The sequence below is a fragment of the Mercurialis annua genome, linkage group LG5 (assembly GCF_937616625.2).
Source record: "Mercurialis annua linkage group LG5, ddMerAnnu1.2, whole genome shotgun sequence".
In the NCBI taxonomy this organism is placed as follows: Eukaryota; Viridiplantae; Streptophyta; class Magnoliopsida; order Malpighiales; family Euphorbiaceae; genus Mercurialis; species Mercurialis annua.
The window spans coordinates 8522586-8652221 of NC_065574.1; the positions used below are offsets into that span (position 1 = coordinate 8522586).

The following is a 129636-nucleotide window of genomic DNA, read 5'->3' on the forward strand; positions in this document are numbered from 1 at the left end:
TAAAAATAGGACTGCATCTTTAACTGTGGAGGCTTGTCAGTTGCATTCATATTTGTTACCAATTGGGACTGGGAGTGTGAAAATGTCATGTCGATCTTTACCAGGTAAGTTTTTATTTTGTTCCTCCTTTTCTATGAAATAGGCGTAATGTTTATTTGGTATCATTTGATTATGCATAGAAAAACTTTTATATTGATCCCAGTTCAACGATAAACAAGTAGGAACTAGTTGATTATTGCTTGAGAAATTTCTCGAATTGATTTACCATTTTCCGGAAAGAATATTGCTGACAAATGAAGCTTCAGATTATCCTTTTCCTGCAATAGATTGTATGGGAATAAGTGTCTCTTAATTTGTACCTTGGTTATCTCATATATGTATACTTATAATTGCAGAGTTCAGAAGCTGAAGGGGCAGTTTGCTAATCTGTACGTTGTGGTTTGCCTTCCAACTAAGCAGCAAAATGATTCATTTGTTCGCGCTTACTTCAAGTGAGCTATTATTTTAAGATTAATTGTTGTTCTGATGATAAAATATTGAGTTTATTGAAGAATTAATAGGGATTTTGTTTTTTTTGTTTTCAAGGCATGGAATGACGTTTGGGAGGCCTACTTTTGTGCCTGTTCTGGATAAAGAGATGGGTTTTGAGAAGATCGTTAAGATTGCTCTATCCCGTGGCGGTAAAAACATATAATATATAACCATTTGGAAGCAACTATGTGCTTCCCAAACATGAGAATTCAAACAAAATGATGAATTCTTTCGTTTTTGAAACTTCTTTTGGGAAATGATGGGCATACAAGCTTTTGTTAGATGCATTCTTCCTTGCAAATTAGCAGCTCACTGATGTGTTTGTCTGCTGCAGCTTGCAAAAGGCAGGATGTTATGTCAAAGCTGAAGGTTGAGGTTAGTTGCTAAAGTTTGTTCTGCTAGCACTATTATATGTCTTCCATAATTATTTCATTCCTTTCTTTTTATCATTCTTGTATGTGAAGAGAAAACAAGCTGTGCAAGGGATGGAAATCTACCTTAGAGTGGTGACTGCCATACCAGGCATTGATAATCATGATGCAAATTCGGTATGAATCTGTCTTAGTGCAATATTTTCTTCTTGATTAGTTAGCAGCTGTGAACTATACAGTTTTGCCGTGCAATTGTCAGACGGTATTTCTCTGATGAAAAAGAAAGTGGTTGCAGTTTGAAAGAATGATAGTTTACGATCATGTTTAACTTTGATCCCTTTCAGCTGAATCAAGCCATTGGGTCAATTGAAGCAATTGCCAAGGCATCAAAAGAGCATATCCTGGAGAACACTGATCTTTCTGCAGATAAGGCAGAAACTATAACCAGGTTTTTCAGAGATCCAAAGTTTTACCTCTCTTCAAAAATCAATTGACTGAGAATTCATATGCTTTTGCTGCAACAATTTAGGATTATGCTTTTGGTGCTTGTCAAGTGCCCAGCTGCTATAAACTCCAAAATCCAAATTGTTGTATTCATTGAACTATATCATATGATTTAATGTTTTGTAGGCAGATGTGTTGGATTTCTTCCACTATGGAGTGAAACTGCCAACTATTGTCCTTGTATGGATCCATTTCTGAGCATATTTAGCTACACTATAGGCATCTGTTGTTCCTCGGCCATCCTTTCTTAACGCGGATTAGCTCTACAGCTTTTAGGATTCCCAGTTCTTAAATCCCAATACTTGGCCTCCACTGCTGCTTTGTTGTTGGCTTAGGTGTTGCTGCTATTTTGAACAGCTCATACTGTGAAAAGGATTAGCTCATATATTTGTACATAAACAGTTTCACTCCTTAATTTTCAATCTACTTTTAATTTTTAGTATATCATTTTAATAATCTAAATTAAAAATCAGTTATTTGCTAATAGTCTTGCAAAACATCTTCCAGTTGTGTAAAAATTTAAAATTGTAGAGCAAGAAATATCAATTAATTTTTGTAATTTGCTTTATAGGAAGATTTGCTTGTGTTAAAATTGAAAATTTTATATTTGATTTCAAACAAACATAATATTCTTACTTAAAGTATTTAATTTCAATTAATGAAGTAATTAGTTTTAATTATAATTACCTTATATTTAGTTTATCAAAATTAAATGTAAGGAGTAAATTAGAGTTTGTTTGTGATTCTTTACATTTCTTCCTCCAGAGTAAACATTGATCAAAAAGGCACTTCACACTCTGTGCTAAGCCAACTAATACAAGATTTTGCATATCTTTTTAAGCAACAAACAGTGAGTAAATTAACTACCCTACTTGTAACTTTGGATGCAAGCTGCTACTAATAATCATAATCAATCTTTGTTTCACTTGGAAAACTTTTCCATATCATAAATTAAATTGGAAAGCGTTCCAATATATAGTTACAACTGGTCTTTTTTATGCATAAGTTTTCCATAACAACACTTCTTTGTCTTCTGTTTTTCATTGTTGACTGCAATCGAGTTTTACTCGCTGCCATGCCTGTTTCTTGTTCTTTAATCTCTATTTCTTCATCTACTAAAATAAAACCAAACCCTAATCTTGTTGGTGTTCCTGCGAGCAAAGATGACTGAAGTTATGCTTGAGATGGCCGAATAGGTCTTCTTAGCCAATGATATGGTGGCCGCTTATGATACCTCTTTGAAATTAGTCCGGTGTAATGGTATAACTATTCACAGGTACATTGCAGCTTATCGTCCTGTTCATGCTGCTGCATTGCGTAAGTATCCTGATAGTGAGGTCGAATAGTATAACGTTCTTAGATTCAGTTATTGCTCAATACCATTGAAGATATAACCCACTTATTCTGCATAATATAGATATAACCTGTTTGTTTTGCAAAACTTATAAGTTGATTGATCCTAAAATCAGTGTTTTGTAATTCTTGGTGATATGGTGAGCAGAATTGCATTTCATAAATGTTGGAATTTGTCTTTAGTCTTTCGAGAAAGATCGAATCCTGTCATTTGAATACAAGGTCTACTGCTGTTGCATTTGTAAGAAAACAACAACAGCAACGGCAACAACGGAGGACTGAGTTTTGAAGCCGTGCTCTACCGCCAAGTCCAAGAAGTCTTTTGTTTTCAGAAGAATGCTTATGTGAACTCATGATCACTTTCTATGCAATTTCTATATTTCTATGCGATTTCTCATTGACAAATTCTGTAAACGCAGAGATTGTTGTGTATTAGTTTATGATAGTTAAAGTTTGGGAAGCAATTATTTGTATAAGTGAGTTATTTGTAAACTTTTTTTTTTTGTTTTTTTGAAGCAGAGTTATTTTTCTTTCAGGAAGCAGAGTTATTTGTAGTTTAGAAGGAATAGCCAGTTTTGTTTCGGTACTGGTCATTCCACTGCATGTACGAATTGTTTACTTTTTCTTATGATCCCAATAGTCATCAAATTTTAAACTAAACAAAAACTTAGCAATAATGATCATCTGATTAAATTATTTAGCAATTAACTTTATCATTTATTAAATGAAATTAAACATGATTTCAATAAAAACATTAATATATGTATGGATAACTCAATCATAATATCCCAATACTATTAGCTTTTCTTTCACTTGGTCCTTAATAAACTTTTTACATTTGATTTAAGCAGTCCCTTAACTATTTTGTTTGTACACTTATGGTCTTTTTGTGGATGAAACTATAAAAAAACATCGTCGTTTAAATATAAAAAATTTGTTAAGGATCAAGTGAAATAAAAGACAACAGTACAAAAACTTCAATATAAATTTAGCCTATATTCTTTACCTTTATTTTAACAATGTTCAAGTAAAATTTAAAATTATTTTATAAATAAAAAAATTATAAGACTAAAAATAATTGTTCATTGATAATTCGACTATGAAAGTTTCGAATTTAACCACACCAACTGCGCTGAATATTACACCGATCTTCTAAGTTCTTTTAAGTAGTTAAAAGCCACCAAAAACACTGAATAAATACTAAATATAATAATAGATTTAGGCAAATGGGTATAAAAATGTAAATTCAAATAATTGCAACAAAAAAGTTGTTGATCTAATAATCTAAACACTAAAATTAGCAGTAAACATTTTAAATTTGTAAATATAATCTTCCAACTCGCCGGAAAACACCGAATACGCCGAGGAGGACGCCGAAATTGCCGGAGGAAAGCCAGAGCCGTCAGAAAGATGCCGAACCGCCAAACAGATGCCGGAGCCACCGGAGAAGCCATAAGAAAAACGACAAAACTAAAGAGAATCCATTTAGGTAGATAAAATATAAAAGAAAATTACAAAAATCAACATAAAGTTAGTTTTATTATAGAAAACATCATTTTTATTGCATTTTAAGAAAAATTAAGGGGGAATGTGATTTTTGGCGAAAGAATGGGTTAATCCAATGAAAAAATAAGTTTAATGTGAGAAATATTTTAGTGAAAATGCACCGATAATTTACAACTCTAAGAATTATAAAGTAACGAGGTACAAAAAAACCCTCGATTTTTTATAAAAAGTATAGATCAACCTTTTTATCTTTTTAGACACAATTAAGCTCTCTTGTTTTGAAAATTGAACAATTAAACCCTCATTATTTTAAAATCGAACGAATAAACTATTTTAGTTTACTTTTAGGACACTTACCTCGTTAAATTTTCGGTAAATACTTTAAACAATAAAAATGTTTTTGAACTTTTTTCCTATATGATTATGAAAGATATGTTAGCTATTCACGAGTGTTTCTAATGGTGCTGAACGAAAGAAGTTATTTGTTCTATTTAAAAATAAAAAATACTTAATTATATCTAAAAAAAGTAAAAAAGTTGATCTATATTTTTGTAAAAAGTACAAGGATTTTTTTCCTTTTTTTATCCTTTTCCTAAGGTAAATTTACCATTTTGGAAAAAAGATAAAAAAAAGTTAAGTTAGCTCCTCTCAATATTCAGGAAATTCCAAGAGCGGCAATATCTGGAGCCAATCTGAATTATTGATCCTAATTTTCGGTTTGGTTCGGTCAGTTTATTCGGTTTGGCCCATCCCTAAATATTATACAAATCAAAAAAATGAACATGTGTTTTTACATATCGGCCACTGCCACCCTTATTTTCCAGGAATCACCACACAAATACAAAGGACAATTTGGTCATTCTCTCACTGCCCTCCGCTTCCTAAAATTCCTATATCTTCTTCATTCACCTCAAAACCCTAGCTCTTTTTCTCCAGTTCCTCACTCAGTTTGCATTTTTTTTCAATTGTTTTTTCTGCTCTTAACTGCAATTTTATACTGTCTCTACTTGGAACTGTCTTTTCTCTGCAGAAGGTATGAAAATTTCCATTTTTCTTTCGGGTTTTATAATTTTTTTAAAACCCTAACCTTAGAAATTTTATTTGAATTTAGGTCTGTGTTCAGGTATAAGTAATTAAAATGGGTGAAGTTAAGGATAACGACGCTTACGAGGAGGAGCTTCTCGACTATGAGGAGGAAGACGAAAAAGCACCTGATTCCGTCACTGCTAAAGCCGCTGATACAGCGAAAAAGTTTGTTTTTCTTTCTCTCCTTAATTTAATGGTTTAAGTTATTTTAAATTAGGTCTTAAAATTTATTTACTAGCCTACTAAATCTGAATATGGTGTAGAACATGAACTTAGCTTTTTTTTTTTATCAATTTACCCAATTTTCACCCTTGATTCGGCGTGTGTAGCTCACCTCTGATAATAATTTTATGCTACAATGGGGAAAATTGGTAAAAAAATTCTAGTTGATGACTAAATTGATCATTAAGTTAAAATATGTTCTAATTAACTATCTCTTGCAAGTTGAAGGGGCAAATGACAACTTAAATAGTTTATGTATTAATTGTCTTTTTGGAATGAGTTGGTAGATATTCATTTTGTTGACTTGTTATAATACAGGGGTTACGTCGGGATTCACAGTTCAGGTTTCAGAGACTTCTTGTTAAAGCCAGAGCTTCTACGGGCCATTATAGATTCTGGATTTGAACATCCTTCTGAAGGCAATTTCTTTATCCATTTATTTTATATTTGGTTGTGAGGGGCAGAAGGCTTTACCTATGCGCTTTCACTGTGCAACTGAAAATCCCTGGTCATTTATTGTTTTTTTTTTCTAGTTCTATAATAGCATATATCATGGTTGCCTGCTTCAACATCGTCTATACTTAATTTTACAGATTTTAGATCTCAGTTTGAAATGGATTGTCTGTTACGACCATTTTTTTAGACTAACTATAACCTCTTAGGTGGCTGATTTTATATGTATTCGCATATGCATGAAAACTACACAGAGGAGCAGTTAATGTGCACAAGGCATGCTTCTATTTTTGAGGGTTTGGGGGCTTTCAAAGTGCATTCTTAATGTTTGAACCATAAGATATTTATTTTATAGTTTTATAGTTTTTTAATTTTTATTTGTTTATGCAAAGCCACACATCATAGAGGGTCGCCGAAACTAGCAAAGTAGGAGTCTAGACATCCCACCACCACTCAGCTGTTTTCTTATTCTAGTAAGATGAAAGTATGACCTGTATTGAAAGATAGAAACTACAGAATCTAAAAAGAATTAAAAGGAATCAGACATCATTGTTGGAATTTATTTTGCTTAAGTGACTAATAATTATAAGGTTCAATGAATTTTAAGGTTTATGGTTTCCTTTGGAAGTTAATATAGGATTGTGGCTAGAGGCCTAAATTCCTTTGAAATCCTTTTCCGTTCCCTTTGGTTGTTTACCGTTTTGGATCACAATTAGTTTGGTAGCTTGGAATTCAGTCAGTTAATTATTAGTAGAATTTTTAGTTCTCATTTGTTTGTCAAAGGTTTTTCTTAATTTATAATTGCAATTAACTTCGGTTTGCAGTCCGTCCTGTCTCTATCCAGCTTTCCTGCGATTTCTTATGCATCATTTATCCTATTTATCTTTCATTTAAGCTGTGATTCTTGCTTCTACGTTTTCTCTCTTGCCATGCTAGGATGTGATTGTAACTTCTTCATGCCTGTTTTAAATTTTACGCATTTGCATGTCCCTGTGGCTTAATATAAATGTATGAAGGAATATTTTTGTAAATAGAACTGTTTTTCTAGCTCTAGAACAATGTGGCCAAGATTTTTCCTATCTTACATTATGTCCTGTATTCGTGCTGGGTGGTTTGTATTTTCTCTGACTCTTTACATTTTTAATGCAATGCAGGTAAATTCTACTAACTATACTTGCTGAAAACCTTAATTTCAGCAAGAAACTGGTTTCCATAATCCTTTCCTTTAAATGGATCTGGAAGATCTTTATACTTACTGAGGATTCGTCCGCTACAATTTTGTTTCCTTCACTAGTACAACATGAATGCATCCCTCAAGCTATTCTGGGAATGGATGTTATCTGCCAAGCTAAATCTGGAATGGGAAAGACTGCTGTTTTTGTTCTTTCCACTCTGCAACAGATTGAGCCTGTTGCTGGTCAAGTTGCTGCGCTTGTGCTGTGCCATACAAGAGAATTGGCATATCAGGTATTCCTCTTAGTTACGATTGTGTTTCAGCAGTGTTATGATTTTTCTTTTTTGAGTTGTGTTCCTTTTTAGTTTTAATGTTTGATTCCTCCTCTTTTCATAGATATGCCATGAGTTTGAGAGGTTCAGTACTTATTTGCCCGATATAAAAGTTGCTGTCTTCTATGGTGGTGTCAACATCAAGGTGCACAAGGAATTACTAAAAAATGAATGCCCACATATTGTTGTTGGAACTCCTGGAAGAATATTGGCCCTGGCGAGAGATAAAGATCTTGGATTGAAGAATGTGAGGCATTTTATACTAGATGAGTGTGACAAGATGCTTGAATCGCTTGGTATGTTCTTAATTTGAATGCAAGAAAGGAAAATATGTTTTTCTTGTCTCAATTATGTATTCTCCTGATAAATTTGTTGCTATTATTTGATGTTTTTACCTTTTTATACAGACATGAGGAGAGATGTGCAGGAGATTTTTAAGATGACTCCTCATGACAAGCAAGTTATGATGTTTTCAGCTACACTCAGCAAGGAAATACGCCCTGTTTGCAAGAAATTTATGCAAGATGTAATATTCTCCGTCCGCTTATTGATGTTTACACTGAATTATTTTTTAATGTGATTTCGTGACTTGTATGATTCACAGCAGGTTTGGTGGTATTCTTCTATTACATTGCTATTGTAGGGAGAAAGGACATAGTTTCTAGATGTTTTTTTGAAAAACCACTTGAACAGAAAAAACCCCCAAATTATTTGACTTATTTTTGTAAGAATGTTATTTTTTTAACACCTCCTCTTGTAGTGATAGGAGAAATCCCTTCTTTTATCTCAGCCAACCTATTTTGTGAAATTTTTCATATAGTTATTTATTTTAAATAACACTACTAGTATTTGTCTTGTGTATCCAAAATAGCTAAAAAGCTTGGATGGTCCTAGCTTTGGGTAATTTTAGTGTGATCATTTTCCCTAATTTCTCCTTTTTTATGATGTTTGGCACTTCCAGCCTATGGAAATTTATGTAGATGATGAGGCCAAGTTGACTCTTCACGGCCTTGTACAGGTATGTATAGCATGGTAGCACATTGAGATATTTCTATAATTCTATCTAATAATTATCTGATGATGGCTGCTTTTTGTTGCAGCACTACATTAAATTGACTGAAATGGAGAAAAATAGAAAGTTGAATGACCTGCTTGATGCTCTGGATTTCAACCAAGTTGTCATCTTTGTCAAGAGTGTGAGCAGAGCTGCTGAACTGAATAAGTTGTTGGTGGAGTGCAACTTCCCTTCCATATGCATTCACTCTGGAATGACTCAGGAAGACAGGTATTTATTCTCACATTGGCATTCTATTGATGTCCACCAGAACTGTACATCTAACTTTATGTATGAATCTGGTGCTATCTGCTTGCTGTATTAGTTATGATACTCGATTATAGTTGTGTATTTACTAATCATGTATGCACCTTTGAGTAACTTTGGTCGAGTTGGGTGGGTGGGATTGCTGGCCCTATCATTTATTTTCCTTAACATGCTTTATAGCTGTCCGAAACAAGTATTGCATCTGTAATAGAATTGTTTGCTTTCAAAATGGTGGTGTTGTTTTGTTCTTGAGGAAGTTGCTACATATGGGTTAGATTTGCTATTTGCTAGTTGGATCTGACACTTATCCATCTCTTTATGTTGAATAAAACAACATTTTGAAAAATTAGTACATGGGCGCCTGCCCAGCTTGGCATAGACTTGTATCTGATTAATTTATATGAGGGCTGAAGTTATGCAGCATGTTGTGTCTATTTGTCAAAAGGCATGGAATTTGATCTAGTATTCTCTAGGTTGATAACGTTCACACTTTGTTTGGGTTTTATACTTGAATCTGTTTCTCAGCTTACAACATAGATTACCCATTGGAGAAGGTTGTTTTAGTTGCATCCATAGTTATATGAGAAGCTTGGGAAATTGTCAATAAGCTTGACCTGTGTTTTGTGGAAGTGAAAGAAAACTGGATTTGAGGACTTGTTCTTAGGGTATTTGACATTATTTGCCAGCTTCTAAAGTAGTACTACAGTTCCTCTCTTTTTTTTCTCTTCCTTTCCCATACGTCTATTTTTTCTCTTCATTTTATTAATGAATTGTTGCGCTGGTCTCTTTATTCATGACTTGCAGCTATTATCTTAGAATCCAAACTGTTAAACTTGCAGCTATTATCTTAGAATCCAAACTGTTAAACAATATTTAAATCATATGCAAGTTAGACATTAGAGGAAACAAGAATGTTTTTTGTTGAGTAAACTCTTCCGATTCTATAAGAGTCAGATTTAATTGAAAATTTGAGTTTTTAAGTTGTACTTTCAACAGGTGCCTGATATTCTGTGTTTCTTTGAATTTAGGTTGATGAAGTATAAGAGTTTTAAGGAGGGTCACAAGCGAATACTTGTGGCCACTGATTTGGTTGGAAGAGGCATTGATATTGAACGTGTTAACATTGTTATCAACTATGACATGCCAGATTCTGCTGATTCATATTTGCACAGGGTATAGATTATGCACCTTTATTTCTCTGTATGGTTCGAGAAAATAGGCGTCACAAGAACTTTTAAAAAATGGGTTTCCTAAACTGCAATTTCAACTGTGACTGATAGGTGGGGAGGGCTGGTAGGTTTGGCACCAAGGGCCTTGCAATTACATTTGTCTCATCTGCATCAGACTCCGATGTTCTGAATCAAGTAATGTTATTCTCCAAAGAGGTTTCCTTGGATGATTAGTGCATTTTCTTGTCCTTCCAGCTATTAATCATAATCTACATTGTAATGGTTTCAGGTTCAAGCAAGGTTTGAGGTAGATATAAAGGAGCTCCCTGAACAGATTGATACTTCCACATACAGTAAGATCTCACCTAGTATCGCTGCTTTTGAAAGTTCTCTCTCTCTATTCTTGATTTGGTTTCTGGCCTGTTTCTAATAAAATTATTAGTTCAATAGCTATTCATAAACATCATCGCTGTTATCATAAAGTACTTGGAACCTATTACTTATCCTCTCTAAATGATAAGAACCTTTTGATGGAACCTAATGGGCTGATTAATGACATCAATATATTGGACGTGTCAAATTGTGCCATGAACAAATATTTTATTGTTCTAGCAATAAGGAGCAGCTTTCTTTCTTATTATGCTCAAGGTGATCAGATGGGAGTTCTATTTCCTTTTCAGAGCCTTACAGTTTTTTCTTATCTTATATGCAGTGCCATCATGATCGTCATGTTATGGCGCATGCCACTGGGAGCTCGATGGACGGGACAAGTTCCAAGTGGATTTTGATGCTTTATCTTGTACTATGTAGGTTATTAATGCAGGAGTAATTAAGTATGTCTTGATTGGATAATTTTGATGATTTAGATATTATGTCCTAGCTAAAACCTATTTAATTTTCAGCAAGTACTTGGTACATTTTTGGGGTGGTTAGTCGTTATTTGTTTTTTTAATATCTCTGTTGTATTTTATCTTTTAAATATTTAATTTTTGTGAGGGTATTGGACTATTCTAAATTTGTTGCGGATTGCTTTTACCTGTTCTAGTTCTAAGGTGGAACCGTGGAAGTATAGCTATTGTAGGTCACTTGTATATGTAGATTAAAGTGTTCATTTTTAAAAGAAATTATGATCTTTAATGTTTTGCAATTTTATTACAATTTTTTCAACTATGGTAATTTAAACGTAATTATTATTTTTTCTTAGTTTGATAATAAAAAAGTATTGATGTGGATATAGGTATGTATATTTGTTCATCTTAATTTTTTACATTGTATTTTGAATTGTGTAAAAAATTTATAGTTTGTGCTTTAAATTGTTAAAAATTTAAAGTAGGTATGTTAGTCTTCAAAAAAAAAAATTAGTGTATTTTAAAACATTTAGTAATTATTTTTGATAGTATAGTGGTTGATTTGGATGGAGATTTATGGGGCAAACTTGATCATTAATTAACCTAATGATTTAGGGATCTAACTCTAGTTCCAAAACGTTATGTACTTCCAAGTTCCAACTTTACTTGATTTTTTCATATTAGTGAATAAAGTACATATGCAAGAAATAAATTTCTGATTTGTTTTAGCCTATAATGATCTCAACTTTTGGAATGAAATATTCATGGATTATGGTGAGAAATTACATATGTAATCATATCAGGAAATGGTTTATGATACACAAAATCGCAAGTGTACGATGTCGATAAATCAAGTAATATAATGATAAGTAAAAGTCGAACCCACGAGGAATTGAATTTAGTACCAAAATAGTTAATTAAGAATTATTTGAACTAACAAAGATGAGGTTTGTGTGATTTCAATTAAAACTAATAAAAACAGAAAATAATAATCTAAGGAATAAACAATAACGACAAATAACTCAGAATATTGCTTTCGTATGGATTATCGATGCCTTACAAATCTAATTTATATCAATCAATTTTAATTGTTACATGCAATGGAGGATAGATCGAAGATACTAGCTCAATATTTCTATAATGTTGCTAGCCTATTAATTACAACCCGTTACTCCGAATCACCCTTACTGTCACGGCTTACAGAATAATAGAAGATAAACGGCAATTTATAATCAACGCATTATCGATTAGTTATCCACATAGACCACATAACGCAAACATGGTGGTCGGACAATGCTTTATAATTATGCCTTGGTTACCCTTTTCCAATTAAATTGCTTAAGTCCCCTCCTCACAATTTATTCTAAGTTCATATGATTGTTAGCTACTCAATCACAAGCATTACTCTCAATAACTAAGGATTGCATTAGCAAAGAAAGATATAGAAATTAGTTTTCAGAATTTAAACCTAGCATCCATACTACTCACAATATTCCAAGTCAAGAAATTTAGCTAGACATACTTGAATTAACTAAGAATTTAATAATAATGAACATAATTAAAACAAGAGATTGAAATAAAAATACTTGAATTAAAACCTGGAATTATTCTGAAAATAAGTCTTCGAATCAAAGCTTCGAAGATTTAAGTCTTGAAATAAAACTAAGGACTAAAAGAAAATTAACCTAAGACAAATTATTTGTAGAATAGAAATAATGAAAAACTAGATAGAATACATGATCTTGAGATGTTTTTATATAGCGGAAGAGTCCTTGATGTGTTGCAAGAGTTGTAGTTGAAATCGGATCCAAATCCGCGTTGAAAAAGAATTTTCACGTTTTAGGTTCGTAGGTAATCCGGGCCAGTTCCTCAATAGTGCCTGGTTCCTAGGAACTCGGCACTTTTGAGGAATTGGCCACAAAGAATTCGCAGAAAGTAATCCGGGCCAGTTCTTCAATAGTGCCTGGTTCTTAGGAACTAGACACTTTTGAGGAACTAGGCACCTTTTCCAGCTTTTCTCCAATTTGCTCCAAATTGCTACGCTTCACTCCATACGCATAAACCTACAAAATAAACACCTTTCCAAGCATAATATCTTCAAAAATATGCAATAATATTATATCAAATACTTAGAAAAACCCTATATAAAATATGCGTATCAGTTTACTAGATGAGAGAGCGCTTACTATCTCCATTAATACTTTTTAAATTAAAAATAGCTATAGTATATGGACAAATGCAAATAAAGATAATTATAGATATAAATAACAAAAACTAAATTTTAAATTAAATTATTAAAAGTTAAATAATATTACTTTTTTATAACTCTTAATTGTAGTGAAAATGTGCTTTTTTCCTTAATCAATCTCAATTGTAGTATGTGCCTTTTACCGACGTTACCTTAGGAAAAAAAATTAGATTAAATAAAAGTGGAAGATCAAGAATAATTCACTGGTGGCTGCAATAATGCTCATGAGCTAAAGGATTAAAATTAATTAAGGCTTCACTTGATTCAAAAATATATAATTTTCGGGAAATTTATTTTTTGGAAAGTTGATTATTGAGGAAGTTAGTGTGGAGGAATTTAAAATTTTCATTATTTGTTTCACTTAATAATTTTCCGGAAAGTTGTATTTTATTTTTAATTAATTAAAATTAAAAGTCAACATTATTCACAGTAACTAAATTGGCTAATTAAATGTAGGAATATAATAGTAGTTTAATTAATTTAACTAGGGAAGTAGAACTTACCTAGGTTTTGCTAGGGAAGTCATTTTCCTAATCAAAGGGAAGTAACCCCTAACTTTCCGGAAAATAGATTGGCAAAAATGAATCAAATGAGAAAAAAATGCTATTTTTCAGGCCCGTAAAAGAAAGCACCGGTCCCCATTCTCCCCTTCCATTGGAATTTTGCTTTTCTTATCTACGTGACTTCCTTATTGAATTCACACCCAACCAAGTGAGGCCTAAGAAACTTGCAGTTCAACAATATTTACTGTGTTGGAACAAATTTTCAATACCATGAACTTTCTAGTGAGCTTCCCAAATTAGATTGTCATCTTCCGAAGGCCATGTTTGGTTCATGGAATGTAATAGCATGGAATAGAATAGCTATTCCATAAGGAATGAAATAGCCATTCTTTAGTTTTTGAGAGGAGTACCTATTCCACAAAATCATGGAATAACAATTTCGTGAAATACCTATTCCATGAATCAAAGTAAAAAATTTTCATTCTATACGGAATAGCTATTTCATTCCGCACCAATTCCATGAACCAAACATGGCAGAAGTGTTATATATGCCGGTTAATCCACGTATCTCTTGAAATCTTGATGAGCCTCCAAGATTAGGTGGTCATGTAATCAGCCTGCATAAAAATGACAGTCCATGTTATCAAATATCAAGCAAATAATAACAAATAAAAACCAATATTGATCATATTTAGCAGCCTCTAGTTGGAAAGGCCTTCGATAAAGAATAATCGACGGCCATCATGGAATACCGACAAATAATATTACTAACAAAACTCGTCGGAAAGTAAGACACCAACAATTACCAACGGATTTCACATACAAAACCATGGTATTCGGCTTTTTTTTAAATATCATAAATTAACATATAATAATTAAGGAATTAAATTAAATTGTTATGATATTTAGCCGTTGAAAATTTATCTTGTGTACTGAATGGCACAATTTTGTGAACGGTTTGCAAAAGTAATTTCTATGTATTTCGCGTATAATATATGCATACACTAAAATTATTTTTGACTATTTTTGGCGTATGTTCTCTGAGTGCTTATTTAATATATGCTTAATAAAACTATTTTCTTTCGGATTATTCCGCGTTATTCATCATATATTATATCGTGCACTTGAAGAATTATGTCGGAAGGCTGTCAATTTTTTAGATTATGCATAAAATGTTATCGAGGAAAGGTAATTTAATTGAATTAGCGATCATATATTATGATTAAAATGTCTAAACAATGTATTTCGTGCGTTGTACATAAATGCAGTCTGATCGAGATTGGATGTACAATGGAAGAATTAAGGATGGGCTATTAACTATGGAGTTTGTTCATCATATGGATGAGTTTATAAAATTTTCTTTGCAACATCCTGAGCACTCTAGTGGCGGACAAATAAAATGTCCATGCAAGAAGGTTAATTTAACGGTGGATTTTCCGTCGTAAATGTTTAGTTTTTCTGTTGCAATTTCATCAGTAAATTATTAAAAAGAATTGACATTTTACTGACAGAAAAGAATTCAGCGACGAACACGAAGTTTTGCGTGGGTAATTATTTAGTGTCAAGGTTTTCGGCAAGGGAAACTTTTTGGCTTTTTTTTTTAATTTTTTTTTCCAAGTTTTTAAGAACATCAAATAACATTAATTCTTCTCTTGTTTTGTGTGTTGAAAATATAATTGTTTTCTCAAAAAATAAAAATTAATTTAAAAAAAAATCTAAAGTCTCATTAATTAGATTAAATATATATGATATGAAGTGAAAAATAAAATTTGCCTTGTCATATATATGCACACTTACTCTTATCAGATGGAACGAACCCAATAATTATAGACCAGAATTATTGTGAACCAAAAAATGCACACCAACAATAGATATAGCAATCAATTAATCTCAATTGTAGTGAAAATGTGCCTTTCACCAACATTAGCTTAGAAAATATTAAATTAAATAAAAGTGTAAGATCAAGAAAACAATTTACTGCTAGCTGCAATAGTGCTCATGGATCAGCTATAAAATGAAGGAACAAATTTTAATACCATGAACTTCTGGTGAGCTTCCAAGATTTGATTGTCATCTTCCGATGTGTAATGCCGGTTTATCCACGTATTTCTCGAAATCTTGATGAGCCTCCAAGATTAGGTGGTCATCTTCCCACTCATCGCGGTATGATTTTGGTCGGTTTATCCTCTCCTTGCCGGTTAAGTTGTACATTTTTATTCTCCAATCTTCAATGCCTGCACATTGGCATTGTGCAGCAAGCCAGTTGATGTAATCAGCCTGCATAAAAATGACAGTCCAAATTATCAGAAAATCAAGCAAAACAATCAAAAGAAATCAACTTATCTTCAAAATAATCAAAAGAAAGTCCTTCCTCAGCTGCTCAACTAGTTTGGTATCTTTGGAATAAGCGAGGAGATGGCAATTGAAGTTCCAATTACCAACATTACTATAAATTGATTAAGACAGATTACATGAACGGCGAACATGGGGCCTACTACCTGATAATTAAACAGGCAATGTGTGTGATGCTTGGGAACTTTAGAAGCTTCAAGCGTCAAGTAAAAGGCGGTGATATCTTCCATCATCTCCTCTTGCGACGGAAGCATAATCCTACCAGACAAAACACCAGCAATCCACTTGCTCTGAAATTCAAATGCTGGGAAAGGGAATATCTAACAGCAAATAATTTGCAATAGATTTATTTCCAGCAATACATCTTAACATCCAACCAAAATACACATAAATGTCATAGAGTTTAACCTTCCATGCTATTCCGACAAACGAAAGCCATGGCGCCAAGATGGCGGGAAAGACATGCTTGTAGAGCGATGCAACACGGTTATCATCCACAGTCACAATGCCGTGTGTATTGAGAAAAGGGAAGTGATACTTATACCTTCAACAGTTGAAGTTCCAACATTCAGTAATTAATATATGATTTACCCTCACCTATGTGTGTCATTTAACATGAGTCTACAGGACAGCTTATTCCTTAATAATTGTGATGCGAGTTAAATAACAAAACAAATACCCGGTGCAATGCAGTATAATATCTGTGAGAACAACACTACCATCCTGGAAAACTACAGTACCATCTTCATTGCAACTCTCTATCTGCATTATTTCAATGAACAGAAGACATATTTTAGGCCAAACAGTATCCAAGTACCAGAACTAAGTAACACAGAAACGGAAAATGCCGAAATGGGAGATGAAAAAAATGATAACTACTAAAGAATATATTTTAAATATAGAGTTCCTAAGTTTGAGAAAGGTTTCCAGAATGAAGCATAGAAGTCAGAGAAGTTTCTGTGCAACATAGACCAAACACCTATCCATAAACTCTCTTCCATTGCTTTTACCATAGAATGAAGCCACATTTTATCATATCCAGTCTGTTTTTTATATGTATCCTCTGGAACTGATCTTGATGCAACATGGACCTCTTTGGCGACCCCTGCTATTTCACTTGATAAATCAACGGCACTGAAGGCACCGCCTATTATAATTACAACCTACCAAGAAGATGGATTATTAGCAAGTCAGCGCAGTTGATAACAAAATATCACACATAGAGGAGATGCAATAAGCCCTGGATTGCACAACATGAATTTAACAGTTCTACTTATTTTTCCAGTTTGAGTATTTTGAGGTTCAATAGTGTCATACAGTCACTGTTTGAACGACCTAATAAAAGGTGCTCTCCGGGAACTATCTTCGTCAACTGTTATTAGTTCACTCCATAGTCCAAGACAAAAGAAATTCTGCATAATCTTTGTTACAATGAAACTCAAACCTCTTTCCATGATATGTTTTATAAACTTATAGCTTCAAAAGGGCCTGGACAAATACGTATATGACTGCATTTAAGCTACATTAAGCAAATGCTAACAGAATTTACTCTTTACATAATTACACTCGCATTAGTGCAACTAAATTTCACATCAAGTACAAAATCTGATAATAGATAATTCTCAGGCATACCTGATCCCTGAAGGGCTTAGGAGTACGGTAGTTGTGGCTATGAATTTGCTTCCCAGGCCATAAATTGACACCTAAAAGAATACAACAAATTGCACATTAATTCAAACACTTTAAGCAATAATCAACGGTCAATTGAACCAACAAAAAAGAGGTGGTTGGGACTTGGGATTGGTCTGCTGGCCATTATAGTCCGGATTTGCCAGGTACGTGGGCTTGCAGGCGGTCCACATCCCGGGATTTGATAGTGATGGGATTAGCAAATACAAACAAAAGGTTTTGATGATGAAATGAAAAATACCAGGAATTTCAGCTATACGAGGTTCTGTGTAATGCCCATTACAAACAACAACAGCATCAAAAACCTCGTACAGAAAATCATCATCATCATCATCATTATGGTCGTTCTCAAGGCTTATTTTTTCCTTGTTTGACTTTGACTTTACTGTCCAATATCCACCATTGTCGTTGACTTTATCAACCATCTCTACACTAACCACTTCACAGCAGAATCTCACCATTTTTTCAATCCTAAACTCCTTAGCAAACTCTTGCAAATACAATAACACTTCTCTATGACCCGGAAACCTTCTCGGGTCTCTCCCTTCACCCTCTCCACTCACAAATGGATAGTCCATAAAACCCATCACCTCTCTGGGCAGGTTGGTCCGGAGGGATTCATATAGGCTGCTGTGGATAATGGGTCGGGTTGGGTTTTGACCGATAAGGTCTGACTCAAACTGCGTAGTGTACACCCAGGTGCCACCTATTTGAGCTAATTCTCTCTCAAACACTACCACTTCGTGGCCTTCTTTGTGAAGTTCACGTGCCGTCACAAGACCGGCGGCGCCTGCTCCGATCACGGCGACTTTGCATCTGTGGCGGCATTTGTTTTGGGCCATTAATGGACACTAACAATTGCTGAATAAACTGAATGCATAGCGTGGATTAAATATATTTTGATCGGAGTTGATTAATTTTTTCATCGTTTATTGGTTACTATTAAATTCTGAATTCAGAGACTTCATAAATTTTATTAGTTTAAATTTGAATAAAGAATTAATATAAATTATTTTGTTCTCTTTGGAGATTATTAACAGTGTTGATGGAGTGGAGATCAAACTATTTGAATAAAGTAATAGCCGCTCAGTACTGTCTTTGTTCTTTCTTGAATGTCCTTTTCAACAAAATATATATTAATTTTTTTATTAGATATTCATTTTTTTTTATCTTTATTAGGTATAGCAGCTGCTAGTCTGCTACTCTCTTTGTTCTTACTTGAATGTCTTTTTTACAAAATTTATTAAATATGTTAATTGATATTATTTTTTATTTAGCGATCAAATTTAAGGAAATAATATATTTAAAAAATAAATTGCACTCCACTAGATAAATATTTTAAGGAGTATTGAAAAAACAAATTCTAACGTTTTACTTTTTCTTACGATTTAAACCCAACGTTTAAAACTTTACAAAACAAATGTTAACCTTTTCAATTTTTACATTTTGTATCTCAACCTCATTATTTGCTTATGTGGCAGCCATATTGTTGGTATATAAAATCCCAACGTTTTAAATTTTGTAAATAAAATTCCATCGTTTCGGATTTTTGCAAATTGTAGCCTAAAAAAGATGATAAAATGGCTGAAATTAGAACTTGAACTATAATTTGTAAAATTGAAAAGGTTAGGATTTATTTCGTAAAGTTTGAAATCGTTAGGCTTAAATCACTAAAAAAGTTAAATGTTGAGATTTGTTTCGCCAATACCCTATATTTTAATATATTTTTAAAAATATATCTGAAATATTAATTAGTTCTTATTTTTTTTTTAAATTCTCTATATATATTTCCAAAAAAAAGTGTTTCAAATTTTACAGTCAATTTTTATTTTATCTTATATTTAAATTTTCATTATTTTCTTCTAAAAGAATTCTGCTTTGTTATAATTTTTATTTATTATGGGTAATATTTTTAATTATTTTAAAAATATATCAAAACCTCCAAATTTAAAAAGTCCCAAAATAATTTAATTTTTGAGATTTATTCTATTTTATATTTTGTTTTCCTAATTCAAATACATCAAATATTGAGTATTTAACATAGTAGTCTAATTTTAGTACGTTCACTACAAGGAATACTAAAATTAGCAGCAAGTTTTTTTGCTGCTGAAAGCGATAAAATTGCTGCTGTTAGCATAAAGCAGCAAAAATAAAATTGTTGCATGTTCCTACTAATAAAACGTTGTCTTAAATTATCGGTAGTAAAAAATAAATTGCTGCTAAAAACATAACAATAGCAACACTAAAAATTGCTGCTAAAAATATAATAATAGCAACAGCAAAACTTGCTGCTGAAAAACATAACAAAGACAGCAACAAAAAATGCTGCAAAAAATATAATAATGGCAACAATTAAAATTGTTGCCGAAAATATAACAATAATAATAAATTTTTTGCCAAATGTTTAAATTAGTAGTAACCATAACTGCAGCCAAAAATGTTTTAGATTTAATCATAAGAAATAATGCTGTCAAAAGTTCATATAAAGTAAATCCAAAAATAATATTTGTCGAATTCAAACATTGTACATAATAATCCCTTCTTAAGAGTTTAAACACTACTTGTGTTAGTATAATAATCCCTGCTTAAGAACTTGCCTCACTTTGATAAGACCTTTGTGAAAACAGTGATTGAACCATACACTCAATCTCAGATCTCTTCACATAGGAAGACATATCAACTTGCATTTCGGCTCGAATTTCTTCTCGCAATTTAGCTCGGAGTTCCTCGGTTCTCTCGGCCCAAATTTCCTCACGTATTTTTTCTCTCATGGTTTCTATCTCACTCGCAACCCGTGCATGGATGAATTGTTGAGTTGTAGTACTCACCGGTTTTGGACCTCGTCCTTGTCCTCGAATATATCCCGTTTTTTCCCCAACTACTCTGATAAAAGCATCAGCTGTTGTCATTACAGCACATTCATCCTCTCCTTCTCCCCCTTCATGTTCTGCTTGTTGAGAAATAATTCCAAAACCGTATAACCATTGTAGATATTCTGAAAAGTAAAAAGTATATTATTTTTAATAATTTTTTATATATTTTTTTAAAATAATAATTTATACATAATCTATAAAAAATTATATACAAATAAAATATATATTTTTATAAAAAAAATGTGTAGTTTAGTGTGGTACTTCTTGTCAGTTTATTTTTTAAATTCTAATTATTATAGATTATGTAGTAAAAATGAGTTTAATAAAAAAAAGGGATATGGTGTAATGATTAAACTTAGAAACAGTATAACCATTGTAGATACTCTGTGATGCTTAGTGTCACAATTACGCTATTAACTCTACATATACGGGATGACCACATATATGTGACGTGCATGCATTAGCACCAAATGTGAATTGGCTTGATCATGGCAAGTGATTTGAAACAAGAATCCATGTAGATATAATTTGGAGAAACCTACTAATTTGTTTCCCTTTTCTTTTGATTTGATTGACATTATTATTCAATTAATTTCCTCACTAAACAATAATCTAAGATGTAATGTACATGCACAACAAATATGGAAATCCAAGAAAGAAAAATTTGTATTATAGATTTTTCCCCCCTTAAGAAGCTAATGAAAAATCCATATAAATCCATAGTCCTAATCATATTTCAAATTACAGATTAAAACACTTACTCGCTTCTCATCTAATTTTCAATACACTATGTCAATCAAAGTATTTATTCATGCCTTGGTGATGTTTGTGATATTGATCATTAGTGCTAATGCTCAAGTATTCAATGTCATGGATTATGGAGCTACCGGAGACGGAAAAAGTGACGATTCTTTGGTATAAGTTTACTATCGCTTTGGGGCGTGCAAAACAGAAACTAAATCTAATAATTGAATCAAATCGATAATTTTTAATCGGTTTGATTGGAATTATAACCAAATTTTGGTTTTTGGTTTGATTTTGGAAGTATAAAAATATATTTACTTTTAATACAAATTATATAGTGGTGCTATTAAAACAATATATATTAATTTGTTTGATTCTATTTTTTGTTGAATTTCAATGTTGTAGGCATTTTCGAAGTCATGGAACGAGACATGCATGGCATTGGGAAACCCTACACTGATAATTCCGAAAGGAAAGACATTTTTGCTATCTCTTACAACATTCTCAGGCCCTTGCAAGTCTACCAACATTAGCATTATGGTATTACACATGGAGTTAATTTAACAACCCAAAATCTAAATTTAATCAGCAATTTAATTTTTCTACAACTATATGTATCGGTATATTAAACATGGCCGAACCAGAGCGACGATCAGTCACAGTTTGATTCAATCTGGTTCAACTAACGTATAAATATATCATATTATAATGAACAGATAAAATTATTTAACAGTTTTTTATGGTTAAACTAAAATTTACTTTTTAGAGAAAACTCGATCCAAACTGACCTCTGTGTCGAGGTTGAATTAGTCAGTCCAGTTCGGTTTTTAAAATACTGATATGTACTTAAATTTCTTTTTGTTTCAGTTATCAGGAACAATTGTAGCACCTAATGGCCCAAAGGAATGGAAAGCAAGTGATATTTCAAGATGGTTGACATTTAAGGACATACATGGACTTACAGTAACTGGTTTTGGCCTAATTGATGGCCGTGGTAAGGACTGGTGGGGTGTCTCTTGCAGATACTATAAGAATAAGGTAAAAAGAAATTACCCTTTTAATTTTCAGTAATATAATTAAAATTTATGGTAAAAATGGGATATTAATCCAACCTTTAATTTATTTTTTAACAGGAGTGTCTCACCCAAATGCCCACCGTAAGTGTTTAGTTATTAAATTTCAGAGTGTGTTAAATTTTGAACATTAAAACAATATAAATTTGTGATAAGAAAGAGTAATTATTTAGACCTAATGTCTCAAATAATTTATAATCGCACTCTGACGTTGTAAAATTGTCAATTGTATTCAATATGCACTTTTGAGGTTCAATTGTGCCTCAATCATTAAATTGATCTCTTTTTTATGCAAAAAAATTCAAATAAACCTTCATATTTAGTATATATTTAATATAGATTTTGATGTTATGAATTAATAAAAAACTTTTCTTCCTTATAATTTTGAATAATAATAATAATAATAAATAATATTATTTATTTAATATAAATCAATATTATTATTATTGTTTCACGCCTGTAGTTTTGCCGCCGCCTTTTTCCGACTCCCATGCCATCCTCTGACCCGCCGTTCGTTTGTCTTCCACCATGGAAGACGAATCAGAGTTCGTCTCCCATGGTGAATGGTGGTTTGTCTTCCTTTATGGAAGACGTACGAGATCTGATTCGTCTTTATCAAGACGATCAGTCAGAGCTGTTTACAGGAGGGGCGCATCGGGTTGGAAGAAGGCATTGAGGCCGGAGAAATATGACAGTTTTAAATTTAACTTTTTTTAAAAAAATTGATTATATATATAAAAACTTTATTTAGATTTAATTAAATTAATTTAATTAAGAATTTAAATCAGAGTTTAAAGATGAAGAATTTATTTGAATTTTTTGGAATGGAAAAAAGTACAATTATACTCTTGAAATTTAGAGTTTTTGAACAATTTCACCCCTTAAGTAAGAAACTTGTCCAAAATTAAAAATCGGGGGTACAATTGAACCTCAAATATGCACATTTGGATACAATGACGATTTTACAACATCGGGATATAATTAAAAAGGGGCTAAAAGATACGTGTATTTGGAACATTAAGCTAATTATTTATTATAGTCAAGATTGTACCATTTTCAGGATTGAAAATGTGCAATTCTTGGCTATACCGGATATTAGTATTTTATATTTACGGGAAATATTCGACAAATGTTTCGTATCTTATAATTGTTTTATATTTGTCATTAATTTTATAATTGAATGATTTTGTAGGCAGTAAGATTTGAAAATTGTGAAGATATTCGAATGAACAATATATACTTTGTAAATAGTCCACAATGTCACATTCTGGTATCTGGATGCCGATATGTGGACTTGAGATTTTTGAACATAAAAGCTTCTGCAGATAGCCCCAATACTGATGGCATTCACATTTCTTCTTCTCATAATGTCTCCCTTCAACATTTGACTATCGGTACCGGTAAGTTTTTTTTAACAATTTTACAAGTTTACTTAAGTAGTTTTTTACTGCGACGATGCTGAAAAAAATCGAGATTTTCCGGTTAAATTATAAAAAAATTACTGAACTTTTGAATTTTTTCATTTAAGTCACTAAAATCGAAAGTGCAGTGAAAAAACTCGAAAATAATTTTAACTAAAATTTTTGTACATTTTCGGTCTTTCTATTTAAAAAAATTTAACTGATATAAAACTATTTATAGGTGATGATTGTATTTCGATTGGGGATTATACAAGCAATATCAATATTGTTGGTGTTCGTTGTGGACCTGGTCATGGTATAAGGTGAGTGTATATTATATAGTTTTTTCATCACATTTTTTTATATATTACTAAAGAAAATGGTGGTATAGCATTGGAAGCTTAGGAGGAGGAGGAAATGAGGTGCAAGTAGAGAACATCACAGTTCATGATGCCCATTTTTATGGCTCTACCAATGGAGTTCGCATCAAAACATGGCAGGTAACGTAATACCCTAATATGTCGAAAAACCCTAATCTATCGCGCTATCGGTAAAAAAATTCATAATCATTCGTGATTAATTAACTGGACTCACCTAGAAATATTTATGTATACATACTTGGTTGATAATATTGATTTGTAAATATAGGTAGGGCGAGGCAATGTAAAAAATATTCATTTCTCCAATTTGACCTTCGAAAATGTGGACAATCCGATAATTATTGATCAACATTATGGCGATCTTCGAGCTCCACCTACTGTAAGAACACTTAATTGCATCACATTCTACTTAATTATATACAGTTAATTTTATAATCTAACTGCCACGTATGCATTTTTTACCGGAAAACCTGTCATTACATTGTCCTTAATTTAAAATTTGATCACCAAATTGTAAAAATACGATAGTTCGGATACTATAAAGATCAATTACCCACAAAATTTCAGTTCAATTAAAATTGGTGAATTTATTGGATTGTGTGTTTGTAAATTTGAAAGAATACTGGAGTTCATATAAGCAATGTGAGCTACTACGGAGCGACGGGGAGTTCGAAGACGAAGGTGGCGATAAATCTGAACTGCAGCAGTATTGTTCCGTGCACCGATATAACATTAGAGAATATTAAATTGGATTCAGCTGTAGCAGGCAACAAGCTCTCTTCTAGCTGTAACTTTGCTCATGGATTCACTAAAGGATACGTCACTCCATCTTCTTGCCTTGTACAATAAGTTTCACCAAACGAAACCCTAGAAATTTCATGTTCTTACATGTTTTGACCAACTTGCTTTGCTGGACTCTTTGTCTGTAATGTTGTTGTTGTATTGCTAAATGAAGTGCAAATTTGTTATTTAGATTTTGTGTTCAAAGTTATAGCTTAATAGCAGAGTCATTACCTTTATGTGTAATACGAAGGAAAGACAAAAAAATTGAAATGGAAAAAAAGCTAACTATAATTTTTATAAAATTATTAATGTAGGTTCAATAGAGTCTAAGAGTTTTCATAAATAAAATCAAATGACGAAACCTTAAATTTAAGTAGGACGGCAGGAGTGTGCATATGATTCTTTTATATTTGATTTGAAAATCAAATCATATCGAAATTTATAATGATTTTGTACGTTTCAGAACCAAGTCGAACTAAAAAATTTAGTTAATTCTGCATTTCAATTTGATATTTTTTGGTTTGATCTGTACTAAAAGTAAACTGATTTTTTAATATTTTTAGCCGAGTCAAATAAAAAAAACTAAATTTTTACTATGCCAAATTAAATTAATTTAGTTGAGTTATTCGGTTAGTTTAAATTTTTAGAAACCCCTAAATTAATTTGTGCAATATAAATCATCTTTGGCCATTTCTTCAAATCTTTGCCATAATTCTGGCTACTTTCCATGTCCCTTTAGCGCTAACGCAGAGCCAAAAAAATGGCTACTTTCCATGCCTCTTTAGCGCTAACGCAGAGTCAAAAAGTTGCTCATTTTGTTGTTAAGCCCCTCCTCAAGAATTAATTTTAAGGACTTTTTTGTTTTAATTAATTTTAAGGATAATTACTAATAATTCCTCTATTAGGTGACAACTATGATTTTTTTAGGAAAAAAAGGATCCATGCTCTTAAAATTTAACTTCAAAATCAAATAAACTTTCAATGTCCGAAAAGGTTCAAATATTGCCCCGAACGTCTTAAAACAGAACAATCAGACTCGGATTTTGACGCATAATGAGATGTTTGGAGTTTGGTTGTCAAAATCGAAGGTCTGGATTTTCATCTTTAAGATGTTAGGGGCATATTTGAAGCTTTCTGAACATTGATGACTTACTTGATTCTAAAGTCAAACTTTATGTGTATGAATGACTTTTTTTTCTTTTTTATAATTTTCTAAAATTGACTTTTTTTCATTGTGATTGATCAAAATTAATATTGTTCCTTACGTTAGTGAAATGTTTTGATTGTTAAAAAATTCAATTTCACCTATAAACTTATTTTTCTTTTAACAAGACGCATAAATAAAAAATAATTAAAGAAATACTTTATAATTATTGTTTATATATACATGTTAAATTTAGATAATTTTCAATTTGAAAAAAAAAAACATTGTTAAACAAATTTCAAAGAAAATAAAAATATTTATAAATTAATTAGTTTTAATAAATTTATAAACTATCTTAAATTTTATTTGGATTTTTTTAATACTTTAATGGATGTTATGTTTAAAAAAAAATGAGTTTATGGATCAAATTAAACTTTTTTTGACAATCAAATCTTTTGACCAGAGTAACTAATAGAAATAACTGACGGAAAGTGGCAATATTGAATTCGATCAAACATTTAGAGAAATAAATTGGTTTTTAATATACATATTGTAATTCCAATCTAATGTCAAGGGATTATTAGTAATCATCTCTCAAATGTAGCCATTCCACATACAAGAAACCAAACCATAAAAAAAAATAGAACTAAAATTATGACATATCATATGCTTAGATTTTGCAATTGACCATTCAAGGGAAAGATGACCTATCAATGGGAAAATATACTGATATTATTAGAATATTGAATCAGATGGATTTTTCTATTTAGTTATTTTCACATATGAGTTTAGTGAACATAGGGATTTTCTTTCCTCAAGTGAATAAAATGGAGGATTTATTGCACTATGATATGCTTCAGCTACCATTTCTAGACTATAAAAGATCATTATAAATACACAATAGGATGTTTCATTTTGCTGCAACAAACTATAACTTTGCATTTTCACTTTTTATTTTCTTCATTGCTGCAAACTCAAATAAAAATGGTGAGACATCTTGACTCTCCCTCGTTTCCGTCACAAATATCCGTCATAATTTTATTTTTTTATTATATGAAAAGATTTTTTACCTTTGTTTTTTTAACAGGATCTCTATTATATTGTTTTCTTGTTGTTGGGCATGGCTACATTGGGTGCAAGTAATTCTAATCTCTTAAACGTACTTGATTTCGGAGCTGTTGGAGATGGAAAAACCGACGATTCAAAAGTATGTTTATATATACTTTAATCATTTTGCATAATATCACTTTCTACTTGATGTTTTTTCATTGCTTATAATTTGCTATTTTGGTCAGCTAATTTTTAGCGATTTCTTATATTTTATTTATATAAATTACCGTTTGAAGACTGAACTCGAGGTTTCATAATTTTAGAGAATAATTCAGTACTCAATTGGTCCTTTTTTTTTAATTAGCATTAATTCCTAATTGGTATTATGCATAGGCTTTTATGAAGGCATGGCAAGGTGTTTGTGGAGCTACAAATGAAATTACTCTAGTGGTGCCACAAGGAAAAACATTTTTACTACAGCCAGTGAAATTTATGGGTCCATGCAAGTCTCCTAAAATTAACTTCTTGGTAAGCATACAATTATTAAATTCTTTTATTTATAATTTATCATTATTTACTATAATTAACTCTTTTAAAAAATCAATGCAAGATTATTAATATATTTGATTAAATTGCAGATTAAAGGGAATATAGTAGCACCAAGTAAGATATCAGAATGGAGCACACCATATATGGGTACTTGGATTGTGTTTGCATATGTAAATGGCATTTCTGTTTCTGGCAATGGTCAAATTGATGGCAGTGGCTCTGATTGGTGGGATTGTGCAGCGGTATTTATTTTTAATTTTTTTAATCAATGTTTAAAATTCCATAAATAGAATTTCCATTTTATTAAAAAAATATCTTATTTACGGTTTTAATTTTTATACTATTGCAGAAAAGTGAGTGCACCAGACCTATGGTAAGTCACATTTTTGTTATATCGTAGATACTTTTTATAGGAAAATTTATCAATTGTGAATTGTGAAATCTAATAATGTGATAGTGATGCATCATGTTAACCGGGTATAGGCGCTAAGTAGCAAACTATTTAGGTCGTGAGTTTAATTTTTTCTAAAAGCGTTCTTTCCTTCCTATTTATCAATAAAGAAAATAAAAAAAATCTAGGCTTTTACATTAGAAAGTTCCAATTCACTTTTGGTGCAAAAAAATTGAATCTTACTTCAAAAATATATTGATTTATTCAATTTGTTTCGATTTTTACAAAAACAATTTAGTTTTTTTTCTTTCTTCTAATTTAGTTAAATTCAATAAAATGCACTCTTTGGCTAGGTAGTAGACACTTTTTCTTTTGAAAATTAGCGTGGACACTTCCTTCATTCAACATTATCCGTTTTGATAACGTATCAGAAACTTGATAATTTAGATACAAAATTTTATTATTTACATAAAAAATCTTAACATAATATTATTGTTCTGTATCCTTACCTAAATGTTCTGTTTATTTTCCGTTTCCGGTATCCGTGCTACCTAGCTAGCTCTTTGGTGTATGGGATATTTTCTTTTCTTCAGAATATTATTTTATATGATTGATTTAACTAATTAGGTTGATGATGATTGGCAGGGAATGAAATTCAATTTCTGCAAGCACATTGGACTTGAAGGATTGAATATAATTAACAGTCCAGCTAGGTTTCTGTCCGTATCTCACAGTGATGACATGTTAATCTCTAATCTTAAAATTACTAATCCTGAAAATAGCCCTAATACTGATGGCATGGACATTACTCACTCAACCAACATCCATGTTAAAGATTGCCAAATTTCCACAGGTTTATTTAATTTAATAAACATAACTTAAGTTTTTTTATATCATTTTTTAGTGGATTTTTTTTAAATGAGTTTAATTAAAATTTAGGTGATGATTGTATTGCAATTCTTGCTGGCTGCTCCAATATTGACATTACTGGAGTTTCATGCATTCGAGGTCACGGTATAAGGTTTGTCATTGATCGGATTTTAAATTAATCATTTTAATCCTCAACTGTTTAAAAGTTGTTAAATTAATTAAAGTGATTTCTGTTTTAATTGTAGTATCGGAAGCATGGGACACAATGGAGATTATGACACAGTTGAAGAAGTACAGGTTAAAAATTGTGTTTTCGGATCGACTTTAAACGGAGCACGTATTAAAACATGGCAGGTAAATAAAAATAAAAACTAGACACAATTTATTTAGCTCAACGGTTGTTTTTAGTGCTGTAAACCATGACGATAATTTAAATAGTGCTTTGGTTGAAACCAAATTGAACTGAAATTTTGAAAATATATAGTATATTTTAACCGAAAGCCAAACCGATATATTTTCTGATTCGATTTGGTTATTGTGATTCAATTTGTATAAAGATTTAACTATGTTTTAATTTCGAAACCTAATAGTTGGATCAATAAATAAAAGTTTAATGTCAAACTGAACACTTCAGTTTTATTATTCGATTTGGTTCAATTTTTATACGACACAAACGATAATCATATTTTTGTTTATTTCAGGGCGGATCAGGATTTGTGAGGAAAGTATCCTTTGAGAATATTACACTGATGAACACATCAAATCCTATTAATATAGACCAATTTTACTGCCCTCAAGGCAATTGTCCTAAACAGGTAACACAACAAAATTGTTGCTGGACGTATCTAAATATAGAACGCACAGTGAATAATTATTAATTTTATAAAATTCAAAATAAAATTAAAATATGTAATTAAAGAATACAGATTAATTTTTTTTATTTTACCTATTTTCATTTTTTTTTGATAATTGGGGAGGGGGAGCGCTTGTGGGAGGAATTGAACGCACGACCTTAACACTTTGTGTCCAGCGCTTATACCATTCGAGCTACAGCTCGTTGGTTATTTTCATATTTTTATTCTGACGTTTTTTCCGATTTCTTTTCTGAAGCAAAAGGCGGTAAAAGTGAGCGATATTACATTTTCGGGATTTAAAGGAAGTTCGTATACAGAGACAGCAATTAAGATAGAGTGCAGTGAGAGTGTAGGTTGCTCTAATATTGTGATGAATCAAATCAATATTGGCCCTTCATCTCGTGGCAAAAACGTTACCTCTGAATGCATTAACGCTCATGGAAATTTTGGAGCTACAAATCCTCAAGTTAATTGTTTTTCCAAAATTTAGTTTATAGTAATGACACATTTTTGGCTTAGAATTAGATAGATAATTGGCTACATTAAAATAGATTCAAAATTAGGTTGCAAGTTGTAACTATTGTATCATCTTTGCATCTAATAAAATTAAGTCTTACTTTTATGTTCAATTCTCTCAAACCATGACATATATTCTTATATACAGTAATTAAAAAAATTGTATTCCTAATCCTTGGATCAAAATTAAAAGAACCATGTAATTTTTTTTGGGTTTATATTCACAATCAATTTCATTATTTAGATAGCATTTGTCTAAAAATGGAGTGACATAAAATCTAAACGTTTTATAAACGGTCTAATCATTTAAAAACATCCCATAATTTTTACTTATCTATTTATATTCGAAACTTTTAAAATCATCCATTTTACCCTATTTTTGAATTTTTAATAAAAAAAATGGAATTTTTCTACTTAAAAAATGTTTAAATATGTCCTTCATATAAACACATGGTCTAAATAAACCCTTAACATTTTTAAAAGAATTAAAAACTGAGACTAAATGTCAAATATAAAGGACATATTTGAAAAAAAAAATTAAATGAAAAAACTCCAAATTAAAAAATGTATCCAGTTGAAACTTCAAACTGGAAAATAAGGTAAAATTGACTATATTGAAAGGTTGCTATATACACACAAAAAAAGTAGAAAATATGAAGTACTTTTCATTATTTCAGCCTTCTTAATTCTAACCAAAACATTTAATTTTGCCGATATAAGCGGAATCATGTAAGCTATATAAAAGGTTTGTTGTTTAACATAATTGAAATCGATGGCATAATTAGATCCTCAAGTAGATAAAATTTGTTAATGAACACATAAAAAGGTTATTGAAGCAGAATCCACGAAAACAACATCAAATCATCACTTTAATTATCAAAACTCTAATTTATTTAGCATATAGTTTCAATAACTAATGCTTAGTACAATCCGTAGGCAAAAAAGATACACTTTTCTTCTCAAGATCATACCCAACCAAGAAATTCATCTGAGCCAAATTCCCAAAAATAGCAATATCATTCGACGGAATCATCGTAAAACAAACCAAATCTTCTTCCACTTTAGCAAACGTATTCACCGCCTGCAATTCCACATCCGCATTACTAAAATGAACAGTAATAACCGGAAGATCAATCTCTTTTTCATCTCTAAAACACATACTGAATTGCCCATGCGGATCGCTAACTCGTTCCGCTTTCACCGCTTCTTCAATCGCGGGTTCGAGTTCGCTGAAGAACTCGGAATCAAGAAACGTTAACGTCGTACCGGAGTCGATTATGATGTTGCCATTCACCACATTTCCGTTCCATAAGTTCGTGTATGGTAACGTTTTGTTTCCGACACTAATTGCTTCGAGTGTTAGGTAATAGTAAGTGTCAGGTTTTTTCGGAACCAGTGGAGTAGACACCAAGTTATCATCAGTACCTGATATTTTAATGTCGGTACCGAAACTGATCTTGCTTGTTGTGTTTAAATTTGATTTTTCGGACGTTGGAATTAAACAGTACGAGAATTTTCTGCTTATTTTAGTACCTAATTGACTGATCAGCGACATCGAACCGCCTCCGAGACCGATTATACCGGAGCCTAACTCGTCGAATGTGCCGCCATTTTTAGTTCCACAACCGAATGCGATTTTTTGAGAATGGACCGGAGAGCCAAGGCCGAGTCGTTCAACGGCTAAGTGTCCGTCGGAGAAAGATTGATCGCCGTAAGAGTAAGTGTAACCACAGGTTCTGACAAATCCTCTGGCGTCGCATGATCGAGCTTGGCTGTCTAATTCATTGCAGAATTTCGTCCCGCAGATTACACTCCGATAACTCGTAGATTGCCTCGGATCGAAGATTGGAGAGTATGTCTGATTGTAACACATTTCACAAGGCTGACATTGGATCCAAATTAGATCACTGCCTGTGTCGGCAATTGCGAGCGTTTCGACGGGTGGAGTTCCAATTGATATTCTCATCAGGTATTCTCCTCCGCCTGGAACTATATCAGATTGGATCAGGGCGGGTTTGAAACGACTAGCACGCAAAATGGAACGATGAAACGAGTTCCGTAGACGATCAAAGCGAGTGTTTTTCGGGTTGTAAAGGGGAGAAACCGGAGAATCACGATGGATTAGATTGACAGAAAAACCTGCCGAACGTCTGGATTCCGCAAGCGAAAAAGCTGATAGTACTACTACTATGCTAACGAATAATGTTACGGAAACGAAAGCCGCCATTGTTTCGAGTTTGAGATGAAGAATATAGAACAAAATGTTGTGATTGAAGAGTGGAAACCTGCGATAGAATTTATAGGAAGAAGAGTGAAAAACGTAAAATGAAATTGGAAGGTCATGGGTTACATAATAATAACTGTTAATTCGTGGGGAGGGAAATGGAAGATTTATTAAAGAAAGTGATGATTACTTCAATTTGTAACTGTTATTGGTTTTCAGTAAACTTCAATTTTAGAGTCAAAGATAATTTGAAAAGACTAAGAATTGAATGTTTGATCATTTAAAAGATTGTTTATTATAGATTCACATGTATTTGGTTTGGAATTTTGATGGGGTAAAAATGTTGTGAATGAAATTAGGCTGCGTACAAATTTCATGCATTAATTTAAATTTTTGCATAAGCTATTAATTTTACATAGATTTATAGAATTTTCCCATGCAACAAAATAGTAATACATTTCTGTGGATTGATTCAAGATGGACTCATGTTTATACTTTATAGTAATCTGAAAATTCGATATATGCAACACTTTTCCAAATTAAAATGATAAAAAGACTGGATCAGGATTATTATGTCACCTCTACTATTAATGATTCGTATTAGGATGTAATCGAGTCTAGTCAAGTCAAAATTATGTCAAATTTAAATTGATGCTAAAATTTAAATTCAATCTAATTTTACTTTACAATTTCAAGCTCTAATTAGATAGAATAATTAAAAATTGAGAACAAATCGATTAATTCGTGGTTAGTTGTTAGTGTTGGAGATATATTATGTTAAATCAACCTAAATTGGCTGTGCTAAAACTCAAATGCAAGACCTCACGATTGCATTTGGAGAACATAACCACTCGGGTTAGGTCTCACTGGCTAGCCTTTGAACAATTTCATTAGCATAGTAGTACGACCCAATGTGGCAAATTGCACAAACAAATACATGGGCTGTTTAGACATTTGAATCTTGATCAACCTAAAACAGAAATGCTTCAATTAGAAGAGAGAAAAAGCACAAAATAGTACCTAACTTAACTTCCACAGCCTAGCAGGCAGCAAGACTTATTCTTTACCATCCAAAATCATCTCTCCCTCTCTTTCTTAATTATCTCTCTGGTTCTGCCTCTTCCTGAGCCTCCTGCTTATTGGTGCAGATGGGTAAGGGGCCGCCACGGCCAGATATCGAGGTGGGGGCCTATGCCAAGCGGCCACCACCACCACCTCCTCCACCCCTCCTTGAGAAATGGCGACCATGGCTGGTGCCACTCATATTTGCTGTTAACATAACAACGTTCGTTTACACAATGTACGTCAATGATTGCCCTGCAAATACCGGTGCCGATAAATGTCTTCTCTATGATCTTCTCGAAAGATTTTCATTCCAACCGTTGCAAGAAAACCCTGTCCTTGGACCTTCCGTTGTCACGTAAGATTTCTGAATTACTCAGATTATAACAGTTTACGTCAGATATCGAGTACATGTCAATTCTGTTTTGTCTTCACAGGCTGCAACATCTAGGAGCACTTGATCCGGTTTTAATTGTGAAGAATGGTGAAGCATGGCGTTTCTTTTCTTGCATATGGCTTCATGCTGGAGTTGTTCACCTAATTACAAATATGGCCAGCCTTCTATTTATAGGAATTCGACTTGAAGAGGAATTCGGATTTTGTAAGAACTTACCATTGTAGATTGTTGACACCAAAACTGCTGCTTTTATATGTCCAATCTCAATTGATACTCTATAACTCAATATGGCAGTGAGAATAGGATTGTTGTATGTAATTTCCGGATTTGGCGGAAGCTTGATGTCTTCTCTCCATCGGAAGCCAAGTATATCAGTCGGTGCGTCTGGTGCACTTCTCGGACTTTTGGGGTCCATGCTTTCCGAGCTCCTCGTCAACTGGACAATCTATACAAATAAGGTAAACAGCACAAGTAAACTGTCAATTTCTGCAAGCTGATTTAGATTCTAAATTTATGTTACTAAGAAAATTTCTAAACCTGTCAAATTCAGTGTTCAGCGATAAGCACCCTCCTGCTAGTTATTGGGCTGAATCTAGCCCTTGGTTTCATTCCTCACGTGGACAATTCAGCTCATATTGGAGGATTTATTTCCGGACTTCTTCTTGGATTTATTCTTCTAATGCGTCCTCAATACGGATATGTAAACCACAGGTATATACCTGCAGGATACGACATCAAAACGAAATCCAAGCACAAGTGCTACCAATATCTATTGTTGATTACAGCATTCATTATCTTAATCGCCGGGTAAATGACTAAACTTTCATAACATAAAATCCGAACTACAATAGGTAAATCTAAATTGAAACTATCAGTTTTAGCTAATAAATGTTATTTCGGCAGATACATATGGGGTTTGGCTACTCTGTACAATGGACATAGAGTGCAGATACCTCAAAACTTCAATTTATGAGCTAGTTCTTCAAAGAGCCCAAGACTGGAGAAAGCACGCTTTTGTTCTATTATGTACACTTCTACTGACATATAAGTTGCTAGTATTTCGCACATGCTTCTGTATTGAACTATTAGATATAGAATTGCTGACAGTTTTGCATGTGTACTTATGTATATTTCTGTTAATTGTAATCTTCTTCTCACCAATAGTGAAATTCTTACTAAAATATACAGGTATATATGTCTTGTGAATCAACCTGAAAGGACTATAACAGAGCCTTAAGAATACATTCCTGAATATAGCCTTGGTCTCTTGCGGTATTGGCACTTGATAACTGACTCACCTTTTCAATCTATGTTGCACGGAAATGGACATGCTAAAATAGAAAAAGTTAAAACGGGAAACAATATGTAACCATAAATTAAGCACTGTCAATTGCTCCTACATAATCCTCTTCTGTCAATTGCAGAACAATAAGAACTTCCACAATAAGATAATATCTGCTTATTTTTAAACTTTCAACCAAAAAGCCTCTATGATGTTGCAAGACACTAAAGAAGCAGCTGATAGATGTTCTTAAATTCTGCCAGCAAAAATACTTAAAACCTAGTAGTAACCTGATTCATGTATCAATAATTGTTTTAGCTACAATTATACAGACTGATAATCAATAGTTGATAACAAATCAACCTTAACAAACATCTATTCATATGTACGGCGGAGAAATTACTGCCTAGCATGATCCCTTACACAACCATCTAGGATCGAAAAGATTAGAATATTTATTCTAGTTCCATCTGTCTAGCAGTTAAATCAGGAAGCACAAAAATTTAGCACAAATAATATTACATTGCTATATCCAAAATGATCATAGTTGCACACGTTTAATCCTTTGAGACAACTGAGAACAACTAAAACTTTTTAATGTAGACTATACAATATACATTCACATTATCAAATGACTGATCTTCAATTTCAATCATAATATATCTCGCATGATTCTGAGCGACCAAATATTGTGTAACGATTGTTTGCAACATTGTCATAAACAAAATCCTTTATGAACCTGTAACCACCCAAAATAGATAATTTCAGACTAATGGAACACCTACTGCTGATTCAGGTAATTACTAATCAAATTGACTTAAAAAAAGGGGCTGCGCCAGGTGCAAGGGATTGACTTACAAAGGTACAAACTGTAGGAAAAACGCTAGCTGGGGAAAAGGCAAGTCAATGTATTCCATTATCTTCAATACAGCAGCAGACTTGATATATGATCTAAGATTCACCACAAAGTTTGCATTAGCTTTCTGAACTCTAACCGTTATTTTTTCTTACAAGAACTAAAAAGTACTAACAGAGTAGTCTCTTAGCTATCGGTCAGTTTGTCAAAAAGACATTCCATAATGAGAATTTTATATATATAAACTAAATATTTGATTCCAAGGACATATCTCCTAGTTTGTTCACATCCCCATTAACCAAATGAAGCACCAGCAAACTTAGAAGCACAGCATAACCAAATTCAATGATTGTGGTGAAAACATCATTAACAAATTGCAGCCTTGCAAAGTAGTGCAATATGCATCTCGATATTAGTGAATTGGCATTCGTTTTAAATTCGAGCATTATGTATGGCACCCAGAAATTCTACTACAATATAAAATTTCATCCACATATCTAATTTCAAGAATCACAAACTGCATAACGTACCTGTTTTTTTCAACAAGTACAACACTTGAAATATCATCAGGAGCTCTCCCTGATCTCCTCAGCAGATTCTTACCCGCCTCGCTCTGCAGAGCTTCATACCTAATTGTCCTGCCCATGTCAAGTTCAATAACACCAAAAACATCAGCAAAAATTAAAAGATGGAATCTTAAAACAAAGCGAGGAAAATTAAAAACTGACCTGTTCTTGTCATTATCACGCACAAACCTAACACCTCCATTGCAAAGATTGCAAACACCTGCCAAATTACAAACTTTAATAAGACCCTATTGAACTAAAGATAAAATAGGAAGAGGGTTGTAGTTTAAAGAGTGTTTTACCGTCAAATAACATGATGGGTCGTGAATCTTTTTCAAAGAAGCTATTTGTTGCCTCTACCCAATCCATAGTGACAGTTTTTTTTGGAGGTGATACAGTAGCAAACACACGTGTTCTGCGTCTAGCGGGTGCAATTGGTGGCAGGTTTAGCCGGACATAACTGCCGGGAGCAACTGACGCCATTGAAAAAAGCGACGAGAGTCTCAGTTCAGATGTTTTTAAATGGTAAACTGGAAAAAAAGAGGAAGAAGGTGAATTCTTGACTAAATGACGATACAGCCCTTGTTTTCTATCTAAAGGATACGCACAAAATGATTTTGCCCGAGAGTGGTTATTCCATGTGACGGTTGTACCATATCATATTTAAAACAAGTCGATGAGCATTTGCGATATTAAATTTTTTAACTGTGCATTAAATTTTTTAATTGTTAGAAATTTCACACGGCTAACGTATATTGGTTTGTTGTGCGAATGACACACGCATCAGTTACATTGGATAATTTCTATTTGGTCGAATCCATCTTGAGGCTATCGTTTTTGTATAGTCAATTCTTTTTTAAAATTTGGCGGCGTAACCCTAGTCGTAAGTTGTGTGTTGCCTTGGACAAAATAATTTGATGTACATGTTGTATTGATGCATTTGACAACCAAGATATTTCAAATATTCCTATATTTAAAAAAAGCGTAGGAAGAGGTGGTGGACAGTTCGAAATTAAAACATGAAATAGTTATGGTAGATGTAAAGAGTGAAAAATTTAAATTTATAGGTGCCAAAGAGGCGTTGTAGAGAAAACTCGGTTCTGTGATGGTTGTGTGAAGTATGGGATTGATTAGATACTAACAGGGGTCAATTATAAAGTGGAGTCGTTCTGTAAAATGGTCTCTCAATTGGGTAACCAGGTATGCCAAGAGAGTGTTCTATAATGGTTTTGCTCTCGGTGGAGAGATTGCTACTGACTCTGGTGGTAACAGTTGGTAAAAGAGTATTCTCATGTGGGAGTGAAACATCTATGGATCTACCATTAATTCTGATAGAACCATCAATCTGCACTCCTCCGCCAAATGTCTCAGGAAAGATTACATGTCTGATAATTGGGTCAATATCTTCCATTTCTCGATGGGTGATTCTACATAAATGAACTGAATAACAAAGAATAGATTCGCACATGTGGCGCCAAGTGATAAATCGCTAAAAACAGAAGGTGATCTATAAGAGTTTCAGGACTTGAGAACAGAAAACTCGACCAGAAAAAATACTAAAAGGAGTTTTCCGATCACTCACTCCAACACTCAAGTGAGTATTTAATGAAGAAGAAGAGAAGGAATACCTTAGAGTTTTAGGAAAGTAGTTTATATAGTGTAGTTCTTCTTCCTCACTCGTGCATCCTGCGATGAGGTGTATCTTTATATTGTTGGCTGAGCTATTTTTTAGTTATTTTGGTGTTCGGAGCGTGGATGGCGCAGTATATATATGCTCTCTTATGGCGCAGTATATATATGTTCTCTTATCATAGAATCTTCAGTGATTCTCTTGGCTAACGTGACATTTCTTTCTTCTATAAATAATGTTCTTTATGCCATAAATTTTTTGGTGATACAGGTACGTGGTTAGACACAAGGCAATCCCGAATAAAAGACTGTTAATCCAGGATTGAAATTCTCATGAGCCTGTGAGCATGTTTCATTTTAGTTTTCTAAAGTTGGTGACATGTGTATTCTTGTAAGTTGCTTCACCCCTACTGAATTATCAACATTAAAATCTAAAATCGAAAACCCTAAAACCTAAAATTAGAAACCCTAAAATTGAAACCTTATGAACCTTACGATTAGCCAACCCTCCTAAGAAGAAAATGAATTTCATAAAAATGTTAGAAACCCTTAATATTAAAGCACTTTTATGAAAAGAGAAATAAATACATAGTCCTTCTCTAAGCTGTTATCGAGCACACATTTTATAATAGAAAAAAACATAAATTTTATTATGAATAGTAAAAAAAAAATCAGATGACACAAGCAGAAAATTATCGGAAAGAAATAAACAAATTTCGACATAAAAATATATGAATATATATTTTTAAAAAATGTATTAATTTTTTAAAAAAATTAGTTTAGATTTTTAATAAAATTATTATTTAAACAAAATAATAATTTAATTCCGCACAAATGGACGAGTTTACGACTAGTTGATTAATTATTTCTCTCTGTACCCTAGAATTATCAAATTTCTTAATATCACACAGTTTAAAAAAATACAATTAATAATATAAAATTCTATAGTTATTTTTTACTTTTGCTACTATACTTTTATTTAATATAGTTATTAATTTCCACTTATTTATACATAACAATAAATATAAGTTTATTAATTAGTTTTAAAATAAAGATAATTTTAAAAATTATTATTTATATGAAATTGTCACGAATTATGAGATAAAATAATTAGAGAAAGTGAACAAATTCTATACGGAGGAAATAGTATTTCATGCCTTTGCTTTTGGCAAGCAAGGGACATAACGTTTTAAAACTTGAAACTTTTGAACAAACTATTCTAAAACTGAGTAAGAAGATGAGAGTTTTACATAGTAATAAGATGGGTAGCATTTGGTATCACAACAAGGAGAAACAAAGGTAGGTTGGTTTAGCTGGAGCTGAGCTTTCAGTATCTCAACAATGGATTCTGAAACAGAGGTTCATCCTGTGTTGATGGTAACAGCCTCTTCCATACTCCATCACAACTCCTTTCAAAAATGCGTGGCTGCCGCTTCGGAAACGTATATTGCCAGTCCGGGTGTTTTATCAGGTAATCCCACTGTCTGGAAGCAAAGTATCAGTTTTAGACAAATGTATAACACATAAAGCTGATTGTGATGCTAAACAAATCAGGCACACGCAATAAACTTTAATGTTTACTTAAGCAGGGCCAGCTTGAACAAGCATTTTGCTAAAAATCTTTCGCAACCCGAGTTTATGTGCTACAGCGCAAAATAATCTAATTTGTTCCGACAAGAAATTTTACTCTCGCAAACTCACTTAAAGACATTTTGATGTCCAGGTTTTAAGCAATCTTATAATGTAAATTCCCCAATGAACAAATCAGAGTTTACCTTCTTTCATTATCCACAAAATCCGGACCTTCAGCAGAAGGCGAGGTAGAGCATGAAAGGAGGATCTCTGCATCAGAAAGATGCTGCAGGGTCAGAGCCACATGTAATTGGTATAGGGTCCTGTAATAGTAAAACAATACAAAAGTCAACAGACAATGCTGCCTTTGGTTATAAAATCCCATAAATTTAAAAGGGTAAGTTTGTGGATATTGAGCAATTTTGTATAAAGAGCCAAAATCAATTCACGAATTTATTCAGATGCAAAATACACTACCAAGAACTAGCAGCAATGACAAACAGATCAGCTCGAGTATCATAAGTCTCTAGCAACTTGCCATTCCAACTAGGATCTTCACCAGATGCACACACTCGAATTCTTCTGACAATTTCATCTGGACCTCTTGTAGTCCTATCAAACCTGGCTGGTATCAGAGACCCAGTGGACGTTTCAACCTATAAGTTGCATAAAGAAAATAACCCTCGTAAAATCTCCGTAAAAGCTTGAAAGTGAGTCAGAATACTGTCCTCAAAACTGAGGATACCTTATTGTCCATTCATAAAACTTTGAAACAACCTTTGTCAAATTCAAATTAGAAAGAAAAAGCTAATTGAAGCTAACAAATGGTATAATCACTTTTACAAAACTAGAATAAATTGAGTTTCAAAAAGAGTTGGGTAACTAAAATCATCTCCTACTAAATTTCTGGCTACTCCATCAGTGCAGTTGAGTTATTATCCAGCTTGGACTCAAGAAACAACAAGGTATCACAGCTAAGAATTTGATCAGAGCTAATAAAGGGAGTCAACAGGCTGATGGATTTTCATAATATTCACAAGCTCTTGCATCAACAACCACCGTGCTTAAATTATTAACATAAAAGCACTCGCCACAACTTCCGGATTTTGGCTACATGATAAGACCAATCTGATAAATGTCAATAAAAACTTTCCTCTACCACCTAGCTCTTGTAAATTAAAGCATTTTTATATAAATAAATATGTTTTTAATAAGATCATTTCATAGTCTTCATTTAGATGCTATTTGGACAGAAACTTGTCGAGTTCTACGGTTAACATTTTAATTCTATTGAAAGAAACACTTTAGAAACTTTGAAAATTTATATTAATAATTTATCTTTGTATAACATTTGTTTGCCATTTCCCATTTCATTGTTGCTCTTTCCGTGCAACAAGAGGTTTGATGTCAACGACCAACTACTATAATTTTTAGATATTCATCTCCTTCCCACAAATCTACGACCATCTTAAAAATAGCTAATGCAAAGATATTAAGGAGAAAGGACTGGGTATTTAAAGCTCACCATGAAACCGTTGATAATTGGATATGCATTTCCTTGAGAGTCCCTCCTAGTATTATGGCTGAGAATGAAAAGCGTTTGAATATGGAATCTTTCTTGTCTTCGACCCAAAGTTTCAATTATCTTGGTACACAAAGGAAATGAATAACCACCCAACTTTGCATAGTTTTTAGAGTTAGAGGTGCCATTAGCATGCTGCAATGCAAACAAAGACCGACATATTCACTATAATCACTCTGCCTTTGAAGATGCAACAACATCTCAGCAATATCTATCAATTAATAATTAAAGATTTTTGAACCAGACTTGGGATGAAACATCTTCAAAACCACCAATAAGATGCACCTGCAATTACGCAATACACTGGATTCAACTCATGCAAAAATATTTGAGCAGCGGAGCTCCATCATATAAATGTTTTAAAAAGAAAAGCACGATGTTTAAGGGGAAAAGGCGTGAAAATATACATCAAGGTCGGTATGATCGTCATTGTGATTAACAAGAGCTGACAACATCTGAGTAAGGCCATGTTCAACAACTTTTGGAGAATCCATGTGGGCAACTGATATCCTGCAATTCAAACCATAAAATCAGAACTCCAAATTAAAGGTAATTGGTTCTTAAATTTATAGCAAATTGTATTGACCATTGCACACATCTAGAGAAATAGGTTCCTTACATTCCATTTTTCCGGTTCCTGATAACAAGACCCACACAAGTTGTTGCTTCATCGGTGCCTATGTACTTCACTTGTAGAGAAAGGGATAAAATGTAAAATAAGTGAAACGTAAATAAATCGTATGAGAATATGATATCACTTGATCACAATCCGCGAGTCAAAGAAACATACATCGACAAGTTGAGGGTCCACGGTTGCATATTCCCGTTGAAAGATGTAAATCCATCGACTCCGCATTGATGTTTGTAAATTTGATTGCGAAAAGTTGTGCTCCTGCTTAGCTTTGAAGGAAAGTGAGGCAGCCAAGAGCAGAGGATGTTCCATCAATGTATCAGTTCCCTAATCATATCATAACTTTCAGAAATCCAAGGCATTTAACCACAAACAGTTACTATCAGCTTAGAAATGTAAGGCATAATACCATATTTATAGCAATTACTTCACCAATTGGACACACAGAAAAGTTGAAGTATTGAATTGAGTTTTAGAAGTGATAAGTACCTGAGACGATGGAACCCCATCAACCAAGATCATGATTGCTTTGCTTTGGTAGGAAACTATAAAAACCAACTCGAAAACCTAAAACTAAACTAACACATTCATCCAATCCGCTCAACATTAAACATCAAGTCAAACTGAATACATAAAAATAAATGACAATCAAACCCAATCAAATAACTTGGTAATTTGTTGTTCCGTTGAAACTTATAAAATATAAAAAAATAAAGAGCAAATTATTCTAAAACCCCTACGTTTGTCATAATTCACAGTTTGATACCCCTTATTTAAAAATTAAACAATTTCATACTTCATTTTTGATTATGCAAACACTTATAACTTTCTGTTAAATATAGGTACCAAATTGTTAACATAATTGAAAAGTGAGGTACCAAATTATTAACGTAATTAAAAAGTGAGGTATCAAATCGTTAATATAATTGAAAGTGAGATACCAAATCGTCTGAAAGTAAATATCAAATTATTAACTAAATTAACAAAAACCTCTAATTGTTAACGGAATCAAAACCGAAATACCAATTTAAAAAAAGGATACCAAACTATGAATTATGACAAACGTGAGAGGTCTTAAAGTAATTTGTTTAAAAAGAAAAGGACTTAAGTAGCAATTTGTCCCTTAAACTTGTAAGCAATGGCAATTAACACATAAATTAACTTTGTTGAAAAATCAGTACACAAACTTGGTGATTATGGGCAATTAGCCCATTTTGGCAAATTAACTTACAAGTTAAGGAGGCGAATTGCCAATTTAAAAGACAATTAACTTACAAATTGAGGGGGCAAATTGCCAATCACCAAGTTCGTGTATTGATTTGCCCACAAAATTAATTTATGTGTTATTGCACATTGCTTACAAGTTGAGGGGGCATTTTGCCACTTAAGTCAAAAGAAAAGTAACAAATATTTGGTTTATGAAAAAAGGTGTAAAATGACTAATATTTTGCCCGTGTTCCACTAATGTTATTTTTGTCTCATAAATGACCCTCGGGTTACAAAAAGAGAACATCTAAACTAGTATGTTAATTGATATTTAAAACAATGTTAATTCATATAATGTGGCATTGAAAAAAAATTAAAAATACATAAAAGTGCCACGTCATTTTTATACACTTATATAATTGAGAGGACTAGCAAAACTCTCTCACTCAATTTCACCAAATAGAGTGTATTTTCATTAGTTTTCATTTTTTTTAAATACTTATTTTAGTTTAATTATTTTAATTAAATTGTTATCATGACTTTCACTCATATTATTATCCTAATATGTTTATTAGATAAGTATTGTTGAAAAGTTTCACGTAAATACAATTTACACAATTTAATTAATTTTAAATTAAAATCTTTATAAACTCCACTGAATCACTTTTTGATGAATAATAATTCCACTCTATCATAATAACCATTATATTCTAATGGTGAAATTAATATGAGAAGAAATGGAGATTTGGGGGGAAAATTAGAGCAACAAAGGAAAATAAATAAAGTAGTAAAATAAATAAAAAGAAAAGTAGAAGAAATACAAATGAAAAATGTTTAATTAAGGAGTTTGAGAAAATGATTTAGAAAGAAACAGTAAAAATCCTCGTAGAAACATCTAATGACATAATTGAAATTTATGAGGTTAGAGGTGAGTTTGAGAATAATTCCACTCTATCATAATTTAAAATTTTGAGGTTAGAGGTGAGTTTGAGAATCTTTAACTCATTTTGGTTCAATCTTTTCGTGTATACAAAAAAAGTACTTATAGGACATTTTATTTCATAAATTGAACATCTTTTTATAATTTAGTTTTTCTCTAACCAAACACCAAAAATTAACATTACCCAATTACTTCTCGAAACCAATATGTGAACTAAACGTGTCCTTGTTTATTGTTAGCTAAACTCATTTTAAGGTTTTTAAACTTTTATTTTTTAGTTTATTAAGTCCTTTAACTTTTATTTAATTTTCTCAAATCCTTAAACTTTCATTTTTTGATTCATCAGGTCACTCAACTTCTATTTGACTTTTTTAGGTCCTTAAACTTTTGTTTTTGATTCATTAGGTCCTTAAACGAAGATCCATTAAAGGACCCAATAAAGCAACAAATAAAAATTAGGAATTTGAGAAAGGCAACTAAAAGTTGAAGGACCCGATGAATCAAAAAAATGAAAGTTTAAGGAGCTGAAGAAGTAAAATAGAAATTAATGGACCTAATGAACCAAATATAGTTTAGAAATCTCAAAATAGGTTTACTCTTTATTGATTTACAAATTTTCCGCTAAAAATTAATAATTTATGATATTTTGAAACATTTCCAGCAGTGCACTAGCTAATGGTCTATTTTTTTATTTCTTTAACTAATATTCTTTTGATACAAATATAAGTGAAAAAAGTTAGTTTAGTTTTATTTGTAACTCATTCATAAATATTAATGCCAAATTCACTTTACAATTGACCCTCTAATAATTAATACTTAATAAATTAACAATTCTAATAATTGATAAAAAAATTAGAGAACCAATTCTAATATTACGTCTTATATAATATCCAAAAAATTAATAATTTTAGTAATTAATAAATTTTTAATCCACCACGTGTATTAGTTATTAGAGGTCGACCGTATAAGCAATGTGCTATAAATAACACATCTATCTATCTATAACTATCTTATATGTGGCAAGGGGGGGGGGACAGGCAAAATTACGGTAATAGGTTTCATTAAGGTTATAATATATAATTAAAAATATAAAGCTAATAAAATGTCAATTTAAATAATATAATATAAAGAATAATTAGTGTTTGTATGTAAAGCAAATTGTAACAATACGAGAAGCTAATAAAATTACGAAGTTAAGTTTAAATTTAACTCTAACAAAAAAAATAACTAAATAAAATTCTAATTCAAATACATGTTTAAGTTATTGTTTAATATACAAATACCTCATATAAAAGAATATAAATACGATTAATCGCAATGCATCGTGACAAATTTTTCATTATAAAGTCTATGATGGAAAGAATCCATGGCTAAGCTAATAGTTAATGTGATCAAGTCGACGGAGATTGTGCAGATGCAAATTTTAATCAAGGTGCATTTTATGTTCTTCTTTGTTTTCATAAAATAAATATATGTTCTGATATTTTGATTTCATATTTTATAATTTTATTAATGTCAACCTATTTAATATTTATCATAAAAGCTGATAGCTTACATGAAAGTATTACGCTACACAACTATTGGCTTACGGGAAAATAATTCATGTTTCTTCATATATTATAATTTATTTTATTTTAAAATTCAAATTCAAATTCAATTTTATCATAAAATCAAATTATTTTCCTCCTTTTAACAGGAAATAATTCATGTTTCCTCATATATTATAATTTATTTTATTTTAAAATTCAGATTTAATTTAACCATAAAATCAAATTATTTTCCTCCTTTTACAACAACAAGAAATTTCAATAAGTCATCAGCTAAAAGATTTATAAAAATTTTGCAATTATTTATAAAGAATTTAACTCAACCATATGTATTAAACTATAAACATTATTATGAGATTAGAGTGTATATACTATATAAGTCTAATAAGTTGTTCAAAAACACAACAATATCATTAAAGAAAAGCTATATAGTGAAAACTCTTATTACTTATCATATTGAAATTTTGAAAAACAAAAATTTTCTACGGAGCAAACAGTACAACCCACCACAATACAAGATATCATAATACTCAGAAATTTACAGTAATTGTTAAGTAAGTAAACTCTACTAAATTGCTTGGATGCGGATTTTACTTTATTAGAATGGACATATACACAATTTGAGAAAAGGTTTCTAATAAACAGATGATAAAGTAAAATATTAGATCTTTACTAAAGAGGTGTGGATGATAATATTTTTTTTGTAAATTAAAATATTTAATTTATTAATTTAATTAATTATAATATACAACTTGTCATATAAATATCAGTCACGTGCTATAATTATAATATAAACAAGAATAATGTATTTAGAACTTAAGTATATTTAATAATTTAATTAATATTTAATATACACAACGGGTCATGTAAATGTCGCTCACGTGCGTAGCACGTGGTGAAATGCTAGTACTATATATAAAAGTACGGATGGAGGGGGGACAGGCAAATTTACTGAATAATCCTTTTCAGTTTACTACTAAATAAAAATTTTATAGTCATTAACTAATTAGTTATTTAATTAATCACTATTGTAATTAAAGGTCTAATTAGAATAGGTAGCTAAATTATCTCCAATTTAATAAACTGTCTCCAAATTAGTAGGAATACCTATCTTTTAACTTGATTGAACTACAACTAATGAGTTATTTAATTAATTACTATTATAATTAAAGTCCTAATTAGAATAGGTAGCTAAATTATTTCCAATTTAGTAAATTGTCTCCAAATTAGTAGGAATACCTATCTTTTAGCTTGATTGAACTACAAAATTAAAATACTGTATTTGGTCAATATAATATTATTTAAATTTCTATCTTATTATTTTTAAAAATATTATTAATAAAATTAAGTTAATTATTTAATTATAATTATTATAAAATCAAAACAAGAATAAATTCGGCATTGAAAAAAATTTAATAACCAAATATATTATATTTACTTTTACAGAAATTCTTAACTAATTTAATATTAATTATAAATAAAAAATTGATATAATTATAATAAATTTACTAATATGTTCATTGACGAGTTACGTTATGAGCCACATGCATAGCACGTAATGCGAAACTAGTTTTATAAATATTCATACAAAACACATAATTTGTCACAAAATATAAAACTATAAAATGTGTACTAATTGACGTTGTTTTATATAAAACAAAAATAAAATGTGTTATGAAATGCCAAATTGAAAATAAAATAAAATATATAATATAATATTTTAAACAATGTGATTAAATCGCTATAAACACAAAAAAGTTTATTTTTTATTTTTGAGATTATAAACATAAAAAAGTTAAAATTTAATATACAACTAATTCTTAAATAAATTTGCCTAGAATTTATTTCTTTTTACTTTTCTGAATAATTTTGCCAAAATGCAATTCCTCCTTGCTCCAACTTTTTTTGTTTTAAATTGTTTATCAAATAAAAAAAAACTTTGGCCAAGTTTAAGCCACGAAAGACGATGAAGATCCCACTAATCCAACCAATCACAATCGACCATCATGACAGCCTACCCTAACATCATAACAGTCTACGCTAACTACCATGTACCTCACCTTCAAAATTTGCTTAACTGACCAAAAACCAAAACCTAAACCCCAAAACCCCCCCCAAAAACTAGAGATTCCAAGCAAAACAAAGAACACCCACTTCTCAATTAGATCCATTCTTCTATAAAACCCATTACCAGCTATACATTATTGTATATACAATACCCCATTATTAACTCCTTTTATTGATTATATACACAAAAAATCTTATGTTTTGATGGTTTTTTCGTTAATTCAATCATTACTTTACAGTTTATTATAGTATTTATTCTATTTTGCTGTACTGGGCATTGAAAATTAAGTGTTTTGATCCCTTTCATTAAGATACTGGCAATAGGAGTCTATCTGTTTGATGAAAGTCCTGAATGAAAAATTCTACATTTCAAGAATTTGAGTTTGTGGGTCGAACAGGATATGAAGATATAGTCAAGATGGTGCATTGATTGTATACATGGGCATCAGAAATTTTGTGACTTTATTGAAGCTGATTTATGGGTATGTTGCATTTTGTCGAAGAGCTTAGAATATGCTCTCTCTGCGTCCAATTCGCAGATTTTGTCACTCTGCTGCCGTTATCGCGCCAACTGATAGTCCTACAGCTGTGAAGAATTATATTCCGAATCAAAAACCTTTGGAAGAACCTGCCCTTGTGAAGTTGAAAGCTGAGCGAGACCCGGAAAAGCTGTTTAACCTTTTCAAAGCGAATGCTCGGAATAGGCTTGTCGTTGAGAATAGATTTGCGTTTGAAGACACTGTTTCTCGTTTAGCAGGTGCTCGCCGGTTTGATTACATTGAGCATTTGCTTGAGCATCAAAAGACTCTTCCGCAAGGTAGGCGCGAAGGGTTTGTTATTAGGATTATAATGTTGTATGGTAAGGCAGGGATGACTAAGCATGCTATAGATACATTTCAGGATATGCATTTGTATGGGTGTAAGAGAAGTGTTAAATCTTTTAATGCTGCACTTAAGGTTTTGACAGAAACCCGTGATCTAGGAGCAATTGAGGCGTTTCTTAGTGAGGTACCCGAGAAGTTTGACATTGTATTGGATATTTTTTCAGTTAACATAATTATTAAGTCTTTTTGTGAAATGGGTATTTTGGATAAAGCATACTTGATTATGGTAAAGATGGAAAAGTTTGGTATAAGACCTGATGTCATTACATACACAACTCTTATATCTGCATTTTATAAGTGCAACCGTGGGGAGATTGGTAATGGTTTGTGGAATCATATGGTGCTCAAAGGGTGCCCACCCAATCTTGCAACGTTTAATGTTAGGATTCAGTATCTAGTTAACGTCAGACAATCATGGAAAGCTAATGAAGTGATGCTTTTGATGCAGAAAATTGGAATCACACCGGATGAGGTCACATACAATTTGGTTATCAAAGGGTTTTGTCAAGCTGGGTATCTTGATATGGCCAAAAGGGTATACTCTGCTTTACACGGCAAAGGATATAAGCCGAATGTTAAAATATACCAAACCATGATTCATTATTTGTGCAAGGGTGGGGAATTTGATTTGGCATATACAATGTGTAAAGACTGCATGAAGAAGAACTGGTTTTTGAATGTGGATACCATCTATACGCTGGTTGAAGGACTAAAAAAGAAAGGACAGCTAAATAAGGCTAAGTCGATTGTGGCCGTAGCTCAAAGAAGAGTGCCTCCTTTTTCTTCAAAACAATTGAGTTGCTTTGATTCCATATTGTCTGGGAGTTGATTCATTAATGGAACGACTTTGATGAGTTATGTTTTTGTAATCAGCAGCTAACAGGAATAGCTATTCTTTTCATACAACTTTGGTAGTTTTGCTGAACTAATTGGCACTGAGTTTTTGTATCAGACCAAGGGAAGATTCCATTTTTTCAATTAATTTGTTGTACCAACTCAATAAAGTTTGTGATGGAATGTGACATCCAGTATACCATGACAGGATTCTTGTAAGTTGTCTGTTATCATGCAAAGCCTCTCTTTCTTTTTTTAGTTGAATTGCAGTTACATAGTTTTTTATATTTATCTTTGTGCAATTCCATATTTTTCTTCAATGGCTAACATGTGCATCTCTTTTTATTGATTAGCGCTCTTCGCAAATATTCATGTCATAGCATTTTCAACTGGGCTAAATTCAAATCTGGCTTTATTATATTAGATTAAGCTTTATGATATGTGATGGCATTTTAAATTTCTTATAAGTCTAAAGTTCTTACTTGATGGTTACTGATTTCTAAGGTCATGCATGTCACTAATTTTCTTTTCAGTGTTATTGATGGAGAGTCTGAAGGCCCAGAGAAAGCAATCAATAATCTTCTTGATGTATGGTGCTTAGCTGCTGCTAATATTGGTAAGCACCATATTTCTTTCTTATTGTTTGCAAGTTCGGCAAAAGCATTATTGATAAGTACTTGTTGCTTCAATATTTTAGGAGAAATTCTTAGGTAGACTCAGTCCACCACGTCATCCGTAGACTAACCTATTACATTTTGACACGTCATTAAAATAATGGCACTATCGTAATATTACTATTCAAAGGTGTAAACAAGTAGGAACAAAATTACGATAGTGCCATTATTTTAATGACGTGTCAAAATGTGATAGGTTAGTCTACGGATGACATGGTAGACTGAGTCTACCTAAGAATCTCTCATATTTTAGATGCTCTTCAGTTCAGAAATGTCTGTTTGCATGGATGAGAATGAAGGTTAGCATTTGAGTTTATTTTCAAATGTTTGATATTGCAGTTAGCTGTAACTGATAGGCGTAATATATTTCCTTTGACACATGTGTTTATCACCAATAAATGATGACAAATTAATTGCTTATGGTGGATTTCCTCTTCTTATTGTAGTTTGGCAGGTCCATAAGTAAATAAAATTAGGTAGAATCATCGGACTTTCTAGTGAAAATCTTTGCATATCATGCAAGTAAGCAGTGCGTTTTTGTGTGAATGCAAGTCTAGAAAACACGGTAGGACTCACATAACTAACAAGGATTTCAAAGAGTAGATATTCTCTTAACGATATTGAATGAATTACCATGTATTGTAGAAATAGCCAGCTAGAGCCTCTAATGTGTGTCAGCAACAAGGTTGAAAGAAAATGATTCGTTTTAAGGATAATCTGAAGAAGGTGACAAAGCATAAAACATACTGGACAATTCCTTTAATGTTACATAAGCTACAGACCTATTCACATGACAACGAAATCTCTAAGTTGGTTATAGTTTGACCAAAATCTAGCACAGTTTATCTTAACGATAACACTATGACTATGAGGGACCTAAATGTAAATTTGTAAATATAGAAGATAGAAGAAAATGCTAAACTGTTACGTAATGATTAAAAATTTCCATATCATAAATCTATGACTAGAAGACTAAATGTGAAATTTTTTGCTTTGCTTAAGGCTAGCAATGTAAATTAGGTTCAATAATTCCTGTCTGCGTTAAATTAGGTTAAATTAGATTCGATTTAAATGATGATTCTTTTATTTGGAATCCGGGAGTTGTCCTGAACTAAATGGAAATGCTGATCTTTTTCCCCCTTAATTGGACGCAAGTAGGACAGAAGTCTCAAACCAATGTTGGTGGAGCCAAAATAAAAGCTCGTCAAAGAACAGCCTCAAATAAAAGGCGGCATTGTTTACGTAAGGGCTGGAGCAAACAGGATTCAGGTTGTGGCTTAGCAGCTGAAATATAGTTAAAGTGAAGCTCTCAGTATTGCAGAATCACAAGAGCTTAAGAAGAGTAAGAGTTGAATCAGACAAAAAGTTGAATCAAGTGAAGGTGATCTAGTGAGCTTACTAAATGACTCCAACTTAGCTTGTGGAGGGAAAATATGTTTTTAACTGTAATACAGCTAATTTTGCTGCTAGTGTTTGTAACTGCTATTGTTTTTGATTAAATAAAATCAAGAGCAATTACTGAAACTGAAGTTGGATAATATTGTTTTATTTACTATTTGATTACTTACTAGCATGCCACTTATGTGATTTATTAGATTTTTATTTTTAAATTTTTAAATTCGATTAGATTTTTATTTTTAAATTTTAAGGGAAATAATTTGCTCATAATTTTAGTATGTATAATTATTTTAGTGAATTGGATCATTAATCGTAGTAAAAATAATAATTTGATGAAATAAAATCATTATATTAATTTCGCATCATGGTTATTTATCCAAAATCATATTCAATCATAGTTGTATTATTATGATTGTAATTCACGCATATGTTATAATTTAATAAAAAAAGATCAATTAACTAATACATATACAGAATTGCAGAGAGTAATTACTATGATTATAAAGAGTGGTAATTTTATTAATTTAGGAGTTTTAATTTAGTACTAATATTAGTTTACTAATTGCAGTCTAACTCTAATACTAATCAAATAATTATTTTAATATTATAATTAATTACCCATTAGTAAAAGAATAGATAGGGTTATTTAGCAGTAGTTTATTTTAATTAGTATTCTTTTATTAATGTAGTTTACATTAGTTAATATTCTATATTAATTATTTCAATAACTAATTTTATAAGATATAAATTATGCTATTTATTAGTATAAAGAGCTTTGAATTATAAGAGTTCAGACAATAAACACTTTTTCATGTCTAAAACTCTACTCTCTCGCATTAAACCTCTTCACCGCCCAAAACCCACTACAAGCTCTCGCATTCCCTTTACACCCTACCTTAAAAATCTCGTCAAAGACACCATTCAGATCATCAAATCCGACCCACAATGGGAAGAATCTCTTGAAAACCATTTTTCCGATACTGAAACCCCAGTTTCAAGTATTGCACACTATGTGTTCGATCAAATTCCCAACCCAGAATTGGGTTTAAAGTTCTTCCATTGGGCTTTGATTCAATCGAATTGCGGAAATTACTTAACTGGGGTTTCTTGTTCTTCGCTTTTGAAGCTATTAGCACGACGTAGAATGATTACTGAAGTTGAGAATTTGTTGATGGTAATGAAATCAAAGGATTTAACACCAACTTGTGAATCTTTAAGTGTTGTTATTGGGGTGTTTTCGGATTCTGGATTGGCCGATAGGGCTCTTGAATTGTACTACAGTGTTGTTAATGTGCATAATTGTACGCCTGATGCTTTTGCTTGCAGTTCGTTGCTTAATGTGTTGGTAAATTATGGGAAAGTTGAGGTTGCTCGTAATGTATATAACGAAATGGTTGATAGAAATGGCGGTGTTGATAATTATGCTGTTTGCATAATGGTAAAGGGTTTATGTAAAGAGGGGAAGGTGGATGAGGGTTGGAAGTTGATTCAGGAGAAGTGGGGAAAGGGATGTGTGCCGAATGTTGTGTTTTATAACACTTTAATCGACGGATATTGCAAGAAAGGAGATATTGTAAGTGCTAATGTGCTTGTCAAGGAATTGAAAATGAAAGGGTTTTTACCTACTACAAAAACTTATGGAGCTATTATTGGCGGGTTTTGTAAAAGAGGGAATTTTGAAGTGGTTGATAAGCTTTTGATTGAAATGAAGGAGAGGGGTTTGGCTATTAGTGTTCATATCTATAATAATATTATTGATTCTCGAGTTAAGCATGGTTGTAGAATTGAAGCTACGGAGATACTGAAATGGATGATTGAAAGCGGTTGTGAGCCTGATATTGCTACGTATAACACATTGATTAATAGCTCATGCAGTAGTGGAAAAGTTAATGAAGCCGAGCAACTTATCGAACAAGCTATAAAGAGGGGGTTGCTGCCTAATCAAGTAAGCTATACCCCTCTAATACATAACTATTGCAAACAAGGGGAATACATGAGGGCTTTAGATTTGCTGATTGAGATGTCGGAAAGAGGACATACGCCTGATTTAGTTGCTTATGGAGCACTTGTCCATGGGCTTGTTGTTGCTGGGGAGGTTGATGTTGCATTGACCGTTCGAGATAAAATGGTGGAGAAGGGAGTATTGCCTGATGCAGATATTTACAATGTTTTAATGAGCGGACTCTGCAAGAAACGGAGGCTTCCTGCTGCCAAGCTTTTGCTTGCAGAAATGCTTGACCAAAATGTAACCCCTGATGCATTTGTTACTGCTACCTTAGTCGATGGATTTGTAACACATACGAAATTTGACGAGGCGAAAAAGCTCTTTGAGCTAACGATAGAAAAGGGTATAGATCTTGATATTGTTGGGTATAATGCCATGATTAAGGGTTATTGCAAATCCGGAATGATGACCGATGCATTGCGATGCTTTGAGAGAATTGTAAAAGGGATTCATTCTCCAGATGAGTTCACCTATTCCACGATCATAGATGGATATGTAAAACTGAATGACTTGCATGGAGCATTGAGGATGTTTGGACTAATGGTGAAACTTGGTTGCAAACCAAATGTGGTAACTTATACCTCTCTAATTAACGGGTTTTGCCGCATCAGAGACTTGAGCAGGGCGGAATTTTTTTTTAACGCTATGCTGTCTTGTGGATTGAAGCCTAATGTAGTAACATATACGATACTTATTGGTTGCTTTTGTAAAGAGGGTATACTTGCAAAAGCTTGCTCCTTTTTTGAGCTAATGTTGATGGAGAGTTGCATTCCAAATGATACTACCTTCAATTATCTGATGAATGGGTTAAGAAATACCAAGGAAGTTGCATTGAGTAAGAATTTCCTAATTTTGGAATGCTTTGGAATGATGCTATCAGATGGGTGGGATCGGAGGTCTGCTTCGTATAATTCTGTTCTCATCTGCCTTTGCCAACATAAAATGGTGAAAATTGCTTTACAGTTTCGTGATAAAATGATGAGTAAGGGATTCTCGCCAGATCCCGTTTCTTTTGTTGCATTGCTACATGGTCTTTGCTTGGAAGGAAGATCACAAGATTGGTACAATGTCATTTCCTGTAAATTGAACGAACGAGAGCTCCAAATTGCTGTCATGTACACAGAGAAATTTGATCAGTTTCTATACGAAGATCAAACTTCTGAGGCTTCTATTATTTTGCATGATTTAGTTGATCAGTTGAAGCTCCAGAAACAAGAAATGGATAAAGTTGGTGTAGTGAATATAGCAAAGGAAAAACTGTTTGAATTTGGATAACGGAAAAATGTCGAAACAGAGGACCTTCGAACTATGTATGTAGCACTAAAACAGAAATGCTTAAATGGAAAGACCGAATTTCCTCCAGGCTCAGTTGTATTGTATGCATTTGTAAATTAACTTACAATTATACTGTGAGATGAATGAGTCCATCAGCAAGATATATTGAAGTAGAAATGATAGTGTCTGTAAAAGTTCTTTACATGTGAAATATGTCTCAAAACTTTCTAAAAAAACACATAAAAATTGAAAAACAATGTGGCATACAATACAAAATTCATTATACAGAATTAAACCATGGGAAATGACAAACAAGTCCCATGTCACAATTTGAATTCACAAAAGCAGTCGGGCAAAGCAGACCCTCTACCCAGAACAAAATCAGCTTTGTGAGCTTTCCATAAGGCTAGCATCAGTTCATTCCCCGTTAAACCCTGAAAGGTGAATTCGGCAAAGTCTCTCCGGCTCAAGAATAGGGTTTTATACATTCCTCTATAAGCTCTCATCGCAGAAACCATCTTATCCATATTACCAAAATATGTTGCCATATACGAATCACTGTTGATAGATACATAATAATCCAATGCAGCTTTTGTGTTTCCATGCATGTTTGTGAAATCCTCACCGCTAAGGAGCGCGGACTTTATAAAAACATTGGTGTAGACAGACGTTAACCCTTCAATTTCCATCAGGCCATCTCCAGCTGCAAGATATATATTTGTGTTTGTAGGAATGGAAAGTGCCTGAAGTATGAGGGCCGTCTCATTAGGTGTGAGGGGACACTTGCCTCGTCTTCTCCAAACACGAGCCGATTCTCCAGTCCATGGTTTTCTATCTACCCTTGCAGCTTCAATCGCTTCCATGGAAGCGGAAGAAAGGCCTGGATATTCACATTGGCTGTATGCTACCATATCAGGTTCAAATCGAAGGTGGAGTGAAAGGAAGGGTTTCGGTATAGCTTCCAGAAGTTCTTTAGCCTTCTTTTCTAAAGATTGTGTAAGACGCAATGCACTATAACAAGCTTGACAAAGAGCAGCTTTTGCATACTGAGGATACCTACAAAATAAACATAACGTAACCATTTCAACTACATTCAATGGATGCAACTTCAGCATATGTATCTTATGAGAACCCATTTTTTAAATAAACCAATGGCATACTGTTCTAAGATAACATCTCAATATTTCTTTTCAAAAGTTTCTTGGTCTTTGGATAATTGGGAGGCTGAAGTGCTGCACTCAGATCCTCCACATCAAATTTACTTAATAAGCCTATAAAATCTATGATCATTATAAGCAGATGGTATGACAATTAAAAAGGTGATAATTACCTAAGAAACATGATTAAGATGAGTAACAAGCATCAAAAGTCAGAAGTCACATACCTGTCCCTTCTTTGGCTCATTGCCGGCGTGAGAGAAATATACTGGTGCTCCAATAGGGAGGGAAGGACACTTTCAATGTAATCAAATTGACCTTTGCGTTTGCTAGTGTCTACACGAAATGGTTCTTTTGATGCGATTTCTGGTGGCAATTCTTTAACGACTTTAACAAAACCAATTATCTGTTGAATGAAGTAATCTACATCGAATATATCTGCAAAGCCGCTGAGGTAAAACTTATCAGTTATTTTCTCAAATTGTAAGTAAACAATAGTGGAATGTAACTAATTTGTAAACCAAAAACGAACAAGATTTAGCAAAATAAGACACCAATAGTCATTAGCCTTTATAAAATAGCTGATTTGCATCAAAACATACACCTGATACTAATTTCAAAAGGTTGCCTTGAATGAATGCATGACCGAAATGGTTACAGCGAAAATTCACAAAGAAGCTAAAATCTGTGTCAGTTCACAATTAACTCATACTTTAAAACATCATAAATAAAAACTTAAGACAAAAGATTTGAACATCTTTTAGAAATTCTAATTCATGTTACAACACCTTATAATAGAAAGTAAACAAAAATGCACGGAGGAGGAACTACCGGTCCACCGCAGTCTAAATTATGAATAAAATCCATGGATAAATTCAGGTAAAACTTACCTAGATTCATTCCAGTATGAAGCCACTTCAAACTTCGGCAAAACTAGAGTTGCATTTAACAATCGGGCTATACCAACACCATCACAAAACTGCACTCATCAGAACAAGAAGTTTAACTTTTCCAAACTACGAATGTGAAAAGCAATCATTTCTCACAATTATGTAAAAATCAACGGAAAACTCACATCTCTTCTCATCTGATTGAGGCCACCATAGCAATCCACTCGAATATATCCATTATTTTTCACTGGCAGAGCTGCATGATTTCAACAAAAAAACCAATGCAATTTTTCTGCAATGAAAACCCAATTAAAAAAATTTACTCAGAATATAAAAATTATACAAATGAACTCTATCAGAGTTTTCTTCCTTACAATTTGTCCTCCCTAATTTTCAGGCTACGCCACTGACTACACATACTTGAAACCCACAATTTTAACACAAAAAAAAAGTTTGAAGAAGTATAGTTATTTAAGTAATACCTGTGAGATGGCCTTGAAGCCACCATTTACAAGGTCTCCACTCCACCACCCTTTTAACACTCCATATACCACCCAATACTTTCCCTCTGCACATCAACACAAAAATTTAGATACTATTATCATTATTAAATACAAATTTAAAATTGATCTAAAGAACAATTTAAACTAATCTAAAAAGCTGTAAAATTTACTCGAAAATGAGCTGCTTACAACGATGAATCTGAAGATGGGGAAACTGAGTTGGGAGAAAACGGCGTCTTGGTTGAAGGAGAGAGTAAAATGACAGCAATTAACACGGAGAAAGTGAAAATGACGAGGAATAATGGTTTCACTGAGACTGCTGCTCCCATTGTTTCATGAGATTATACAAAAAAAATGTGTTAATTGTGTCGATTAGGGTTTGCAGAATTCGAATTGGGGATGGTTCGATTCAGATCGAACGTCAAGATGTACAATATTACAAAAACAAATTATTTTAAGGTACTTCATATTTGTCATAATTCACAGTTTGGTATCTCTTATTTAAAAATCAATCAATTTAGTATTTTAGTTTTGATTTTGTAAACTATAAAAGCTTTCTGTTTTTTTTAGTTCCGTTGATAATTTGAAATTTACTTTCAAACGATTTATTACCTCAGTTTCAATTATATAAATGATGTGATACCTCAGTTTCAATTATGTAAACGATTTTGTATCTCATTTTCAAACGATTTGGTACCTCATGTTTTATTCCGTTGACAATTTAATACCTATACTTAACAAAAGGGCCTTATAGTTTAACAAATCAAAATTGAAGTATCAAATCGTTTGATTTTTAAATAAGGGATATTAAACTGTAAATTATTATAACAAATATAAAGAGTCTTAAAAAAACTTGCTCATATTACAACAGAGGATTGCTTTTACTCCAGTTGAAGAAACATTTCAAATAATGGGATAATTATCGCTAATGTATTTGTGAATAAAGTGCATTTAAGTGAATTCAAAAGGCAAAAAGTACATTTAAGTATTCATACTTATATATTTACTTTTTTATTATGTCAATAATATAGAATAACATTCTAATATATGATTAGGATTATTTGTTAAATACACTATTTTAAAAAATACTTACCACTTTATTATTTGGCGTGGGTCTATTCTTCGGATCCGATTTAAAAAAATAAAAAAATATTTATTTAAATTTTTAATATTAAAAAATATATATTTATTTAATATTTGAACGAACTTTTTCCCCGACAATGAATGGACCGCAGTGACTAGAAAAAGGGGGCGACGGCGGATGGCGGTTTCCGGTTAAGTGGTTTGATTTAATTGGATGGATTAGTGATTTAGATATAATTTGATTGGATGGATGGATTATGTTTAATTTGAATTGGTGAGTGATTTTAAATTTAGTTAAGTTGAGTTGGTTTGATTTGCTTTTTTTTTTCTTATAGCTTTTAGGAGTATTTTGGTCATTTTATGATAAAAATAGTATATTTGATTATTAAATAAAATTTAGGGAGTTTAATTAGCCATTTTAAAATTTAGGGAATTTTGTCATCCATGATTATTAGCAATGTCCATTGTATTATATACATATCTAAATCACCGGGTTAAAGCCTCGCTTGGTTGGGGATAAATAGAGAAGGAAAATTTTACTTTCCGAAAAGTAACAAAATATTCTTATTTGTTTTAGTTTATGTGTTTCACTTCCCGGGAAGTTAGCACTTTAACTTCTCTTTGACTGGGGAAGTGACTTCGCTAGCCAAATCTAGATAAATGGAACTTCCCTAGTTAACTTTAAGGAAAATATAATCATCTTCCTACATTTTATTAGTTTAGTTAGTTATTGAAGTTAATATTGTCATTAAATTTTAATTAATTAAAATTAAAATACAACTTTCCGAAAAGTTAGCAAGTAAACCAAGCAAAAAATATCATTTCATTCATATTAACTTTCTGAAAAGTGTACTTTCTAAAAAGGTCAAATGTTGTAAAAAGGCCAAACCTTTCACAAAAGTCCTCACCTTTCAATTTTGTCGATTTTGGCCAAAAACTGATTATTTGGTTTCACAAAAGTCATGACCTTTCAATTTTGTCGATTTTGGCCAAAAATTGATTATTTGGTTTCACAAAAGTCCTGACCTTTCAATATTTGGCATGCCACATAGGCGCCACATAGGCGTCACGCAAATTGAAATTAAATTGAGAGTTGGCCACAATTGAAATCAAATAATTTGTTTTTGGCCAAAATCGACAAAATTGAAAGGTCGGGACTTTTTTGAAACTTTTATGAAAGGTTTGGCCTTTTTACAACATTTGGCCTTCTAAAAAATATATATTTGTGAACTATGTGAGGCCTAAGATTTTGCTGAAGTCAAAAGCTGGTCTTTTAAGGATGCTTTAGGGGTGATTTGCCCTTCCACTGTTTTTACACCTTCCATAGTCTCCATTGCCGTGTTAGAGTTAATCATCAGAGAGATCCAACAAGTCTGCATAGGTCTACTTACTATTCACAATAGACGCACTTAATTTTTAGAGTAAATTACGCTGAGATTTTTAAAGTATACTATAATTGACAGTTTAATATTTTTTATTTCAAAAATCTACTTAATAATCTCTCAGTTTTAATTCCGTTAATTGAGAAACCCTTCCGTTAATTTAAAGAACTAAATCGTTTAATGAAACTAAAACTGAGGAACCAAATCGTTTAAAAGTGACGTATCAAATTGTTCACGAAATTAAGGATGGGGTACCAAATCATTTGAAAATAAATGTTGAAATTAACGGAGGGGTTTAATAGTTAACGAAATTAATAATGAAGGACCATTAAATAGACTTTTTGAATAAGAGGTATTAAACTATTGACTATTGTTGGTCCAAATTGAGCGAAATGTATGGGAGAATACATTCATGAGGCCCAGAATGTGAATTATATAACTGTGGGCCGGACACCATATTAAACCCAAAACTCTAAGGTAATGGGTTAGGTAGTCCATCCCACTTATATATTCCACATTCTACTCATATCTTTACAATGTGGGATTTCCATTACACTTAATATTCAACAAATCTCTCCCTTAAGTGTGATACCCTTCCACATTGGACCACTCAACTTACCTCGGAATTAGACTCTAACCCTTTCGGAATAGAAGACCCGGAGTCACCAAGTTCCATCCAGCCGAACCGGGCTCTGATACCAATTGTTGGTCCAAATTGAGCGCAATGTATGGGAGAATACATTCATGAGGCCCAGAATGTGAATCATATAACCGTGGGCTGGACACCACATTAAATCCAAAACCCTAAGGTAATGGGTTAGGTAGTCCATCTCACTTATATATTCCACATTCTACTCATATATTTTCAATGTGTGATTTCCATCATACTTAATATTCAACAACTATAATATATCTCAGAGACTTCAAAATAATTTGCTCTTTTTTTATATAAACTAATCTGAATACAATAATATTCTATACAGGGTCATCTAAAATCCATGTCAAATCAGCCTGATGATATCATACAAATACAATAATATAAGATCCACCAAAATTAACGATAATTTTCCACCATTGGAATTCGGCCACAGGCCCGGCCCTAGGGTAGTGGCCTAGCCCTAGGGCCTCAATATTATTAGGGCCTCACTTTTCTGATGCTACAATTACACTTATGGTGTTATTTATTTTTATAATTCACTTATGAAGTTAAGGCAAACGGTAATGTATAATGAGTCACAAATATTTAACAAATCTTATAATGTCAACGTATATCTTTTAAATGGTAACAAATTAAATGAAATGATTCTGATATTCAGTAGTTCTTTTTTTTGAAGAGATATTTAGTACTAGTAGTTATGAAATTCACAAATTCTTTCTTAAAATCATGTGACATATTTTCACTTTATTTTTTTATATTTTTTTATTTTAGTTCCTTTGGTAACTTTGGTTAACATTTTTTCTATAAAAAGTTTGAATTTCGACACGGAAAATAATTTATTTCAAAAAAAATTAAAGAGTTCTAATTTTTTAAAATTATAATTATGTTTTGAACTTTTATGTATATTTATTAGTGTATTTATTTATTTTTTAATTTTTTTTAATTTGTAGTATAAAGAATTATCAATTGTTATTAAAAAATTAATATATAATTTATGTGTATTTAACCGCCTAAGGCCTCATTTTATCTAAGGCCGGCCCTGTTCGGCCATATCAGATTCACCATAAATTTGAATAGTGTCCGGACATGACTATAAGAATATTAAGTCCACCCAAATTCCTTTTCTATTTATTTCCAATAATTCGACCTACCCAATACGATTGTTTTTCTATGAATGTAGTTTTAATTCTTCTAGCGATGCCATAAATTGTTTCGATTTTATCTTATTTTAATTTTATTTACTTGATCTGGAAGTCATCTTTTTTAAAATCTAAATAGAGTTCGGCGATCAGTTGCGACGATGGTCATCAGTGATAGTCTGACAATACTAATTAAATAGTATTTTTTTTAAAATGTATTATTTTTTTAATTTAATTTTCAGTATGTTTGTAATTATTTTTTAAAAATAAAATGTATTTGTAGAAATTGGTTTATCTAATAGTCATTTGAATTTATTTAATAGTTTTTTTTTACTAATTTTCAACTTAAAACCTTTAATTTTTTTTAATAACATTGTAGTTGATCTAATTAAACATAATTTGATATAAAAATAAATAGAATTTAATAATCTTATATACTGTTATTTTAATGGAATAAAATTTATATTCATTTAAATTTAATAGTTTTTTCAATATTTATGTTATTAATTATATAAAGTATGATGCTGAGTAGCAAGCCAAATGCTGCAATGCATGCAGTCATTTCTATTCAAATATATTTATATCCATTGTTTGATTTTTAGAGCGTGGTCAAGTGGCTACGCCTGCGAGAAACACGACTAATTTGAAGAGTTTAAAAAATTCGACGAGTTTATCAAGATTTTAAAACTTTTATTTAAAATAATATAATAATAAAGATATAATTTTAAGTATTTATTATAACAACCTTAACTGAATTTAAAAACGACCCAATCATACCCTTCTATCCAGATTTATTTTTCTCTAATTAAATATTGTATTTATTTATTTATTTATTTAGGGCTGATAGGCTGAAAAATTACCGATCTTTATTTTTTTAATAGCACTTTGATGTTGTAAAACGGTCAATTTTACTTTTTTGTATTTTAAATTTTCAAAGGATGGATAATTTTTCAGCATATTAGTTTTTAGTTTTTATTTAGTGAAGGCTATAATTTTGTTTGAATTAATTAAATAACCTTTGAAAGAAAAGGACCAAAATGGTTAAACAAGTTATAAATATAAAAATGGTAAGTATTTTAAACATTAAGAATGTTTTTGAACTTTGTCATATGTGCCACGTCATCACTTCATAGAAAAAAACCAACGGAGTCAGCGTCTGGTGCAATATGAACCATTTTGAAAAATCTCAAGGATCAAAGTGAGCGAACTTCCACCTTACGGTCTTACTAATTCTTTTGGTCTGACTTTAGGGGGTAAAGTGAGCCTTTTGCCAAAACGTAACTATATAGTGAAATAAAAATTATTCAGACGAACAAAAATTCTAAAAATAAAAATAAAAATTATGAATATAATCAACTCTTTGACTATTAAATAAGACATAAAAAATTAAAATTTGGATATTAATTAACTGAACGGAAAAAATAAGCATTAATTTAAATAACTTTATCGTATTCAAAATAATTATAACCAATTAAAATAATTATTTTAAAAAAATTTACTCATTTTAGATAAGGGTTTAAATGTTCTAATTCCTGATCACAGGGCCTTAGTTATGTGAACTCTTTATTTTAAAGAAACGGAATTGACAATATGGTCATTTTCGTACCATTTTTTTTATGACTACTATCCACCTTAAATGCCAAAATAATTTTTAGCTCCCGCCACAAGCGCCAATCTGAACCTCTTGCGTATACATTACTAGTGGATAAATATACTCCCTCCATTTTTTTTAGTTGTCCATTTAGAAAAAATTACACATACCAAGACAATGCTAATTTTATCTTAAATTATAAAAAAAATACTAATATAACCCCACTAATTAATAAATGCTTTTTAAAATAAAAAATAGAGTCATTTATTAGGCATGAGTAAATTTAGAAAATAAATATTAAAATCATCTTAAATCTCTAAATAGACAACTATTGATGGAAAAACACATTTGTCTAAAATGACAAAAAAAAATAGAGGAAGTAATATTTAGTGAAATTAATAATAACAAGCCCTGTTTTAGTAAAAGAGCACATATGAAATTACACGTTCATTTTTAAAAAGAAAAAAAATTACAGATTCAAAATTTTATAGAACAAAGGATCAATCACCCCCTCAATTTGGCGCGAAATATCAAAAAAATTATTTTGGACGGTTTTGGATCAAACAGACCCAAAACTTGCGTTTTTCGGTCAAAAAATCCCTCTTCCACTCTCAGAAACGCAAGTGTGTTACACTCTTTGAAAAAAAATGGAATTTTTAAAAAACCCTCAATATTTTATTTATCTCTTAAATTAATAATAATTTTATTTTTAAATTATATCTTTTAATTTTTAAATATTCATTAACTAATTTCGTTTTTAATAAAAAAATTAAAGGACCTTTCTATTTTTTTCCTCCTTCTTCTCTTCTCATACCTTTTCTTTCCTTCTTCTTCTTCTTCTTCTTCTTCCCTTTTTCTTCCTCTTTGCTCTGACCACCACCGTCCGCCGCCATCCCCCCCACCATCTGTCGCCTCCTTCCCCCACCGTCTCCTCAGGTGAGGAGCACTCCTCGCTGCTCCTCTGAAACGAGGAGCAGCAGCTCCTCAGGAGCAGCTCTGCTCCTAAGGAGCATATGTGCTCCTCCTCTGCTCCTCGCCTGAGGAGCGGTTTATGACAAAATGAGGAGTGGAGTTGGACGGTTTCCGGCGGTTTAAATTTAGGTGTTTAAATACATTTAATTAGACTAATTAGGTTTAATTGTGTTTAATTAATATTGTAATTGTGATTAATTAGCAATCTCACTCTCTTTTGGGTGTGTTTTTGTGTCATAGGGGCTGATTTGAGAGAAAAATACAAGTTGCGGGTCTGTTTGACCCAAAAACGTCCAAAATGACTCATTTGATATTTCATACCAAGTTGAGGGGGTGAATTAATCCTTTATTCAAATTTTATATAAGCGAAATGATATTTCAAAAAACTATTTTAAGTTACCGCGGATCACCTCTCGCTTACTAGTAAATTAGAAATCATAATGCCTAAACCTAACCCGTAAATCTTAAACTTCAAGTCATTAATGTAAAACTTTAAGAGAATTGTGTCCTAATTTTCTATTGTTTTTACTAGTGTTTAATATTAAGGCAAAACCAATGCGAAAACCCTTCTACTTAACCGATTTTGTTCGAGAGGTCTCTATTCCAAAATTTGTCACGTCCAGGTCCCTCTACTTACCTAAATCGTGTTTTCATGCCCTTAGTTGGACGGAATTTGACAAGTATGTCTCACTCTCCCTTTTCGTCAATAAACAGAGCAAATTTTAAAAAGAAAAGACCATGTTGGCACCTTTTCAATTAATTTTTGAAAAAAAAAAATCCACATAGGCATCTGTTTTATCTTTCAAATCAAACTGCATCGTCTCTTCTCTTCCCTAACCAAACCATTCTTCACCGTTCAAGCTCCTTTCTTCGACGAACTCTGTTATATTAGCCCGATGTTTCACCAAATTTGATCGATCCTAGCCCCTTTCTTCTCTGCTGTATGAACTGTCTGATCTTATCTTTTCAGTTGATACTCTTCTTGCTGAACCTGGATCATTCTTCTTCTTAATAAACACCTCGACAACCCACATCACCGCCAGAACTAGCATCGATCCACTTATCCTTTCTGAAAACCCATCTCCAATATGTCTTCGATTTCCCCAACCCTCACTCGCCGGCGGTGGCTATAAAGTTTGTTCCTCCGACCTCCATCATTTAGTCCATATAATTTGAAGTGGGTGGTTTCTTCATTAACGCCGATCAACACGACGGTGTTGGTGTTGCTGGTACTAACTCTGGTTATGAATGAGTTGTATTATCACTTTTATGATTTGTATGTTGATTATTTTCCGTTTTGTTGATTGAGCTAACTTAAGGAAAAAACCTTATAAAGTGTCTTTTTTTTTCTTCGATCCTAAGTGATCGATTATTTGAACTGAATAATATAACAATACTTCAATTCATTTACTCAATTCTTCAGCTCATCTTATATTTTTTTTTTGTTATTACAAATTCATTTAGTTTTTTTGTCAGTTTTCTGGGTATGTTTGAATTTCCCTATTTTCAACTCATTTTGCTAATTTTGCAAATTCTGATTGATGGACTAATAGGAGCTTGAATTAGGTGTTCTTTTTGTGTGTTTTTTAATGTTGAATCAAAGTTGGGTTGTGAAATTTTTGGGTAATTTGGAATAATTGTAACATTGATACCTATTGTTGAACCTTTGGTACCAATTTTCGTGACCGGTTCTTTACCGGATTGGTATGCGCATCGGAATCGAAACCATTCGGTATGTATTTAATAATGGATTTGATCAACAAACAATAATATAACAAAATAATAAATAACAGAAGAGATTTACGTGGTTCTGCATTGAAGCTTATATCCACGGGCAAAAGAATCGAGTCATCCACTAATCATCAAAAGGAATACAAAATTGGTAGAGAATCACCAAATAGAAAACATCTCTAAATATGCCATTAGAAGAAAAACCCACAAAGTGTTTAACTCTCTACAAGAAGTAACCCGAAAGGGTTAGAATTAACTTTTATTCCTCACACCGCACACACCCTCTTTTCCCCTTATTCACATCAATGTCTACATTGTGTCTTCTGTTTTGGTGTACTCTAAAAGGTGAATAAGGTAAGCTATATAGAGGGAATAAATAATCTATATGGCATTAGGAATATTAATCCTAATTGGATTACATCTTCCTAATTGCCCAATGACAACAAGTTATCCTTCACCCAAATACTCCACAATAGAGTCCTAATACAAATAGAAATTAGAATTTTAGACATATTCCAACAATCTTCACCTTGACTTGAATTCTCCAATAAACTGTGATTACTATTGCGCTCCACCTTCTCCATTTAAGTCCAAACTGAACTTATTCCAAAAGAGGTTCTTTGAGGAGGGCCATACAAGCTTCAAGAACGTCTTGAACTTGCTGAAACCAAAATGACTTGAAGATTTATTATCTTCAGGTGTATCAATCAAAATTTCACGAAGCTTCGAATTTTGTTGGTCTTAAAACTGATACCATAAACAAACTTCATTAGTAGCCTATAATGATTAAATCAAAAAACAAATGTTAAGGTCGTAACATATCCCTTAATCTTCAAAAGTCGACCAACCCAATGAGCATACATCACAAGTGCATCATCCAATCTCACTTCATCGCTAAATAACTCATAAAACTCGTATTTTTATATATTGAGATACCAGACATGTGCATATAGAAATCATGTTGAACAAACATTATTGTTCTAACTGCCTCATTATGCATCTTGCCCTTGACTGAACCAATATCCCAAAATTCTGCATGTATTGATCGTTACCCATAACTACACTCCACTATCAACTCAATTATAGTCGGATAACCAATCAAAATTGACACATATGTGATATGAACAACCTGAATCTGCATAAATTTCATAAAATTATTCTGCCTATATCCAAACAAATTGGCTTATGAGCGATCCAATAGTGACGCCATTCCAAAAATTACAAACGTTGTAATCCATCTTGTGTCTAAGATTGCTATTTAATCAAAACAAAATCTCTTTTGCAATATCATAATTTTATCAAAATCTGATTATGTCCAAACAAACTCTTCATTCAACAAACTCTTAGAATTAATTATTAGATCCAAATCACTTATAGAGTTTCATGAAAGTATTAAGAGATTACCTCAATTATTCATCTTACAAAGCCTCTATAAAATCTTCAAATAGTTGTATGTTTAGAAAAGTCATACCTTTCTTCTTTGTAGTTTAAAGTGACATATGCATCTCCATCATAAAAATCTCCTTAAGAATTTTAATACCCAAATCTGTCTTCAATTAACGACTTTCGGCACTTCCAAAATTTGGTGGCTTCTATCTCCAAAACATCTTTTTAGTGTCAAGTAATTTCACTTTCGAATTGTGAAATTCTCCAAATAATATTTTTGCCATAATAATCATAATCCATATTAAATCTGGAAACCGAATTGGCTCTGATACCAATTGTTGTAATATTGATACCTATTGTTGAACCTTTGGTACCAATTGTCGTGACCGGTTCTTGACCGGATTGATATGCGCATCGGAATCAAAACCATTCGGTAGGTATTTAATTATGGATTTGATCAACAAACAATAATGTAGCAAAATAATAAAAAACACAAGAGATTTACGTGGTTCTGCATTAAAGCGTACATCCACGGGCGAAAGAATCGAGCCATCCACTAATCATCAAAATGAGTACAAAATTGGTAGAGAATCACCAAATAGAGAACATCTCTAAATATGCCCTAAGAAGAAAAACCCACAAAGTGTTTAACTCTCTATAAGAAGTAACCCCGAAAGGGTTAGAATTAACTTTTATTCCTCACACCACACACACACTCCCTTTTCGCCTTATTCACATCAATGTCTACATTGTGTGTTTGGTTTTGGTGTACTCTAAAAGGTGAATAAGGTAAGCTATATATAGGAAATAAATAATCTATATGGCATTAGGAATATTAATCCTAATTGGATTATATCTTTCTAATTGTCCAATGACAACAAGTTATCCTTCATCCAAATACTCCACAATAAAGTCCTAATACAAATAGGAATTAGAGTTCTAGACATATTCCAACAGGAACGTTTGATTTGGTGCTTAAAGAAGTTAAAAGTTAACTTTAGAGATATATTCCTTATATGGATAATGGGTTTGTCTGTTTTGGATATAATTTCATTATTGTTCTTGTATTAGCTTCTACTGTTGACTTGTATTTGAATTTTAGAACAAAAGTTTTTTTTTGTGGAATATGAATTAAGGTTAATTTCTTGCTTCTGGATTTTGATTGTTTCCTATAATTTCTATGTAATTAGAATAGAAAGATCGGAAGAAATGAAGAAGAAATTTTTGTTCTTTCACATAAAAGGATAGGAAAAAGAAGATACACAGTAGACATCTAAGGATATATCCATTTAATTCACGTAGATTTAAAATTACTATGTCACTTTCTCTCTCTCATACTTTCACTAACGGAGAGTGAGACACGCTTACCAAATTCCGTCCAACTAAGGGCATGAAAATCACGATTTAGGTAAGTAAAGGGATCTGAACGTGACAAATTTTGGAATATGGGCCTCTTGAATAAAATCGATAAAATAGAAGGGTCTCTTTGCCTAATATTAATGATCAATCTCAACATACATAGTTTTGTGCATGTATAATTAATATGCGTATGAGAATAATTTGTTATAATTGCTCGTTTACATTAGAGAGGCTAAACCAATTAAAGGAAACTCTTCCTATTCAATAAACAAAATGATATCATCAATTTTTGTGTACATTTTTGTATGAGTCTAACATTTGCGTTTGTTAGTGCATGTTGACTAGGATCAACGTGGAAAAAGTTCAAATCACGAAGACAAATAATTTATAGTTGCCTAAACAATTTTCATTTTCAACCACTTTTTTATATTCAAAATTGATTTTTATTAAGATAAAATTAAAGTGCATCATATTAATTAAATATTATACGATTTAGAACATTTAATTAAATTTAATATTTAATCTACTGAATTATAAATAAAACGAATAATATAAATATTATTTGAAAAAACTCAACGAGGCAAAATAAACTGAAAAACCGCGTGCACTATTTACGCATATAAAGAAATCCGTAACTTGTTTCATTTTGAAATATATTTCTATTAAATTTCAAAGGAAATTTTAAATTTTCAAGAAACTTGAATTTACAGTTTAAATAAACGCTGAAAAAACTCAAATAGTGAAAAATAAATAAATTCCAAATAATTTAAAGCACATAAAAATTTAGGATCATAGTACTTCTATTCAAAAATAAAATTTAAAAATAAAAAAGTTATGATTTTAGATTGTGATTTTCAATTTAAATTCAATATCACATTTTTTTTGGAAAAAATTTAAAAATTTAAATAGATCTGGAGAGAATTTTTTTCAGAAAGTGAAAATATCAAGCGTTGATTGATGTAATTTCAACCACTTTCGCTTATGGTTTTAATTATGTACATTAATAAACATAATTTACTACTTCATTTACTTCTTTCGTTTTAAATTCTTTACTCCTTCGGTTTTAACTTAATAAAAATTCTTTAAATTTTTTAATAATCGGCACTATATATTTAGAGAAAACCTTCCGGGTCGCCTTCTTTTTAACTTTATTTACAGTGGTATTCATTTTTTTTTTACTCTTTTTCATTTCATATCTTTTTATTTATCAAAATGGCTTTTCTTAGTTTTTGAAATTTTTTTTTTACTTTTCTACGTTTAATGTCTGTTTTATATCAATTTTTGTTAATTTTGTTTTTTTGGTGGTATTTTTAGTATATTTATGGCGTTTTTATAGTGTCTTTATGGAGTAAATACACCAATACTTGGTGTATTTTTGGTTTAAATTCATCAGAACTTGGTGTATTATACATACCAGTAGCATCAAAAGAAATGGTTAAATAAGATTTAGATTAGAAAAATATGTGATCTATAGAAAAAATGTCAGAAATGAAGCCATAATGGCAAAGAATTTTTTTTAGAAATTAAGCATATTAACATTAGATCTAAAATAATAACCTATGTAACAAAAAATCAGTTACAAATAATAGTTAGATTATCAATTTTATTGAAAAAGCTAAATAGTCATAAAAATAACGGAGCAAAAAAGAAATAGTCTCATGACAAATCGCCGGAAGCCGCCATTGTTTGAACACAATACTATCGGAAGAAAAACGACAGTGATGAAATTTTATTTTCATTCTCCGATGCGATCGACGATGGTTTCTTATGCTATAAACTGTTAGGTCTTTTGTGTGTTTTATAGATATCATAGATTAAAGAGAGATGAAAGATTTGAGAGGAAGAAAAAGAAAATGAGAATGATAGAGACGGTTGGATAATAATTTTGTGTTTTGTCTATATGAACGAAGCCCTAATAAATTACATTTTTAATCTTTGTTTTCTTTTATGTTTTTTTAATAAATTTTAATTTTAATTTTCTTCAATTCAAACTCAACCGTACTTTAATTCAATAAATAAAAGATGGTATCAAGGATGTGATAGATGCAATTGACAATCTAACCGAAATTACAATTATAACATGTAGCTACTGAACTGGCCGGATTGACGGTGATGCCAATTAATTAAAAATAATTAGCAATTAGTATATTCTTAATCATATAAAAGAAAGGAGAAATTCTTGACCCTAATTTTTTTGGATTTAACATAATAATCATATTACTAAATTAAACTAGTGGAGACGGCAACTACTCTATTCTTTTTTTTTTTTTTTTTGGTAAGCCCATCCGGTTTCCAAGGCTTCGCCTTGACTAATCCGGATCCGACCCGCGTCGCGCACCTGGCATGGTGGGTGAGTCTGCCAGTGGGAATTTTCTGCATTCACAAGGACTCGAACCCGAGACCTTGCTTAAACACTCCACTCCTCCCTGAAATGCTCTCTTAGCTGGTTTCTACTTTCTAGTCATTATGCATAAAAATTGTTTTAGCAAAAAACTTTGTATATATGGTGGACAATGACGGATTGATTTTATTTTTTTCTCAATCCGAGCTTCATTTTTTTTGACTTCTTATTTTCTTTTTCAGTCCGACATAACTTCCATCTAACCCTAAATTCAATATAAATTTTTTTCTTATTTTTTTCAATTAATCATCTCTAATTTTTTGAAAAATACGATCCCATCCGGGATTAGAGAATATATCCATAGTCTACGGATAGTTCCACGCTTGATGACGGAGTAGCTCTCTTTAATATGGAATTCATTTTGAAAGGAGAATTATAATATAATATAGGCATAGGTAAAGGCACTAAATAATGAAAATTGAACTTGGATGATTAATTTGACAACAAATAAAATTGTAGACATCATTTAGGGGATGAGTTTGAAATTAAATTACAAGAATTTCATATTCTCCAATGTTTTACATATAAAACCTCAAGGAGAGAAAAATGGTTTAGATCCTGCTATATGCAATCAAGAGAAAATTAATACGTCTTGGAACTAATTAATCATTTTTGAGAGTTCTTACTAATTATAGTCATAGGCTAGACCAAAATCAATATGACGAGAAGCTCATTTAGGACATTTATAATATTCTCCATCTTTGAATCTAGCTATATCAATTTACTCCTTAGATAGAGTCCCGTAGTAACAAAAGCTTAATAGAGTAAAAATTAACGAATTTTAGCGTATTTTGTAAATTAATACATGAATTATCAGTTTTTTTTTTTTGCAATTTTAGACACCGAGCAACTTCATCATAAAAATACTGATGCGTAAACCGGAATAACCACTGTTCCGTTGTCCACATTAGCACTTTTCTAATGAAAAGTTATTATGTGCTAAAATTGCAAAAAATTAAAAGTTGGTGTATCAATTTACTAAAATTAAAAGTTCATGTTAAATTTGCAAACACTCTAAATTTTATATTTTATTACGCTATTAAGCCTAATAAAAATGTTAATTTTAAGAATAAAAACACTAAATCTTAAAAAAAAGGGATAAAAACACTAAAATTTTGTGTGGTTCAACTTCTCCCTCTCATATATATAATAAAAAAGATTACATCAATTTAATATTAGATTTAATTTTATGAGATTGGTGCATTTGCATATCAAATTATTTTCTAAAAGAAATAGTCATATACTGGTTTTTATAATAATTGGCTTATTGATCAAATTGTCTTCTGCAACAATATTATATTTGTATGTTCAACTAATCAATTGTCCTATTATGCATAATTAGCTCATTAAGGGCTGCATTACCACAATAATGCTCGAATACATGTAAGTGTGATGTGCGATTACTCAATGTAATCAACTTGTATGAAGAAAACAAAAATAAAAACAGAACAAAATGAAATAAAAACAGAGAATCTCCAAGACAAAGATAGTGACAATAACCTAAGTTAAAAGCGTATTATTTGCTTTAACTATATTGATTAATCAAAAGGGTCAATCACGAACATTATTAGCTCAAAAACTCCTTATTGGATAAATCATTTACCGCTAAATAAAAAGTTGGAGCTTAGTCAGACATGGCTTTATTTTAAAGAATAATGTCATAAAAATTCATTAATTTTACATTTTTTTTTAATTTAATCATGTTTTTTAAAATTTATCATAAAAATATATTAATTTTTCTTTTCTTTTTCAAATACATACACAGTGCTGAGCTGACATTTGTTTATTGATGTAATTTACTGAAGCGGATGTCACTTTTAACGAATAAATGACTGCCACATTAACACCGTGTATGAATTTGAAAAAAAAAAATTAAAGTTGGCTGTATTTTTATAACAAGTTTTAAAAAGTATAATTAAATTGAAAAAAATGTATAAAGTTTCTGAATATTTATGACAAATAACAGATATTAAACTCTCCAAGTCACTGAACTTATTTGTTATTATAAAAAAAGGTATTAAACTTCATTTTGTTATAAAAGGGTCACTAAGCTAGACATTTTTTTACAACGGGATGTCACTCATATGAAACGCACCGTTTTGACACTAAAACACACTGTTTTTGCTTATGTGGGAAGCCGAAATTTCAAATAGGTATATAAATTAGTGACTATTTTATAATTTACGATAAGTTCAGTGACCTTTTTGTAACAAAATTTGATCGTATCCGCCGTAGTGACCTTCCGTTTTAATAAAAGGTATAATTCAATGACCTTTTTTTAATAAAATGATATTTAGTACCCTTTTTATAGTAACAGATAAGTTCAGTAACCTAAGATGTTTAATATCCTTTATTTTAAAGAGTATTTAGTCAAGACGTTGTAGTTCTACTGCGACTTGATTGGATTAAACAGAATATTGAGCGGACCGATTTAAACTACCAAACCGATGGCTTTGATCAAATTTGGTTTGGTTAATTAAACGGTAGGTTCGATTTCAATCCAATTATTTTTGGTTCAGTTTTGTATTTTGAAATCAAAATTAATTGGATATTTGAATTTGTTTTATTTTTTTGTTTCTCGGGTTTAACTGAACCAATTGAAATTTCAAACTAAAAAAAGTTTGGCTCAATTTTTTTATATCGAATTAGTTTTGATTAAAAAAATGTGTTCATGTTGAAGTGGGAAACATTTATTGTGTGTTGAATGGACATGTGTTTAAATATTAGTTTGACACCTCCACTTAACACCAATTGGTTTTAAAATGGAACGTAACATGATATCAGAGTTTTGTCCATTCGCACAATTTGAGTTTAGCCCCGCCCACACAAAGCATGAGGGGGATTTGTTGTTCGGCTCGAACACGTTACGCGTGAGGAGGAGTGTTGCAGTGGGAAATTCCACATTGGTTGTGTGTGATTGGACATATTTTTAAATATTAGTTGGACACCTCCACTTAACATTAATTAGTTTTAAGATGGAATCTAACATTTCAGTCGGTTCAATTAATTGGGTTGTTCGTGAACATAAACGAGCCGGACGCTATTATATTCATGTTCAGCTCGCTGAAATAAATGATGATAAAATCAAACTCGAGCTTGCTTCATTTATAATACGAACAAACATAAACCGAATTTTTATCAAGCTGCAACCGAACTGCACATGAGCAGCTCGGTTAATGTTTATTGCTATTGCTTATGTAGTACTTGTCATTGATTTTATTTTATTTTATCTTTGGTGAAATATGCGTTTATATGCACTTAACTAAATTAACATAAAATTTAGAGCAAATTACTCTAAGGCCTCTTATATTTGTTATAATTTACAGTTTGATACCTCTTGTTTGAAAATTAAATGATTTGGTATCTCAGTTTTGGTTTTTAAAACTATAAAACCCTTCTGTTAGTTCCGTTAATAATTTCATAATTACTTTCAAACGATTTAGTAACTCAGTTTTGATTATGCAAACGATTGATACCTCACTTTTAATTATGTTAACGATTTGGTACCTCATTTTTAAACGATTTGCAAACGATTTGGTACCTCACGTTTTAATCCGTTAACGATTTGGTACCTATATATTTAACAGAAGGATCTTATAGTTTATAAAATCAAAGTTGAGGTATCAAATCATTTGATTTTCAAATAAGGAATATCAAACTGTGAATTATGACAAACGTGAAGACTCTTAAAATAATTTGCTCTAAAATTTACTAATGTGATGTGGATATAGTTTACAAGAGGTCTATAATTAATATTATTACAATGTGTTTAAGTAATTAATTAAATTAAATTTTTATATAAACATGTAATAAAAAAATTAACTATTTTTCCAATTTATACAATAGCTGATTTAGAACTAAAATTAATGGACAACGGTCACATGAGTAGTAAATTTCGTACCGAAAGCAAATCCAATAAACCCTATTGCAAATCCTAATCAGCACTGAGTTATATAGGTGTCGACCTGATCCATAACGCCACGTTTCATGATCGAACGTGTCACATAAATACTACGCCGCATAGTTTTTCAAATCATCTCTATAAATACGTACCTACTTCTTAGCAAAATTTCATCCAATTTGCGGTTCCGTTTCTGCCTTAAACAACCAATTTTTCTTTCTTTTCTTGCTTGGATTCTCTCTCTAATTCTTGGATTTTCTTTTCTTGGATTCTTGATTCGATAAAACCCATTTTGTTTGATTCTTGATCGAATAGGGTTTGGTTGTATAATTTGTTTTCTTGAAAACAAAATTTTCTCGGGAAAATAGAAATGAAGGAAAATGCAGGAAACCCTCTGCATCTCAAATCTTTGAATCACATATCTCTTTTGTGTCGATCAGTTGAGGAATCTATAGATTTTTATCAAAATGTTCTTGGGTTTGTGCCTATAAGAAGACCTGGTTCTTTTGATTTTGATGGAGCTTGGTACATATAAATATTATTTTAATTTATTTATATTTTGTAGATAAGAATTTTTTTTTAATAGTTTTATTGATTTTAGATTCTATTTAATGTGTATAGGCTATTTGGATATGGAATTGGAATTCATTTGTTGCAGTCGGAAAATCCAGAGAATATGCCGAAGAAAGGTGAAATTAATCCCAAGGATAATCATATTTCTTTCCAGGTAAATCATTTCCAATTTTGTTATCTATGAAGAAATTACCGTTGAAATTGGATTGAATTGTAATATTGTTTTGTTTGGGTATCAAATGAACAATTTGTATAGGTAGATGTACAATGAACTGAGACAGACACGTAACTACGTATGATTGTGAGTTGGTACAAAAGAAAGAAACAGACAATAACTAAATTTCAAGGAATCCTACACTACAAAACTGAATAGGACAAAACATTGATGTTGCAGGTGAAAATTTAAGATTATTTTAAATAATATAGTAATTTTATTTAAAAAATACTAGTAATTAATAAATTAATTAATTATGCTTTTTCTTGAATAGGTATCAATTTGGTGACTAATAAAAAGCAAAAGATCAATTTAGTTACTATAATAAAAACAAAGATCAATCTGACCCACTTTTGCTCTTGTAAAGGAGTTTGGTATGTCATGTTGCTTCATTCGAATGGAACTGAGCTGAATCAAAATTGATGTTTTTCATAATTTCAAATCAAATTGAATCAATGAGTGTGCTTAATTGGTTGTTTAGTTTTATATTTTTGATGTAATTTGTATTAACATAATAGTTTTTTACATAATTTTTAACTGAAATGAACTGATATTCATATTACTGTTCGGTTCCTCATATTTGTTTGATTTTTAGGTAGGGCAGACATTTCATTCGATAACTCCGTATTAAAAACATATCCAAAATGTAGTGTTTAGGATTATTTTTAACATATGAAACCTTTAAGAAACACTGTTTAACCGTTTTTGTGTCCAAATGTTCCGTTTCTCCGTGCTATATAATTCGATTTTCATACGTTTGTCATTTTTTTTAGTTTAAATTATGCTCACTGTTATGATTGTAAATAAAGAGAACTAGAGGACTAAATACTAAGTAACAAAAATGACTGGTACAGTGTGAGAGCATGGGGGCGGTTGAGAAAAAGCTGAAAGACATGGAAATAAAGCACGAGAGAGCGGTGGTAGAAGAAGGAGGAATACACGTAGATCAATTGTTCTTTCACGACCCAGACGGGTTCATGATCGAGATTTGCAATTGCGACAATCTTCCGGTGATCCCTCTGGCCGGAGAGATGGCGAGGTCTTGCTCTCGCTTGAATATGAATAATATTATCATACAACACAAACCGCAGCAAATTCATCACCTCGTCCAGCAGTAGTAGTAGTAGTTGTTGAAGCTGGGCGTTAATAAAAATTTGTGGTGTGGTTTCTATGTATGTAGTTTTTTTTTTGGGGGTATTATATATGTATGTATGAATATGTTTGGTTGAGTTTTGTTGTGGGTGGTTAGCAAGAAGACGAAATGCAAATGTGTGATTTTCAGTGGACCTGAAAAGATGATCAGTTTCTTGATTCTTGGAAATCTTCTATAATTTGTATTTTTATTTTCGAGTTCTTAGTAATATAAGTATCTTTCTATCTAGTATTTTTTTGGTATATCTATCTATTTCTTGACTCAAAACTTTTTTCGTTGGTACTATATTATATTCAATGTTTCAGATTTATAGATAATCCATTCTTAAAATTTAGAAATAACAAGTCATATGTCCGCACAATAATCACCGTCATTTATCATAAATTTATTTTACTTAAATTAAAATATATTATATTAGATATGATTTTGAATTTATATTCCATGAATGACGGTGATTTTTTTATATATTATATAGTACAGATAACATTTGATATAAAATAAAATAAATTCATTTATAATATGTAAAACTAATAAAAATATATAAAAATTCTTAAATTTATTGTATTTTGACTTATATTATGTTATATTATATATCTACAATATGTTTTTATTTTAGGTGGCGAAGATCAAATTTTTATAAAGTTGGAGCAATTTTTAGATTTTAGATATTACTACCTTTTTATAATTAGTTGATAATTTCTTTTTGGCCTAATTACTTAAAAAAAACTCATCTTATAATATTTTTTCGTTTATACCCTCACCTAAGAAAAAATTCATTTGTACCCTTTTTTTAATTTTTCGTTTTCATCTCTACCCTAAAATTAAATTTTTTGACAATTAAATTAATCAAAAGATGAAAACATTATAAATGATTAATAATATTAATGTTTAATTAGAATCTAAGTTAAATATAAAGGATCATTTTGAATATTTTTTCAAATGAAAATAGGTCAAATTAGCTCTTTAGGGTAGAGACGAAAATGAAAAATCAAAAAAAAGGTACAAATGAACTTTTTTCTAGGTTAGGGTATAAACGAAAAAATGTTATAAGGTGGGAGTCTTTTAAGTAATTAGGCCTTCTTTTTTTGATAGTAAACAAACACTTAAACTCAGAACAATTTTTGTTTGCATCAACCTCTTTCTCTTTAATCAAACTTAATCATACTAATAAAATGTAAATCAAATTTTCCGATACATAATCATTCATCAAATTGATAATGTAAGTTAATATTTTTGAACTCTCTATTAATAGCTCTTTGTCAATAAAAATACTCAAAAGGATTCATCAAATTGCATCTAATGTAAAAATTTCATTTTTCTAAATGAATAAACTCGGTTCGAGTTCATAGTCTGTATGCAAAGCCTTATAGTTCCATCTCCTTCTGTGATAGAAAATCCCTGACTTCACACCTGAAGGGATGAGAGGATTTAGCTGAATGCATACCTTACAGAGAAATAATAAACTTATAGAACAGGAGAAATAAAAAAAAATTACAGAATAGATAATGCAATAGTATTTAGACACACATGAAGAGGGTCATTGTTCTTTTATATTTTCATGGTTATCTATGAAACCAATGTTTGAAACTTATGCCTGTTAAAATCGGATGGATGAACAAATGGTTTGCCTCAAAAATTTATTTTGCAGTTCATCACAAGGTTTAGGTATTTGTTTAAAACAAATTTAAAAACAAAAAGATAAACCAAAAGAAGAAATTATTGACTAATTATAAAGGGATAATAATGTCCAAATACTAAGAGCTCCTCTGATCCTATAAATACTTGATTTGGATATATCGCCACCCTTTATTTTATTTTTTACTTCTATAATTAAAATATATATTGGATGTTTGGATTAATCTCTTTAAAAAAGCGTTTTGTATTTCTCAATAAAAAAATTATAACTTTTTCTTATTATATGAAGCATGTATTAGATTAAAATTATTACCTCATACTCGATTATGTTTTAGAATTTACATAATATATTAAATTAATTACACCAAAAATCACAAACTTTCGCGTGTTTTCGATATTTAACATAATCTTTTTTTCTTGGCATAAAAATCATCAACTTTCATTTTTTGGCATATTCGTCCACATACCGCTTTCTTTGAAAAATTAAGCGCAAAACGACGTCGTTTTAGCACAAAACGGCACCATTTTACATTTAAAACGGTGCCATTTCACATCTCGTAGACAAATATGACAAAAATGAAAGTTGGTTATTTTTTATGCCAAGAAAAAAAATTATATTAAATATCAAAAACGCGCGAAAGTTGGTGATTTTTTTATGCAATTAACCCTATATAAAAACAAATAAAAATAGGGATTATTTTTTAAATACTTTTTTTTGAAAAAATATTTAAAGCATTTTGACCAATCTTTCTCTTATTTTCTATACTACCTATTTTTCTAACTTATTTGCAAAAATACTCACTATATATCTTCTCTCTCAAAGTTCTCTCTTCTTTTCTTCTTGTTTTCGTTTGATTTTCAGTTTGTCTCCTCCGGTTACTTTTCCGTTCGTCTTTTCCGTTCGCTTTTCTATTCGTCTACTTCTGATGGATTTCTCGTCATTTCCGGTCGTTTTTCCGTTCGTTTTTTCCGTTCGCGCTAGTCCGTTCTTTCTTCCGTCCGTGTTATGGATTTCTAGACTCGTTTTTAGATTCGTGTAATTTTTTAAGTTTTTTTTTTCCAATGTTTTAAATATTTTGTAAATAAATTATTGTAGATCTATAATTTTTGTTATTAAAATTGTTCTATTATTTATATAATTATTTATTTTGTCTGTCTCTTATTCATAAATTTATTTATTGCTACTGATTTTGTAATGAACAAATTGTTTTATAGTGCATTTGTAGTAATTTTATAATATATTTACGTCTTAGTATATTTTTTTGTCTATTCATAGTGTATATCTAGTGTTTTTCGGAACATTTTATATTTTTTGGTGTATTTCTGCCGTTCTTTAATATATATATATAGGTGCATTTGCAGTGTTTATGGTGTATTTGCAGTGTTTTCATGTTATAGACCATAAAAGCACTATAAAATGTCATAAATATACTATAAATACACTATATGTACACTATATATACACTAATCTTACACTATAAAAACACCATAAAAACACACTATTGTTACACTATAAAAAATAAAAAAAATTACAGAAAAAAAATCTATTAAAAAAATAAATTATTAAAAACTGAAAAATATGGCTGTGCAATCGGTCGATTCGGTCTGTTGGTGGTGGATAAAACTATTAAAAATACTTATTTATAAAATATGATAAGGAAAGTTAATTTTTCGAGACACCCAAAAAAACTTGAATGAAAAAGACAGAAAACATACTAAAATAAAACAAAATTCAACTGGTTTCTTTTGGTTTACTTTTGATTTATTTTTTAGTATTAGTATGTCTGAAATATCAAAAAAATATTGAAATACACTGGAAAAATTATCAAAAAATCACTAAAAATTAATACACCTCAAAAAACACTTATAAAACAGACATATAATATAATCGACGAAATAAAGAATCCACTGGTTAACATTAAATAAACACACTATGTGATGACCATGTGTTTACCAAAAAAATCAGTCAAATTTCGGCGACCAATCACCAGCCTCTGACGGTGAATTTTTAATATTTTTCTGGTATTTTTTTAAATGCGATATTTTTATAAATAGAAATAAAAAAAAGTAAAAAATATTTATGTGGTCAAGTATGAGATGTAGTTTTTAAAATTTTAAAATATTTTTATAAATAAATTTAAAAAAATTATGAACTACTTTTTAGAGCAAATTACTCTAAGGTCCCTCACGTTTGTCATAATTTACAGTTTGATACCCTTTATTTGAAAGTCAAACGATTTGGTACCTCAGTTTTGATTTTGTAAACTATAAGATCCTTCAGTTAAATATAGGTATTAAATCGTTAACGGAATGAAACGTGAGGTACCAAATCGTTTGAAAATGAGGTACCAAATCGTTTACATAATTAAAACTGAGGTACCAAATCGTTTACAAAATTGAAACTGAGGTATCAAATCGTTTGAAAGTAAATTTTAAATTATTATGGAATTAATAGAAGGGCCTTATAGTTTACAAAATTAAAATTGAAGTATCAAATCGTTTGATTTTTAAATAAGGGATATCAAACAGCAAATTATGATAAACGTGAGGGGTTTTAAAGTAATTTTTTTTTTCTTATTAGTTCTGAACTTCTGAACTTCTGATATTGTTTATATCTTACCTATTATTTATATTCTTTTAACTATAAATAATTTGTTGTTATAAAAGTCAATGTTTCATTTTCCGTAGTTCTGAACTTCTGATATTGTTTATATCTTACCTATTTTTACTTTGATAATTGGGGAGTGGAGAGCGTTTGTGGGAGGATTTGAACCCACGATCTTGATATTTACTGCACAGTGCTTATACCATTAAAACGATAAATCAAAATTATTACCTCATACTGAATTATGTTTAAGAATTTATATAATATATTAAAACAAATAAAATTAGGAATTATTTTTCAAATACCTGATTTTGGCAAAGTATTTATAACATTTTGGCCAATCTTTCTCTTATTTCTTATGCTACCTATTTTTCTAACTTATTTACAAAAGTACCCACTATATATAGAAGGCTTATCTCATTTTTGGTTAAATTTTTATATAACTTTTTTTTTCTCTCTTCTCTCTCAAAGTTCTCTCTTCTTGTCTTCTTCTTTTCGTTTGATTTTCAGTTTGTCTTCTCCGGTTACTTTTCCGTTCGTCTATTTTCGATGGATTTTTCGTCATTTCCAGTCGTTTTTCCATTCGTCTTTTCCATTCGCGCTAGTCCGTTCTTTTCTTCCGTTCGCGCTATGGATTTCTCAACTCGTTTTAGATTTGTGTAATTTTTTAAGTTTTTTGCAATGATTTAAACATTCTGTAAATAAATTATTATAAATCTATTGTAATACCCCAAAATATTTTAAGATAATTACGTCGTGCCACGTGTCAAGATTTCTGATAAATTAAATTAAGGAGAATTTAATTTAATTATATCGGGAATTTAGAATAACTTTTAATAAGTCAATTAGCGGGATTTGAGGATTTAACTTCAGAAATTAATATAAAATAAAATATAAATCCCGTGACGGAAATTATTTTTCCAAAGTCCGTGAAATAATTTATAGTATTAGTGGTAAAAGTTTCGAATCAATCGGAGACCTTTTAAAATTTGGACGCGGATAGATTTTGGGCTAAATTGAAATTTTTGTAAAGTTTCAAGGACCAAAGTGCAAATTGACCATTTTATATATGATTTCCTTCGAATGAAGGAATGGCCAAGAAACCTTATATCAGATTAACATTTTCATTTCATTTCTTTCATCGCCGTTCTCACTGTTTCCTTCGTACAATCGCCGTTTCTCGTCCGTTTTCGACGTTTAATAACTCGAATCGATCGTATTTCGAAGGACAATCACGGTAAGCTAGTCATCTCTCCATTTGTTTGAGTTTATTTGATGGAAAAACGATTTTGAACGATAGGTTACGGCGAAACCGAATCGCGATTACGTATTCGATTCGTTTTAAGCGTTTTTCTTTCGTTTCCGACTAGCTTGATTGATAATTTGATGAATCTATTGATTAGGGATGTTTAAACATTGAGTTTTAGGGTCGGAATGGCCGTTTTGGACGGCTGGAGGCATGCCCACGAAGGGGGCACGACGTGCACAACATCAGTGCACGTCGTGCAGGGGCACGACGTGCACCAATGAGGTGCACGACGTGCACTAGGGGGTGCACGACGTGCACCACCCCTCCTTTGAAGGGGAATGACCCTAAAAACCTAATTTGACGATTCCCCATCCCGATATCGACTCCCGGACTCCGAAAATGCGAGATTCGGACGTAAAACGAGTAAATTATGACTAGTTGTTTGGGATGATGTAATACCCCAAAATATTTAATTATCTAATTGGACCACGTGTCCAGTTTGGATTTGCCAGAGTGGCAAAATCGGAAAGTTTTTCGATAAATAAGTTTTAGTAGGTCGGTTTTGGAAAGGATTATATGCGAGGAATTTAATAATATATTTCAATTCTAAAGACAGAATTGGAATTGAAAAGAAAAATGTCAAGAAAAGTCCAAAATAAAGTGCAGGGACCAAAGTGGTAATTTAGCCACTTTGTGTCGGAAAATGGAATTTTGTAGGATTTGACGGGAAGTGTTAATATCGAGTTTCGTATTATTTATCGGATATAAATAATACGTAAAAGTAATAATTTAAGAGTTTATCGATTTAGTTATGGACTAAATCGTGCGAAAGAAAAGTTTAAAGGATAAATAATAAGAATCAAAAAGAACAAGGACTCAAGTGAGCTTTTAGCCAAATCATATATAATTAAGAAAATATGAAAGAATGGAAGAGAGACTTCCAAAGAGAGAGCGAGTGAGTTGAGAGAAAATCGTCGATCACGATCGTTTCGCCGCCGTTTCTCCGTTCGACGTTCGATTCAAGCGATTCAAGCGGCGATTTCTTCAGAATTGAAAACTCTATCATCCTTGGGAATCAAATCAAGGTAAATATCTCGAAAATTGGTGCAAAAATCGAGTTTAGTTGGCTGTTTTAATGAGATTATGATTTAAGCATGAATTTGACGTTTTCGAGGTTAGTATAGCGTTTTTGAAGAAACCGAGATATGGGTATTGAGTGTGGGTGTGTGAAGCACGTCGGGGTTTTGGCGAAACCCCGGAAAACTTGATTTCCGGGGCTGTGCACGTGGTGCACGAACGTGTACTGAAAGTACACGAACGTGCACCTAGCAAGGTACACGATCATGTACCTGAAGTACACGAACGTGCACTTTTCATGGTGCACGAACGTGTACTATTAGTACACGGACGTGTACCCCTGAGGTGCACGAACGTGTACTTGATTGCACGATCGTGTACCCACCGAAGGGCACGCCCGTGCACCCTGATTCGCCTCCATGCGTATGCAAACTGTAATTGACCTAGGTGTTTGACGTTTTGAATAATTTGACTCTAAAGGACGGGTTTCGAACTTTGAGAATCATTAATCTCGAGATTAGCTCGACGTTTTAGATAATTAATAACAATGGAAAACGTCAAGGACATTAAGCGATTCTCAATTACGATATATGGTATTCGCTAAGTCATCTCTACAACTAGAGATATCGAATACGTAAATAAGTATAAAATGAACTAAATCCTAAAACTTAAAAGTATTATACGTATAGGAATACGAGATTCACGTCTAACTATTAACGATTTATCAGACGTGTCAGCGAGTAGTGGAGTCAGTAGAAGCGGACTAGCGAGAGCGTACTATCAGATCGATCATATCATTTCTTGGATTGCGGTCACTGTGAGTTGCACTTTACTTTCGTGTATTATATATATAAAGTTATTTGTATAGATATACATATACTGTTTATACGCATCGCATGTTATATAATTGATTGAAATGTTATATGCTTTATTAATTTCTATATATGAGAACTAGTATGCGATCCGAAGAAACTAGCTACCTATTGGGTGTCAATAGGCTGTGTGATCACCAGTATTGTCACGACCCAAATTATTGAGCCGCGACCGGCGCTAGGGAATGGGAGTGGTAGCTCCAAAACCCGTAGCAAGCCTGAAAATACATATTAATTTTTCGCAAATCAAATTATATCTCGTATATCATCATAATATCAAAATATACACGACCCCTGTTTGAAATACATATCAGAGTTAAAGCGCTTCACAAATAGAGTCTGACTATTCTAAACTACTGCGGACTTGCTAGAATGAGAACCTAGTCTCATGACTCGTACTACTTCCGAGAATTAAAAACTTCGGAAGCTTCGATTTCCACATCGTACCTAACTCAACCTGTAAAAATTGGAATAACAACGGGGTCAGTATAAAACTGAGTGAATACACATAATTACAAGTAATATTGCATAAAGGGTGAAAACGTTTAAAAACCTCTTTATATAGAAAATATTCTTTTTGAATTATACTTTACACGATCTTACTCCCAAACATACTTCGTATGTTCGTTCATACTATCAGAGGCCATGTACGTGTCATAAACTAAGCGTTTATGTTATAGACGTACTTGATATCCTTGCCTCGCTCTTATGTTTCATGTACGTTTATACTGCGTACGTGCTTGACATGTTTTGTTTACTGTTATAGTTTTGATTGTCTTTATTTTTCTTATTAAGTTTCTCTAACTTCATTTTTCTGACATCGATAGCAAAGCCAACCGATGTGTTTCATCTGTCTGACATCGATAGCAAAGCCAACCGATGTGTTTTACATATCTGACATCGATAGCCAAGCCAACCGATGTGTCTTTAATCATCTGACATCGATAGCCACGCCAACCGATGTGTCTTATCTCATATCTTAATTATTGCTCTTGTTTCACATTGATTCTCGATATATATATATACTTGATTTTATCTTTATATGAGTCCCGAGGACTATTATCAAGAATGGGTAGATACAGGTCTCGGGGTACCTCTACCGAGATCAACCTTGTATCTCAGTTCTTATATTTGGTTGTACCATCGTACAACTTCTCGTCTTACGTTTATTATTTAATTACATATTTTCCGTTATGTTGTATTGATCCTTTATGGACCATAACATGCACATTGCAATCTACAATCATACATCTATAACACACACACGTATGGTATTCGTTATAATTAAAAGTACGTATGGGAACGTACTATATTTCTTTGTAAACATATGAATAATAGTACATATGGGAATGTACTATACTTTTCTCGTGCATATTTGGTTCGATACTTGTATATTGCTTAACCCCTTTCCCAGTATTCTAAACATATATGTTCTTTTCATCTATTTATGTTATTCTTAAAATAACGCAGTATGGAAAGTAATCATTTTCAAAACATACATACATGTACTTTTTCAAACATATATTAAACATATAAGTATTCATATAGTCATCCGTATATGAAAATACGCGACTTTATGAATATTAACGAGTAATTAAAATGTACTCACAGTGACTGCTATCCAATATACCGCAATGCTACCAATCTATCACGCAGGTTCTATGCATTATCCGATCTTGTAGCTATTCCAGCTCGTCGGCCTGGTAGCTCGTCGGTACGTCCATTACTTATCCAAATTACCTGTACGTTTAATTCATAAACGTAAACTTAGTACCGAAATCCTAAGTTGTAACCTTAGGTTATCACGATCTTATTCTAAATACGTCTTTTAACTTTGATCGTGTTTTAATACTTAGTCGAGATACTTATTATATCTCTTAATCGCATTCCTATACGTATGATAGTTTCAAACTCCAGGGTTTACTTTCATTCCGATGAAGTTTCAAGTAGTTTTCAGGACAATGCGCAGGTGCTGCCTGCACACTGACACTGTTTAGTAAAACGACGATCTCTCCCAATTGAACCGTTGGATCGAGATGAAATTTGACAGAGGCGTTCCTAAGAGGCAAATCTATAAACTGACCGTTGGGATTTTGAATCTGGCAAGTTTTAGGTAGTGTGCGAACGCACACAATAGGTGTGCGAACGCACACCCTAATTTTAAGGAGTGTGCGAACGCACACTCAATGTGTGCGAACGCACACCCTTACTTTTAAGGAGTGTGCGAACGCACACTCAATGTGTGCGAACGCACACTCTTAACAGCCCCCGGAAAGTCATTTTCCGGGGCTTTTCAGCCATCCCGACGTGCTATACATTCAACTATACAAAACCCGCATCTCGGTTTTCATTAAAACGCTATAATAACTTCAAAAACGTCGAATTCAATCCTAAAACTCAATCTCACTAAAACAGCCATATATATTCGATTTTTAACCAAATTTCTTGAAGATTTACCTTGATTTGATGTTCGGAAACGATAGGGCTTTCGATTCTAAAGAGATCGCCGCGAAAATCGCTCGAATCGGACGTCGAACGGCGAAACGGCGGCGAAACGATTGTAATCGGCGTTTGAAGCTTCTGGAGATCACCCTTCTGATTCTCCTTTCTTCATATTTCAATCCTTATATATTGAGGTTAAATGCTCACTTTGGTCCTTGCTCTTTTTGTTTATTATCATTTATCCTTTAAACTTTTCTTTCGTACGATTTAGTCCATAACTAAATCGATAAATTCTTAAATTATTACTGTTACATATTATTTATATCCGATAAATAATACGAAGCTCGATATTAACACTTTCCCGTCAAAATCCAATATTTCCATTTCCGACACAAAGTGGCTAAATTACCACTTTGGTCCCTGCACTCTATTTTGGGCTTTACTTGACATTTTTCCTTTTAATTCCAATTCTAACTTTAGAATTGAAATATAACTGTAATTTCCTCATAATTAATTTCCTCCAAACCGACCTACTAAAACTTAATTATCTTAGTTTTATCGGAAATCTTTCTGATTTCGCCATTCTGGCGAATCCAGACTGGACACATGGTCCAATTAGCTAATTAAATATTTTGGGGTATTACATTCTTTCCCCCTTGTAAAAATTCGTCCTCGAATTTTCATATACCCTCCTTAAATACCTTGTTCAATCGTATTCTTACAAACTGCTATAATAGTTTACCTTTTTGATCTTCCTCGATAGTGTGTTTAGTTGTACTCACATATATACTTGATCATTAGAGACGATAATCTTCGTCACCAGGCTCCCTCGTTTAGACAATCCATTACTCTTCTTTATTTGGTCGTTTTCACGACTTGATCTTGTTTTCCAATATCGTCTACTCCTATCATCATTCCTCATTGAGTGATATGGACACTCAAATTATACGTGTTTCACTATCTACGTAGTCTCATTACCCACCATCTTCTCTTGTCTCGTTATTCCACTTATTATATATAAATTCCTTCTTTTACTACTTAGTACTTGATTCATATTTATTATGAATCAATTCTCTTTCGTCGACCGTTTACGATAATATCTTATTTATATTCCTTAACAAATCCTTGTTCATAACCTATCATTCTTTTCTTTCCACACTTCCGCTGCGATACTCTGATTAATCATTCACTAACTGTTGACTTTGCAGTTAGGTTCACACGGTCTCTTATCTATTACTATTCCTCGGTGACAGTATCTCGATATACTTATCGAGTAACTTCCTATGCTAACAATCCTTAACCCTCTTACTACTGCTTGATTCATAATCATTATGAATCAATTCTCTTTATTCGACCTTTTTGAACAAGGTTTGTTTGTTCGTAGGGTTCGTATCCCTGACGTAATTAACTTCTATGTTCGATTTCCTCGTCGTAGAGGTAAACATGCTTGGAATTTAAACGTGGTCGCTATCACTTTACATGTTTGTAAAGTAGCGTCATTGTACTTGTATTCTACATACAAGACTGCTTTAAGAATTTGCAATTCAAATCTTGATACCTCTCGCTTCACGATACACTATTCGTTATTCTCTACACTTATATCCTTATGTAGGCCTAACAAGATGATCAGTCTTGTTCTACGCCTCTAGGTACAGAGTCATTGTCTGAGCGTACTTACGTTTGAAAACTCATTCGTTTAAAATCACGATCTTTTCATTTTCAAATCATGTCATAATTGTGCGCCGGTGTGATGACTTCTCTCATCACAAGAGTTGCAATGACACTCCTCTTTTTCATTTTCAGACATACACAATGTATATGATGCATGTCCTATTAGTGAATGCAATATGGATGTAGTGATGCAATTCTATTCATGTCAATGCGATGTTTTTATGATTCGTGTCCGGGCACAATTATGTCTTTTCAAAACATTTATTTCATCAAATACATTTCTTTTCACAAAACGAAATTTACGTAAGTTTCTATCGACATAAGACTCTGTACAAACTTTTTATTCATAGCGATTAACGCTCTGTCATTCACAAACTAAACATACCTATTACATACGAAAAGATGTAACCCTATTCGTCTGTTTCAAGCGTCGTGCTAAACTCACGTCCTAAACGTTCTCCTTTGAACTAGATTAGCTCAAGAGGTCCAATCATTATTGAGCTTCTTGTGTTTGAATTCCATAACTTCCACAGCTACTATGTGGTCTATCTTGTAATTTTTAACCAAACATCATTGAAGAGACAAAATTGTTGGGCATTTCACATGATTCGTGGTATTCTGTTACATGGAAAGTGGGCATTCGTTCTCGTAGTGACCTTGTTGTCCACACTTAAAGCATACATCCCTTGCAGCCTGACAGACACCTAAGTGTCTTCTGCCACATTGTGGACATATGGGGTTTGTAAAGCTTGAACTTCCTTGTTCAGACTTCAGACTAATGGTTCTAGCCCTTTTGGCTGCTTTTCCTTGTCTGCCCTTCTTATGAGTCCGGCCATGTCGTCGTTCAGTTTCTTCTCTCACTTGACTAGACGTTTGATGTCCGTAATTCAAACGTTCACTTCTTGTCTGATTTGAGCGTGAAGGATCAGGGATTTCGTTGAAATGGATAAGTGCCCGTTCCATTTGTTTCGCACTATCCACAAGCTGAACAAATTCTTTATCAGTATGACTCAATAATCCTATAAATTGATATCCTAATCCATTCACGAATCTTGTATTAACTTGGACCCTATCTATCATTAAATCTGGAGCAAATCTGCCCAGTCGATTAAACTCAGCGACATAATCGTGAACTGATCCATCTCCTCGAGATAACGATAATAACTTGTCTCTATTGCCTTCAACCACAGCAAATGGTAGGAAGAATTCTTTAAATCGGGTCACAAACTCTGCCCATGTTATTTGACCCATTATCGGTCTGATTACTTGTCGAAACCAATCCATGGCTGAACCTTTCAATGACATCTCCGTCAAAATTATTGTTTGTCTTTCATCTGCTTGGAGTCTACGAGCATTCTGCTCAACTTCTTCTAGGAAATCGAGTGCATCACTTGATCCGTCAAACTTCTTTGAGTTTAACTTCGTATAAGCCAATAACAAATCTCTATCCGTATTTCTCTCTTCGCGTTGATACTGTCGTTGTATCAATTGCCCCATCATTAACATACAATTCCGCATATCAGTTACTTCTGCGGCCAGTCGATTGACATCGACATTAGGTGGTTGCGGCACTCCTGGTGCCTGTACGTTCCCGGCTTGGCCTACTCCAGGTTCCTCTTGATCTCTGTCCCGTCCACGGCCCCTACCTGCCGATTGGGCCGGGTCATATTCGCCCGTATTACCTCTGGCCTCCTCGCGGGCCTCGTTTACGAGTTGTGCGACTGCACGCGCTTGTATAGCTCTTTGCTCAGCCATTCTATTCGTATAGAACCCTCGATGTGTCCCTTAAAACATAACATAAATAAATCATCACAACCAAGTTCCTTTTGGCCTAACTTGGCCACGTCACAAACTTGATAGTTTTGAGAGTATTCCGCTCTTTGTAGACGTAGTGGAACATTAAGAACATATAGTCATACATACGTGTTCCATTCCTATGCTACGCATGTCTATAAACATTCTATGTTGATCAAATCCAAAGAAAATCAGTGTCCCTAAGATTTTCTTTGACTAAATTGCGTATCTTAAATCTTGTAATCATTTCGCCTATCATAGACTCAACAAAAACCAACAACATTCAATCATAAGGCACAATCCTATTTACAGGAATCAATCACAAATACGCATGCGTTTGATATATCACATTACTAATTACAGGTTTACGTACCTGTGAGCATATCACTCTCCTGAGTGTTCGCGTTTTGCAAAACAATGCACAGCTCATCTTATCAATCATATAACAGCTGATTATTTCAATCTCATCATCATTATTGCTGATATTCTTATAATATGAGTCTCGAGAGTATATAACTCTTCACAGACTATAGGTACTCAAAAGCGTACTGCTTATTCGAGTAAACACAAACATATATTGTGCTCGCGCACACATCTAACTTGACTCCTATTATCATATATAAGGGAGGACGTTTTTATAAAACGTTTGAAAAATCGATAAAATCGATGATAACGTTCAAAAGACATGACTAGAAATCCCTATAATCCGCAGTAGTGCCTAGGTACTGACTGACTCTTTCCCAAACTCCAATCACATAAGAACAATGGCCTAGGAATACTAAACCATTGCTCTGATACCAACTTTGTCACGACCCAAATTATTGAGCCGCGACCGGCGCTAGGGAATGGGAGTGGTAGCTCCAAAACCCGTAGCAAGCCTGAAAATACATATTAATTTTTCGCAAATCAAATTATATCTCGTATATCATCATAATATCAAAATATACACGACCCCTGTTTGAAATACATATCAGAGTTAAAGCGCTTCACAAATAGAGTCTGACTATTCTAAACTACTGCGGACTTGCTAGAATGAGAACCTAGTCTCATGACTCGTACTACTTCCGAGAATTAAAAACTTCGGAAGCTTCGATTTCCACATCGTACCTAACTCAACCTGTAAAAATTGGAATAACAACGGGGTCAGTATAAAACTGAGTGAATACACATAATTACAAGTAATATTGCATAAAGGGTGAAAACGTTTAAAAACCTCTTTATATAGAAAATATTCTTTTTGAATTATACTTTACACGATCTTACTCCCAAACATACTTCGTATGTTCGTTCATACTATCAGAGGCCATGTACGTGTCATAAACTAAGCGTTTATGTTATAGACGTACTTGATATCCTTGCCTCGCTCTTATGTTTCATGTACGTTTATACTGCGTACGTGCTTGACATGTTTTGTTTACTGTTATAGTTTTGATTGTCTTTATTTTTCTTATTAAGTTTCTCTAACTTCATTTTTCTGACATCGATAGCAAAGCCAACCGATGTGTTTCATCTGTCTGACATCGATAGCAAAGCCAACCGATGTGTTTTACATATCTGACATCGATAGCCAAGCCAACCGATGTGTCTTTAATCATCTGACATCGATAGCCACGCCAACCGATGTGTCTTATCTCATATCTTAATTATTGCTCTTGTTTCACATTGATTCTCGATATATATATATATACTTGATTTTATCTTTATATGAGTCCCGAGGACTATTATCAAGAATGGGTAGATACAGGTCTCGGGGTACCTCTACCGAGATCAACCTTGTATCTCAGTTCTTATATTTGGTTGTACCATCGTACAACTTCTCGTCTTACGTTTATTATTTAATTACATATTTTCCGTTATGTTGTATTGATCCTTTATGGACCATAACATGCACATTGCAATCTACAATCATACATCTATAACACACACACGTATGGTATTCGTTATAATTAAAAGTACGTATGGGAACGTACTATATTTCTTTGTAAACATATGAATAATAGTACATATGGGAATGTACTATACTTTTCTCGTGCATATTTGGTTCGATACTTGTATATTGCTTAACCCCTTTCCCAGTATTCTAAACATATATGTTCTTTTCATCTATTTATGTTATTCTTAAAATAACGCAGTATGGAAAGTAATCATTTTCAAAACATACATACATGTACTTTTTCAAACATATATTAAACATATAAGTATTCATATAGTCATCCGTATATGAAAATACGCGACTTTATGAATATTAACGAGTAATTAAAATGTACTCACAGTGACTGCTATCCAATATACCGCAATGCTACCAATCTATCACGCAGGTTCTATGCATTATCCGATCTTGTAGCTATTCCAGCTCGTCGGCCTGGTAGCTCGTCGGTACGTCCATTACTTATCCAAATTACCTGTACGTTTAATTCATAAACGTAAACTTAGTACCGAAATCCTAAGTTGTAACCTTAGGTTATCACGATCTTATTCTAAATACGTCTTTTAACTTTGATCGTGTTTTAATACTTAGTCGAGATACTTATTATATCTCTTAATCGCATTCCTATACGTATGATAGTTTCAAACTCCAGGGTTTACTTTCATTCCGATGAAGTTTCAAGTAGTTTTCAGGACAATGCGCAGGTGCTGCCTGCACACTGACACTGTTTAGTAAAACGACGATCTCTCCCAATTGAACCGTTGGATCGAGATGAAATTTGACAGAGGCGTTCCTAAGAGGCAAATCTATAAACTGACCGTTGGGATTTTGAATCTGGCAAGTTTTAGGTAGTGTGCGAACGCACACAATAGGTGTGCGAACGCACACCCTAATTTTAAGGAGTGTGCGAACGCACACTCAATGTGTGCGAACGCACACCCTTACTTTTAAGGAGTGTGCGAACGCACACTCAATGTGTGCGAACGCACACTCTTAACAGCCCCCGGAAAGTCATTTTCCGGGGCTTTTCAGCCATCCCGACGTGCTATACATTCAACTATACAAAACCCGCATCTCGGTTTTCATTAAAACGCTATAATAACTTCAAAAACGTCGAATTCAATCCTAAAACTCAATCTCACTAAAACAGCCATATATATTCGATTTTTAACCAAATTTCTTGAAGATTTACCTTGATTTGATGTTCGGAAACGATAGGGCTTTCGATTCTAAAGAGATCGCCGCGAAAATCGCTCGAATCGGACGTCGAACGGCGAAACGGCGGCGAAACGATTGTAATCGGCGTTTGAAGCTTCTGGAGATCACCCTTCTGATTCTCCTTTCTTCATATTTCAATCCTTATATATTGAGGTTAAATGCTCACTTTGGTCCTTGCTCTTTTTGTTTATTATCATTTATCCTTTAAACTTTTCTTTCGTACGATTTAGTCCATAACTAAATCGATAAATTCTTAAATTATTACTGTTACATATTATTTATATCCGATAAATAATACGAAGCTCGATATTAACACTTTCCCGTCAAAATCCAATATTTCCATTTCCGACACAAAGTGGCTAAATTACCACTTTGGTCCCTGCACTCTATTTTGGGCTTTACTTGACATTTTTCCTTTTAATTCCAATTCTAACTTTAGAATTGAAATATAACTGTAATTTCCTCATAATTAATTTCCTCCAAACCGACCTACTAAAACTTAATTATCTTAGTTTTATCGGAAATCTTTCTGATTTCGCCATTCTGGCGAATCCAGACTGGACACATGGTCCAATTAGCTAATTAAATATTTTGGGGTATTACAAGTATCGAGTCAGTCTAGTATATTTGCATTTAAGAAATGACTTGACACAGCTGGGAGCTGATGATGATTATGAAATTTACGATTGGGTTTTTGATACGAGTGAGTACTCGACTACGGTGTAGTCTGGAGTCCCCGTATCTAGTGGCTGGGCCACCAGCGAGTTAGACTCGCGATTGATATTTACGATTGGGTTGAATGATAATGATTATTCGAGAAATGTGTCGCATGCTAGGATATTAGTTTCGTATGGATCGCATACATGTTTATATATTTTATATTATTGTTTTCTTGAAATGCGATGCTATATTTTTATATTAATACCGTTAGTAAATGTCAACTCACTCAGTATTTTCCCAAATACTGATCCCTCACCTTTGATGTCTTTCAGGTGCTTAGCTTGTGGACTTAGCTAGAGGCCAAATTTTGAAGTCCAGAAGTCAGCTGTATATGTTAGTTTCTGACTTCTGTGAATGCTGCAGTAGTGGTCCTGTGTCGATAGAACAGTAGCCTAGACAGCAGTTCATTTTTATTGTATATATTAACTGCTGTTATTGTTTTATATGCTTTTTGTTAGGTTACGTGTTTAGTATATGATCCACGGCCCCAGATGCCGGTGTGATGTTTTGAAACACTAACTGATGTATATAGTACCGCGAGGCCAATTCGTACAGGGTACGGTAACTAGAGCCCGCGAGGTTTTGAAACAGTTAGTGTAAATATAAGAATTATATGTTATATATGTATATTTGCTCCCGTTGTTTGATATTGTTTGTTTATATTATAATTTGCGAAAAAAAATTAAATTAATTGTGATTTTAGGCTTGCTATGGGTTCCGGAGCTACCACTCCCGTTCCCTAGCGCCGGTTGCGGCTCAATATTTTGGGTCGTGACAGATGAGTTAGTTTATGGATATCAATTGGTTTTACTAAGAAAACCTATATTCTATATTGAGAATTGAATCTAGAAGTATTAAGATCGGAAGAAGTATGAATCGCTTATCGGAAAAGATTACGTTTGAAGCACGACGGTTAATGAGTGCAGCGTGTCGTGTCTCGAGTCTAGAGTCAATCTTAGAATAGGATTCTGATTTGAATTGTCCATTTTAAATCATTTAGATCCGGCGAGGCAAGAAGCAGCTGGACCAGGAGCTTGAGAAGTTTGATATTTCTGAGCACTGACGTATTTTTGGAAAAGCGTTTTCTGTGAGTTGTTTGTTACTTTTCAAGTATTTAAAAATATATCGTTTTTATATTGCATTTCTTATATCGTGAATGTTTATATGACATTGCATTCATACTTGAATTTGAAACCAGTATAGATCAGATGAAACGTGCCTTCCTATTGGGCGGTAATAGGACTGTGTGATCACCAGTTTTGATTTGAGAAGTTATAAAAAGCGCCCATATTATCGAATATCGTATTATATCGAAGTTGGAATAAATATCGAATTGGATACGAGATTTAACTCGGTTGAACTATCTCGGGACCTGTATCCAGTGGGTTTAACTCGGTTGAACTATCTCGGGACCCACAACTTGGGATAAAAAGACGGTAGAGGTTGAACTCGGTTGAATTATCTCGGGACCCTACCTATTGGATCGATCGATTTGATTATTATCATATATCGACGAATATTTGGAGAATAGGGTTTCATCTGGATCAATTACTCGGCTGCATTTGATCGACTCGTTTACATTATCGAATTTATGTTTTATTTAAATACTTATTAGTAACTATGCAAACTCACTCAGTATATCCCCATATACTGACCCCTCACAGATTTTCTTCCAGGTTAAAGACGCTTTGAAGCAACGGACTTTTATCCTACTTTCAAAAGTCTGTATTTTTGAAAGTATGTAAAGAAACAGTACTTTACTCTTAGAGCTGCAGTATATAAGTGTTTTGCAAGTTAGCTTGTAATGTATGGTTTTCTGTAAATATTACTTTAATGTTTTAAAGTTTTAAATGTTTTACGCTAGCTGCGTTTTGATATTCGATTCTGCCAGAGGATATGTATGCCTGGCATGTGATAATAGCATGACACGTGTTATGTATGTCATGCATGACGTTTATATTTGCGAAAAATTAATTTACGTTTTTAGGCTTGCTACGGGTTTCGGAGCAACCACTCTCATTCCCTAGCGCCGGTCTCGGCCCTAAGATTGGGTCGTGACATCTATAATTTTTTGTTTATAAATTTTTTCTATTATTCATATAATTATTTATTTTGTCTTTCTCTTATTCATAAATTTGTTTATTGCTACTGATTTTGTAAAGAACAAATTGATTTATGGTGCATTTGTAGTAATTTTATAATATATTTACGTCTTAGTATATTTTTTGTCTATTTATAGTGTATATTTAGTGTTTTTTGGGACTTCTATTATATATATATATATATATATATATATATATATATATATATATATATATATATATATATATATATATATATATATATATATATATATATATATATATATATATGGTGTATTCGCAGTGTTTATGGTGTATTTACAGTGTTTTCATGGTATAGACCATAAAATCACTATAAAATGTCATAAATATACTACAAATACACTATATATACACTAATCTTACACTATAAAAACACCATAAAAACATTATATATACACCATTGTTACACTATAAAAAAAATAAAAAAAATTACAAAAAACAAATCTATATAAAAAAAATCATTAAAAACTGAAAAATATGACTGTGCAATCAGTCGGTTCGGTCTGCTGTGGTGGATAAAACTACTAAAAATACTTATTTACAAAATATGATAAGGAAAGTTAATTTTTCGAGACATCCAAAAAAAATTGAATGAAAAAGACAGAAAAACATACTAAAAGGAAACAAAATTTAACTTGTTTCTTTTTGTTTACTTTTGATTTATTTTTTTAGTATTAGTATGTCTGAAATATCAAAAAATACTGAAATACACCGAAAGAATTATCAAGAAATCACTAAAAATTAATACACCTCAAAAAACACTTATAAAACAGACATATAATATAATCGACAAAGTAAAGAGTCCACTGATTAACATTAATCACACTATGTGATGACCACGTGTTTACAAAAAAAATCAGTCAAATTTCGGCGACCAGTCACCAGCCTCTGACGGTGTATTTTTAATATTTTTCTGGTATTTTTTTAAATGCGATATTTTTATAAATAGAAATTAAAAGAAAGTTAAAAAATATTTATGTGGTCAAGTATGAGATGTAGTTTTTAAAATTTTAAAATATTTTTATAAATAAATTTTAAAAAATCATGAACTATTTTTTAGAGCAAATTACTCTAAGGTCCCTCACGTTTGTTATAATTTACAGTTTGATACCCTTTATTTGAAAGTCAAACGATTTGTTACCTCAGTTTTGATTTTATAAACTATAAGATCCTTCAGTTAAATATAGGTATTAAATCGTTAACGGAATGAAACGTGAGATACCAAATCGTTTGAAAATGAGGTACCAAATTGTTTACATAATTAAAACTGAGATACCAAGTTGTTTATATAATTGAAACTGAAGTATCAAATCGTTTGAAAGTAAATTGCAAATTATTAATGGAATTAACAGAAGGGTCTTATAGTTTACAAAATCAAAATTAAGGTACCAAATCGTGTGGTTTTTAAATAAGGGGTATCAAACTGTGAATTATGATAAACGTGAGGGGTTTTAGAGTAATTTTCTCTTTTTCTTATTAGAAAGGATGAACTACTTCTATCTTTAATATATTCATTAGTAACTAATAGTTAACTAAGGCATCTTTTATACTCTACTTCTATATATTCATTTTTTTAATTAAAGGTAACTGTATATTTATGTATGATATGAAAATTGAAGAAAATCATAGAACTTGATGCAGTATCACCGTAGTTTATTAGGAGTAGACAATAAAATCATAAAAATTATAAGACGTATTATGTGATATTGCAATTGAATATCTTATTATACTAAAATCAATAAGATTGAATAGTTTGGAAAAATATCACTCCAAAACTCTTCAATCACTATCTAATTTACTTAGAATTAAAGTATATTTTATTTCTATCAATAAAACCCTTGAACATAATTAAATTAACAATAGAATATAATTAAAAATCCAGTTATACTGGACAAATTTATAAAAAATTTAAATTTAGACATACATTTGACAACATGACCCAAAAATAAGATACAAATTCATTTTCTCTAAGTAAAAACATGAGAAATTAAGAAATGATAATAAATATGTGATTATTAGTGCAATATTAATTCTTACACATGCTTGCTCTCTAAAACATTGCATAAAAAGAGAGAAAACAAGAGAAAACATGAAGAACAACATATAATAATAATAATAATTAAAAAAACAAATAATGAATGAAGATGAGTTGATATTAAATTAAAGACCTCTGGCTAGCATTTTCTCATAATTCTCAATGGAATCAAGCCTCTGAATCAAGAGTTGCTTCCTGAAGTTCTTAATGAAAGCATCTGCACTCTCATTAATATCCATTGATGCCTTGCTCTCCAGCTTTTGTTCATCTAATTTACTGTTTTTATTACAGTTTTTATTTTCTGCTGCAACATCAAGCCTTGAGTTTCTGTGATCTTCTTTAGCTTCAAATCTTGAAAAATTCTGAAACTGAGAGCTACTGTTGTTTTTCTTCATCATTTGGCTTCTGTAACTTAATTTGTTTATCTTGATGATAGTTTGTGGATATATTATGCGTTTTGATTCATGTTTATATATGCTGAGAAGTGGAGGAGAAATTGATATAAAATTGATTTAAAGATTCCCACCGCCTACTTTTGCTAAATAAACACTTCTCCCTAGTAAATGGGATAAATATCAATTTGGTGCTTGAAGTTTTAGATTTTTTTATTTTAGTGTTTAGAGATTTTTTCTGCATTCCATTGTCAAACTAATTCTTTAAATATGTAATAACGTAAACTATATGTCTTTTGATTAACTAGTCCTTAAATTAAATTTTATCTTTTTTCGGTCCCTGAACTTATAAAAATATATATATTTAAATCCTTTCCGTTAAGAGCGTACAATTCACGCTCCAAAAATGGTAAGTTATTTGTTAAAAAGATGACACATAACTAACGAAATTTGTAACGGAAATCCTTTAAAGAACTTGAAGACATGTTTTTTGGAATTTAGGAACCAAAAAGATAATTTTTTTAAAAGATATCTAAATTTAAAAATTTAATAATGAGGTCAGCTTAAAAGATATAGGCTCTGAAATTATAAGCATCCCTTAGTAAGAAGATAGCAACATAGAGAATAGACTTTTCTAATGAGGTAAAACTTTTTGAAAAGTATGATATATTTATAATTGGTTCAATTTTTATATTTTACTTTTCGGAAAAAATAATGTCTAAAAGGAAAGCAACTTTTTTAGTAAACTCTAAATAAATTCTACTAGTTTAATACATGTATGTAAAAGACAATAGTATTATAGTAGTTTTAAATTCATTTTTTAATTAATTAATGAGGATGCTATTATTTTTGACATTTAATAAACTTCAAATAAAATTAAACTTTTCAAAAAGTTAAAAAATAAACCGAGCAAATAAATTAACTATTTTTCAAAAAAAGAACTTTTGGATAATTTATTTGCTGGAAGTATATTTCTCGGAAAGTATATAAGCTTGAACAAGTAATTTTTAGATGTTAAAGTTTGACACACCTCTCTATATATATATGCAAGGGTCTAACTGAATATGCAAAAGTAATTTCCTTTTTGGTTCAAGTTAAATTGTCACACTAATGTTAAAAATCGGAGTGGAAGTGATGATTAACATATGGAAAGGAACCTTGATGATGATTAAAAAAAATTGAGAGTCAATTTTGAGATGTCAAAGAAATTCAACTGGGAAACTGCAGTCTCAAAGATTATCACATAATAGGTTTTATAATTGATAAGCATTTAATTAATTTATAACGTGTCCAAAAAAAATCAGAAATTTCTGAATTGTAGAAAGACAGCCTATTGAAAATTTGAATTTTCTTGATAATGAAAATTTGATATTTATCTTTATATATTCATATAAAAGCAACATTAAATAGAAAGACTTGATTGCAAAAGCAAATTTAATTAGGGTTTCTAATCTAATTAGGACAAAAAGGAGTGGCAATTGGCTAATGCAGCCATCTTTTCTGACCTAAAAGAAAGAAAAGTTGAATAATTAGGCAAATTAAAGAATTTGCCAATACGCATGTGATACCATACCATTCTTATCATAAACGTGCGGCTTAAGTTGGCTTTTGTGACCGAAAGTTCGTTCACCCCCTCAAATTTTTTAACTCTGATCCCTTATCATATAATTAATCAAAATTTGGCAAAACATTTATCCGACCCCGTTCATTTTTACTTCATTCTAAATTTAGACCCCAAATTATTTTTATGTTCACTAAACATTCATACACTTTCAGTTCATTGATACTATTAGTGTTTTAGAAACCGAATCGGTGGTCAAACCGGTGAGGCCATCGGTTCCCGGTTCAACCAGTTTGATAAATTTAAAAAGAATTAAAAAAATATAATTCATCGGTTCATTATCTTATTTTTTTACCGGTTTGATCTGGTCCATTCCGATCCAACCCGGTTCAACTAAAAATTCGGTATTTTATGGTTTTGAACCGGACCACTGACCAGTTCCCGGTTTAACCAATTCAACCGGCCGGTCCGGTCCGATTTTTAAAATACTGGATGCTATAACTACATCAATACAGTTCAATTTTTGAGAACTTTATTGTGAATTTAATTATAATCAATTTAGTCGAAATAAATCTCTAAAGACTAAATTTAATTAGTAACATTATTACAACTCGATCTGTAAATTTCGGATTCAATTTCTCTTCTCTATTAAAATCAACATTAATTCATAAGAAAAATATAAAAATATAAAATTAGGTCAACTCTAAAAGGATTTATATATTGGATTAATTGTTAGTGAATTATTTGATGAGACACTTCAAGTATAAATAAAGGGAGAGTAGTGTATGTATTAGCTTGTAAGGTACATTGCATTGCATTAATAATTTTAATTTTAGGTATGAAGAGGACACATTGCACATGCTTCACATTCATTACCATTCTATCGCAAACTGTCCCCCATATGGGTAATGCCCATGAAATGTGCATGTAATATTATTTACATTTATTCAAAAAAAAAAATTATGTATTATGTATTTTATATATATATATATATATATATATATATATATATATATATATATAGAGAGAGAGAGAGAGAGAGAGAGAGAGAGAGAGAGTTTTAATTCTCTTGTAGATTCCTTCAAATAGATTTTCAATATAAATTTTGAAATAATTTTCAAAGATTACAAAATTCTTCTAAAAAATTATTTAAAAAGGAAGAAGATAATTCTAAGATATTAGTAAACATTGTCTGATTATATTTTTATAATGAAAGTGTTTTATTAAATTTAAGAGAGCGTTTGGTTCAAAACTAAAACTAAAACTAAAAATAAAAATAGAAATATTTATTGCGCAAAAATATTCAATTTCTTTTAAATTGCACTTATATCATTTAATGTCAACTTAAAATTAATTTAATACCAATTTGGTACCAACTTACGTTAATCGTATGTCAATCCGAAATTACTTTTATATTTATTGTGAGGTATACAACAAATAAATGATGTCTTTTTTATAAATCATAGTTGTTATTGAGGTTTTTTAGTTTTCATTTTATTTTTTCTATTTTAAAACGGTTTCTCTTTTTTCCTTTATAGGTCCTAATTTCTTCTTTACTTGGCTTTTTTGGTGTCTCCGACATTTTCCGACGTCTCCGATATCCTCCTCGACATCTCCGTAATTCTGGTGTGTTGAATGATATAGACTTAAATATTTACAATTTATTATAGGTTTGGCTTAATCCATACTCACCTCCCTATATTTTTTTTAGTTTAATTGGTCTCTAGTCTAATTTATTTTTTTAATTGGCTTTGTATTTTTCATTTTTTATTTATTTGATCTCTTTACAATCAAATTTCTCAATGATTTAGTCCTTTAAAAGTATAATAGGGACGAAGTAAACAAAAAATAAAACTTTAAAAAGGACTAGATAAATAACAAATTTACAAAAAAATTAGACGGAAACAAAAATATAAAGATTAAGTAAACAAAAAGTGATAAATACGGAAACTAGGGATCAAGTAAATAAAAAATGAATATTACAGAGACCTTATGCCTATAGATTTTAGATTTTTATGGATCTATACCTTTTATGTTGCAATCTTTCATATTTCTACTTTCTATACTATTTGTAATTGTGTTTCGATGACTCTTGTTGGTTAGTAAACCTGTTCATGTGTTTTAGTATCAGCTCAAACCCGGTGCTTAGGACCGGCTTTGGGCAATAATTTTTCATACCAAGTCCGGTCCGAATCCGAGCCCGCAAAAAGTTCGTTATTTTATAAGCAGACTCGAGCTTTCATTTTATAAAAATTACATGTAAGTCCGCCCAAGTTCGGCTCGAGTCCGCAAAAATATAGTGTTAGGGCCGAGTTTGGGTAGGAAATGTAAAGGCCGATCCGGGCACGGACCGGACTTGGGCCTGTAAAAAAAATAAAAAGTCTGTCGGGACTGGCTCCAGCCCGGCCCATGAACAGATCTAGTGGTTAATATAGCCTTATTCGATAATGCTTTTCATTGTTTTTAATATCTCTTTTGAAATAGTTTATCCAATGTGTTAAAAAAACGTTTATATTTATAAATTTTATTATCATTTTTAGAAGTTTTAGCCTTTGAAAAAAAATTCGAGGTATAAATTTAATTTTGTTTTCTTAGAAAACTTTTCAATTTTGTTTTTTTAAAAGTTAGGAGGTATAAATATAATTTTTCAAAAAAGTTAGACTTGTATTATGGGCCCAATATTGAACAGTAAAATTCAGCCCACCTTGAAAATAAGGTTCCAAATATACAAGGATTAAGCTCAAACCCATCAAAATAATCTCGTAATCTTCTTCTTCCCTTAAACCCCAAATGTTCAAATCTGCACAACCAATGGAAACTCTCCACCGCTTCTCTCTCCGTCTCCTCCCTATTTCTCAATGCATTAACCCCAACCAACACAATCCCATATCTCGGGTTACTCGAACACCTTTTTCCAAACCCGAATTCATATCCACGACCCGCTACTTTGTAAACCGGAAACCTCTCTCGTCCTCTTCAATTGCCAAAGCAGGCTGGTTACTGGGTCTCGGAGATAAGAAGAAAACAAACTTGCCTGATATAGTTAAAGCTGGTGACCCGGTTTTGCATGAACCGGCCCGGGAAGTTGACCCGGAGGAAATTGGATCAGAAAAGATACAGAAGATTGTTGATGATATGGTTAAGGTTATGAGAATGGCCCCTGGCGTTGGATTAGCTGCTCCACAGATTGGTATCCCATTAAGGGTTAGTGGAATATTATCTCTTTTTTGTTTTTTTAGTGTTTGGTTGATGAGAAAGCTAGGGAAAATTATCTGTTTGTTTATATCTTTTTTTAGTAACAATTTTATAGTTTTTGTTATTATATGAAATCTGATGAGTTACACTACTCATTAACTGTAATAATGTTAACTGTTAAGCTAAAGCTAGGTAGTACTGACACAGCGGGACATTTGGAGTGTTATTTTATGATTTTCTATGTGAAAAAAGAAGTTTCGTCCGAAACCTCAAGTGTCCGAAATGTTCCCGAAACGTCAAAGTGTCCGAAAATTTTCCGAAACCTCAAGTGTCGGAACGTTTCTGAAACAGGATATGTGTGAGTACTGGTACTTGTGTGTCGATTAGTTTGGTATAATTTAATAAGATTCTGTCTTTTAGTCGGAATAAATGCTCGGCTCTCAACCACAAGGTCCACAACAGAAACAAAAGATCTTGTTTCCTTCTCTAATGATTTTGCAGTGCATTTGTGAGTACTGGTGCATGTGCAGTTATGAAACTGACTTTTAAGTAACTATTCTACTACTGCAATTCTGCAGATCATAGTTTTGGAAGATACAAAAGAATACATTAGTTATGGACCCAAGGAAGAGACCAAAGCTCAGGATAGACGCCCTTTTGATCTTCTGGTACGTTAATTTTATGGCTGAGGAGAATATTTCAATTATTTACATCCTGGTCATCAGATCCCAAGAATTTTCACTTTTCTTTTGCAATTTATTAGTTCATTTGAGGCAGGTGATCCTGAATCCAAAGCTAAAAAAGAAGAGCAACAAAACTGCACTATTTTTTGAAGGTTGTTTAAGGTGAGATAGAGTTCCAAACTGAGACTTGTTTACACTCAAAAATTTATGTTTTCCGCTTCTTAATCTCCAGTTTATTTAGGTTTCCCATGAGATTATATCTCAACTAGTTTCAAATCTACCACTTAGTGTCATATGCAAACCGTCGAGGATTGTTAGGTTTTAGTAGTTCCAGTCACAAATTTGATTGTATTGGTAAATGAAGCGATATAGGCTCTCTTTTTTCCATTGGTGATCGGATATTTGTTTCTTTCGCTACCTTGTTTTACAGTGTTGATGGATTCAGAGCAGTTGTGGAGCGAAGCCTCGAGGTTGAGGTCACAGGTTTGAGCCGTTATGGCCAGCCTATTAAAGTGGATGCCTCTGGCTGGCAGGCCCGTATACTACAGCACGAGTGTGATCATTTGGATGGAACCCTTTATGTCGATAAAATGCTTCCAAGAACGTTTAGAACTGTAGACAATTTGGATTTACCGCTTGCTGATGGTTGCCCCAAGCTTGGTGTTCGGTAATTCGAGCTAAAGCGTCAATTGTAGTATGGATATTGCGAAGGTGGCAGCTTAAAATTATGCTTGTCAGGCTCGGTGGACAGAAATGCTGTTTCTCATTGGCAGTTTGAATATGAAGTCTTACTTCGTTTTCAATTTTCATCACTTATTGAAAGAGGACGTCAAGGTTCTAATTTATTTGATGCTTTGTAATATGATTGAAACGGTTTCTCCTGCTCAAAATTGAATATTAGTTTGTTAAAAAGAAGCATTATATCATTTTTTTCCTCCATGAGAACATGCTATCAGGATTTTTATTTTGAGTTAGTATAGTTTAAGAGGTTTAGTTTAATTGTTCTATTACTGCTGAATACCGTTTTGAAGTGTTTTTATTTCAACTGTTTGATCTGTTCTGAATAACAACCATTAAAAAATTACCAACTTGTATTTGATATCTGTTATTTACACATAATGTTTCTTTTTTAATGTTTCCTATAATATACAGTGATAAAATGCTCTCCATGGATCTATGAAGTACAGAACTTTTCTCTGCCAGGCTCGATTGTTAAATAGTCGGAATCCGGAGTGCCTTAAGAAATTTTCCTGAACCATAAGTCTCTTCTGGTTCAGGATTTTCTTTAACTTACTATACTACTGTTTTTGAAGCCTGATTTCAAATAAAAATGAAAGGAGTCTGAACTTTCTGCCGAATGAAGCTTGCATTACTTGGAAAGCAAGAAGGTGGGTAGACTGGATCCACACTCGACCCGTATGCTTCCCAGCAAAAAGATTCAAGGATTGTACCGTTATGTGATACCAGCCAAATGTCTTCTAAATGTAACCCTTGGCACGGTGAATAATCACTGCAAGCAAATAACACAGCTTGCTCTGTAGCTGAAGTTCCTTTAATGTTGGTAAAGGATATATTTGCCACTTTAACAGCTGAAGTCTGCATTCCGTAGAATTATTAGGTCATGCAGTTTCTTTTAGTCACAAGTATTTCAACTAAACTATTTGGGAAACTGACAAGCAGTTGATATAACAAGAATTTCGTACCTGGTTTGCGCATGGAAGGCGTGAATCGCAATAATATTGATCTATAATAATTGGATTCGATACGTTTTTCATGAACACATTTTGAAACCTGATATTAGATGCATTACCACTACCTCCCTGTCCAAGTACAGAATCATCAGGATTTCATTTAATCACACTTTCCATTTTCACATGTAATCATGCAATAAAAAACACAGAAGAATACAGTTTTGAGAGAAGAACCTGCCATGTTTTGATCCGGAGTCCATTGTCAGTGTTGGACAGGAATGCGCCATCGATTATTATATCATGCACATCTGATGATGAGTTATATTTTCCAAGGCTTCCGATGCTAATTTACAAGGATTAGACAGTCAGAAAGAATTTTGAGAATGTAATACTAGACGTAGGTTGAAAACAAGAGTACCTTATACCATGGCCTGGACCACAGGTAATCTTCCTGATTTTGATTTGTGAGGAGTTGTTGACTATGGAGATGCAGTCATCTCCTGCATGCAAAATTTGAGCATTTAATCAGAACAAAAAAAATGCAGCATGCTGCTCCACAATGAAAGTATAAATCCTAATGCCTTGCAAGCTGACAATGGATAAATCATAAGGAGATGTCAAAAAAGGTTTTAAATATTTTTCAATCACACAATATCCAAGTAGGTTTAAAGATACAGTTGTCCTTAATCCTCTGAGCAACTCCAATGTACAAGAGATTCACATCAAAACTGAAACGGAGATCTTTTACCATTACAGAAAGATAAGATATTCATCCTCTGCAGAAAAAATTATTAACTTAGAGAACCCACTTATGTTAAAATAAGTCGGTGTGTTTTTGGCAGAAAACTGAAGGAAACAATCTATGCATTTGACTGTTGTTCACTTCACCTATTGCTTGAAATGCATTTATAGAGACGAAACCCCTAAAAATTCAGATCCAATTGTAGCCAACCTGTTCATTTCCAAATACATTCCTTTCTGGTATGTTTTTTCAGAGTCTTTGATTAAAATTCTTCCACTGAAAACAAAGACATTAGCCTTTATTTTTCAGCAGCTTAATGATGGGCATAGTGTCCTCTCGATAACTTTATAAACAAGCTTCTCACAAAGTTTCTTGAGTGCATTTATGAGCATAAGTTAGTGAGATTGTTACACATGACAAGCTAAGAAATTAGAAAAGAAAGATCAAATTGGGCTATTCTTATTCTACCATATATAGAACCTTGCCAAACTTTCAGACTCGATAACTACCGTGCATAAGTTGAATAACAATATATGATTGTTCACTTCAATACATGGACACAGTTAACCAATATGATGCATAATCTCTTTGTTTGCATGCTTCAGAAATGACCAAAGCAAGATAAAACATTTCATGATAAAAAAAAATCATAAAACTTGAAGAAAAAAATGGTTTTGGAATTAGGCAACCTGTCCTTACAATGGAATCTCTGACCTCAACACGACGAGATTCACTGATGTGAATTCCATCTGTATTGGGGCTAAAAGCAGGTGATGTCACCACAAGACGGGAAGCCATAACCCGGTTACATCCCGTAAATGATACGTGCATTTGTTGACCATGGATTACCTTTAGGTTCATGATTTTCAAATTCTTGCATCTGTGGAATGTCAGGGCCTGTAGTGTAATTGCTAAGCTACAAATTTCAAGTCTAATAAAACAGAAAAGAACAAATAAATGAAGCTGAGGCATTGCTTCAAGAAGTAAACACTAACCGTGGGAGCGTGTCGACAAGGCTGTCATGAACAGCAAAAGAAAACAGATTCAGACAATTGCATAAACAAGAAAACATAACAAGAAACATAAGACTGAGAATGAACTTTTAGAATTACATTTTCCGGCTTGATTTTACAAGACCTAGCCCACCATCTATGTCCCATACCATTGATTGTTCCTCCCCCATCTAACGTAAGATGGTTAACTCCATGGAAGTATATCCATTTACGAGGATTTAAACCGTCCCAAACAGCAGGATCTTTGGGAGCAACAATAGTACCAGATATCTATTAAATTACAATTCCAATAGAGTGATTAAACGACAATCATAAAAACATAGAAAAAAACACCATGGACGATAAAACTTTTGAAATTTAACAGTCAGTTCTTACAATTAGAGTGATTCTTGATTTACAAGGGCCACTCAAATCAACAGGATGAATAAGGAGAGCGTATTCAGCTGGAATTACAATCCTGGTTCTTGCTGGGAAAGAACAAGCTATATCCCAAGCTTTCTTGAAAGCCTGCAAAGTGAAAACAAAAACATAACGTTACAGCATAAAACAAATTTCACATGCAAGAATACCAAACCTGGTAGCACGGCCACGAACACAGAGAAACAGGACACTTGGACACAAAGACGGCGAAACAGTGTTATTCTAAAGTTTCCTATCCGAAAAGCCTAGTGTCCAACATGTTTTTAGCACTAATTTGCACATGGAAGAGCCACTAAACACTGATTAACTAGTAAAAACATTCAAATTAGCAAGAAAACAATCAATTAACTCAAAATATATAATCTTTAAGCTCAAAAAAACAGTACCATAGTATCATTAGTAGCACCATCTCCCAAAGCACCAAAATCACCAACAAAAAGGACCCTTTTGGATCTTGCCGACAACCCTTTGGAATGAGGAAGCTGGAGAAGAGATTCAAATCCTTGTCCACATGATACAAAACAGATATCAATCAAGATTATCAGAAATAAACCAAATGGTGGCCAAGAACCAATTCTTTTCTTCTTCCCCATACCCAAGAACATGGAAGATATTATTATTGCAAAAGTAGTTTTAAAGTCCGAAGCTTTGAGTTTGAGGTGTAATAATTTATTATAATTTCATTCCTTTGATTTGGAAAAAGCGGAAGCATGATTAAAGAAAGAATAAAAAAAAGTGGGAGGCAGCTTCGGGTGTCAATTTTGGTAACAGTTGTGTTTGAAGCTGAGGTGATGGCATTAAAATAGGACTTTTGAACTGTATTTAACTAATTATGTCAATTTTCTAAGTGAAATAATTAACTCATTAAGTTTGGTAGTGACTGCATGTGTTCATTTTTTAGTATGGGCTTCGAGTTATACAACCTTTGTGTTGGCATCTAAATGCTATTGTGAATGTATAATCACTAAAAATACCCCGTATTTTCAATTTTTTTTAGTTTATAAATCCAACTTTTAAAATCTCTAATTTTTGCTTATTTTTTAATTTCAATTATAACCATTTGTATATGTTGCAGTGATAAAAGGTTCACATAATTTTTTTAAGTTGATTTATTTTTTAAATTTATTATAATAAAAATATAAATTGGAACAATATAAAATAATATAGAAGAGTTATATGAACTTTTTCTTACTCCGATTTGGATAAATGGCGGCAGTTGATAGTGAGAATTGAAAAAATGAATTAAAATTAAAGATTATAAAAGATAAAGCAATAAATAAAAACAAATAAAAAAAGTCGAATATTTGTGGATGATTAAACCTATTGTAAAATTTTGAATGTTTAAACAAATTAACTCCTCCATACACATAGTAAAAAATCTAATTTTTTTAATTAATATCTATATTACTACAATACCTCTATTAAATAATTAATTAATTTATACTTTATAATGTTATACACTTTTATTAAAATATGAATTCAAAATAATTTATAAAATGCATATAAAATTACTTTTAGTATTAGAATTACTAAAAATTATTAATTATTGTTGTTATTAAAATTATAATTGATTTAATTTAGTTGATTAAAATTAACTTAAGTAAAAACATTTTAAAGATTTATTAAGCTTACCAAATTTTAAAAATAGAAATTATTTTATAAATCATAATCATTCTATCAATTGTACCAATGTTTTAAACCTGGACTAGACCGGCCGATTTAATTGGAAACCAGAGGTCACTTCGGTCCAATTATGTCTCAAAATTTGGATTTACAGATTTTTATAAATTCTACTTCAAAAAAAATCAAAAATTCATTTTTATTTCTTCATTATATTAATAATTCTGAAATTAAAGGTTAAGAATAAAGAAGAAAATAAATAAAAGCTATTTTTCCATAAAAAAAATAACACAATAAATCTCAGTGAACCAAAAGATTTAATCTAAAATGAAATATAATATCACTTACTGTTGACATATATATTGTTTTTTCAATAATGACGGTCATTCATTTGATAAATGGACAAATTCCTTAAAAATATCAAATTTTTACGATTTTTTTCTGACCAAATTTTTCAAAATCGGCAAATATAACCGGTTTTTGCATGCTATTTTTTATAGCCATTTTTGAATCGGTTTGACTTTTTACCAATATGTCGGCCACGTTAAATCTAACTCAGCAAAATGACATCAGACCAAAATAAAAGATTTTAGCTATAATTGACACAACATGCGAAATTTCTTTTAAAATGAATAATTTTCTAAAACTATTCCATTTAAAATTAATTGAATGTTTCAAAGTTTTGTACAATTTATAATTGTTAAGAAATATTCTTTTTATATATATTTATTACTAATAATTAAATTGATGTAGTCTGCCTTCTGATCCGATAATTAAATCTGCAAAATAGGATAGAAGGTCAATTGGATGGTGGAAGTCCGATTAGCTCTTTGTTTAAAGTCAGTATTGAGCTTTAAGCAACGTTTTAGCGTATTGAATGTAATTGTATTTTTAGACATACCTTAAGTTCTTTATATAGTAGTTGAGAGAATACCTAGTTGACTTAAAATAAGAAATTGGTTCCTACTTAATAGTTTTATGTTTGAATAGGAAAGTAATTCCTTATTTAAAGAAAGTCTTATTTAGGAATATCTTCCTAAATAAACTTATCTTCCTAAATAGGAGTTTGTATCCGAATAGGAAAGTGATCTAATATATTCGGTTTTCTAAATATTATTCTTCGTGTATTAGATTTCTGCGGTGCGCTCGGACGACGCACTTTAACCGAGTCATTTGGGATTCGGTCTTTCTGGTGAATCTCTCTTCAATCTTCAAGATTGACGAGTCTCATGGACTCGAGCGCCGATGTCGTTAGGCTTTCGCCTTTTGGGCGAGTATTAAAATTCTCCAAGATGGGCAGATTATGTATGACTTGATTACATTATACTTACATTAAAATTTGGTTTCCATCATGAATCATTATTTTTATCATATTAATAATTCAAATAAAATATTAAAATATATTTTTGGTTATATCAAACTTAATCTTTTATCATTTAAAAAGAGAAAGTACAACCATTTGAAGACACCGATAATTTTTTATTTGTTTGTCTGTTTTATATTTATATTATTAATGGAAAATATTCAATATTATTGTAATTGAATAATTAATTCAGGAATAGTAACTATTAAATTAGATTTATTTAATAAATAATTTAAATAAATCGATTAATTTAGAAATTTTAGAGTTGTTTTTAATTTATTTTGTATATTATTTTTAATTGTAATTTGTAATACTTGTGATAGTGAAATCGCGCTCTAGTCGCATTATCGCTATACGTTGGAAAAATAAATCCATTAATTAAAAATGAAATATATATGTAATCAAAACTATAAATATATAATGACTTGATTTAAAAAAAATCAACAACATTAAAAAAATTTAATCACAATAAAATACCAAATTTTTGTGTGTTGCGTCAGTTATAACCAAAATTTTACGTGTTGTTTCAGTTGTAGCCAAACTCTTAATTCGAACCGACGTCGTTTTTCTGAGTCAGATCTAACATAGCTGACATGCTGGCAAAAAAACAAACCGCTTCAACAATAGTTATAAGGCCTAATTACTTAAAAAAAACCCACCTTATAACATTTTTTCGTTTATACCCTCACGTAGGAAAAAGTTCATTTGTATCATTTTTTTGATTTTTTCGTTTTCATCTCTACCCTAAAATTTAAATTTTTGACAATTAAATTAATTAAAGGATGAAAACATTATAAATGATGAATAATATTAATGTTTAATTAGAAAATAAGCTAAATATAAATGATCATTTTGAATATTTTTTCAAATGAAAAGAGGTCAAATTAGCTCTTTAGGGTAGAGATGAAAATGAAAAATCAAAAAAAGAGTACAAATGAACTTTTTCCTAAATCAGGGTATAAACGAATAAATGTTATAAGGTGGGTTTTTTAAGTAATTAGGCCTAGTTATAAAGAAACATAGTATATAAATGTTATATTTACCGATTTTAAAAAAATTGATCATAATTGATAAAAATTGTAAAGATTTAGTATTTTTCAGGGGTTTGATCTTCTGAAAAATGAGAACATTATGGTTTCTCCTAGCTCAATGGTGATAACTTGGAAAATCAATTTTCAAATTTGATAGAAGTTGACATAGATGAGGTTCTGATTTGAAAGGGCAGGAGAATGGCATGCATTGTTTCAAATTTAAAAATTGAGACAATTGGGCCAAAGGCTTGCCCAAATGAAAAGTGAAGGGACTAGAAAAGCTTAACTTAGAATTTAGTCCAGTTCGTAAAATTAAGAAGATAAATCGCATCAAAAAGATGTTTTTTTATGAACGCTAGTCGCAATAGTGTAGAGATTTTGGTGGAAAATCAAAGAAGGAATAAAGGAAAAAATAATACTGAAATTTCTTCTGCTATTCGAGATTTAGAGTGATCTAATGAGTAAGATGTTTCTATAGATGTTGTTTTAATGGTGGTTTCCGCGATGCAGAATCACCGAAATCAATAGTCATTTAGTATAGTATATTCAAGAATTAGACTCTACTAGAATTTTTCGAAAGTTGTGTAGCATATTAATAAAATCAAGCTTATTTATTTGGGTGACCCGTTTGGTGATTAGAAAAACTTTAGTTGATGAGTGTATATTTACAGTTTTCATCATTTTTTTTAGAATAATTCACTCGATGTGTTGAGAAATAGTTTATTTTTAATGATATTTATTATTGTTTAATGGAAGTTTTAGCGTTTTGAGTAAGTTACAGGTCTAACTACTTTAATTTTAGGTGTGGATTGGTTTGAATTGGCCTTCGTTTTGACTAATAAAACAACATAAATCTCTTATTTAGATATAATTAATGCTGCAAACTGCAATAGGTGAGGCAATTTGTTTTTAAGCAGTGATGGTGGGACATATAACACAGCCAAGAGATGCTATTTGCTGTAGCAACATTTCAATAAATTAACCAATTCAAGTATGTCTTTTCATATTCAAACTTCATCTTTTTCTGTTTTATTTAGAAATTCTATTTATTTTTATATGAAGATTAAAAAATTATTCATTATTTTTGTTCTTTTTTATATATTTTTTTCTATTTATGATCTTCAAAAAAATCATAATTTTTTAAATGATTAAAAAAAAGTAAAAAATATTAATTTTTAAAATAAAAATGAGACTTTTAAAATAAAATATTTTTTATATTTTAAAATAGCAAATAAAACTTTTAAAATAGGACATTTTAAAATATCAAATGACACTCTAATTTAATTATTTTATCTCTCCTCTCTTATCTTTATCTCTCTATTCCTCTCAACATACTTTAGCCCCATTTTTAACTTTTTAATGGTGGGAAGTGGTTTTTAGCATTTTTTTAAAACTAAAAATCACCTCACTGCCTCTAAATTCTTCTGTTTTTGCAACAAATCATTGGTTTCTATCTTATATTTTCAATGTTTATATTTTTTTCAATTATTTTTTAGTTTATCTTATTTTATATGGATTTGGTTCTTCTCTAAATAAATTATTTTTTGGCAAAATATGCTGAGTTGTAGATCGCTTGATGGTGCCCACAGCAAGTAGATTGTTCAAGCCAAATTTATTTTTACATTTTCATATAAAATTATTTATTAATTTAGAATTTTTACCACTTCATTTATGTTATAAATTTGTGAGAGATTTATAATTGTTTGTTAGGTTTTTTTTAGATTTGTAAAGTTATATACTCATTTGGCTAGATTCGTGTATGGATTTAGTTTTTTCCGGCTTGATATAGTTGTTCATTTTTGGATGGCACTTTATATAGCTTGGATGATCTTTTTTACTGTAATTATCTAGGTTAATACTACGGTTAGATTTGAAATTTCTAGTAGTCGATTTTATACGAATGAGAAAATTTCGGCAAAAAAAATTCAAACTTAATAATTTACGATATTTTCGTCACTAGTTAATAACTTATTTTGTTTGTAGTACATGCAATTTTAATAATAATCTTAAAAGAGTGAATAAATTATAATAAATAATTAAAATGGAGTTTTCAATATTACTCCTAATTATAATGGAGTTTTCAAAAACGTTTTTTCTTTTTCAATCTCGACCTTACAATCATATATTCCATGGGTATGATCATATGACTGCATACGAGCGTATGTATGCTCGTTTGAGATATATTTTTGCTTGAGTTGACGTGGACTTATGACTGTTAAATTGAGAGTTGATCATACACTGGTGCCTAAAAAATAGCACAAATGAGCTTTTTCTACACAAAACAACTTCAGATGTTTAATTCAATAATTAACCAATATGTCTGTATACATCAAAATAAAGATACTAAAAAAATCCAACAATACATATATTTTTTATCATGTAATAAACTAAAAATTATTCAAATAAAATATTATTATAATTAGTATAATACTTATGATATTATTCAATCTTTTGATGATGAAGATATTTATAAAAAAACATCAAAAATTAGTTATTAATTTGTTAAACTGAAAAATTATAACCATGATTTAGAATGATTTTATAATAATTAAAAAAATTATATTTATCTATATTAATTATTTCAAAAAAATTAGTAAAAGCTAATTTATACTTATTTTAGTAAATTAAATATTACTCCACCCGTCCTCTAAAAGTAGGTCATCTTACTACTTTTAGCGTCTTAAATTACAGGTCATATTCTATATTTAGAAAGTAATTTTGAAACTAAAAGTCTTACTTACTCTAATAAATATGCATTATTATCTTCAAATCAATTAATAAATTATTTATATATTTAAAAAATTGTTAAAGGATAAAATCAAAAGTTAGACAAAATAACAAATTTTAACCAAATAAACTATTTTTTCTAATTACCGTGTGTATCTAAATGGCTTGTCATTTTAAAACGGAGGGAGTATTATTTTTAGCTAAAATGGCTTATAAGTACTTTTAATTCTGAATAATGATCCGATAGAGTTTTTAGATAGTATTTTGAAACGGAGTGTTTTCAGTATTTAACTATGTATATGAGTTATGGGATTAAATTAAATCTATTATTGTTATTTTTAAAATTAAATTAAAATATCAGAACTAATATGAGTCAGCTATATGGCATATATTATCTTCATTTAAATAAAGAAATGTCATATAGTAGCTTCAAAACAAAAAATGTAGACACATGTCATTATTGCTCCATTAATTGTTGCCGCGTTCTTAACAACCCCATTCAATATTCATTTAGCTCCGATGTGTATAAAACCCCATCAAATCATCAAATTTAAAGTTCAGTTTACATATTACATTTGTCCCTTAAAAATGAATAAAATTAGGTGTTCTAATATTATAAGTTAAATAGTTAAACTAAGATATAAAAAAAATTCTTCATTATTTTTAAGCATTTTATTTACATGTGTTTTTAAAACATACAGCTAATACTATTAAAAATATTTAAATTTAAATTAAATTCATTTTAAAATCCCTAAACTATACTGCTTTAATTTATCAGGTTCCTCAATTTATATCTAGCTTCTTCAAGTCCTTAAACTTATATTTTTTGATTCATTAGGTTCTTTATAGGTCCTTAAATCAAAATCAATTTAACAACCAAATGAATAAAAACAAAAATTTAAAAACGGATGTTTAGGAATCCAATGGGCGAAAAAACGAAAGTTTAAAGATTTGAAGAAGCCAAATAAAAGATGAGGGATTTAATGAATCAAAATCATATAGTTTAAGAGCCCAAAATTAGCCTTAAATTAAATAAAAAATTAATTAAAAGTAATTAATTTAGTACGATTTTATAATGTTTATGCAAATTAAACTTTATCTAAAACTTGAATTATATAAAACTTCATAAAGAAACACATCATAAAACAAACTCGTAGAGTTATTTATGATTTAAATTTGTGATATGTACTAATTTGGTAGGAAAAAGAAGAAAGAGTCAGTTTTAGTAATTATAACAAACTGCAACAACTTTGATTAAAAGGGTCCACTTTCTTTGGTGATCCCAAGAAGCCAGAATCTTAGCTGAAAACCCAGAACTGGAGCAGCTTTACCTAAGATTCTGCATTTGTTTCACTAAATTAGGAAAAATTAAATATAACTAATCTACAAATATAAATCTGTTATCACACTCCCATCCACAAAATTCCAATTTAAAAATCAAAATTGCCCATAAGAAAAAAATTCAAAGATTTGATAATATGAATAATTTTTTTTCAAGAAAACCATATTTACATAAGTAGATCCATCCAAAATAATACTAAATTAACAAAACATAAACAAGATTAGCAAAAAAAAACACTTCTACATCTCACTTTATTAAACTGATGAGATAAAACAAGAACTCAAAACTCTTAACAAACCCTAAAAACCTAACAACATATATATAGAGAGAGACTTATATATTTCGTCCACCGGAATATTCCATCCCCGGCGGATCACCGGAGAACTAATCAACCTACCTTGATCTAGGAATCTTACCCGCCTTTCTCCGGTGATTCTTGGTTTGTTTACCGAAACCAGCGCAAAGCCCACAAGCGGAAACTCTAGGAGACGGCGGCTCTATAGCCGGAGAAACCTTACCGGTCCGATACCCTCTCTGTCCGCCGTTAGATCGGCTTCTTTCGATGGTGCTGACCGGTCTTATCGACGGCTTAACTTCGGTTTCTTGATTATTATCTAACTTTTCTTCACGTTCTTGATGATGAGCGTGCTCTTGACTGTTATTAGCGGCTTGGTTTAACTCCGAGATGAGCTTATCGTCCCAGATAAGACCTGAGGATCCTTGTCTTCTGAAGGATACTGTAGATCTTTGTAATCCAGCCATGGCTAGATCTTTGGTTTCTTGATTTTTTTTTAAATGGAGTTTTGTGTGGAGTTGTATTTCTATGACCTTTTTGTTTTTTTTATGTATATAGAAGAGACGAGAGATTAGAAGGTTAGAGAAATAAAAGGGTCGTATTTAATAAGGGTAGCTTAGTCAAATCTATCAATTTTTTTTTTAATTTTTTATAGATGGAATTAATTTTTTTTATTAAGTACTCAAATTTGTCAAAAAGTGCATCACAAAAGTAGTGAATAATGGGAGATTCTTATCTAGTCCCGGTCCATGAATTTTTCATGCACCTATCCAATGAGGTATTAGAAAATCTAACATAATTTTTTCTCTTTTCTCATTATTTTTTCTTTCTTCTCATTTTCCTAACACCTCATTGGATAGGTTCATAAATTTTTCATGCACCGGGTTTAGGTAAGAACTTTTCGTGAATAATTATGTGCGTAATAATGAGGTTTTTTCTCAATTATTTTCAGTTTCTCTACTCTTTTATAGGTTATGGAATTCCTACATTTATAATTATTTTACTATTATTATTACTAGTGTTATTATTGAGAAATTTCTATGTATGTAGTTAAAAAAATGTTATTATTGTTAATAATTATTTAATGTATTAAAAAATTTGATTGAAGAATTATTATCTGATGATTTTATTGACATTTTTGCTTATTCTGCGTTTTAATTTTTAAAATATAAGAGGAAAAAAAACATTTATAATTGCTGGAATGTTTATTAACAAATTTGATTCAGTTAATTTTCCTCCATACGCAAGCCTCCTTGTTTTAATTTTTATATACAAAATGCAGTCCTTTTGCTTTTATCCGATAATATATAAACAAACTTATTTAGTTTTTATATAATGTTTCTGATTGTTATGGATATCAGGAATAATCAGCATGTCGAGTCTGATATCTTGATAACTGACTGTGTAGAGATAGCGAAGCAGTTTTCTAATTTGAGTTTTGTTTTTATTAGTCGATCTGCGAATCAGGCCGCACATGTCTTAGCGCATTATGCCCATTCTTTGTCAGGTCATCAAGACTGGTTTATCCATTATTCTGAATTTCTTACAACTGTTATCGCTTCTGATTTAAGTTAATAATATGATCGATTTTTGCTTCACAAAAAGATATAATGTTTCTGAAAGATAAATTTACTCCATACTCTATCACTTATCTGAACTATTTGAATGTATAAATTGACAGTTCGTCTGCTCCATTCAATAGCTATTTCAAACTATAAAACAACAATTTGGGTTTTCAATAAGTTCGGTTGAAAATAATATCAAAAGCAATCATCAATAATAATTTAGATCTTAGTTCCATTAATGTAACTAGGAAGGAAATAATAAAATACATCAAGAATAATATGAAAAATTTCATAAAAAATATAATAAATATAAAACAAGTAAAAGAATCTACCAAAAAAAAATATACCGATATTTATGCTTAATAAATAAGTCATAACGTCTAAAAAATAACACTCACTTTTTAACCTCTTTTCAATTGCACCATGACCTCATAATCTAAATGTGCACCATTTGAGTTTCAATTGTAATTTTCTTACTCTAGCCGCACAGCATCCTCTCCCAAAAAAAAAAACACAAACCCTAAACTTGGCTTTGTTCAAGGCCACCGCCGATCAATATTTTGATCGGCGGTGGTCTCGTTCTCCTTTATTTTAGTTTTTATTTATATATTTTATATTTTTTTTTTGAAAGTATATATTATATATGATCGTTGTTTTTTGCTATTTTATATTTTTATTTATGGTTGTTCTTATCTCTCCTTTTATGGAGTTTATTTTTTCCTCTGTGAAAATTTTATATTGCCCTTTATGGGATTTGATGTTCCCTTTGTGGATCTTCTATTGCGGTGCAGATTTGAATCGTTTATGATGGATTTTTTGTTTTTAGGTGTTCATTTGAATTCATTCAAATATATAATCCAGTTGAACAATTCAGATTGAAACTGCCAGAGCTGTAGATTGTATTTTGATAAAGTGCACTTTGAATCTAATGCCCAATTGACGAAATCCAGATCAGTTGCGTTCAGAAGACATTGTGATGCTTTATCAACAATTTGCAATTTTCGATTTCATATTGCTATCATCGGGAATTCTTATCTTGTAGATTTGCACAAGAGGATTGCAGCTTTTGTTATTTAGTTGTCTTTTAATGTATTTGCAATAAGCTATATGCTTGAATTGTAATACTTTTTCTAGTGCTGCAATAAAATCCTACATTTCTTCAAAAAAAAAATTGCAATTTTCTTACTTAAGAGATGAAATCATTTTAAAAAATTAAATCTCGTGGTAAAGTTACTACTAAAAAAATTCATAATAAACCATTTATCTTTAAAATATAATTTAATATTTTAATCAATTCAAAACTACTTTAAAAATTCAATTAATTTAATTAAATGTAGATAAATATATTAAATAGATAAATTAATTTTTTAAATTTTATTAAAAAAATTAAAATATCATTTTGATATTTCAACTGCAGTCCTTCTCCGACCGACGCGTCCCTCCAGCTAACAACCCCGAGGCTAGCTCTTTTTCATCTTTCTCTATGGAAGACGAAGGTTCACCTTCTCCGCCTTCCATGGAGGAAGACGAAGACGAACTGGGAAAAAGGGCGGCGGCGGGATTTGAGGAGGATAGTGGCAAAGTCGGAGGCGTTTAAATGTCAAAATGAATATGAAAAATATTAATACTATTAATTTAAATTTAAATAAAAAATTATTAGACCATCGCCTATCTTTAAAATTGATCGACCATGATGATGGTCAGACAAAAACTTTTAAAGAGAAAGAAAATAAGTTGGAGGACGGTAGGAATTTCAAATGATTAGAAAAAGTAGTAGTATCAAATAAACTCGAATTTCGGAAAATTGGATAAAACCGTAGCAGGAATTGTGGATCATGAGGATATCCTAAAATTTTATCATCTTCTCTGCAAGAGAAGTTTCTTAGTATAATTAATCATTTTATAAATATTTTTGATTTAATTCGAGTTCGATGATTTATATAAATAGTAGCTTTAAATTTAATTGTTTTAACAATTATAAATATTAGCGTGTTTTTTAATTTTAACACGAGTTTTTAATTTTGACAATATTGAACACCAATTTTTTATTTTTTGCAATTAGCAGCAGTTTTCCGTTAAAAATTGTTTGGTGTGGACGCCGGAACAGTGTATATTCCAATGCCTACATCAGCAATATTTTAATAGAAATTAGTCGGTATTTTGAATTGCAAAAAAAAAAAAAGACCATTCATAAGTTGCTAACATTGAAAATTCATGCTAAAATTTTAAACATGCTCACGTTAAAAGCACTTAATATAATTCCTAAATTTCTATCAATAATCAAATGATTAAGAGAAGATTACAACTAAATTACCTAATTTTGTCTCAAAATATACTAATTATAAAATTATTAAACAACATCATTAACAAGTTAAATTTGAATTGATATAGTCAAGATGAGTACGACTCATGTGCTCAACAGATTGGCTGCTACCATTATTTAATTTTAATACGTTCCTTGTTAGGCATATGTAGCTTTTCAAAACAGCAACGATTTTGACCATGTTTGATTTTAGAGATTACATCTAGTTGGAAGAGATTGTGAACATGATTAAACTAAAGAATTAAAGAATTCTTTTTAATCATACAAAAATAACAATATCAGAAACGGAGTGTTTGGATTCTTAAATTTATGCATTAAAATCAACTCATTCACACTTATTCATTTTAACCAATTAAAAATAATAATTTATAATTTTTAGCCGTTAATAATAAAACCAAAATAATTAAGTATATAGAGACCATAATGATTATAAATTTGTCAAAAATTATCCAAAAATAAAGAGTTAATCTGTTTTTAATTAATTTTAAATAGAGCGAACTGTCCTTAAATAGATTAGAAGGATTCATTGCATGTTAATTAATTATGATACACAAGTTTAGGGACCATAATAATCCGTTGTTTGCAGAAATACCATCTGAATTTAATTGGTTCTTAAACTTTTAAATAATACATTTGTCTTTTTTGAATAGGCATACATTGACTTATTAATTTGTGAAATGCCTGATCAAATACTCTTATTTTAGCAATTTGGAATTCAATGAGATTTTATCATAGTACAATTTTATAGAAATAAATGAGTTGCTATCTATCTAGTAATAGTAGGAAAGAGTACAATATTATTCAATAACTAGTCGTAAACCGCACATTTGTGCGGAATCAAATTATTATCTAAACTAAATATTGATTTTTAAAAAAAAAATATGAAAAATTTATCAAAAAAAAAATATATATATAAAAACATCAAAAAACTAAAAATTCATTATTTGTGAAATAAAAAAGAAACAAAAATAGAAACGTGTTCAAATATTTTAAGTAATAGATTGTTTTAAAACTATTTAATATCTATAATATATCTTATACATGTTAAAATTTTGTAAATTTATTGTACCAGAATTGCATTTATTCAAATCGGCAAATTTTGGATTCAATTCTGATTACATTTTATTATAAAATTTTGTTTTTGATAATAGAATTTATAGAAACTTACAAATAACATTATTTAGAATTTGTATTCGAAATATGGACATCGGTGTTGATTTATTTAATTTATGTATAAATATATGTGAATAAATGTATCAATTCAGAATTTAATGCAAATGTCAAAAAACATCTCTAATTATAATTAGACTGAAATTTAATAAATAAATAATTTTGCATAATCAATATTATATATGGATGTGTTTTTATTAAGTTGGCAAAGTAATTAATCAACTATTTGTTTATATATCAGTCTTTGTTAATTTTAAAACTCTTTTAATATTAGTCTTTTGTTAAATTAAAAGACTTGCTTTACATCATTCTTTGTTCCTATCATAAACTAACTACTTTTTTTTATTCGTTCGGTATTCAAACATCAATTTGAAAAACAAAAAGATCTCATCTTGATTACAATTAGTTGCGGAAAAATTATAGAAAGTAAATCAAACATCATCGAGAAAGGAAGGAAATGTGAATTTTTTTAAAAGTTTTCTTTTAAAAGTGCCGGCACTATACAAATTTATCTTATATATGTAAACGTGACTTTCAGTACTTTGATAAGATTATAGTTGTATTTTCATGATAGTTGTTGAATTTGCTTTAGACATAAATACACATACATAAAGGGAAAAATATATTTATATTATATTGTTATATTATCTAAAGACATTTGACAATGAATTCTATATCATGAAGAATTCTTTTTTTGATGAACATGTAGATTGATCACTCAAAAATATATTAAAAGATAAATCTATATTAATAAAAAAAAAATGATAAAATTTGAAAAAAATTTAGATAACTACTTCATACAAATAAACTTTAGCTAATAAAAATTAAAAATTCAATCAGTAATTTATATAAAATGTATAATAAAAAAATTACAATTTCATGGGTGTAAGATACTAAAAAATTAAAAAAAAGAGAATTCACATGAAAATACAAATCTTATAATGAACAAATAAACATTTTATTTTCAACAAATTCAGTTCTCGTTCATACCACATCCTCATTGCATATGTAGCAAGAACAAATCAATTTATTAAAATTAATTTTTTATAACTGAATTAAAACAAAGAAAAAAAATCAATTATAATGGATTTCAATAGTTTGGTTATATTTAAGATATAAATGAATACTTGTAATACCCCGTACGTTTGACGTTGCCGAAGTGAGCAACGCAATTTAAATTAATAGTCAGAGCGACTAGAAAAAGGAGTTAGCGAAGGAATTAAGTAATTAAGAACGAGGATAGGTCGATATTGAAATTTAAAGAAGGAATTTCAATATTTGTAATGCCTAAATTAATTAAACGGGACGAAGGAAAAGTTGGAATTAAAAGTAAGATTAAGTCCCCGAAAAATTAGAAAATGGAATTTTATTGTCCGAAAAATATTAAATAAATAAATTATTGACGGGAATCAGAAATTAAGAAAATAATATTGATAATTTGGATATCAATATTCATAAAAGAAAAATAAGGATGAAAAAGTGACGGAAATCGTCGTTTTCGCTCAAATTGGAAAATTGAGCGTTTTAGCCAAAATTTGGCAAAATCGATTAGCGGAGTCTAAATAGTAAGTTGGCGGAAGAATATTATTTGTTTGGACATAAATAATACGAAATTTATCGAGATTTAACGATTGAGTGATTTTTGGACTAAATTGAGCAAAAGAAAAGCTTAGGACTAAATGTTGAGGAGGTGGCTTCATTAAGGGTTGAAGTGCATTTTTGCCATAAATATATATAGTCAATTAAATGATTAAGATCAGAATATACACCCCAATTCTCAGCTCAAACCCTCACCATCTTCATCATATCAATTTCTTATGAAAACCAAAATTTCAATTCACCATAACTTATTCGTTTTAGCTCGGTTTTGGTCGATTCTTGCGGCTACGGAAAGAGGAAAACCATACCTACTGATTGAGCCCAATAAATCAAGGTATAAATCTCATCTTAAAGTTAGGGTTGCTGCTGTAAATTTCGGGATTTGATGATAATAGTGGTGATGATGAATTTGAGCTTAGAATTGATGATTTTGGCATATAATTGTTTGATAAAACTGAGTTTAATCGATCAATACGAGATGAGATGAGAGTTGTGTTTTGTGATATGTGTGTGAGGGTTTGAGATGGCTGGTCGGAGGTGGGTGTAATGCCCGGACCTGCTGGACATGGCAGCCCAGCAGGCGCACCACCGTGCTGAATACACGGTGGTGTTGAGCTGCCACGGGCAGCAGCTCTGGTGCGTTGCACCAGAGCATAAACAGCCCTCCCCCTTGATAAAACAGGGGAGGGCGATGGTGAAAGGGAAAGGGCTGATCCGACCCTTTCCCGAGGTCCAAACGATGCGAAATTTTGATGAAAACGTCAAGCTACGTAGCTAGTGTGGTTTGGACATAAAATATGTTTGAAAATGGATAAAAGGGACTAAGGTTTTATTGAATGATATTGGATGGATATAATATGTTCAAGAGCTATTTTAAACATTTAAATTGTTAAGAAATAGAGATATGAGTTAAGCGTTTTACGTTTAACACGTAAGCTTAAAGTTGACGCAAAATGCGTAGTTTACATAAAATGCCATAAGGTCGGGTTTAAAAGCTAAAGTGGTTTATGGTTAACATAACCATCAAGAATATATTGGATAAAGATTTTAATAATTGAATTTAAGTTATACGTATTTAAAATGATTAAATACATTATCGGTTTTAAATAAAACCGTTGAAACTTAAACGCTAAAGTTAATATTAAAAGAATATCAAACTTAAAGATTGAAATAAAATTAAAGAGGGTATTGACCTAAAACTATAAATTAGGTCTATGAATATTATTTATACGTTTATTAGATTTAAACGTATTTAGTGGTGATTGTGTTATAGGCATCGACAAACTACGGATTTGACGATTTTGGCTAAGGGGTTCGGCCAAGACAAGGGAATCGCAAAAGAATTGGAATAGCAAGTGTGAGTATACTTTACTCTCGCGTATTATTACGCTATTAGTATATTATAAAATATTTTATTTATAAGTTATAAAAAAAATACATCGCATATTATAATAACTGTTGTGATTGGAAATTATATGAATTAAATGGTTATTCTACCGTGAGATACACGGAATATGACTTATTATATATATATATATATATATATATATATATAGACGAGTATATATATTTATAGTTTATGTTTGATATTTAAATTGTGAATTGATTTATTATATATTTGAGAATGAATTACATATTTGGTGTTGGATCAAATTGAGTGGTGTTTTGGTTGTTGTTTGTTCTATGTTTGACATTTTGTATATCGTTATTGCTACTTGTTCTATGTTTGAAATTGGTATGTGATCCGAAGAAACAAGCTACCTATTGGGCGTCAATAGGCCGTGTGATCACCGGTGTTTGTAAGAGTCTAGATGTCTGTACTTAGAATTGTTTGACATGAGCTCAATATATGATTATGAAATGGAATATGTTTGGGTATCGGAAAGGAGGATTATAATTTTGGCAGATACGAGGTAACTCGGTCGAACTATCTCGGGACCCGTATCTGGTGAGTAACTCGGTTGAACTATCTCGGGACTCACACCTTGGGATTAAGCAGTGACATGATGTAACTCGGTTGAATTATCTCGGGACTATGTCACGTGGTAACGAGTAACTCGGTTGAACTATCTCGGGCCCGTACCACTTGGATCAAATTGATTTGGTATGAATATGATACATGTTAGGAAAGGTTAGGAGTTTAAGATTAAGGTTTCGTTCGGATCAATTCTTTGTTTGAAATATAATGATATTATGTTTGTTTGAATAAATGATTTTCACTTGCGATGTTATTTTGTGATAATACCGTTAGTAAGGTATATCTCACTCAGCTTAAGCTGACCCCGTGGTTTTTAAACATTTCAGGTACCTAGACTTGGAGTGACTAGAAGTCCATCATTTTTCCGGGAGTCTGTCTTGCCATGTACAGACCGGCTTCCGTGACCGCTGCAGTAGTACATTGTGTGACCAGCCATGACCTAGGACAATATTATAGTTTTGGAAAATGTTTATAACGATGTTAGATTTACGTAGCCAGTGGTTACAAAATTAAATGCTTCCGTGTTATAACATAATTGCGAAAAATTTATAGTGAATTTCAGGCTTGCTACGGGATTCGGAACTACAATTCCCATTCCCTAGCGCCGGTCGCGACCCTCGATTTTGGGTCGTGACAATACTGCATGTGATGAAATAATAATACCTCATATGTTACAACCCATAGAATGGGTTCAATTTTCAAAGAGAAAACCACCGCTGTCCTTTGCAAATAAAAATAGAATGATGCATAGATCATAAAAATAATTCATACGAAGAATTACACAGCTAAAACACTAACGTAACTTTTCAGATTGTATTAACTCGCAAATAAATAGAAGTTTGTGTCCTATATAAACAATGGTTGAGTAGTTTATTGAAAAACGAATACCGGCAACGTAGTAATCTTTAACTAAAAATAATAAAATTTAAATAAATATTAGCTTTCAAGATTAGCTTTTAAAATAAGTTTAAAACGTTAGAGACTTTATTTAAATTAAAAACTGATTAAATTAATTAAAATAAAATAAGTAGTTTAAAAGAATTGGAGACTACCAGAGTACTCTATTTGGTGAGAATGAATGAGAGAGTTTCGTTGGTCCTCTCAATTATATAATATATAGATTTAATCATGCTAACTTTTGTTTTCATGAACAATCATTAACTTTATTTCCTTAATCTAATAAAAGAAGTGCACCAAAAATATAGTGTAATTTACTAATAAGTATATTGTTTACATAAACTGTTTCTATGTGCAGATGTTGCTAGAAGTTGATTAATTCCTAAATATTACTACCTAAGAATTTTTTTAAAATCAGTGCCTTTTACAGTAATTTTTTAAAATTGATGAGTACTATTTTATTTATTTATCATCTTTATATGAATAATAAACAAATTTATTTAATAAAATAGTAAATAAAATATGAAAAATCACTGTAAAATTATCTCTTAAAATCTGTTGGATTTTTGCAACAACTCTAACAACAAATATAAATAATAATTAAACCAAATTTCTCTTAAACCAAACACTTGAGTGAGCAAAAATTTGGCGATTTAATTAAAATTATATTAATTATTTTATTTTATCGAGTTTTAACCATATTCAATTTAATTAATTATTTTAAATTTTAGAAATGTAACATCAATTTGACTAAATTAGATGATTAGTTTAGTTGAATAAATAAATACATAAAGAATAATAATTAAAATATATAAAATATTCGGTTAATTGTATTGATCATAATTTTAAAATTGTAACCATAATCAAATTAAATTAACCAAATAAATTAAAAAATTATTTGAGTTAATTAAAATAAATCAATTAAGTGAATTTTATTTATCGGTACTGTGCTCACCCTGCAAGTAAAAATGAAATGGCCAAATGTACAGATTGGACCTTCACGTTTGCTTTGGTTTTAAATTTGGATACTAATGAACTTTTTTTTTGATAGAGGTATTTAACGATATAAAAAAATATATATCGGACCTTACGAACCTAAAATGCCACATGTTCGTTAGTGATTGGCCAGGTTAGCGTTGACGTATTAGGTTTGATGGTCCATATTGGTCAGTCAATAACGGATATGTGGTTTTTTAGGTTCGAAGGGTCTGATGTGAATTTTTTTTACAACATTAAATATTTCCATCAAAAAAATAATTAATAGGATATAAATTTAAAACCGAACCAAACGTGATAGTCTAATATGTGTATTTAGCCAAATGAAATTTGTTGGCGCATATGAATTATATGATATTATAAAATACATATTTCAACAAAAATACATATTCTAAAAATTAATTAAAAAAATACATAAATATATTCAATTACAATCAAGTTGCAGAAACATAAAGCCAAATTTATGCAACTGTATATGGGCCAGTCTCTGACATAATTGGTGACTTTTTTTCCTCAAAGAAATACTACAACAATTAATAGTGATTTTCTTAAGGCCAAATAACTAAAACATATCAATTCTTTTTATAAAAAATTTGTAAATGGTCAATTTTTTTTAAGTTTATATAATTTAACCTGAAATGGAAAATTTTGTTTCAATTATATTTAAGTACGCATTTTTATTTATATAGCATTGATGTGTATCAATATCATATCAGCGCCACGTAGACGCCATATAAATAAAATGCGTAGTTGAGTTTAATTAAAACGAAATCCTGTATTTTAAACTAAATTTGATAAAAATTTAAGATTAAAATTTGTGTGGAATTTTCATGAAAGATTTGACCTTTTTCGAATATTTGACTTTTCTTTAAATGATGGTTTATTACTGCTGCAAATAAAATTAATATAAATAAGATAATTATATTTGTATAATATTATCTTTTGACAATGGTTATACATATTTCACTAATTTATTTTTGCAAAACACTTTAACAATTTTTTATATTATTCCATATCATTATTAAACTAAAATGGTGGACCTATATTAAAATATTTAAAATAATTGTTAATAAATTATGACTCAAATTGTAACTTAAAATTATATTTTTATTTATTTATTATCATAATGAAATAGAATTAATTATTACCATAAAGAGTTCAAACTAAAGTTTATTACTAAAATAATTTTTTTAAATAAGAAAATAAAGTTATTTACATCATAACTAATTAAATCTAACAAAAAACTATAAAAAATCAAAATTTATTTTTCATGTTATATTTATAATATAAGTTTGCAGTTAATATTATATTTTAGTTTTAAATATATATATAAAGACTTCTTTTGAATTTTATTTTTATTTAATGTCTAATGACATATTTTTCATGCATATATATTTCAACGTCTTATTTTCATGTTACTAACAGTTAAAAAAATAAAAATTGTAGACTATTAAATAAATTTTTAAAAAATAAATATCAAACTATAAAGACCTAATTACTTAAAAAATTCTAACCTTACAATATTTTTTCATTTATACCCTGACCTAAGAAAAAGTTCATTTGTACCTTTTTTTTCATTTTTCGTTTTCATCTCTATCCCAAAAATTAAATTTTATTAGAATATAGGCTAAATATAAAGAACCATTTTGAATATTTTTTCAAATGAAAAGATGTCAAATTAACTCTTTTAGGACAGAGACGAAAATGAAAAATAAAAAAAAAATACAAATGAACTTTTTTCTAGGTTGGGGTATAAACAAAAAATATTATAAGGTGAGTGTTTTTTAAATAATGAACAAAGGATCACTTTCACCCCCGAACTTGCGTCAAAGTATCAAAAAAGTCCAAAGCTGGAAAATAGGATCACTTATACCCTGAACTTGTGTATTTTTGGTCAAAACCCCCCCTCCCCACTCTCACCTCAGAGAGTGAGATACACTCTCCGGTATTGGATAGTGGTTTTGTTGGTAAAGTGGTTTTTGATAATAAAAAGGTTTAAAATAGTCCAATTCTTTTTAAATTTTTCTCTTTTAACACATAATAATAAAAAAAGAACAAATTAGTCCTTTTAATTTTAAAACTATATATATTAAATTTATATTAACTAAAAGATAGAGGACCTTTTTATATTTTTTACAAAAAAAATTAAATTTTTTTAAATTTTTTTAGGTCTCAGGCGAGGAGGAGCTCCTCCTCGCCTGAGACGAGGAGCTGCTGCTCCGGTGAGGAGCAGCAGCTCCTCAGAAGAACAGGGTCTGTTTTTCAGGCGAGGAGCGGATCCGCTCCTCGCCTGAAGAACAAACCCATCAGTTTGTTCTTCGTGAAGAAGAACAAACCGTCGGGTCTGTTCTTCTTCACGAAGAACAGACCCGACGGTGTATTCTTCGTGAAGAAGAACAGACCGCTGGGTCTGTTCTTCTTCACGAAGAACAGAAGAACAGAGGGTCTGTTCTTCAGGCGAGGAGTCCTCGCCTGAAGAACAGACCTAGCGGTTTGTTCTTCGTGAAGAAGAACAAACCGCTGGATCTGTTCTTCTTCACGAAGAACAGATCTTGAGTCTGTTCTTCTTCACGAAGAACAGACCTTGTTGTTCTTCGTAAAGAAGAACAGAGAGGTTGTTCTTGGAAGAACAGACCCACCGGTCTGTTCTTC

General features: G+C 31.3%; 16 protein-coding genes and 1 long non-coding RNA gene across 24 annotated transcripts in view; 10 read left to right on the top strand and 7 right to left on the bottom strand.

Annotated features, from left to right (window-relative positions):
• Positions 1–1848, top strand: part of LOC126680283 (protein PARTING DANCERS) — a 2491-nt gene extending 643 nt beyond the window's left edge. For 2 of the 3 annotated variants that reach the window (XM_050375381.1, XM_050375382.1), the window contains exons 3-8: positions 10–104; positions 396–491; positions 586–680; positions 866–906; positions 996–1079; positions 1247–1848. In XM_050375381.1, the coding sequence (XP_050231338.1) occupies positions 10–104; positions 396–491; positions 586–680; positions 866–906; positions 996–1079; positions 1247–1396 (561 nt within the window). In that variant the 3' untranslated portion in view covers positions 1397–1848. The remainder of the gene's footprint in view (positions 1–9; positions 105–395; positions 492–585; positions 681–865; positions 907–995; positions 1080–1246) is intronic. The other variant, XM_050375383.2, reaches the window with a different exon arrangement.
• Positions 1849–5184: 3336 nt separating this feature from the next.
• Positions 5185–10972, top strand: LOC126682210 (DEAD-box ATP-dependent RNA helicase 15-like). Its single transcript, XM_050377807.2, has 12 exons — positions 5185–5298; positions 5377–5516; positions 5892–5992; positions 7321–7493; positions 7597–7828; positions 7940–8058; positions 8494–8550; positions 8633–8817; positions 9882–10026; positions 10134–10217; positions 10312–10375; positions 10735–10972. Exons 2-12 carry the CDS (start codon positions 5404–5406, stop codon positions 10743–10745), a joined length of 1284 nt encoding a protein of 427 aa, XP_050233764.1. The 5' UTR covers positions 5185–5298; positions 5377–5403; the 3' UTR covers positions 10746–10972.
• A 4504-nt stretch (positions 10973–15476) lies between these two features.
• On the bottom strand, positions 15477–18652 carry LOC126680218 (flavin-containing monooxygenase FMO GS-OX-like 3). Of its 2 annotated transcripts, none has more exons than XM_050375282.2 (7): positions 17904–18650; positions 17606–17676; positions 16984–17136; positions 16653–16735; positions 16382–16517; positions 16120–16293; positions 15477–15898 (listed from the first exon to the last, which is right to left on the bottom strand). In XM_050375282.2, the coding sequence occupies exons 1-7, from the start codon at positions 18502–18504 to the stop codon at positions 15692–15694; spliced, it is 1425 nt and encodes a 474-aa protein (XP_050231239.1). In that variant the 5' UTR covers positions 18505–18650; the 3' UTR covers positions 15477–15691. The 2 variants fall into 2 exon arrangements, with proteins under 2 accessions (XP_050231239.1, XP_050231241.1); XM_050375284.2 differs by having other exon boundaries at positions 15809–15898; positions 16120–16231; positions 17904–18652.
• Positions 18653–21324: 2672 nt separating this feature from the next.
• On the top strand, positions 21325–25076 carry LOC126681397 (probable polygalacturonase At1g80170). The gene is made up of 10 exons (XM_050376937.2): positions 21325–21450; positions 21685–21819; positions 22147–22317; positions 22413–22436; positions 22816–23010; positions 23545–23752; positions 23994–24075; positions 24144–24252; positions 24401–24511; positions 24751–25076. The coding sequence occupies exons 1-10, from the start codon at positions 21325–21327 to the stop codon at positions 24979–24981; spliced, it is 1392 nt and encodes a 463-aa protein (XP_050232894.1). The 3' UTR covers positions 24982–25076.
• A 1765-nt stretch (positions 25077–26841) lies between these two features.
• LOC126681399 (probable polygalacturonase At3g15720) lies at positions 26842–30263 on the top strand. Its single transcript, XM_050376938.2, has 10 exons — positions 26842–26877; positions 27147–27266; positions 27503–27637; positions 27748–27900; positions 28008–28031; positions 28695–28902; positions 28989–29070; positions 29165–29273; positions 29621–29734; positions 30030–30263. Exons 1-10 carry the CDS (start codon positions 26842–26844, stop codon positions 30261–30263), a joined length of 1215 nt encoding a protein of 404 aa, XP_050232895.1.
• Positions 30264–31157: 894 nt separating this feature from the next.
• On the bottom strand, positions 31158–32717 carry LOC126682934 (probable aspartic protease At2g35615). The gene has a single exon (XM_050378712.2). It carries the CDS (start codon positions 32514–32516, stop codon positions 31203–31205), a length of 1314 nt encoding a protein of 437 aa, XP_050234669.1. The 5' UTR covers positions 32517–32717; the 3' UTR covers positions 31158–31202.
• A 786-nt stretch (positions 32718–33503) lies between these two features.
• Positions 33504–35167, top strand: LOC126682507 (RHOMBOID-like protein 5). The gene is made up of 5 exons (XM_050378224.2): positions 33504–33933; positions 34013–34176; positions 34267–34430; positions 34523–34779; positions 34876–35167. The coding sequence occupies exons 1-5, from the start codon at positions 33662–33664 to the stop codon at positions 34943–34945; spliced, it is 927 nt and encodes a 308-aa protein (XP_050234181.1). The 5' UTR covers positions 33504–33661; the 3' UTR covers positions 34946–35167.
• Positions 35168–35756: 589 nt separating this feature from the next.
• LOC126682508 (DCC family protein At1g52590, chloroplastic) lies at positions 35757–37266 on the bottom strand. Its single transcript, XM_050378225.2, has 5 exons — positions 36979–37266; positions 36839–36896; positions 36641–36748; positions 36113–36205; positions 35757–35993 (listed from the first exon to the last, which is right to left on the bottom strand). The coding sequence occupies exons 1-5, from the start codon at positions 37157–37159 to the stop codon at positions 35903–35905; spliced, it is 531 nt and encodes a 176-aa protein (XP_050234182.1). The 5' UTR covers positions 37160–37266; the 3' UTR covers positions 35757–35902.
• Positions 37267–39412: 2146 nt separating this feature from the next.
• Positions 39413–42794, bottom strand: LOC126683314 (protein N-terminal asparagine amidohydrolase). 3 transcript variants are annotated; one of them, XM_050379164.1, is made up of 9 exons: positions 42580–42794; positions 42250–42417; positions 42079–42143; positions 41867–41969; positions 41706–41744; positions 41403–41594; positions 40416–40533; positions 40081–40147; positions 39413–39789 (listed from the first exon to the last, which is right to left on the bottom strand). In XM_050379164.1, the coding sequence occupies exons 1-9, from the start codon at positions 42610–42612 to the stop codon at positions 39633–39635; spliced, it is 942 nt and encodes a 313-aa protein (XP_050235121.1). In that variant the 5' UTR covers positions 42613–42794; the 3' UTR covers positions 39413–39632. The 3 variants fall into 3 exon arrangements, with proteins under 3 accessions (XP_050235121.1, XP_050235120.1, XP_050235124.1); XM_050379163.1 differs by having other exon boundaries at positions 40081–40200; positions 40355–40533; XM_050379167.2 differs by having other exon boundaries at positions 40081–40200; positions 40355–40533; positions 42079–42148.
• Positions 42795–47752: 4958 nt separating this feature from the next.
• Positions 47753–51766, top strand: LOC126682980 (pentatricopeptide repeat-containing protein At1g80150, mitochondrial). Of its 2 annotated transcripts, none has more exons than XM_050378789.2 (3): positions 47753–49783; positions 50102–50184; positions 51401–51766. In XM_050378789.2, exon 1 carries the CDS (start codon positions 48364–48366, stop codon positions 49561–49563), a length of 1200 nt encoding a protein of 399 aa, XP_050234746.1. In that variant the 5' UTR covers positions 47753–48363; the 3' UTR covers positions 49564–49783; positions 50102–50184; positions 51401–51766. The 2 variants fall into 2 exon arrangements, with proteins under 2 accessions (XP_050234746.1, XP_050234747.1); XM_050378790.2 differs by having other exon boundaries at positions 51406–51766.
• A 649-nt stretch (positions 51767–52415) lies between these two features.
• On the top strand, positions 52416–55097 carry LOC126681418 (pentatricopeptide repeat-containing protein At1g52620). Its single transcript, XM_050376958.2, has one exon. The coding sequence runs from the start codon at positions 52452–52454 to the stop codon at positions 54918–54920; it is 2469 nt and encodes an 822-aa protein (XP_050232915.1). The 5' UTR covers positions 52416–52451; the 3' UTR covers positions 54921–55097.
• LOC126681419 (O-fucosyltransferase 13) lies at positions 55056–57907 on the bottom strand. Of its 2 annotated transcripts, none has more exons than XM_050376959.2 (6): positions 57660–57907; positions 57450–57535; positions 57153–57223; positions 56968–57056; positions 56305–56526; positions 55056–55976 (listed from the first exon to the last, which is right to left on the bottom strand). In XM_050376959.2, exons 1-6 carry the CDS (start codon positions 57797–57799, stop codon positions 55244–55246), a joined length of 1341 nt encoding a protein of 446 aa, XP_050232916.1. In that variant the 5' UTR covers positions 57800–57907; the 3' UTR covers positions 55056–55243. The 2 variants fall into 2 exon arrangements, with proteins under 2 accessions (XP_050232916.1, XP_050232918.1); XM_050376961.2 differs by having other exon boundaries at positions 57641–57733.
• Positions 57908–75229: 17322 nt separating this feature from the next.
• On the top strand, positions 75230–77255 carry LOC126679870 (glyoxylase I 4). The gene is made up of 3 exons (XM_050374880.2): positions 75230–75598; positions 75695–75800; positions 76715–77255. The coding sequence occupies exons 1-3, from the start codon at positions 75444–75446 to the stop codon at positions 76976–76978; spliced, it is 525 nt and encodes a 174-aa protein (XP_050230837.1). The 5' UTR covers positions 75230–75443; the 3' UTR covers positions 76979–77255.
• A 25779-nt stretch (positions 77256–103034) lies between these two features.
• On the top strand, positions 103035–105151 carry LOC126682113 (peptide deformylase 1A, chloroplastic/mitochondrial). The gene is made up of 4 exons (XM_050377679.2): positions 103035–103538; positions 104108–104197; positions 104307–104374; positions 104643–105151. The coding sequence occupies exons 1-4, from the start codon at positions 103125–103127 to the stop codon at positions 104881–104883; spliced, it is 813 nt and encodes a 270-aa protein (XP_050233636.1). The 5' UTR covers positions 103035–103124; the 3' UTR covers positions 104884–105151.
• A 134-nt stretch (positions 105152–105285) lies between these two features.
• LOC126682112 (probable polygalacturonase At1g80170) lies at positions 105286–108897 on the bottom strand. Its single transcript, XM_050377678.2, has 9 exons — positions 108465–108897; positions 108034–108165; positions 107758–107928; positions 107641–107661; positions 107335–107542; positions 106322–106403; positions 106138–106246; positions 105916–106032; positions 105286–105808 (listed from the first exon to the last, which is right to left on the bottom strand). The coding sequence occupies exons 1-9, from the start codon at positions 108681–108683 to the stop codon at positions 105533–105535; spliced, it is 1335 nt and encodes a 444-aa protein (XP_050233635.1). The 5' UTR covers positions 108684–108897; the 3' UTR covers positions 105286–105532.
• A 7391-nt stretch (positions 108898–116288) lies between these two features.
• Positions 116289–117024, bottom strand: LOC126679923 (uncharacterized protein At1g15400). The gene has a single exon (XM_050374947.2). It carries the CDS (start codon positions 116921–116923, stop codon positions 116555–116557), a length of 369 nt encoding a protein of 122 aa, XP_050230904.1. The 5' UTR covers positions 116924–117024; the 3' UTR covers positions 116289–116554.
• Positions 117025–123188: 6164 nt separating this feature from the next.
• On the top strand, positions 123189–125647 carry LOC126680028 (uncharacterized). The gene is made up of 3 exons (XR_007641028.2): positions 123189–123447; positions 124387–124470; positions 125418–125647. It is a non-coding gene; the product is annotated as an uncharacterized LOC126680028 (long non-coding RNA).
• The last annotated feature ends 3989 nt before the right edge of the window (positions 125648–129636 follow it).

Bases quoted from the DNA above. Each gene is read 5' to 3' on its own strand.
- LOC126682210 (XM_050377807.2), top strand. From the start codon at position 5,404: ATGGGTGAAGTTAAGGATAACGACGCTTACGAGGAGGAGCTTCTCGAC. The intron at 5,517-5,891 runs GTTTGTTTTTCT...GTTATAATACAG, and splicing joins GCCGCTGATACAGCGAAAAA to GGGTTACGTCGGGATTCACA. The intron at 5,993-7,320 runs GCAATTTCTTTA...TTCCTTCACTAG, and splicing joins ATTTGAACATCCTTCTGAAG to TACAACATGAATGCATCCCT.
- LOC126680218 (XM_050375282.2), bottom strand. From the start codon at position 18,504: ATGGCCCAAAACAAATGCCGCCACAGATGCAAAGTCGCCGTGATCGGA. The intron at 16,736-16,983 runs GTAAAAGCAATG...GAAATAATGCAG, and splicing joins AAATGTGGCTTCATTCTATG to ATAGAGAGTTGCAATGAAGA. The intron at 15,899-16,119 runs GTAGTAGGCCCC...ATTTTTATGCAG, and splicing joins ATTGCCTGTTTAATTATCAG to GCTGATTACATCAACTGGCT.
- LOC126681397 (XM_050376937.2), top strand. From the start codon at position 21,325: ATGTCAATCAAAGTATTTATTCATGCCTTGGTGATGTTTGTGATATTG. The intron at 22,437-22,815 runs GTAAGTGTTTAG...TCACGCCTGTAG, and splicing joins GTCTCACCCAAATGCCCACC to TTTTGCCGCCGCCTTTTTCC. The intron at 24,253-24,400 runs GTAACGTAATAC...TTGTAAATATAG, and splicing joins TTCGCATCAAAACATGGCAG to GTAGGGCGAGGCAATGTAAA.
- LOC126681399 (XM_050376938.2), top strand. From the start codon at position 26,842: ATGAGTTTAGTGAACATAGGGATTTTCTTTCCTCAA. The intron at 26,878-27,146 runs GTGAATAAAATG...TTTTTTTAACAG, and splicing joins TAGGGATTTTCTTTCCTCAA to GATCTCTATTATATTGTTTT. The intron at 29,735-30,029 runs GTAACACAACAA...TCTTTTCTGAAG, and splicing joins AAGGCAATTGTCCTAAACAG to CAAAAGGCGGTAAAAGTGAG.
- LOC126682934 (XM_050378712.2), bottom strand. From the start codon at position 32,516: ATGGCGGCTTTCGTTTCCGTAACATTATTCGTTAGCATAGTAGTAGTA.
- LOC126682507 (XM_050378224.2), top strand. From the start codon at position 33,662: ATGGGTAAGGGGCCGCCACGGCCAGATATCGAGGTGGGGGCCTATGCC. The intron at 34,177-34,266 runs GTAAGAACTTAC...TCAATATGGCAG, and splicing joins TGAAGAGGAATTCGGATTTT to TGAGAATAGGATTGTTGTAT. The intron at 34,431-34,522 runs GTAAACAGCACA...TGTCAAATTCAG, and splicing joins GGACAATCTATACAAATAAG to TGTTCAGCGATAAGCACCCT.
- LOC126682508 (XM_050378225.2), bottom strand. From the start codon at position 37,159: ATGGCGTCAGTTGCTCCCGGCAGTTATGTCCGGCTAAACCTGCCACCA. The intron at 36,897-36,978 runs GTAAAACACTCT...GTAATTTGGCAG, and splicing joins ACCCATCATGTTATTTGACG to GTGTTTGCAATCTTTGCAAT. The intron at 35,994-36,112 runs GTAAGTCAATCC...GGGTGGTTACAG, and splicing joins TTCCTACAGTTTGTACCTTT to GTTCATAAAGGATTTTGTTT.
- LOC126683314 (XM_050379163.1), bottom strand. From the start codon at position 42,612: ATGATCTTGGTTGATGGGGTTCCATCGTCTCAG. The intron at 42,144-42,249 runs GTATGTTTCTTT...CTACAAGTGAAG, and splicing joins TGGACCCTCAACTTGTCGAT to TACATAGGCACCGATGAAGC. The intron at 41,745-41,866 runs GTATATTTTCAC...GCGTAATTGCAG, and splicing joins ACGATCATACCGACCTTGAT to GTGCATCTTATTGGTGGTTT.
- LOC126682980 (XM_050378789.2), top strand. From the start codon at position 48,364: ATGCTCTCTCTGCGTCCAATTCGCAGATTTTGTCACTCTGCTGCCGTT.
- LOC126681418 (XM_050376958.2), top strand. From the start codon at position 52,452: ATGTCTAAAACTCTACTCTCTCGCATTAAACCTCTTCACCGCCCAAAA.
- LOC126681419 (XM_050376959.2), bottom strand. From the start codon at position 57,799: ATGGGAGCAGCAGTCTCAGTGAAACCATTATTCCTCGTCATTTTCACT. The intron at 57,224-57,449 runs GTATTACTTAAA...GAAATCATGCAG, and splicing joins GCTTCAAGGCCATCTCACAG to CTCTGCCAGTGAAAAATAAT. The intron at 57,057-57,152 runs GTGAGTTTTCCG...TGATGAGTGCAG, and splicing joins TCAATCAGATGAGAAGAGAT to TTTTGTGATGGTGTTGGTAT.
- LOC126679870 (XM_050374880.2), top strand. From the start codon at position 75,444: ATGAAGGAAAATGCAGGAAACCCTCTGCATCTCAAATCTTTGAATCAC. The intron at 75,599-75,694 runs GTACATATAAAT...TAATGTGTATAG, and splicing joins TTTGATTTTGATGGAGCTTG to GCTATTTGGATATGGAATTG. The intron at 75,801-76,714 runs GTAAATCATTTC...TGACTGGTACAG, and splicing joins ATAATCATATTTCTTTCCAG to TGTGAGAGCATGGGGGCGGT.
- LOC126682113 (XM_050377679.2), top strand. From the start codon at position 103,125: ATGTTCAAATCTGCACAACCAATGGAAACTCTCCACCGCTTCTCTCTC. The intron at 103,539-104,107 runs GTTAGTGGAATA...GCAATTCTGCAG, and splicing joins AGATTGGTATCCCATTAAGG to ATCATAGTTTTGGAAGATAC. The intron at 104,198-104,306 runs GTACGTTAATTT...CATTTGAGGCAG, and splicing joins GACGCCCTTTTGATCTTCTG to GTGATCCTGAATCCAAAGCT.
- LOC126682112 (XM_050377678.2), bottom strand. From the start codon at position 108,683: ATGTTCTTGGGTATGGGGAAGAAGAAAAGAATTGGTTCTTGGCCACCA. The intron at 107,929-108,033 runs GTAAGAACTGAC...GTAATTTAATAG, and splicing joins AATCAAGAATCACTCTAATT to ATATCTGGTACTATTGTTGC. The intron at 107,662-107,757 runs GTAATTCTAAAA...TGTTCATGACAG, and splicing joins GTAAAATCAAGCCGGAAAAT to CCTTGTCGACACGCTCCCAC.
- LOC126679923 (XM_050374947.2), bottom strand. From the start codon at position 116,923: ATGGCTGGATTACAAAGATCTACAGTATCCTTCAGAAGACAAGGATCC.